The 144,179-nt window shown below is 42.8% G+C and overlaps 3 protein-coding genes and 1 long non-coding RNA gene across 21 annotated transcripts in view; 1 reads left to right on the forward strand and 3 right to left on the reverse strand.

Moving 5' to 3' along the window:
- Positions 1-4,328: 4,328 nt before the first annotated feature.
- On the reverse strand, positions 4,329-6,100 carry LOC117504316 (E3 ubiquitin-protein ligase TRIM39-like). Its single transcript, XM_034163754.1, is given in 2 exon segments — positions 4,329-6,019; positions 6,022-6,100. Coding segments are annotated over 2 exon segments (1,749 nt in total). The 3' UTR covers positions 4,329-4,349.
- A 7,727-nt stretch (positions 6,101-13,827) lies between these two features.
- On the reverse strand, positions 13,828-82,922 carry LOC117504079 (ninjurin-2-like). Of its 6 annotated transcripts, none has more exons than XM_034163449.1 (6): positions 82,659-82,922; positions 24,310-24,446; positions 22,173-22,252; positions 21,748-21,938; positions 14,282-14,288; positions 13,871-14,004 (listed from the first exon to the last, which is right to left on the reverse strand). In XM_034163449.1, exons 1-4 carry the CDS (start codon positions 82,752-82,754, stop codon positions 21,784-21,786), a joined length of 468 nt encoding a protein of 155 aa, XP_034019340.1. In that variant the 5' UTR covers positions 82,755-82,922; the 3' UTR covers positions 13,871-14,004; positions 14,282-14,288; positions 21,748-21,783. The 6 variants fall into 6 exon arrangements, with proteins under 6 accessions (XP_034019337.1, XP_034019340.1, XP_034019336.1 ...); XM_034163448.1 differs by lacking the exons at positions 13,871-14,004; positions 14,282-14,288 and adding exons at positions 15,584-15,700; positions 21,283-21,287 and having other exon boundaries at positions 21,746-21,938; XM_034163446.1 differs by lacking the exons at positions 14,282-14,288; positions 21,748-21,938 and having other exon boundaries at positions 13,828-14,004; positions 82,659-82,917.
- On the reverse strand, positions 26,538-43,256 carry LOC117504081. The gene is made up of 3 exons (XR_004558719.1): positions 43,241-43,256; positions 36,780-36,781; positions 26,538-26,675 (listed from the first exon to the last, which is right to left on the reverse strand). It is a non-coding gene; the product is annotated as an uncharacterized LOC117504081 (long non-coding RNA).
- Positions 82,923-116,053: 33,131 nt separating the features above from the next.
- The window catches only part of wnk1b (WNK lysine deficient protein kinase 1b), a 231,931-nt gene continuing 203,805 nt past the window's right edge, over positions 116,054-144,179 (forward strand). For all 13 annotated transcript variants that reach the window (XM_034163660.1, XM_034163662.1, XM_034163665.1 and 10 more), the window contains exon 1: positions 116,054-117,340. In XM_034163660.1, coding sequence (XP_034019551.1) covers positions 116,426-117,340 — 915 coding nt within the window. In that variant the 5' untranslated portion in view covers positions 116,054-116,425. The remainder of the gene's footprint in view (positions 117,341-144,179) is intronic.

Raw genomic sequence — 144,179 nt, forward strand, 5'->3', positions numbered from 1 at the left:
TATATAGAGTATGTAGTGATTTGCCATCAAGAATGTGCTTGGCCTTATTTAAAACTGCAATACTTTTTGATACTTTCTTTTGAATATGCTGAATATGAGCTTTCCAGTTGATTCTTTCATCAATAATCACACCTAACAACTTGTTCTCTTTGACACATTCTATGTTTACCCCTTCTATATTTAACTGTATTTGTGTCTTTTTTATGATTTCCAAATAACATAATTTTATTTTTGGACCAATTTAATGACAATTTGTTAATATCAAACCAACTCTTCAACTTTATCATTTCCATTCCTAAATCAGATAATAATTGTTGCAAATAATCTCCTGAACAAAACAGATTTGTGTCATCTGCAAAGAAAACTGCTCTGAACACATCTGAAACTCTACATAAATCATTAATGTACAAAATAAATAACTTTGTTCCCAACACAGAACCCTGGGGAACCCCACAAATAATGTCCAAATATGAAGAACAGCAGTCCCTGAGTTTAACAAACTGCTTCCGCTTTTCTAAATAGCTTTTAATCCAATTCAGAGCCACTCCTCTGATCCCATACAATTCCAACTTTTGAAATAATATGTTGTGATTGATTGTGTCAAAAGCCTTTTTTAGGTCAATAAATAAACCTATTACTAGTTCCCTTTGGTGCACATGTTTATTGATCTCTTCTGTTGCATTGAGCAATGCCAGTGCAGTGGACCATTTTGCTCTAAAACCATAGTGACAGTCATCAAGATGTGTTGTTCTATAAATTTATCCAACCTGCTATTGTAAAGTTTTTCCAATATCTTTGACAATTGTGACAATAAAGACAGGCCTGTAATTAGTAAAAAGATGTTTGTCACCAGATTTGAATAAAGGTATCACTTTTGCCACTTTCATACCATTTGGCACAATTCCAGTTTGAAATGATTTATTAAATATACTCGTATATGTTAATGGTTTGGCAATTTCAGTAATTATTTGCTTCGCTAAGGACATATGTACGTCATTATGATCAGTTGATGTTTTGCTTTTACGTCTTGACTACCTTAATAATTTCATCAACTGGGCCAAGAAACATTGTATGTGGATTTCTAACAATTAATTGTTGATTTTCCCATGTGCTATGTGGAATGTCAGCTGCCAACTCTGGCCGCTGATACTGATAATAATAATAGTGTGTATATGATAACAAGAACATATATATCAGATTACTTTATTTATTAAAAATAAATCCAAATTGATTCAACTTCATATGATCCAGTTTAACTGATAAATATGCCTTTGGCAAGAAATGTGAAACATGAAGCATATAAATTTGTTTCCTACACTGACAATCCTGTCTACACCAATAACTTTTAAAATGAATGGTTTTGTGCAGCGTAATGACCAAACACGTTCTTGGTGGCATTAAGTTGAAATTGATCAAAATGCCTCATAGTTTTATTTCAGTTTTTGTAAGACTATGCTGTGACATTAAATACATGCTTAATGTTTTCAAATACAATACCTTGGAGGGTTTTTTTTTGTTTGATTGTTTTTGTGATTTTAGCAAATATACGACACTGAAGGAATATACTAACTTGAACCACTGATTGTTCTAGAGAAAGACCATTGTTTTAATTATTTTTGTTGATGGGAAATGTATCTTAAATTATAGAATGACTCATTTGCTGGCTTGAAGAACAATTTCCTGAGCTCAATTACAAGTCCTTCAACTGTATATTTCTATGTGTGGGTGATTCTTTAACTACGGGCACTATTGGCCTTGTAAATGTAATTTCCACCACACCATTGCCTTACAATATAAAGAGCCTTGGGGCAACTGTTTGTTGTGATTTGGCGCTATATACATGTGCTCTGATGTTACTGTTTATCTCCATGGAAACTACCCAAACAATCTTTCATACAAACTTTTTAAAGGGACATTATTGTTGTGGTGGAAATTACGGCAATAGTGTGGGACAACTACATTTTGTTTAAAAAAATCACAACAGTTGTATGACATTGAATACCCCAGTTATGTTTTGATTATTTTACTGATATTTTATTCAGAGATATTTTAAAACATTAGAAAAAACGTTTGTTTACTATTCATTTTTATCATTGAAGGTCATAAGTCTAGGTGCGGGACAAGCACAAAACGGCAATATTTGCATATAATGATGCTGAAAAAAGGTGAAAAAGTCATCATAGACTACTAGGACAAATTTCTTCAAACACTTTCATTGTAAAGATAACTATAAAAGTGTGAAATTTCCCCCTTTTTCTTTTTTTTCATAAAATATGATCAAGGGACATAAAAGTGCCCATAGTCTAAGAATCACCCGTAAATGGGAATAAACTGTACTAAAACACTGAAGTGCCCAATTTAGGCTCCCTATACTGGTGTACTTCCTTAACTTTGGTCACTCTAAGGGTCTTTCCCTCATTGTTCCATTCACACAATAGCAAATCCTAAAGAACTCTTACCTTCTACCCACTTTCCTGGTCTCCAGTGGTTCCTACAACTAGGGTATAAATAGACTTCTAGCTGAGGTTCTCCTTGAGAAAAACTACAGATAGAGTCATGGTTTGCTTTCTTAACTTGATCAGCAAAAATAATTATATGTTTGTGTTATGTTTATATTAATAAAAGTTTTGCTTTGTTGAAATTAAACTGCAGGAAGCACTACAAGTCTCAAATGCACAGAAGTACTTGACTTCCAAATCTTGTGCTGTACCCTGTGCTTTTGCCAGTAATTTTGAAAAATACATAATGAGCCATTTCCTCAGAAGCAGTCTTTTATTAAGCAATAATCAAAACAAATTGTATTTTACGAAACATGCCAAAAATCTTTATTGTAACAGATTATCAATACCGGCCTTCAAACATGAATTCCAACCTTGAGATCAAAGAGCTCCAGACAACTTTCCAGACTTTCTCTGATGTCACTTCAATCTGAACAGGCATTTTACCATTTTATATCAAGATCTTTCCATGATGGAAGTTTTTCAGATTCTTAGCTCCATGCTGCTGCCAAACAGAACACATCATACTTAACTATGTCACCATCTGCTGGTCAGATAAGGAATTGTTGCATTTGTCCACAGGTTTTATTTCAAACTTATATAAACTGATATAACTCGTCTGCTGACACCTTTTAAAAGCATTTTGCATCAACTTTAACAAAAGCATATATATATATATGACTGAAGCCAGTGTGAATGTGTGGCAGTGCAGATTTGAATGACAACAATCCACACAGAAAAACTGCACCAAAACTTTATACGGCACTGATGTACAACCTTAAATCAAATGATTATACAGTATGATTATAGATGAGTATGTACTACATGCTACGCTGGTAGTAGTTATGTAAAAAACAAAACAAAAAACGTGAAGCCAGAAATAAAAACAGTACACATGCTCATTTCGTCTCTGGGTGCTGGGTGTGTCTGCCCACTGCTCTTAGTGGTTGGCTCGTGTCTAACTGTAATTAGGGAGGGTTAAATGAAGAGGACAAATTCCATTGTATATACAATATCAATAAAGGTATTTCACTCATTCTTTAAGCCAAGATCCATCTCGTGGCACTGGCACATTGTGGCATGTCAGTGGTAGCCTGTGATACATCAGTGGCACTACAGTGGCACTGCTGCAGGAGCCTGTGGCCCTTCAGTGGAACTGCTGCGGCAGCCCGTGGCACATCAGAGGAACTGCTGCGGCAGCCCGTGGCACTGCAGTGACAGCAGGCTGTGGCACCTCAGTGGCATTTCTGCAGTCTGCAGGACCTCAGTGGCAATAAAATGAAAATAATTTTATAATTTCAGCAACATGGTGTTTTCACTCAATGCCACAATTGTCACTCTGTTGCCACAGAGATGTCACTACCAGCCAGTGCATAGACAGGGATCCTGGTGTCTCTCAATTTATTTATTTATAGCATGTTGAGTATTTCCAAACAGTGATTTATTTTCCTCCACCCAGTTGCTTTATGCACTATTTGCACTGACTGCTGCACATGCAGATTCATCAAAGTCTACTCTCTGTCTATAAGAGCAGCGCTGCGCTGTGTCACACAACACGGAGCAGCACACCCTTGTTTTGTGGTTTGTCAGCCCTCTACCTCAGGAGATTTTGTTTTAAGTTGTGTTGAGTGATATTTTTTTAAACAAAAATGTTGATTGTGAGAATAAAGTATTTTGTTGTCACGTACATTGTTTGGCAAAATTCTGTCCTAGGTCTTTTGGATCCTTTGGATCTATGAAGCTTAAATATGAAAAAGTATCGGTATCGATATCGGCAATACTGGGCCTGTATTTACTTGGTATCGGATCAGTACCAAAATTCCCGGTATCGCCCACCTCTATTTCGTGCCCCTAGCTATGCCTGTGCTCAATACTTTCCTGGCTTACAGGAGTGATTGTGAGTGAACCCTCACCTTGAAAGATGCCAAAAACAGGGTGGAGCTTCACTCTGTTACTTGAGGACATGCCAGTGAAAGAATAGAAGAGTGACTTTAGTGCTGGCATGGGCTCTAAGAAGGTGCAATCTGTGAAAGAATGCATGATTGCCCTGGCATCAACATCATAGAAGGAGACCTCGGCCTTCTTATAGTCGACAAACACACCGATCTTCTGGGGCTTGTGTCTCAGATATAGGACATGTCCATTACCAAATGTATATTCGTCCCTGAGTAGACTGTATGACATTGCCCAGCCTCCACTCTCAGGGGAGGGTAATACAGTATAACCTATGTCTCTACTAAAAGACTCTCTGACAATTCCCACAGTCCAAGATGTGGCTTCATTGATCCGAACTTCGAAGTAGAACCTACCAGAGGAAAAGCCTTCTTTCCCCATGACGAGGGGTGCATATAGAAATCTTGTGTTATACGGAAGCACCCACTGTGTGCTTTGACTAAAAGACACTTCTTTCCTGTCCCGAGACACTATTAAGTTAGAATTTGCTGTGTATGTGTCCAGAGTCACATCCACCTCATCATACTGCTGGATCATCATCAGCTTGTCCAGAGGTGGATTCCAAAGCTGCATGTTGTTGACAGTCGATTCGGCAGCCTCAAGGCCGCCGCCACTCTTCACCTCTTCAGTGAGCTTCTCCAATTCATAACTGATGGAATTTTTCATCTGAGCCACTGCGTTCTTCACCTTCCCCGTGCACACATAAACCTGATATCCTTTAACTTTGGACAACAGAGGGGTGGAGTCGATCTGGCTGATGGTGGACTCCCACTGCAGGATGTCGAAGTCGTCGCCGGTATGCAGGAGATTCTCCATCTGGTATCTTCTCCTCTTGATTGCAGTAATTTCCTTCTCCAGCTCTTTGATGAGATCTTCAGCCTCTTTCTCTGCTTCGTTCTGCTTCTCTTGGATCGATTGAATCAGCTCGGCCTGTTTTCTTTGGCGGCATTCCACCAGAGAAGCAAACGCCTCAGTGATGTCTCCTATCTCCTTCTCCGTCTGTTTCGTGCTCTCTTCAACAGAACACTTGAGGTTCTTCATACTGCAGGATGTGTCTTTTTGCATCTCTTTTGCCTCAGAGATTTTTGTCTCCAACTGGACTTTCCTCTCATTGATTTCGTCCTTTAAAGGGACGGTTTCATGTGTCACATGGTCTTCATTTATGCACATGAAACAGACACACACCTGGTCGTGCCGACAGAAGAACTCGAACATGTTGTTATGCTTTTTGCACACTTTATCCTCCAGGTTTGCCACAGGATCGATGAGCATGTGCTTCTTTAAGGAGGCACCTTTTTGATGTGGCTGCAGGTGAAGCTGGCAGTAAGAGGACAAACACACCAAGCATGTCTTCATGGCCTTGGGCTTAGGTGGAAGACAGATGTTGCAAGAAACCTCACCCGGTTTGGCAGGTATCCCACCGCCATCTCTTACACTCATGTTGCCAGAATGCTCCAAAATATCTCTAAAGCCGGTGCTGTCCAGTTGTATGTCAAGTGGGTTGTGACAGAGAGGACACTGAATCAGGCCACTGTTGTACACATACCGGATGAGACAGGTTTTGCAGTCACCACAGGTTCAGTGGCTACATCTTGGCAGACTGAACACACAAGCTGTCCTTCAGACTGGAAGCTACTGGCTGAGGCCATGTCTACACAAGAGCAGTGGAGAAGTGGAGAGAGGGTTAAAATGTACAGGTTTGAAACTTCAAATGTGAAACAAACATTTAAATCCAGTATCTAATAATGATTTCAAAACAGTTCCAGTGTAAAATAGTTTTATGCACGAAGCCAGAAGGGCCCAACTGTGAGATAGCTTCAAGCTTTTAGGGACAGTGAGCCTTTTTTTTTTTTTTGGATGCACTTGTTCTATTTAGTGTTTTGCTATTGAACCAATTAACTGTTTTCAGAGACAATTGTTTCATTTAGGTTTTAGAGCATTTTAAGATTTTCTGAACTATTTGTTTCATTTAGTATTTGCATGACATTGAAAAAATAAATTGTCATCTGTAGAAATTGTTTCATTTAGAGGGCGGAGTACTTCAGATCAATGAATCATTTTCTGAAGTATTTGCTGCATTTACTTTTTCATCCATATTAAAAAAATGGCTCACTTAACCAGTGCCACCTACTGTCGGACAGAAGTCAGGAGAAATTGTTTCTTTATATTTCAAATATTTAGAGAAAGTGGGCCATTTTATGAAGCAGTTGTTTCATTTAGGGTTTCAATCATATTGACACAATGAAGCATTTTTCTGAGGCAATCGTTTCATTAAGGTGTTTGAGTATTTTAAGTATTTTTGTTTGATTCAGTATTTCAGTGCAACAAAACAATTAATTATTTTGAATCAGGTTTTTTTTTTTCATGTTAACTCATTTCCTGAGACAATTCTTTAATTCAGTGTTTCACACATATTTAAAAGATAGAGAACTTCCTGTTACAATTTTATTATTTAAAAATCCAAGTTTTTCAAAACAATGAATCACTGTCTGAAGCATTTGCTTTAATTAGTTTTTCATTGATATTAAAATAATGAATCACTTTAACAGTGCCTGTAAATGACCTTCAGCATAACAGGCAATTTCTAAAATGTGCTCTTGTTTTCATGTTTAGTCACTCATTTTCTGAACATTCTTTAAGGCCAAATTGTAATATTGATATTGATATTAAATTTGCTGCTTTTATTTTGAAAGCAACTCACTGGAAAACAGAAGCATCTGAAGTTTTATTGTCAGTGTGTCTGGTGTTGCTGAACAGTCACTAAATTTAGCGATTGTTCAGACTTCTCTAATTACTTTTTTTTTTTTTCCAAAAAAAAGTGACATTTCTGGGGTTATTGGAGACTTTGGAGACTGATGTGAAAGCACTGGATAGCTCATTGGCCCACACACTCCGTACAAACGGCTGGAGCAAAATGGCGGCCATCTTACCACTCACAAGTTATGTGGCCCACACATAGACAGCTTATTAGAACATCAACAATTTGGAGTAATAACAGCTGATTCTCTCATTTCCTTCTTTTTGTTCTCCAGATAATGTAACCTTCATCCCTCCTAATCTATATCTGTCATGATTAGCATAAAACACAACTTAACTAGCTACAGGAGAGTTGGTTTTCCCTGCAATGACAATATATATTGCACATAGCTCTATGAGCTTCAGCCTAATATTAGTAATAAACAAGGTTGGGTAGGATTACTTTGAAATGTTTTCTAAAAGTAATCAGATTACAAGTAATCCAAATGTATGTACATACATGCATGCAATCCACATGTATTCTTTCAAAGTAATCCTACCCAACCTTGGTAATAAAGCTCATAGCAACAACACTTAATGCTCCAAAACTATGCACAAGTAGACCTAATAAATGTCTTAAAATAGTTCATCCAACACAAAACCCAACATGTGGCGACACACAAGCCACTTAATAGTATTATTATTATTATAAGGGAGACTAAGGGAGAGAACTCTATTGTTCATTACTTTCCATTTCAATCATACTCACAGGTGAAATGTTCGTCCACAGCCTTTGAACTGGCAATTTGTGCAGTTTATAGCTACACATAAAGGCTTTTTTTTTTTTTTTTTTTTAACAAAATCACAAAGAATAAAGTTGTGAACGCCTGGTTAGACAACAATAGAAAAGACTGTTCAGGAGCGGAACATGCGAGTGGTAATATGGCGGCAGATTTGCTTCAAAAATATTGGCCAATGAGCTATCCAGTATTATGTAGAGATAAGAGATTTCTCCCCCCTTCTTAGCGTGCTGCTCTCATTGGAGTGACATCTCTGCTATTTTGGCATTGTGGGATAGCTCGCACCCACAGATTGAGCTCGCCGGACTACTTTCGCCAGTTGTTTGCAAAATGGCGCTAAATTTGCAGACATGAGAAGATGCTGCTGGACGAGTGTGAGTATTGACTTACGATCATTTAGGTGTAAAAACACACGAGATACACAAGTTCTTGTACCAAACAGCACAGTTATCTGGGAACTACATTTTGCACAGGAATTCATCATGCACGTAGGCCGCGGGCGCGTACTAACACAGAATATACAAAACCTGTATAGAGGTTTGGCCAAAACAAGAGTGTCCACTTTTAGCTTGCCATAAGCTAAACTAGTGGCGCTCATGAGAGTTTGTGATTTCCCCTCAACGAGCAGCAGGTGCTTCCGTATCCCCCACCCCCCAATCCAAAAGCACACACAGAAGACCGCCTGCTTCCGCTGCTTAGCAGCAGGTTACTCCATTTTATTGGCTGAGAGCTGCTTAGTGAGCACAAGACAGTCTCGTTCCCACCTCCGTCTTTGCAACTGTGCATGTTTATTTTTCGTCACATATAATTCTACTCCTAAATCATTTTTGGCCCAAGTTCTGTGTTTTGTCACTGACCCACTTTGTCACTGATCACTGACCCTATTCCAAACAGAATTACCATACTAACGGTGGCATTTAATTATGAATGTACGAGGTCTATTAGAAAAGTATCCGACCTTATTATTTTTTTCAAAAACCATATGGATTTGAATCACGTGTGATTACATCAGACATGCTTGAACCCTCGTGGGCATGCGAGAGTTTTTTCACGCCTGTCGGTTACGTCAATCGCCTGTGGGCAGTCTTTGAGTGAGGAGTCGCCCACTCTCTCGTCGTTTTTTTCATTGTTTAGGAATGGCTCAGAGACTGCTGCTTTGTTTGATCAAAATTTTTTCAAAACTGTAAGGCACAACTGAGTGGACACCATTCGATAAATTCAGCTGGTTTTCGGTAAAAAGTTTAACGGCTGATGAGAGATTTTGGTCTGGTAGTGTCGCCGTAAGGATGGCCCACGGCGCCTGACGGCGATCTGCGCTTCGAGGCGGCAGCGTCTCGCCGTTTCAAGTTGAAAGCTTCCACATTTCAGGCTCTGTTGACCCAGTAAGTCATCAGAGAACAGAGACCTTTCAGAAGAAGTCGGCATGAGGAGTTTATTCGGACATTCCATTGTTAACAGACATTTTGTAATGAAAGAACGTGCGGGCAGAGTCGCATGTTGGGTCGGACCCGACCGCGGGGGGTCGCGACAGGAAAAATACCTCCGTTGGAAACCTTAACGGGCAAGTTGGAACATGCCCAAGCTGTTAAACAATTTCTCAGTTACTCACTTGTTGAAAGCCCTCAAAAGCCGCCTGAATTTTACAAATGGTTTTCAACACGGAGGTGTTTTTCCTGCCGCGGCGCACACAGATTCGCCGAGTCGTCATGGAAACTACTCGGCGAATTTGCGCGCACATCTTTCATTAAAAAACGTCCTTAAACAGTGGAATGTCCGCATAAAGTCCTCATGCCGGCCTCTTCTGAATCTTCTCTGTTCTCTCACGATGTCCTGGGTGAATTAAGCCTTAAATTAGGATGTTTTCAGGTCGAAACAGGCCGACGACGGCGCCTGGAAGCGCTGCACGACGTCCCGCTGCGTGGGAAGTCCTTACAGAGACAGAAACACCCCATAATCTCTCATCAGCCGTTAAACTTTTCACCGAAAACCAGCTAAATTTCTTGAATAGTATCCACTCGGATATTCCTCACAGGTCCAGAAAACATTTTGATAAAGCAACGCGCGCCGTCTCGAGCAGCGTGTGAAACAAAGGAATTCAGCCGAGAGGGCGGGACCACATCTCACTCAAGGCCTGCCCACAGGGAAATGACGTCACCGACACGCGTGAAAAAACTCACGCATGCGCACGAGGGTTCAAGCATGACTGATGTAATCGCACATCATTCAAATCCATATAGTTAAAAAAATAAATAAAAGTGTCGTTTTTTTATCTAATAGACCTCGTAAATGAAGTCCAAGACATATATTTAGTGATTTTAAAATGTTCTTGTGTGAATCTCAAACAAACACAAACAAACAAACCACTCTGGCTGTAAAAGTAAAGAATTAGTTGTATGACATTAAAGGGAGCCAATACACGTACAATCCATTATGCTGATTTGGATTTTGTCTGTTTTTTTATTTAGTTTATAGCCTTATGTTGAGGAATTTTTAATGACGTCTGCTTTTTGATAAATTTGATGTAAAATAAAATGTGTAAAAATCCCAAAACATTGACCAACAGTCTATATAATCTATATTTATTAATATGTATTAAAAGAACAGAAAAATGACCTTTGGTCCTTCAGTAAAACCCAGAATAGGAAACAGAGTTTAATTACCTCTGGACGTCTCGTCCTCTGTCTGTGGACAAAGAGAGTAAATGTGTTCTTGTCTTTATATTAGGAAGACTGCTTTCGTTTCAGGGTAAGCCGTCCTCCAGCTCCCCTCCTTTTCTTGAAAAATGATACTAACAGGCTCGTGTAGTGTCACGAGGAGTGGATGTGTGGTTCAGAAAGTGGATGAACATGATTGGGAGTAAAAAGTCAGGCAGAGGGTTTGGTACACAGAGTGACAGTCACCCAGGCGGAGGTAACAGACAAGTGTGAGGCAGAGGCATGGTCCAAACAATGAGGAGAATTCAAAACACAAGGAGGCAAAGTACAACAGGCAGTGGCAAAAGCGATGTCCAAAAAAGGAAGCAGGGTCATACACGGATAGACAGGTGAACAATGACCATGATACAACACAAAGACTGGAAACGAGGGCTGAAGCACAAAGCAAAAAGCACAACAGACTGACAGTGAAACACTTAACACCCGAGGCATAAATTCACGGCGGGAAATCAGAGACGGGTGCGGAGAACGTTCAGGAAGGGGGCGTGGATGAACGAGACGATGACGAGTGAAGACCGGAGACAAGAGGGTCAGTGACAGATGGGGCGTGACTGACAGGAACAATGGAAAGACAAATTTGTGACAATAACACCACCCTTTTAACCTTTAGGTTAAAATGGATTAAAAAGTGATTTTTCTATGATTATAACAGTTTAAAAAAATCCATAATTTCATTTGGGTGAATATTATGGGCGTATGGTATGTAGGTTCATTATGGTGAAAGAGGATAATTCTGTTTTTATTATTATTAATTTTTTTTTTGTCTCCTCTTTTATAGCTCTTACAGTGTATTCAAGTGTGTACAAGGCTTGTGAAAATAAATGCGCACTATCAGTTAAAGAGTCTGACCAGCATTCAGCCGGGGACACTATAGTGCCACCTAGTGTCTGACAGAGGCCAGGACCTGATGACCAGGTTCTCTTTTCATGTCTCAGTTATTTTGAGAAAGAAAGCCATTTTCTCAAGCAGCTGTTTCATTTAGGTTTATCTCTCTCTCTCTCTCTCTCTCTCTCTCTCTCTCTCTCTCTCTCTCTCTCTCTCTCTCTCTCTATATATATATAACTTTATCTTTTGATACTCTGTGTGCTTCTTACCCCGTGTGCTGCTAAGTTCTGTCTAATCTAATTTATTAATACATATTAAAAGAACAGAAAAATGACCTTTTGTCCTTCAGTAAAACCCAGAATAGGAAAGAGAGTTTAACTACCTTTGGACGTTTCGTTTCTGGGGAAGCCGTCCTCCGGCTCCCCTCCTCCTGAAAAACGATACTAACAGGCTTTCATGTTGCAACAATGGAAAACAAACTTTCAGATTTTTGTTTTAACCCTTTAAGGGTCCCGGGGAAGGGGAAGGGGGGGGCTGGAGCCTATCAGTCATAGACAAGCAAACATATTCACACCGATGGACAATTTAAAGTTTCCAATTCACCTATCCTGGGTGTCTTTTGGAAGTGGGAGGAAGCCAGAACACCTGGAGAGATCCCACACAAACACAGGGAGAACATGCAAACTCCACACAGAAAGGCCACAAGTGGGAATCGAACCCATGACATTGTTCCTATGAGGCAACAATGCTAACCACTAAGCCACCGTGCTGCCTACCAAGCATGCAACACACCACTTCTCCCAGGTGTAGAGAACATAGCCCGCAGGGTAGGTTCTATCTGGGCACGCAGGGCCCCCAGCCCTGATTTCCTTGTTGAAAAAATGGTGTCAATAGCGTTCAGAGACCAGCTGATCAATTCCATGGTTAATCTAAATGTAGTTTGAAGAATTCACAGTCTGGTGAACTTGGGACTTTTGAAGGTTGGAGCAGAGATAGAAAAGCACAGAGAGAGAGGAGAGAGGAGGAGATGCAACCGCCCTCGCCGGAGTCCCAAGCTCAAAGCCACCCACATAGCCATTATATACGTAGACACCTCATGGACTGCCGCTGCCTATTGGAGCTGATGTATCAGCAGGGCTGCCATCTTGGATGGGTCCCTATTGTGACCGCAGTGCATTTATTTGTACTGCGGAGGGTGTATCCCCAACTACAATAATCCATAACTCCCGATACTAGTCCGATGGAAACACAGCTAATGAGAGAGAGGACCAGTCCCTGCTGTTATAATGTTACATGCAAGTGCCGTTTGTTACAATGACATAATATTACAAATAGTAAAATAACCACAATTATTGTTCAATCGTATCTCATGCAATCTGGTTTCTATACTGCGCCGGTTCTTGCAACCGTAAGCAGCACAAAATACAGGCATATTTGCTCACTCTCCATTGACTCTGGTGCTAGACTATTGTGAAGATATGGCGGTGATGGCGGTGATGCTGGATTACATTGCAGCAAGTCATGAGGCATCTACGTATGTAATGTCTATGGTCGCCCATTCGACCAGTCTGACCATTCTCCTCTGACCTCTGACACCAACATTTTTGTCCACAGAACTGCCGCTCATTGGATATCTTCTCTTTTTCAGACAATTCTCTGTAAACCCTGAAGATGGCTGTGTGTGTAAATCCCAGTAGATCAGCAGTTTCTGAAATACTCAAACCAGCCTAGTTGGCATCAACAACCATGTTCACGTTCAAAGTCCCCATTCTGATGCTCAATTTGAACTTCAGCAATTCGTCTTCACCACGTCTAGATGCCTAAATGCACTGAGTTGCCCAAACCTTAACCCTAAATAAGATGAATGGAGAAGGCAAGTTGTGTTCCACCCCTCTCATTTTATGGAATTTATTTAACTGAAATCAAAATGAAAAATACATCAATCCAAGTTCACATTTGAATTGTAATATGTCCTAAGAAAAAAAAGAGGTTAGGATTTTTTTAATGTCATAAAACCCACTGTTATAAATGTAAAGCATATTATATTAACTACAATTTTCAAAAAGTGAAGGATTTCAATATTTTATTTATTTATTTATTTTAGCTGCTCTTCTGCTTGTGATCTGTTGATTTTATTTGCAAGACCGTCGTTAGCTCATGAGCTCTTTCAGACACTGAGTGACGCTCTTTAAGATCAACTGATATTAGCGTAGCAGATACACGATGCTCTTGTTTAAATGAGGCTGAACACTAGAGCGTGTGCATATTTTTAAAAAAAGAAATATCACTTTAAAGGAAAAATTTCCAAGTTGCGTTAGTGAATGCGCGGCATTAGCCACGGGAAGTATCCGGTACGCTGCATGCCAAAGGTGCTGATGAAGAAGTTGAGGATGGTGGTAATGAAGACGATGATGGTGGTGACATTATTGAGGTAGTCCAGACGCTTCTGCAGACCAGAGTTATTCAGGTCCCGACGTCCTGTGACATGCATACATAGAGACACACACACATACATGAACAATCATTTTTTTATTTCTAGGATTTCACCAATATTTGAGTCCTTTTTGGGGGGGCAATTTGTACCACTTTAGTCACCTTAAAGGACTCTCCTTCACAATAAATTCAGCACAGTCTCACTTTTTTTTTTTTTTTTTGTTATTATTTTTCAATGATAGTCATGAAATGTATTACATTTTCGTGATGGTATCATGAAAAATAAACATTTTTTCCTCGCTAATTTTAACATTAGCCATAACCCCAACCTTGCTGTGTCACCCCACATTTCATGATACCATCACGAAATTTTTTCCTCACACCGTCACAAAAATCGAAATTTTGTGACGTATCACAAAGGCATTGATTAAATCACTTTTCATGATGCCATGACGATCTTGGCGTGAGATCATGTTGAATAAATTGGTCCGACGCTGCAGTCATGCATAAATTGTGACATTCCCAACAAACTTCCAAATTGTTTTGATATAATTCACTGTGATTCGTATATTCACCCACATTCTATTTGGGAGTCAGTACACTGACTTGGCTAATTTATACAAATTTTTGTTGTTGAGTTCACGTTTGATAAACTTTACAAATTGCCGTTAAGATGACTTTGACAGCAGTTGGCAGCAGTTCTTACATTAGCTAGTTGTGCTGTGTAAACCGATTTTAAAACATTTTCCCCATTTTTCTAAAAAAAGGTTTGCTGCAAGTTGTAAGGAAATGGTAATTAGTATAATTAAATTATATTCCCTTCAAATAATTACTTTATTATCTGTGAAGGCAAGAGACTACTAGCTACTTGAGCACCATTTCATTCTCCATGCTAGGATTGTGACTTAGCTTATAGCTAGCTTGGCCAGTTAGCTTAAACTAGCTCAAAAAGTCAGCTTTTTAACATTGGTTATTGAAAAAAATAGTGATTTCTGCCCATGTTTGTTTATTGGGTAATGTCACACAGCTATGAAGACAGTGATTTAATTAAATAGCTTAAGCTTAAACTTTATTTTTAACTTTTATTCACAGGATAGATGCAGTTTTATTTCCACCACTTTCATTCCTGTTGTCCACGAATCCACTAATCTCCAGAATAAAACACAACAGGTTTTAAATACATTACATTTTATTCAGCTGTATGTAAGAGAAACTTTTGTGCTGTTGTATGGTATTTCAAACTACGAAATGGAACAATATTTACTGCACAACTGTTTTCACAGTTTTAAACAAAAGAGAAAGACAAAATGTGTAAAAAAAAAAAAAGCTCTGACATGAAAACTGAAAAAGAAATAGCAATAAAATAATAATAATATACATTTATAATGATGATCAGCTGGTTAAAAGTGAATTTAGTTGGATTATAGAAGCCAGTCATCATTAAAATGTGACAATGTGAATTACATGACTTGTGTGCTCATCTATGTTCAAGTCAGGTTTTTACAAAGAATTTGCACTTTTTACAAATCTTTAACTTCATCTAAAGTTCTCAAAGTGTATTTATTATGTGTGTGTCAGAAGTGGAGTCGCGCCAGCAGCCAGCGGAAGAAGCCAGTCCTCTTTGATCCAAAGAAGCTGACGAAGAAGTTGACCACTGCGGTGACGAAGATGACCCCTGTGGCGATGTTGTTCAGGTGGTCAAGTCGTTTCTGATTGGACACCACGTTCAGGTCCCTGCGGGCTGTAACAAACAAACACACACGCACATACACACAGGGCGCACATTTTCAGCCATGTCAGACGCACACGCTACATTGGCACATGCATTCTGGCATGCAGGAACACAGACATGTAAAGACAATACAGCCAAACCATGCACACGAGCATCCATCAATGCACACGTTCCAGTCACACGCCCTCTGCCCTCTGCTGGTTCATTGCTAAAATGCAAATTAGACAGTCCTCCTGGGGGGCGTATACCTCCACCAAGACACTGTTGTTGACCATCCCTTGGTTATGTTGCTTTAGACGTAGACTGTGTTTCATAATTATTGTATGGCCTTGCCTTGCAATGTGGAGCGCCTTGGGGCAACTGTTTGTTGTGATTTGGCGCTATACAAGAAAAAAGTTGATTGATTGATTGATTGATTGTTTATCTAATAATAATAATTACAATTACAATCTGATTACAATTTGTTCATGTAAATGGGGAATCTTCTTCACAGACTAAAGTTAATTATGGAGTTCCACAAGGTTCTGTGCTAGGACCAATTTTATTCACTTTATACATGCTTCCCTTAGGCAGTATTATTAGACGGTATTGCTTAAATTTTCATTGTTAGGCAGATGATACCCAGCTTTATCTATCCATGAAGCCAGAGGACACACACCAATTAGCTAAACTGCAGGATTGTCTTACAGACATAAAGACATGGATGACCTCTAATTTCTTGCTTTTAAACTCAGATAAAACTGAAGTTATTGTACTTGGCCCCACAAATCTTAGAAACATGGTGTCTAACCAGATCCTTACTCTGGATGGCATTACCCTGACCTCTAGTAATACTGTGAGAAATCTTGGAGTCATTTTTGATCAGGATATGTCATTCAAAGCGCATATTAAACAAATATGTAGGACTGCTTTTTTGCATTTACGCAATATCTCTAAAATCAGAAAGGTCTTGTCTCAGAGTGATGCTGAAAAACTAATTCATGCATTTATTTCCTCTAGGCTGGACTATTGTAATTCATTATTATCAGGTTGTCCTAAAAGTTCCCTAAAAAGCCTTCAGTTAATTCAAAATGCTGCAGCTAGAGTACTGACGGGGACTAGAAGGAGAGAGCATATCTCACCCATATTGGCCTCTCTTCATTGGCTTCCTGTTAATTCTAGAATAGAATTTAAAATTCTTCTTCTTACTTATAAGGTTTTGAATAATCAGGTCCAATCTTATCTTAGGGACCTCGTAGTACCATATCACCCCAATAGAGCGCTTCGCTCTCAGACTGCAGGCTTACTTGTAGTTCCTAGGGTTTGTAAGAGTAGAATGGGAGGCAGAGCCTTCAGCTTTCAGGCTCCTCTCCTGTGGAACCAGCTCCCAATTCAGATCAGGGAGACAGACACCCTCTCTACTTTTAAGATTAGGCTTAAAACTTTCCTTTTTGCTAAAGCTTATAGTTAGGGCTGGATCAGGTGACCCTGAACCATCCCTTAGTTATGCTGCTATAGACGTAGACTGCTGGGGGTTCCCATGATGCACTGTTTCTTTCTCTTTTTGCTCTGTATGCACCACTCTGCATTTAATCATTAGTGATCGATCTCTGCTCCCCTCCACAGCATGTCTTTTTCCTGGTTCTCTCCCTCAGCCCCAACCAGTCCCAGCAGAAGACTGCCCCTCCGTGAGCCTGGTTCTGCTGGAGGTTTCTTCCTGTTAAAAGGGAGTTTTTCCTTCCCACTGTAGCCAAGTGCTTGCTCACAGGGGGTCGTTTTGACCGTTGGGGTTTTACATAATTATTGTATGGCCTTGCCTTACAATATAAAGCGCCTTGGGGCAACTGTTTGTTGTGATTTGGCGCTATATAAAAAAATAACCTGGATGTGTTTTCAAATGGTTTCATTTAGTGCTTCAAGCATTTCAAAACAGTTAATCATAATCTGAAAGAACTGGTTTATGTCACCGTAATACCAGTTGTTGCCAGTTTGTTTCATCGAATTCAGCCGCCTGAAAGCAGATGAGTATGGGTCCTTCTGGCCGGGACGCCGGTCCTATGCCAGTTACTTCCCAAGCTGTAATGATTTGGAATGGGGTGTGAGTCCAGAATGTAATTATCAATGTCCACTGTTTATTGTTGCTACGTAATATGCCTAATTTCTCCCTACAAAAATATTAATCCTATCAACATTCCATTTTGGCAGCATTCAATATATAAGCATACCAAATGGAAAATATCAGCTCTCCCCAGTTTGTCCGTGATCAAAGTTATACACAGGCACACATGTACACAGAGGCAATTTGGCTTTTACTATATATATATAATATATATATATATATATATATATATATATATATATATATATATATATATATATATATATATATATATATATATATATATATATATATATATATACGAGGGCTGTCCGTAAAGTATAGGTCCTTTTTATTTTTTTTTCAAAAACTATATGGATTTCATTCATATGTTTTTACGTCAGACATGCTTGAACCCTCGTGCGCATGCGTGAGTTTTTCCATGCCTGTCGGTGACGTCATTCGCCTGTGAGCACTCCTTGTGGGAGGAGTCGTCCAGCCCCTCGTCGGAATTCCTTTGTCTGAGAAGTTGCTGAGAGACTGGCGCTTTGTTTGATCAAAATTTTTTCTAAACCTGTGAGACACATCGAAGTGGACATGGTTCGAAAAATTAAGCTGGTTTTCAGTGAAAATTTTAACAGCTGATGAGAGATTTTGAGGTGATTCTGTCGCTTTAAGGACTTTTCACTGTGCGAGACGTCGTGCAGCGCTCTCAGGCAGCGTCATCAGCCTGTTTCAAGCTTAACACCTCCACATTTCAGGCTCTATTGATCCAGGACGTCGTGAGAGAACAGAGACGTTTCAGAAGAAGTCGGTTTCAGCATTTTATCCGGATATTCCTGTTGTATGGCTGGGGGGCCTGGCTGCCTTTTTGTTTCTGTCTTTTGTTTTTCCTTCCAGGTGGCTTGCATTTGGGACTGAGTGGCTGTGTTGCTGAGGTTATCAGGACCTCACCCTGATCACCTGCGGCTCGTCAGGACTCACAGCTGAGGTGCATCTATATGGATTGGAACATGGTGGCATTTAAGACTGGAGTATGCAGTGTGTAGTTGCCAGAGACTCGACCTTGTGACCAGACGGGTGAGATCGTCGTCTCGGGAGCCATCTCATCATCAGTGGATGCAGAGAACGTCCAGGGTTTGATGCACGGTCTGTGAAAGAGGAGGGGGTGAGGTCTCACGCTCGTCAGCACACTTCCTGAGGTACGTTAGATTTTGTGACTAACATTTATACAGTCAGTAAATGTGGTGTCCCTCACACCTTTATTATATTGAGCTGTATGTTAGTCATGTATCGGCTTCCACTGCAGTGGAGTTTTGTGAACTGGATGTTCCATGCCTGCAGGTTGGGAAGCTGATTAGTAATCAAGCCAGGAAGTGTTTGCTGTTTGTACACCTTTAAGTGTTCTCTCTGTGTGTAGAGTGTGGACTCACATAATGGTTCCTTCTTTCACAGACTCGGTTTGTTGCGGCCACCTGGGGGGTGTCGGCGGGGTCCTTGGGTCCAAACAGCTTCTGGCTCCGGACCGTTAGCGCTGCTGGGAGCGCACCACGCCAGACCGCACTTTCTGTTATTTTTGTATCACTGTTATGTATTAAATTCAGTTAGCCTTTGTACCGTGCTCTGCTTATTTCATACTGGGTCCTTCAAACGCTGGTCGGTTCTCCGAGCTGCGTCCGACACATAACAATTCCACTGTTAAAGGAGATTTTTTTAATGAAAGACGTGCGGACGGGTCCGCGCATCGGGACGCAGCCGACGCGGCGCGGCGGCACAGGAAAAACACCTCCGTGTTGATAACCATTTGTTAAAATCCAGTTGGCTTTTGATGGCTTTCAGTGGAGTGAGTATATGAGAAATTGTTTATCAGCTGGAGATGTTCCAACTTGTCCTCAAGGCTTCCAACAGAGGTGTTTTTCCTGTGACGGAGCGTCGCGGCGGCTGCGAGCCGACGCTGTAATCCGTCCGCACGTCTTTCATTAAAAAAATCTCCTTTAACAGTGGAATATCCGGATAAAATGCTGAAACCGACTTCTTCTGAAACTTCTCTGTTCTCTCACGACGTCCTGGATCAATAGAGCCTGAAATGTGGAGGTTTTAAGCTTGAAACAGGCTGATGACGCTGCCTGAGAGCACTACGCGACGTCTCTCACCGTGAAAAGTCCTTAAAGCGACAGAATCACCTCAAAATCTCTCATCAGCTGTTAAAATTTTCACTGAAGACCAGCTTAATTTTTCGAACCGTGTCCACTTCGATGTGTCTCACAGGTTTAGAAAAAATTTTGATCAAACAAAGCGCCAGTCTCTCAGCAACTTCTCAGACAAAGGAATTCCGACGAGGGGCTGGACGACTCCTCCCACAAGGAGTGCTCACAGGCGAATGACGTCACCGACAGGCGTGGAAAAACTCACGCATGCGCACGAGGGTTCAAGCATGTCTGACGTAAAAACATATGAATGAAATCCATATAGTTTTTGAAAAAAATAAAAAGGACCTATACTTTACGGACAGCCCTCGTATATATATATATATATATATATATATATATATATATATATATAATATATATATATATATATATATATATTTACTATATGTACTGCCCCCTGCTGGAATGGTGTGGGAGTCCAGAATTTTATTATTAACGTCCATTGTTTTCTGTTATTACCAGACATGGGGCCAAATACAAAAATATTTGTATTTGAAAATACTTAAATACATTTTTCAGAGTATTTGTATTTTCTGATTTTGAATTCAAAGTATTTGTATTTATATTTCAAATACATCGACGAGCCCAAGTTTTTACAAATACTTTTTCAAATACTTTTCAAACTTGGGAATCTCTGTGATACCGTGTTGAGACACACCAGAAAACTATAAGCTCCGCGTTATTGTGATTGAGATACAATAATACAATATGCTGAGATGAGAAGATATGACATTTTATTATTGTTTTGTGATATGGTGGATACAAAAGGATGCAATATTGATGGAAACAGAATATATATTGTGATAGTTTGATTATTGCCTGTGATATTATAATAGTGAATTTGTGATAAAACATTCAATCCTTTACTTATCAATAGTATTTGGTCATGCTATTTTCACAATAAATTGTCACCTGTTTATCAGTTTTTGTGTTGATTTGTTGTTTATAGTTCATAGAAAGTATTTGTATTTGAAATACTCAAAATATAAAGTATTTGTATTTGCAAAAGTACAAAGTATTTGTATTTGGAATTCGAAAATCTAAAGTATTTGTATTTAAATACAATGCAAAGTATTTGACCCCATGTCTGGTTATTACCTAATATCTCTAATTTCTCCAAAAATATTTATCCTATCAACTTTTCATTTTCGCGGTGTTCATTGTTGACCCAAAATACATAAGCATACCAAACGGCAAATGTCAGCTCTCCCCAGTTTGTCTGTGATCAAAGCCATACACTTGCACCACACATGCATGCATACACGTACACAGAGGACACTTGGCTTGTAATATATAGATTCCACCCCCAGCTACTGTGTCTATGTTCTCAAAGATGATAATAACGAGCATGAAAGTGAAACATACAGTGTGAATGCGTCCGAAGGAATCGTCATAAAACGAATCGCTGAAACAGCCATCGCAGGAGGCTGCTGCGTTGCGTGCCGAAGGCGCCGATGATGATGTTGATGATGAAGGTGAGGAAAATGATGCCGGTGATTAGATTGTTGAGGAAGTTTAAGAGTCGCTGATAGGAGGGCAGGAGGGTCAGCTCACAGCGAGCTGTGAACATGCGCACAGATCACGCACACGCAACACGCAGAGATGACATGAACACACGCACAGACACACACACAAACATCCAGTTGGTCCCTTGGCACGACCATTCACTCTACAATCAAACTAACTCAACACAGTAGTTGATTAGTGACTGTAAGTAGAATTATAATGCTGCATGTCTCTAAATATTTACATATTTTCTGAAAAAAAACATGTTTGAAATGGTTCCCCAACATGGCAGAATCTCCTCAGAAATGCATTCTGGGAAAGAGGCCTGTGCACTCCATGCCAAATACAGAGATGAAGATGTTGGTGATGAAGATGAGGAAGATGATGATGGTTGTGGTGTTGTTTAGGCTATCCAGACGCTTCTGGTTGGCCTCTTCGTTGATGTCACGTCGAGCTGCAACAAGCGCACACACGTACACGCATACACAAAGAATAACGACACAAACAGAAAAGAGGTGGGATGATGTTGACAGTTGTTGATTGTCATGTAATTTTCACTGCCTGTGTGATCAAACCAATGTGTCAGTGCATTAGTGTGTTAATGTGGTGAGTTAAAAAAAACACAGAGGATGGTTTTCTTAAGTAGGTGAGCTTTACAGACAGCAATCGTGTAATGTGACTGGCTCACCAATGATGATGATCAGAACTCCAGCGACTATCTGGAGAGCCAAGGAGAAGGAGATGAGTGTGAGGACAGCAGCATAGTACCTAGGAAACAAGAGACGTAGATATTGGTTTGAGATTATAATGTCTGGGGAGGATGGAAAAGCTGTATGGACAACAGGGGTACCCGATAATGTTGTACAAAATAGACAAGTGCAAGTGTTCTCTGCATTATTAACACGGGACTTGACTATTCAGATGATGTCGTCTCATATGTACATGTTTGCAGGACATGCTGTTATATTCGGGTTTCTTCGGAAATCTTCAGGCCACTCCTCCAGGAGAGTGATAAATAAATTAAATAAAATGTACAGTTGCATCCTTGGACACATGAAATGTATCCTCCTTAGCATCACTCAGAAGATGGAATTCATCACAAATATTTCATATGAACCAAAAACAGGCAATGAAGAACATGAACAGTTTGATACTTCAGTGAGTTTCTCAGCCAAATGCTTCACCAAAAGCTTAATTTGGCAAAGCCTCTTTTAACAGCAAATTAGAGAATGCTGACATCTACTGGTGTGTCGGTCTATATATAATGTATATGAGTGTGTGTGTGTGTGTGTGTGTTTGCGTGTGTCATCTTTTTCATCCAGTGATGATGGATTAATCAAATAAGCTTAATTCATTATATTTATATAACAGATGAGTGGATCCTTGTCATTTGATTGATGCTTTGTATGTCACATGACATGGATTATTTGTTCCATTTGTATTGCGTTGCATTTAACATGCAAATATGGTAGCATTTACTGTGCAAATTTGGTTCCATACGTTTTGTACCATTGCATGCTGCAAACCCCGCCCACACACGCATTAGTGGGGACAGCGTTTAGCTAAACATGGCGGAGTTTGTTTTGCTGACGGACAACGATTTGGATGAGCTAATTGATGGTGCTAATGCTTCTAACACACACAAAATTCACTACACCGCAAGCTGTCTGGAAGCATGAAGAGCTGAAAACCTGGACAAATTTCTGATGCAAATTTTCACTGGATTGAGGAAGTACAAATTTATTTATTTATTTATTTTTGAAGTATCACGGGCTACATCTGTTTTTCCAAGTTGTATGAGAACAATTTTGGACTCCTATTTAAAGTTTGTGTTGGACTGTTAACGTCAAATCACCAGTGACGCACGCAAAATGTAAGTCCCTTTTCTGTTGTTTATAAATTAATATAATATCAAATGACAAGGATCTATTTCAGCCGCTATATAAAACAAATAATGAATGTTTTTACATTCTTTTAATGGAATGAATATTTATTAATATTTAATTTGGTGAATGCTGGAATGTACCAATGGAACAGTCCATCTTTCACCTCATGAAATATTCATACCATTGAACTCGTAAACATTCATTATTTGTATAACATTTTGTGTATCAATCATCAGTTTAGTGCAAAAATACATACATAGATAACATAATTATTATGCAATTCAGACAATATACTTTATGTATTTTAATTAAATACTGTCATTATTATTGCTTTAGAGTAATTATATTTTATTAATACTAAATACATAAAGCTGAGGATTATGCATTTCAAATAAATAGGATTAATGAATATGCATCATGTAAGATTTATTTGGTAGGTTTGTATTAAAATTATGTAAAAAAAAAAAGTAAATGGGAATTTGTCATGTAATAAAATTACATAAATCTTAAAAGTTAGGGCAAATATTTCTGTGAGTGCAGTGCACACCTGAAGAATTGAAGGAATCACGATACAAAATGAATATTACCAAACATGTTATCATTTTACTTCCATACCGTATAAGTCGTACCGGAATATAAGTTTTTTCTGTATTATCAGCACTTTAATTTGTAATTTTTGTCCACTCATGTACTGTATTTTTTTTTGTCATTGCCAATTATAATTTTACTATTAGAGGGTTTTTTTGTTCTTTGATCCCTGGGAAAATCCTATATAAATAGTGATTTTAGTTATTCTTATTAACAACAAATGTCTAATATTTCAGTATACAAGTTGCTGCGGAGTATAACTTGTAGGACCTCTCAAACTAGTTAAAAAAAAAAAGACTTATACTCTGGAAAATACGGTACATATTTCACATATAAACACACAAATATTACCTGTATCCAGCTCCCTGTTCAATCACGGTCTTCATGTGTGTAATGTTAGCCAGGAACAGAGCGATGTCCAGCATGCCCTCTGCTGCAGACTTCTTGGTGGCGTAGAGGTTCATGTTGAGGTTTGAGGTTGAACTTCCCTGGAATAGAGAGACAGAGCATTTTACATCTCGATAGCAATGCGGACTATTGAACCGCAAGGTAGGGCCAATGTCTGGACTCCTATTTGTTCTATGAGACTCTGAGCCAGTCTGAATTGTGTGTGGCATGCCCACCTTATCTTTGGGGGGGGAAAGAGATCCCTCTCACTTCCAATTGGGGCATGTGCACCGCAAAACAAGTATTTTAATTTTAAAGTGACAGACATACAAACAGGACATTTCTTAATGACACAAAAAAGTTTTTTTTTAAAGGATGGATGAAATTCTGTAGTAAATTGTGATATTACAGATCAATAAGTATAACTCAAATTATTAACATCACCCCTGTTTGAATGTGCAGGAAATGTCAGTTCTTGTCACAGTTCTTGAGTGAGAAATTTAATCAATAACCTGCAATATTTTTAAGAAAGTGATGAAAATGTTGAAAATATCTTATACTGAAATTATAAATTCATATGGAATCCACATTTGGAGCAAACCCAAATCCAGAAGGATGCTAGTGAGAAAACTGGCCAGCGGAGGGCAGCATTGACACAGAAACCATTAAAAGTAACTACCAGCGAGTGCTGATGTAAATAGTGCAGCAGATAACTGAAACAATCCTTCACATGGTGATACAAGCATCAGATTTGGCATGAATGTTCTTCATAAATCAGCGTTTGAGGAAAACATTTTGTGGCAGAAAAGTTTGGAAGGTTTTGCATGCCTTTTATGTAGCTAGTTTACTAGTTATACATCAAAAAGTTGCCTGGTGTCTCTTTAATGTAAGAACTTTATTCTAAAAAGAGTCAGTTCATATCTCATCACATGAACAAACATACCTTCATCACTTTGCTTGTCCATGTCAATGCTTCCTCCTTCGACAATATTCGGCAGACTAGCGCAGGCACCATTGCCAAGGATGTCATCCAGCTCGTTGTAGAAAGGACAGGTGTCTTTCGCGTCTCCTGATTCCCCACTTCCTCTCATTTTATCTTGAGCAGCTAAATACTTCTGGCTTCATTTTTTCACTTTTATTCTGCATTGGATTGAAGTTCTATTAAACACTGCTGCTTTCATTCTATCAGAAAATTCTTGAGAAACTTTTGCATTGCGGTGGGTTGTAAATAGTTGAGATTTAATGCTGTCGTCATTCCGTATTTCCAAAAGACATTCCGTTTCGTCTTCTCCCCAAACTATGCCACGTCCAGATACTGTAGCAGAATCTTGAACGGTAGGCTTACATGCTTCGCTACGTTTAGGCTTACTGTTACCACGGCCATGACCATGATTTGATGCCGCCATGTTTGCAAAGTGTTTCTCTCTACAGCGGCGGCAGTCACATGACCAATCAACAGCAAGCGAAGAAGGTCATAATACAGTGCAACAAGGCGAAGTGAACCTGGTGCGCTTTGTGTTCACAATGCGCAGATAAGGCGAACCGTACCGCTGACTTTTACCGAAACATCGATTCAATTTAAAGGGATCTGAGTACAGTTGGAGTGTTCACATATAGACAGAAAATGCTGAGTCATCGATCTGAGTTCATTTAGAGGGCTGAAAGGGACCAAGTGTGAAAACACCCTTAGACTGGGGTCCAGATTTAACAATGCTCCAATCATATTGAAAGCTGCTACACCACATTATGTGTCTGATCACAAAGATTCCAAAAAGGTATATTTTGGACTATCTGTGACTGAATGTTATGCAGCTATGTGGTAAAAGCATTAAGAATGGTAACAATGGTCACTTTCAGTTTGTGCAGGAGTCAAAAGTTAAAATGTTTGGTTTTCAAAGTAAAGGTCAAACATGTGACATGTGACATATGTTACCCTGTAGCGTGACAACTGAGCATGACACATGGTGCAAACTATTCCTTTTTAAAACCCTATTAACTCAGCCAGTAATTTGCATAACATTTTACAAAAAAATGGAGCAACTTTAACTTTTGACCCCTGTACAAACTGAAACTGACTTTTGTCACCATTCTTGCTGTTTTTACCCCATAACTCCATAACATTCAGTCATAGATAGTCAAAATGATCAGACAAATAATGTGTTATACTTTTCAATATTACTGGAGCATTTTAAAATTTTGACCCCTGTGTATTCTTCATTGACCCCTACCTGGCCGCCATATTGGATTTTCAAGCGGCCAGCACTTTTTCTCAAACATTTATGAAGAACATTTATGCCAAATCTAATGCTTGTATAACCATGTGAACAATTCTGGTCAAAAGTCATACTTATCTGCTCCGCTAAAAGTGAATGTTTTATTTGGAGAATAAACTTTGAGCAGATTTGATCCTTGCAGTTGAATATATTTATAAATGCAACTGAAAGTTGGAGTTACTGACAGAGGTGGGCCGGCAGGGCCACTTCCGTGGTGGACTAGATACTATCTGAATGACAACCATTTATTTATTTATGATGTATTAACATTTATTTACAGCAATTAAATTATTTCACATCTTATCTCTTCTTAAACAGTAGCACAGATGAGAGCTTTTTTTTTTTTAATCCAATCAGATTTCCCTTTCCTGTATCAAAGTGAAAAATCCTCTCTGGCGCCTTCAGAGTTTCAAATGAATCATCCTGCTGGTTAAATCAAATGAGGATGATGTTATGGACTGTCATATTCTTTAATCAATAAGATTTCAAGTTTGCTGTGTTGGACATGTTCTTTGACACGTCTTGGCCTGGAAGCTGGTTTACATTGTCAGTGTGTGCGGATCAGACAGCCGTTTTTTTTAATTGCATAAAGTAAATTCTATATAGGCCCTGGGGACTGCTAATTCGGGTGCTTATCTCTGGATTTGGTAGCATCAAGACGATTAGAGTATCTGACTCCTCCCCCTGGGTGGGACACCAGTCCAACACAGGTTACTTCCCCAGCTGAGGCCAGTAGGAGAGGTGGGCGGATCGATACCAATGCTGGTATTGATATTGAACGATCCTCGTGTAAAAAGATCGATACTCAAGCTTTTTCCTCTCCTGCACGCACTGACTGCTGCGCACTCAGATTCATCAAAGTCTACTCTCTGTCTATAAGAGCAGTGCTGTGATGTGTCACACAACATAGTGTAGCACACCCTTGTATTGTGGTTTGTCAGCCCTGTACCTCAGGAGATTTTAAGTTGTGTTGAGTGATATTTTTTATAACAAAAATGTTGATTGTGATAATAAAGTATTTTGTTGTCACGTACAATGTTTGGCGAAATTCTATCCTAGGTCTTTTGGATCCATTTTATCTATGAAGCTTAAATATGAAAATGTATCGGTATCGATATCGGCAATACTGGGCCTGTATTTACTTGGTATCGGATCAATACCCTAACCCCAGTATCGCCCACCTCTAATGGGTACCGGCAGAGCTTGAGTATCGATCTTTTTACACGAGGATCGTTCAATATCAATACCAGCATTGGTATCAATATTACCGATATTAGGATCGATCCACCCACCTCTAGTACCCATTCACAGCTGGATTCATTGAGACAAAGTAGACTAAAAGTTTTGTCCGAGGACACAGACAGGTAGCATGAGCAGGATTCAAACCCAGGTCTACATATTAGCAGGCCAGTTCCTTATCCACGCAGCTACCTGGTCTACATTTGATGTGTAAAGTTAATCTGAAGTTAATATCAAGGTATAGTTAATGTAAAATCTGTTAGCATTTAGATTTTAGGTATAGGTTTTTTGTCATTGTCAAATTTTTACTTACTTCTTTTTAATGCACAGTGGCTAACAGAGGAGGAGAAACTAATTTGCTGATGGATTTTCAGAGAACTGAAGAGCACCTGGGCTCATTCATAAAGAAAGGACAATAGATATTTAATTGATTTTTATGTATTTTTACTTGACACTGGTTGTTGCTAGAATGCTCCCGAGAAAGGGTGAGTTTTGGCAAAACAGGTATCATTGTCATGTTGACATGGGTTGTTGTCAGCAGCTGGGGAAAGTAACTAAAAAGTAACTAGTAATCTAACTTAGTTACTTTTACAATTGAGTAATCAGTAAAGTAACTAAGTTACTTTTTCAAGGAGTAATCAGTAATCAGTAATTGGATTACTTTTTCAAAGTAACTCTGGCAACACTGTCCACAGCAGACCAAATGTCTCCATCTTTAACTGTCCTTCCTCACTACAGAGGGACGCAGGGTATATAGGGAGAAGGATGCTGAGGATGGAGCCGTCAGGCAGGAGGAGAAGAGGGAGGCCAAGGAGGAGGTTTATGGATGCACTGAGGAAGGACATGCCGGTTGTTGGTGTGACAAAAGAAGATGCAGAGGACAAGGTGAGATGGAGACAGATGATCTGCCAAAACAGGAACAGCCAAAAGAAGAAGAAGAAGAAGCACACCATGTGAAGTTGCACATGAAGGAAAATATTTCCGGTATGACATGTTCAAGGAGCCCCCCTTGAATTGGACTTAAAAAAGTACAACATATTTGCAGTGTACAAACAGACATATTGGACTCCATCACACAGGTTGTTCACTCCAAGGGTGCACAAAACCTTCATATAAAATGATATATTTTAACTGTCAAGGCATAAAAGTGCACCACACCAGAGTTTTCTCATATTTCCTTCTTGCACGGGTGAGGGCACGCTTAACTTCTAAGTGGAGACAGAAAGTTGGCAGGTCTGCTTTGGTTACAGAATTACCATATTTGCCCAGTGATTCTTGGAAAGCAACGTTTCTGAATGTAAATTCTGGACCGCAAATCCAAACGCCAAAATACCCTGGCTGTCTGAGCGCAACGAAACTTAGAATTTGAATGTAAAACGTGTGTATTGTGGAAAAAAAGCTGCACCTGCACCACAGGGCGAAATCAAACGTCAGTCAGGAAAATGTCACACAACGTGACGCTAAAGTGTCTGCACGCGGTGAACCTCATTACTGCATTCAGGATACATTCTGGGAAACTGGATTTCATGCCTCATATATTCAGCACGGTGCCGTTTGATCCAAGAAAGCTATTCAAAGAACTGCAATACTATCAAAACACATCCAGCACCTTTAGTATGTGAGGAAATGCAAAAAAACAAAAAGTCTATATATATATATATATATCCTACCGTCTTTTCTCCTTTTGGTCGCTCTTCATCAACGTCTGCCTTGGCAGGCCTCTAAAACATACACCCCCCTCCTCAAAAAAGAGCTAAAACATTGGAATGACCTACATATGGTTTTATGCACCATATATGTTCACTTATTATAACGTCTTCCTAAATCCGCTCGGTCTTCTGTTGGCGCTGTGACACCATGCCGCTTGTGATTTATGAAAATATGTGGATAAACAATTATTTCACCCTTTATTTCTTCTGGCATGTTTGGGAAATATATTCTGCTATTTCTAGCGGTGGCGTAGAGGGACGGCTGCAGGAGGTCAGCGGGGTTACACACATTTATTCTCAGAAAAGTGATTTAGAACTTGGTGCTCACTGGTTTCTATTATCTAAAACTGAAAGATGCTTCAGGATTTGTATTAAAGGGGAAAGCCTGGATTTTTCAACCTAGGCTCTATGTTTAGATGTTTTTCAGTTCATCATTTCACTTGGGACAAAAATTATTTTAATCAATCCAGTACTGAGTTATAACACTAACAATGTAGAAGGCAAAATAGCTACACAATGTAAGGTTGTGGGGCAAGCTAAAAACAGTCACAGTGAACCACTTCTTGTTGCCATTAAATATGTCAGAATGTCATTGGACACGGCTGGTACCATAGGCAGGGATCCTGAAAGAATTATCCCCCCCACACACACACACGGGAATAAAGCTCGTTGTGCAACCAGAAAATCTGGGAGGATGCCACGGCACATGAGACAAGCTCAGTGGAAACACACACAATGCAACGGTCATCATGGTCACCATGAATTTTTTTTAGCATGTTCAAAACAAATACAGAAAGGGTGGAGGATGCTCAAAAGGGACACAGACAAGGCACAAAGGAGGGACAGACAACGCCATGGCTGGCCAATGGGTGCGCAATGAATGCACAATGATGTGAGCAGTTTGCTGTGATTTTTTATGAACAAAGATCATTAGAAAGCACCCTGTTGTATTTACAATATAGGTTGCGACAGGTGAATGCGACAAATATGACCAATCTATCACTATTGCAAAAAAGTAAACAGTGGTTAAGCTATTCATGCCTGGGGATTTTTGGGTGGTGGGGGAATTGGGGGGGCGTTAAAGAGAGGAGATATGATCAGACATGAGTGACCTCCATGGTGATGAGTGCCGGAGCACAATGCTACAATGCAGCAGACCCACAGCAGGCATTTTGTTCGACTCCTTCACCTTGGACAGCGGTGCAGCCCGAGGCTCATGTCTAAATGATGATCACAATTCTGCATCCAAATTAGATGGGTTGTTTCTTTTCCAACAGCTAGGCAAAGAGTGATGGGAAAATCCTCTGTCTCTCTCTCTCTCTCTCTCTCTCTCTCTCACTCTGTCTCTACATAAATATATATACAGTGAGGAAAATAAGTATTTGAACACCCTGCGGTTTTGCAAGTTCTCCCACTTAGAAATCATGGAGGGGTCTGAAATTTTCATCTTAGGTGCATGTCCACTGTGAGAGACATAATCTAAAGAAAAAATCCAGAAATCACAATGTATGATTTTATAATAATTTATTTGTATGTTACTGCTGCATATAAGTATTTGATCACCTACCAACCAGCAAGAATTCTGGCTCTCACAGACCTGTTAATTTTTCTTTAAGAAGCCCTCTTATTCTGCACTCTTTACCTGTATTAATTGCACCTGTTTGAACTTGTTACCTGTATAAAAGACACCTGTTCACACACTCAGTCAATAACACTCCAACCTGTCCACCATAGCCAAGACCAAAGAGCTGTCTAAGGACACCAGGGACAAAACTGTAGATCTGCACAAGGCTGGGATGACAACAGGCAAGCAGCTTGGTAGAAGAGAACAACTGTTATGATTATTTATTAGAAAGTGTGTTGTGTGGGCCGCCAGAAGAGGAGGTACTGCTGGCCCACCACCAGAGGGCGCCCTGCCTGAAGTGCGGGCTTCAGGCACGAGAGGGCGCTGCCGCCACGGACACAACCGGGAGTGACAGCTGTCACCCATCTTCATTTCATCACTCCATAAAAGCCGGATGTCATCTCCACCTCGCTGCCGAGATATCATCTACCTGTGAAGGTAATTCTCTGCTAAACTGAAAACACTGACTAATAGTCTGAACTTCTTTGGAGCCGTTTTCCTGTAAGTGTTTCCTTATCTGTGGGATTGGCGTTTGGTGTGATCAGCGACGGCTTCGCTTCACACTCCAACCAGATAAGTGGTTAACAGGAGCTGCACGTGTGTGTGATTAGAGGTGGAGGTGACTTTCCACCTTCTGACTGTTTTTGTTACTGGGTGTGCACACACCCACATCTCACTGTTTGTGCTCCTCGCCAGCAGTACCAGATCCGACAGTCGGGGACGGTGATCACCTGGGAATTCGGGACTTGGCGGCTCCAGTATTCTCCGGGTTCTGTGGCGGTGGAAATTGTGTGGTCCCGGCTCTTCTCAGGACAGACGTCTTCTATCCTTGAGCCTGCCCACACGTCATCTTGGTATATTGACTGCTGTCAGATTCTGTGATTGTCTGTATCATCGTTGTGCACATTCACAACATTAAATTGTTACCTTTTGGCTCATCTATTGACCGTTCATTTGCGCCCCCTGTTGTGGGTCCGTGTCACTACACTTTCCCCAACAAAGTGGAAGAAACACAAGATGATTGTCAATATCCTTCGGTCTGGGATTCCATACAAGATCTCACTTTGTGGGGTAAGGATGATTCTGAGAAAGCTCAGAACTACACAGGAGGACCTGGTCAATGACCTGAAGAGAGCTGGGACCACAGTCACAAAGATTACATTAGTAACACATGATGCTGTCATGGTTTAAAATCCTGCAGGGCAGCAAGGTCCCCCTGCTCAAGCCAGCACATGTCCAGGCCCGTTTGAAGTTCACCAGTGACCATCTGGATAATCCAGAGGAGGCATGGGAGAAGGTCATGTGAACAGATGAGACCAGAATTGTTGTGTGGGCCGCTGAAGAGGAGGTACTGCTGGCCCACCACCACCAGAGGGCGCCCTGCTTGGAGTGCGGGCTCCAAGCACGAGAGGGCGCCAGACCCAGAGGAAGTGACAGCTGTCACTCATCGCACCAGCTGTCACTCATCTACACCAGTACTTAAGCCGGACTGCAACTCCACCTCCCCGCCGAGAAATTGACTACCGAGAGGTAACTTCTCTGCTGACTCATATCGTTGAGTGAATTCTGAACTTCTGTTGCAGCCGGTATCCTGTGGTGTTCGCCCTTATCTGGGGAATTGGCGTGTGGCGTGACGACGACGACTGCGCTACAGATAAGTGGTTACACAAGGAGCTGCACGAGTGTGTGATTCGGAGGTGGAGGTCCTCCTCCTGACTGTGTACAGACTGTAGACCACTGAGTGTAAGGACATACACTCATTCATCTTGTCTCTGCTTTTTGCCAGCAGTACCAGGTTCGACAGCCGAAGACAGAGGTCACCTGGGGACTCGGGACTTGGCGGCTCCGGTGTTCTTCAGACCGTTGGTGGTGGAGGCCGTGTGGGACGCGGCCTCTTTCTCGTCGGGGTCTTCTATCTTCGAGCCTGCCCACACGTCACCTGGTGTTAATTGACTTTGCAATTTCTGTATATTTAGTTGTGTATTGTCACAACATTAAATTGTTACCTTTTAGCTTACTCATTGTCCGTTCATTTGCGCCCCCTGTTGTGGGTCCGTGCTACGACACCTTCCCAACAGGATTTCTCGGCCATCGTCATGGATTCCGAGGGGCGTCAGCTCGAGCGTGAACGGCCAATGGAAGAGCCGGGGGCGCAGGCGTCAGCGGGAGGTGTGTTGAGTGAGCTGCAGCAGATCTTAACCGCCTTCACGGCTCGGTTGGATTTAGTGACCGAGCAGAATGTCCTCCTTAATCGGAGAGTGGAGGCTCTCGCCGCCAGGGTGGAAGCGCACGATCAGGGCGCTGCTGCAGCTCCTCCTCTGGCTGGTCCTGGGCCTGAATCAGACGTACCACTGGTCGTTCAACGAACCCCCCCACCATCCCCTGAAGCATACATAAGCCCTCCGGAACCGTACGGGGGCTGTGTCGAGACGTGCGCGGACTTCCTCATGCAGTGTTCGCTCGTCTTTTCACAGCGCCCTGTCATGTACGCATCAGACGCTAGCCGGGTAGCTTATGTTATTAATCTGCTTCGAGGAGAGGCACGCGCATGGGCTACGGCGCTTTGGGAGCAGAACTCACGGCTCCTAACGTCTTATACTGGGTTTGTACGGGAGTTCAAACAAGTGTTTGATCATCCCAACAGAGGCGAGACCGCTTCAAACGTGCTGCTGTCGATGAGACAGGGGCGCCGTAGCGCAGCCGAGTATGCAGTCGACTTCCGCATCGCGGCAGCGAGGTCCGGCTGGAATAGCGTTGCGCTCCGCGCCGCCTTTGTAAATGGACGGTCACCGGTCCTCAAGGAGCACCTACTGGCTAAGGAGGAACCGCGGGATTTTGACGGGCTTGTCGATTTGGTTATACGCTTAGACAACCGTTTGAATGAGCATCGTCGGGAGCAGGCCGGGGGGCGTGACCGGGCACGAGCCGTCCCTCCCCCTTCCGGTTCCGACAAGGTGACGTCGTCCCCTCGCTTCACTGCCAGAGAGCCCCGTGGGGCTACAGCTCCCCCTGCTGAGGAGGCTATGGACACGAGCAGGGCCAAAGTAAGATTAAATGTCAGACAAAGGAGACTGGCCCGCGGGGAGTGTTTTGTCTGCGGCTCTTGTGAGCACATGCAGAGGGACTGCCCTGAACGGTCAAACTACAACGCCCGTCCTTAGAAACTGGGCTAAGGGTGGGCCATAACACACACGCGGAAAGACCCCGCAGATCGGCACGAATCCCAGTAACAATCCTTTGTGAGGAGTTAACCCTTCACGCCCCAGCACTGATAGACACGGGGTCAGAAGGGAATCTGCTGGACAGCAGATGGGCAAAGGAAGTAGGGCTCCCTCTGGTGGCTCTGCCGGCACCAGTGCAGGTGCGAGCACTAGATGGCACCCTGCTTCCATTAATCACACATCAGACACAACCAGTGACCTTGGTTGTGTCTGGGAATCACAGGGAGGAGATAGTGTTCCATGTAACACCGTCTACCTCCCGAGTGATCTTGGGTTTTCCATGGATGGTGAAGCACAATCCCCGGGTCGATTGGCCGTCAGGGGTTGTGACGCAGTGGAGCGAAACCTGCCACCGGGAGTGTTTAGGATCCTCGGTTCCCCCCGGCACTACAGCTAATGAGGAGGTCAAAGTCCCCCCCAATCTATCGGCGGTGCCAGAGGAGTACCATGATCTTGCTGACGTTTTCAGCAAAGATCTGGCGCTCACTCTTCCTCCGCACCGACCGTATGATTGTGCCATCGATTTAGTCCCGGGCGTTGAGTACCCGTCCAGTAGGTTGTACAACCTCTCACGTCCGGAACGCGAATCAATGGAGACCTACATCCGGGACTCCTTAGCTGCCGGGCTGATCCGGAACTCCACCTCCCCGATGGGTGCTGGTTTTTTTTTTGTGGGCAAGAAGGACGGCGGACTCCGTCCATGCATTGATTACAGAGGGCTGAATGAGATCACGGTTCGCAACCGATACCCGTTACCTCTGTTGGATTCAGTGTTCACGCCCCTGCATGGAGCCCAAATCTTTACGAAATTGGATCTTAGAAATGCGTACCACCTGGTTCGGATCCGGAAGGGAGACGAATGGAAGACGGCATTCAACACCCCGTTAGGTCATTTCGAGTACCTGGTCATGCCGTTCGGCCTCACTAACGCCCCCGCGACGTTCCAAGCTTTGGTAAATGACGTCTTGCGGGACGTCCTGCATCGGTTCGTCTTCGTATATCTGGACGATATACTCATCTTTTCCCCGGACCCTGAGACCCATGTCCAGCATGTACGTCAGGTCCTACAGCGGTTGTTGGAGAACCGGCTGTTTGTGAAGGGCGAGAAGTGCGAGTTCCACCGCACTTCTTTGTCCTTCCTGGGGTTCATCATCTCCTCCAACTCCGTCGCCCCTGATCCGGCTAAGGTTGCGGCGGTGAGAGATTGGCCCCAACCAACAAGCCGCAGGAAACTACAGCAGTTCCTCGGCTTTGCAAATTTTTACAGGAGGTTCATCAAAGGTTACAGTCAGGTAGTTAGCCCCCTGACTGCCCTGACCTCCACAAAAGTCCCCTTCACCTGGACGGATCGGTGCGAAGCCGCGTTCCAGGAGTTGAAACGCCGGTTCTCGACTGCACCAGTTCTGGTGCAGCCTGATCCTGATCGCCAGTACGTAGTAGAAGTGGACGCCTCTGACTCAGGGATAGGAGCCGTGCTGTCCCAGAGCGTGGAGGCTGATAAAGTTCTCCATCCTTGTGCCTTTTATTCCCGCAGGTTGACCCCAGCTGAACGGAACTATGACGTTGGCAATCGGGAACTTCTTGCGGTGAAGGAGGCTCTTGAAGAGTGGAGACACCTGCTGGAGGGGGCGTCGTTGCCCTTCACGGTTTTCACTGACCATCAGAACCTGGAGTACATCCGGGCCGCCAAGCGGCTGAACCCCAGGCAAGCCCGCTGGTCTCTGTTCTTCGGGTGCTTTGACTTCCGGATTACATATCGCCCCGGGACCAAGAACCAAAAATCAGATGCATTGTCCCGGGTGCACGAAGAAGAAGCCAAAGCGGGGCTGTCGAACCCCACCGAGACCATCATCCCAGAGTCCACTGTCGTGGCCGCCCTTACCTGGGACGTGGAGAAGACCGTCCGGGAGGCCCTGACCAGGAGCCCGGACCCGGAGACTGGCCCCAAGGACAGACTGTACCCCAAGGACAGACTGTACGTCCCACAGAGGCAAGAGCTGCCGTATTGGACTTCTGTCACGGGTCCAAGCTCTCCTGTCATCCCGGAGTGCGTAGGACCGTGGCAGTAGTCCAGCAGCGCTTCTGGTGGGCGTCCCTGGAAACCGACGTCCGGGACTACATCCAGGCCTGTACCATCTGCGCCAGGGGCAAGGCAGACCATCGGAGGACGACGGGCCTCCTCCAACCCCTGCCAGTGCCTCATCGCCCCTGGTCTCACATCGGCCTGGATTTCATCACGGGCCTCCCGCCGTCCCAGGGCAACACCGTAATCCTCACGATAGTGGACCGGTTCTCCAAGGCGGCCCACTTCGTGGCCCTCCCGAAGCTCCCGACGGCCCAGGAGACAGCAGACCTCCTGGTTCACCACGTCTTGCGGCTGCATGGGATACCTTCGGACATCGTCTCAGATCGTGGTCCCCAGTTCTCTTCACAGGTGTGGAAGAGTTTCTGCAAGGAGCTGGGGGCCACCGTGAGTCTCTCGTCCGGGTACCACCCCCAGACCAACGGCCAGGCAGAGCGGGCCAACCAGGAGTTGGAGCAGGCCCTTCGGTGTGTCACCTCCGCACATCCGGCGGCCTGGAGTCACCATCTGGCCTGGATCGAGTATGCCCACAACAGCCAAGTTTCGTCTGCTACCGGCCTCTCCCCTTTTGAGGTGTGTTTGGGGTACCAGCCCCCATTGTTCCCGCTGGTGGAGGGAGAGGTCGGTGTGCCCTCGGTCCAGGCCCACCTCAGGAGATGTCGCCGGGTGTGGCGGACCGCCCGCTCTGCCCTGTTGAAGGCCCGGACGAGGGCCAAGTCCCATGCGGACCGCCGACGGTCCCCGGCCCCCACGTACCAGCCCGGGCAGGAGGTGTGGCTGTCAACAAAGGATATCCCCCTCTGTGTGGACTCAACCAAGTTGAAGGACAGATACATTGGACCATTCCCTATCCTCAAGATCATCAACCCGGCCGCAGTGAAGCTCCGTCTCCCGGCTTCGCTGCGGATCCACCCTGTCTTCCACGTGTCCCGTCTCAAACCGCACCACACCTCGCCCCTCTGTACACCTGGACCCACGCCGCCTCCTGCCCGGCTCATCGACGGGGAACCTGCTTGGACGGTCCGCAGGCTCCTGGACGTCCGTCGTAAGGGCCGGGGGTTCCAATATCTGGTGGACTGGGAGGGGTATGGACCTGAAGAACGCTCCTGGGTGAAGAGGAGCTTCATCCTGGACCCGGCCCTCCTGGCCGATTTCTACAGACGTCACCCGGACAAGCCCGGTTGGGCGCCAGGAGGCGCCCGTTGAGGGGGGGGTCCTGTTGTGTGGGCCGCTGAAGAGGAGGTACTGCTGGCCCACCACCACCAGAGGGCGCCCTGCTTGGAGTGCGGGCTCCAAGCACGAGAGGGCGCCAGACCCAGAGGAAGTGACAGCTGTCACTCATCACACCAGCTGTCACTCATCTACACCAGTACTTAAGCCGGACTGCAACTCCACCTCCCCGCCGAGAAATCGACTACCGAGAGGTAACTTCTCTGCTGACTCATATCGTTGAGTGAATTCTGAACTTCTGTTGCAGCCGGTATCCTGTGGTGTTCGCCCTTATCTGGGGAATTGGCGTGTGGCGTGACGACGACGACTGCGCTACAGATAAGTGGTTACACAAGGAGCTGCACGAGTGTGTGATTCGGAGGTGGAGGTCCTCCTCCTGACTGTGTACAGACTGTAGACCACTGAGTGTAAGGACATACACTCATTCATCTTGTCTCTGCTTTTTGCCAGCAGTACCAGGTTCGACAGCCGAACACAGAGGTCACCTGGGGACTCGGGACTTGGCGGCTCCGGTGTTCTTCAGACCGTTGGTGGTGGAGGCCGTGTGGGACGCGGCCTCTCTCTCGTCGGGGTGTTCTATCTTCGAGCCTGCCCACACGTCACCTGGTGTTAATTGACTTTGCAATTTCTGTATATTTAGTTGTGTATTGTCACAACATTAAATTGTTACCTTTTGGCTTACTCATTGTCCGTTCATTTGCGCCCCCTGTTGTGGGTCCGTGCTACGACACCTTCCCAACAAGAATAGAGCTTTTTGGAATCAACTCCACTAACCATGTTTAGAGGATGAGAACAACCCCAAGAAAGCCATCCCAACTGTGAAGCATGGGGGTGGAAACATCATACTCTGGGGGTGCTCTTCTGCAAAGGGGACAGGACGACTGTACCGTATTGAAAGGAGGGTGGATGGGGTCATGTATTGCGCGATTTTGGCAAACAACCTCCTTCCCTCAGTAAGAGCATTGCAGATGGGTCATGGCTGGGTCTTCCAGCATGACAATGACCCCAAACACACAGCCAGGGCAACTAAGGAGGGGCTCCATAAGAAGCATTTCAAGGTCCTGGAGTGGGCTGGCCAGTCTCCAGTCCAGAACTCAATAGAAAATCTTTGGAGGGAACTGAAACCCCAAACCTGAAAGATCTGGAGATGATCTGTATGGAGGAGTGGACCAAAATCCCTGCTGCAGTGTGTGACAACCTGGTGAAAAACTACAGGAATCGTTTGACCTCCGTAATTGCAAAGGCTACGTAACAAATATTAACATTGGTTTTCACAGGTGTTCAAATGCTTATTTGCAGCAGTAACATACAAATAAATTATTAAAAAATCATACATTGTGATTTCCGGATTTTTTTTTTTTTTAGATTATGTCTCTCACAGTGGACATGCACCTAAGATGAAAATTTCAGACCCCTCCATGATTTCTAAGTGGGAGAACTTGCAAGATTACAGGGTGTTCAAATACTTATTTTCCTTACTGTAGATACTACACAGTCAAATGCACATTATCACAATGCAGATGCCAGTATCACCCAAAAAATGATCAGGGGTCTAGAACGCAGACGTGGCACTAAACAGATGCTGAAAGAACACCACTGGTCACTGAATTGTGGCACAGAGGAAACACTAAGGAAGCTCAGTGGACACACAAGACTCCATGGTTGCACAGTGGAAGCACAGAGGATGCTCAGTGAATGCATAAATTGCCAAGAAATTTGGTCTTTAAGACACCGATACAATGCACAAGGGACATTGAACCACTCACATAGAACAGTGTTTTTATGTCCCTTGTGCACCCTAGCAATTTCTGGATGCACAAGGGAGGATGCCATCCTGTGTAAGGGATTCTTTAATACCCCGCAAACCTGTCTCCACACCAATGAGCAAAGGTTTGGATTGTCCACACTATTTAGCACTCGTTATCTGGGATCTTAGTAAGTCAGGCCCAAAGTGTCTCATCCAAGGACACAGAGAGGCAGCCTGAAGGATACACCTGGAATCAAACTGGTCAGGTTAGCTTAGGTGTTGGAACATGCGCAGGTGCTGTGTTTTGCTGCCTCCACCACACCCCAGAATGGCCACAACCACAACTGGTCCATCCCCTTCTCTTTAAAGTAATCATCTATCTGCAGCACCCAGGTGAAATGTGGACAATTCCTTCGTCTTCTCCAGCTGCTGTGGTCCTCAAACCTGAGGGACCTATGTCTCGGATCATGCCCACATGGCAAAAATATCGTAGCTGACCTTCACTCACAATGCAAGTGAAACCCCTCTTCTGGGTCTCCGTCAGCAACCGTTTGTTTGACATAAAGTCATTCTAACTGTAACTCAAGGATTCTCTGAAGAAACCTTGTCCCAAAGACATCCAGAAAGACAGGAAGTACTAGAATTTAGAAATAGAAACAGGGCAGTACTGTATGGCAAATCTGTGTCAAGCTGGCAGTTCTCAAAAGCTGAGTGAGCATGCTGGGTGGAGACAAGTGAGGGAAGCCACCAAGACACCCATGACAGCTCTGAAATCGTTATAGACTTTTGTGGACATAAGTGGAGAAACTGGGAATGGTGCAACCTTTGCCTGTTGTATCCCCATTCACAGCTTCATATTGGAGAGGAGTTGAGAACGAATGTAAAACAGGAAAACAGATTAACTATAGGCTCAGGTTTCCCATGTGGATCTGGCAAGCACCAAATGAAGTTTTCGTGTTCTTTTGAAGAAAATCCTACTCTGTACCATTTCATCACAAAGCTGTATAATTGGTGATGAAACTGACAAAAGTTGCACTCCTTCTGAGCTGTCATGGGTGTCTTGGTGGCTTCCCTCACCAGTCTCCTTCTAGAATGTTCACTCAATTTTTGAGAACTGCCATGCTTGACACACATTTATCATGTAGTGCCATACTGTTTGTATTTCTTAGTGATTGATGCCAATGAACTCCTCCTAGACATATTCAGTGATGTGGAAATTTTCATGTGTTCACCCCCTGACTTGTCTCAAGAAAACTGGTTGTAAAAGTGATGATTCAATCCTTATATTTAGAACTAATTACCCAACTTTTCTTGGAATGTGTTGCAGGTCTTAAATGCAATGGCTGTATATAGTATAATAGGACAGCAGGTTGTGAAGAGTTGATAAATAACAAAATTTAATTTATGATATTTATATCATAATGAGCAGCCTATATACAACGCGCCATTGGAGAACACAGGCTCTATGCCCGCTAACTGGCTGATTGAAAGGGTGCTGCCCCATCAGAGGTTAGAACTACATCACTTTTTCAAATGATCTGCAGAGTGCCATTGTGATACAGAAAACATGCGTCTGCCTGATACATTATGATCAACGCTAGTCAAGTGATACACATCATGTACACTCTACACCTTTATTTTTTAGAAAATGTGCAAATGTTTAGAAATACATGTACAAATTGCAAGAAAAGACAAAGCTTGATATTTTATCCAGTAAACATTTAAAGTTTAATTTACAGCCTGTGGGTGAAAGCTCTCTGCTAAGAGTGAAAACCTTCATTCCAAGAAGGAATAGGCTGTATTCTGATAAGTATTACATCATAGTGATTGTGTATAAGTTTTATACACACCAATGCCTGGCATGGGGAGAACCCATCTACATCTCTGAGCTGGCACCTTATCTGCAGGTCTAAATCCTTGTTCCTGGGGACAGCATTATGAAGAATTTACCCTGTATTTATTTTGAAGTTGATAAACATAACGCAGTATTGGCCATTAGGTACAAAAAATCTCAATTTGAGGGTGCATATTGCCATAATGATTAAACCAGATTTAAGGATTATTTTTAAGTAGGATGGCATATCTACTCATTCACACATGGTGTCAAATATCATGGGTGTAATATTGGTAGAGGGGAGTATGGGGATAACAAAGAACATGGAAGAAAGTTACTTTGTATTGAATTGTGTATTTATATTCTTACAATCAAATGTTCAGTATATGATTAGTCAGTAAATGACAGAACACTCACATTTGTTTTTGCTATAAACAGGTCTGAAAACACTAAAGTTTGTAGAGTTGTTCAAATCTTTTCAAGGAGAGTCAAACAGGTTTGTAGCACCCACGTGCAGCATGTGCAGAGAAAGGATGCATTCATATCAAGGGGGATATTTGAATCTGCTTGGTTATACAACCAAGCTGGCATGCACACCCATGCTATGTGTGCCAGCCAGCAGCCAGCAGCAGATAGCCCAGGAGTCTGGGCTCTGTTTATAGCAGTAGGCAGGCTACTGAGCTCCTGCATATATGCATAGGGCCAGCGGCCAGCTATTAAAGCTGAGAGATTTGTGCTGGAGTACAACTGCCACTGAGGTACATATGCTTCAACTGTATGTATCAGATTATTGTTAATATTGTTGTCTTAATATTAATTTTTTTGTTTGAAAATAGTACCAGGTTGTAGCCCATGTCATGGTGGTTCAGAATATGTAACTTTGGGGAGTTCACCTTTTGTAGTTTTAGAGCCTATTCCGGACAGATAGAAAGACAAAAGTAGCCATTTATATATATATATATATATATATATATATATATATATATATATATATATATATATATATATATATATATATATATATAAAGCAAGATGTGTCTATGGCTTGTGCATGTGCATCCTTTATTAGGATTAATTTTCATAACCTTTATTTTGAAGTCATCATCATTATTGGCACAAGGTGGAACGTTCTCATGTGACAACTTCGACAAACATCGTTGACAAAGATGAGTCACTCTCTGCTTTAAACAGATGCCTATCTCTAACGCGTTTACGGGGGGAGAGACAAAAGAAATAAATTAAACAAATAAACAATACGCAAACAGTCTGAGAGATATGTGAGCCACAGACACACAAAAGCTTCTTGCTTTATTATCACAAGACAGAACTTCGACAAAGATCGTCATCAAAGCACGGCACTGCACTTAGTTAACAAGTGAAATGAAGTTGACCACACACGGTTTTAAAAAGGAATAGTTTGGACCATGTATCGTCTTTACTTATCACGTTACAGGGTAACATATGTCACATGTCATAGAATCCAATAGATGTAGACCTTGTTTGACCTTTACTTTGGAGACCAAGCATTCAACACTGTCAACACTATACTATTTATTAATCCTATTAGCTCAACCAATAATTTGCATCACTTTTTACCAAAATTGGAGCAACTTTAACTTTTGACCCCTGTACAAAATGACACTGACCTTTGTCACCATTCTTGCTGTTTTTATCCCGTAACTCCATAGAATTCAGTCACAGATAGTCCAAACTATACCTTTTTGGAATCTTTATGATCAGGCAAATAATGTGGAATATTTTTCAATATGATTGGAGCATCTTTTAATTTTGACCTCTGTGTAATTCTTCAATTGACCCCTACCTGACCACCAATTGAAAAGTCAAGTGGCCAATCGTTTTTTTCAAAAGCGGAGTTTCTAAGGAGTATTTCTGCCGAATTTGATGCTTTTATCACCATTTGCATGCTTGTTTCACTTATCTGCTGCACTATTCTGGACCCATAAGGGTTAAGTTTGGCCTGTAATAGATACCGCGGCTCTCGAGCAGAACTGGAAATGTTGAATGTGTGGTTCAGACCATAACTAACAAACCTGCAAAAAAAAAAAAGAAAAAAAAAAAGGCAAACACATACATACTTCTCTCAGCCTGGTATTAAAAATGTGTTGCTGTACATAGAGCCCCCCCCCCACACACCCCCCACCCCAGCTGGTTTGCATGAATGCATCCATATGGAACTTATATAGACACACTGGCATTCCTGTGTAAGTCTCATTCTTGAAATTCACGGATCCACAAGCATAGGCATGGGTCCACATCCCCATATTATATGTACCGTGTGCATATACACGCACACACATATACACACACACATGCCCTCCCGGACACACTCATACACTGTGTAAATGGCATGCACGTTTGTGCAAGCAATGCACAGAAAAAAAACATGGCAAAAATGCCTGTCTTTACACATCTAACTACTTAACTGCATGTAAAAATACAGTACGGGCTCGGAAACCGCATGGGAGCCGCCCCCTGCCCCCCTCACAGGAAGTGTTCCTCCCCTCATCACCGATTGGCTGATGTTGTAACCAATTAGATGTGAAAGTCAAAAAGGAGTGGAGCTCTGCTTCTCTTTGAGTTTATTTTTCTCCACAGCTCCGTCTGTCTGTCTCTACGCTCACCTGTTTTATTTTTTGTCCTCTGTATTTTTGACAAGCACGCCCCTGCCTCGAGGCAAAATATTTGTTTTTCATGAAACCACCATTAAGATGAGGAGGGGAACTTGGAAATAAAAAGATGAAAAATGACTAACTAACATAGAAGACGAAAGTCCAGAAAGAAGGAGGGATAAGGAAGAGTTGGAACTTTTCTTGCTAGCTGCGCTGTTTTATTTGTAGCGCTCACGTTGTCTTGCCTTTTAGCTTCCTTTGTGTATCACAAAAGTTGAGAAGCACCTTTTTTACAACACTAATTTCCAAACCCACAATGCTTTACCACTTCTAGAACCACAGAACGCCAAATGGGAGCTTGAACCCAACATGCATTCTCAAGCCAACCTGATAGTTGAGTCGAAGTCCAACCCCTTGTTCACATCACAACATCTGGGTAACAGATCAAGTAGGGGATTGCCTGTTGGGGTGAAATTCGATGGGGACCCTGTGTGCCCCATGGCCGCTACGTTAACCATGAAGGCCCAAGAGGAACCCTGAACATGAGACGGCTAATGGTGCTCCAAGAAATCCTCGACAGTGGATCAGGCGGAGGAAGTGTTGGCTTATAACCCAACGACGGTGAAGGTTGATGAAGGCTGCAGGAGGTCTTCAGATCCCAATCACCTGGGATTTCCCAGCCATCGGACCAATCCAAGGATCTGTGTATTTGTTATCATTCAACAACAAACAAACCCATGCACAGATGCCTCTAGATTGACCCTGGGTGGAGATTTTCTATTTCCGTCTGGGAATCGATCAAGAGACAATCTTCCTCACCACCAAGGGATTGCCACGACTAATCTTTTCACCTGGGGACCAAACGGACCCCACCAGAACTTCATGGTTTTTAGAATATTCTTTCAGACATTTGTAATATAACTACATGGGGTCACTATGCAACTATTTTGAAAAATGACTGAGTATCTGGATAATAAATCACATTTCAACAAGACTTTTCACTACAAAATTCAAACCCTCCCACCACTCATTGTGGTTGCTCTGATGCCAACATCCTGAATGAAAATGGCCCTGGTTATGAAAAATTGACACAAAGCTCAAGGTTTTGCGATAGAGTCTGACCAGATACTATTATATCAAAGTAGAATTTTTTTTCTTGTTTTATTTATAAAGGGACCATGTACAATAAAAACATAAATGTTTCCATTTGATGCATTGTACCAGAGTTAGCTTAAAGCTAATTTACATCTGCAGTCCCTTGACAAATCACAGTTAAAACATAAATAACATCACAAAAAAATAAACTCAAAACTGCAAAACTATAAATCACTCACACAGAGATATACACTCACATCCACACAAAACACATTCACACAATCCTATTTACATAATGTTTCAAAAAAATCAGTGGTTGCAGAATTGAGTACCTTTCAGAAAATTTTTCAGTTTGTTCTTGAAACTTCCAATAGAATCAGTTCTTGATGCCGTCAGGGAGAGCTTTCCACTGAGTCGTGGCTTTCACAGAAAAAGCTGACTGACCAAAAGCAGTACGACGGAAAGGCACAGAACAGTCTCTTATTGAAGATATTCTGGTAGATAGATCTTATGGACTGCACCGGACGAATATTAACAAATTCACATAATGGGGAAGGAGCCAATCCATTCAAAATCTTGAATGTAAGACACAGATTAGAGAACAGTTTATAGTTCTCAAAACTAAACAGATGCAGCTTTTCTAGAATCCTGCAGTGATGATATTGCATAGATTTTTATCTAAAATTTTTAACGTTTGTTTATATAGAGATTCCACTGGCTTAGTAGTTGTTTCTGCAGCCTGCTCCCAACATGTGATGCAATATGACAAATGAGAAAAAATCATAGCATGCATAAAAGTCTTTGCAGCATCCATTGAAAGACAGCCTCTAATATGTCTAAAATGCATCAAATTATATCTGATGGTTTTGGTCATTTTTTTCACATGTGACTTAAAATTAAGATTTGAATCAATTACTATCCATCCATCCATCCATTTTCTTCCTCTTTATCCGGAGTCGGGTCGCGGGGGCAGCAGCTCAAGCAAAGCCGCCCAGACCTCCCGATCCACACACACCTCCCCCAGCTCCTCCGGGGGGACCCCAAGGCGTTCCCAAGCCAGCCGAGAGATGTAGTCCCTCCAGCGTGTCCTGGGTCTTCCCCGGGGCCTCCTCCCAGAGGGACATGCCCGGAACACCTCTCCAGCGAGGCGTCCAGGGGGCGAAAAGATGCCCGAGCCACCTCAACTGACTCCTTTCGATGTGGAGGAGCAGCGGCTCGACTCCGAGCTCCTCCCGAGTGACCGAGCTCCTCACCCTATCTCTAAGGGAGCACCCAACCACCCTGCGGAGGAAACTCATCTCGGCCGCTTGTACTCGCGATCTTGTTCTTTCGGTCATGAGCCAAATCTCATGACCATAGGTGAGGATCGGAACGTAGATCGATCGGTAAATCGAGAGCTTTGCCCCCCTACTCAGCTCTCTCTTCACCACGACAGTCCGATACAGCGACCGCATCACTGCAGATGCTGCACCGATCCATCTATCGATCTCACGCTCCATCCGTCCCTCACTCGTGAACAAGACCCCGTGATACTTAAACTCCTCCACTTGAGACAAGGACACTCCACCGACCTGAAGAGGGCAAAGCACCTTTTTCCGGTCGAGAACCATGGCCTCGGATTTGGAGGTGCTGATTTTCATCCCGGACGCTTCACACTCGGCTGCAAACCGCCCCAGTGCACGCTGAAGGTCCTGATTTGATGAAGCCAACAGAACCACATCGTCCGCAAACAGCAGAGATGAGATTCTGTGGTTCCCAAACCAGACCCCCTCTACACCCTGGCTGCGCCTAGAAATTCTGTCCATAAAAATAATGAACAGAACCGGTGACAAAGGACAGCCCTGGTGGAGGCCAACGTGCACTGGAAACAGGTTTGACTTACTTCCGGCAATGCGAACAAAGCTCCTGCTGCGGTCGTACAGGGACCGGATAGCCCTTAGCAAAGGACCCCAGACCCCGTACTCTCAGAGCACTCCCCACAGGGTGCCCCGAGGGACACGGTCGAACGCCTTCTCCAGATCCACAAAACACATGTGGACTGGTTGGGCAAACTCCCATGAACCCTCGAGCACCTGATGGAGCGTGTAGAGCTGGTCCAGTGTGCCGCAACCAGGACGAAAACCACACTGCTCCTCCTGAATCCGAGGTTCGACCATCGGTCGAATTCTCCTCTCCAGTACTCTGGAAATTACCTTACCGGGGAGGCTGAGGAGTATGATCCTCCTATAGTTGGAACACACCCTCCAGTCCCCCTTCTTAAACAGAGGGACCACCACCCCGGTCTGCCAATCCAGAGGCACTGTCCTCGATCGCCACGCGATGTTGCAGAAGCGTGTCAGCCAAGACAGCCCCACAACATCCATAGACTTAAGGTACTCAGGACGGATTTCATCCACCCCAGGAGCCTTGCCACCGAGGAGCTTTCTAACCACCTTGGTGACTTCGGCCTGGGCAATGGATGAGTCTGCCTCTGAGTCCCCAGTCTCTGCTTCCTCTTCGGAAGACGTGACGATGGGATTGAGGAGATCCTCGAAGTACTCCTTCCACCGCCCGACAACATCCCCAGTCAGGGTCAACAGCTCCCCACCCGCACCGTAAACAGTGTGGTGGAGAGCTGCTTCCGCCTCCTGAGGCGTCGGACGGTTTGCCAGTATCTCTTCGAGGCCGACCGATAGTCCTCCTCCATAGCCTCCCCGAACTCCTCCCAGACCCGAGTTTTTGCCTCTGCGACCGCACGGGCTGCGGCATGCTTGGCCTGCCGGTACCTGTCAGCTACCTCTGGGGTCCCACCTACCAACAAAGATAAGTAGGACTCCTTCTTCAGCTTGACGGCATCCCTTACTTCCGGTGTCCACCACCGGGTATGGGGATTGCCGCCGCGACAGGCACCAGAGACCTTGCGACCACAGCTACGAGCAGCCGCATCAAAAATGGAGGTGGAGAACATGGTCCACTCGGACTCCGTGTCTCCAACCTCCCCCGGGATCTGGGAGAAGCTCTCCCAGAGGTGGGAGTTGAAGACCTCGCTGACAGAGGGTTCCGCCAGTCATTCCCAGCAGACCCTCACGATACATTTGGGCCTGCCAGGTCTGACCGGCTTCCTACCCTCCCAGCGGATCCAACTCACCACCAGGTGGTGATCAGTCGACAGCTCTGCCCCTCTCTTCACTCGAGTGTCCGAGACACGTGGCCGAAGGTCAGATGATACGACTACAAAGTCGATCATCGACCTCCGGCTCAGGGTGTCCTGGTGCCACGTGCACTTATGGACACCCTTGTGCTCGAACATGGTGTTCGTGATGGACAAACTGTGACTAGCACAGAAGTCCAACAACTGAACACCACTCGGGTTCAGATCGGGGAGGCCATGCTTCACGATCACCCCCCTCCAGGTCTCACTGTCGCCGCCCACGTGGGCATTGAAATCCCCCAGGAGAACAATGGAATCAATCAATTACTACTCCAAGATATTTAAACTCCCTCACAATGTCAATCCTCTCAGCATTTATAATGATTTCATCACTCACACACTGGTTGGTTTTAGAAAAAAACATACCTTTTGTCTTACTTATGTTAAGGCTGAGACATGACTGGTCAAGCCACTCCATAATCCTTTCCATAGCAGCTGTCAGCTTCCTAGGTGCTGGTTCAGCAGTTTTTGCATGTGTGTATAAGACAGTATCATCAGCATACATTTGCAGATCCATGCCCCGACACACCTGTGGCAGATCATTAATATAAAGACTAAAGAGAAGGGGGCCCAAAACAGAACCTTGTGGCACACCCATTGTACACTTAATGTTATCTGAGAGAACATCCTTAACTTTAACACATTGCATCCTATCAGATAAATAAGAAGCCATCCATTGCAGCGTTTCTGATGAAATATTAAAATTTGAAAGTTTTGAAATAACACTATGATTTACCATATCAAATGCTTTTCTCAAATCCAAGAATACGACACCAACTACCCCCCCTCCCCTTTATCTAATTTAATTTTTATCTGTTCAATGAGATGCAAAACAGCTGTTTCAGTGGAGTGACTGGGCCTAAAGCCAAACTGCAATGGATGTAAACCAAATTTACTATCCGCGAGATATGTAGTCAGTTGCTTAATTACAACCTTCTCAGCAACTTTCGAAAGCACTGGAAGTATACTTATTGGTCTGAAATTACTCACTTCATGACGGTCACCAGACTTAAAGATAGGAGTGACAATGGCTTGCTTCCAAGCACTTGGAAAAACATTATGTTTTATTGATAAATTAATTAAGTGAGCAATTGGTGGCACTAACGTAGCCTGGTGTTTTTTAATAAACATGGTATTGAACTGAAAAACATCCCTACATTTGGAATTCTTTAAAGAACTGATCATTTTATTCAGCCACGTAGCCACGTTTCAGAAATACAAAGAAAATCCAGATTAGAATCTGACAATAAATGGATTAACTGATCACTTTTTGCAACAATACTCCTAATGTTTAAATGTCCACCAAAAAGTCCCCTTGGTTTTAACTTCGGATCCCAAAGGACCTTCGCGTGATTGACAGTTTGAAAAGTTTTGTACAGCCTCTGCTTCCTCACAGCAGTTCGCTGACACGCTGAAACACTAGATGAGTTATTTATGTAGTTCACAGGATCGCTTAGATTTCCAACAAATAGCTGCAGTGTGTTATTCAAACAATCACTCCCCGCATTGATCAGGTCACACAAAAAAGGAGTCCGATTGCTCACCTGCTCCGGGAAACCATCCAAGTGGAGCCCCGTGCTGGTATCCTGTGCCTGCGGTGTGCCAACTCCAGGGCCAGGATTTAGATGTACGAGGTCTGTTAGAAAAGTATCGTACCTTTTTATTTTTTTCAAAAACTATATGGATTTGATTCATATGTTTTTACGTCAGCCAAGCTTGAACCTTCGTGCGCATGCGTGAGTTTTTCCACACCTGTCGGTTGCGTCATTCGCATGTGGGCAGGCTTTGAGTGAGCACTGCTCCACCCCTCTCGTCGTTGTTTCATTGCGAGGAAATGGCGGAATGATTTGGGCTTTTTTTTCATCAGAATTTTTTCAGAAACTGTTAGAGACAGGCAGCTGGAAACCATTCGAAAAATGTATCTGGCTTTCGGTGAAAATTTTACGGGCTTCACAGAGAATAAGGAGTGTTACTACAGCTTTAAGGACGCTCTGAGCCGCCATCGAGAGTCAGAAACCACCACATCATTTCTAAACGGATGGCTGTGTGGAGCCGGGACCATCATGTGCAATTTCTCTGGTTATCACAAGAGCTGGACATCAGCCATTTTCCGGCAGATTTCACTTTTAACAAGAGATTTTGTCATGGAAAGCCGTGCGGAGGCTTCGCGCGTCATGACCAATTCGCTGATGAAGCGAGACAAAGGAACACCTCCGTTTCGGAGTGTTAGAGGACAAGTTGGGACATGCCTATGATGTGGTGGTTTCTGCCTCTCGATGGCGGCTCGGAGCGCTGCGCACCGTGCGCCATTGTGGGCCGTCCTTAAAGCTGTAGTAACACTCCTTATTCTCTGTGAAGCCTGTAAAATTTTCACAGAAAGCCAGACAAATTTTTCAAATTGTTTCCAGCTGCCTGTCTCTAACAGTTTCTGAAAAAATTCTGATGGAAAAAAAGCCCAAATCATTCCGCCATTTCCTCGCAATGAAACAACGACGAAAGGGGTGGACCAGTGCTCACTCAAAGCCTGCCCACAGGCGAATGACGCAACAGACAGGCATGGAAAAACTCAGGCATGCGCACGAAGGTTCAAGCTTGGCTGACGTAAAAACATATGAATGAAATCCATATAGTTTTTGAAAAAAATAAAAAGGTCCGTTACTTTTCTAACAGACCTTGTACATCTCCAGGAGGAGCAACACAAGCAGGAAGCGAGGTAGCGCGCGTGATGAAGCGGCTCGCCCACCGTGGCCCGCCCGTGTTGTAGGACAGAAGAATAAATTGTGTAATATCCAAAAAGGTTGTGATGAAAACTTTCAGAATATCCACATGGCGAGCATGTACCGATGTTAACACCTGGTATACCAGCAGCAAACAGTCCTGCTGTGTCGTGATCCCACTGGCGTTCATGGCACAGGTGATCGACATCAATTGCTCCAGATAAGCAGATACGCACAGGTAGTGCAACAATGAACAACAGTGTAACTGCAAAAGCCACACGTTGAAACTCAGCCCAGATTTTACAACATGCATGAAGATCACGAAAATAATTGCGGTTTAAAACCTCAGAGGTTTTAACAACAGATGAACAACCTTTTAGGTGCAATAAAATGCGTAGATGCGCAGGACCTGCTCGACTGCGTGTCCATGTTTTTTTTTTTTCAAACGGACCCCATAAGAAAAATTATTATCAAGCTCGGAATATTTAATGAAATATATGTTTCAGAAGATTATTGTTTGCCAACACTTAACAGATAGCTCAAAGAATGAGTATCTGTTTTACATGTCCGGAAGGTTTTCTTGTTCCGTGTTTGTTGGTTTATTACCATGGTGATGCATTCACCTCTGTTTGCTATTTAAAAAAACAAATGACAAGAAAAAAAAAATGGATTTTGGACCAGTTTTTTTTAACCTAATGGTGTTTACAATCTTTATGACCAAGTTTTACAACACTGTTGGGTCACGTGTGGAAGAGATCCCGTAATGCTTCAGTCTGGATAAGCAGCCAAGACATTTTTATAGCAATTGTATTAATATTACATGGAGGGGACACTTCCAGTTAGAGTCTTTAATAGAGTTATCAATCATAATATATTATATGTATCAAAATATTCTGAGGTCATGTTTTAAATCTGTCATTGGCCTGGAACCATGGAAAAAAGTGATAGCTTCTCAAGTAATTTGTTTTTCGTCCACAGCTGAAGACAGAGGCCAAAGCTGGCTTAAACTGCAATAACAGGTTGTATATATTATTCGTTTTAAGGAACACTGCAATATAAAATCTACATCCTTATACGTGTGTGTGAAACCACTTTGCATCCTATCCTCAAATTTGACGAACAGCTGTGAGAACGAAAATCATTAAAGCATCAAAAACAACAGTGAACCCGTTCAATAGCTCAAAGCTGTGAGTCATCCGACTATCATGATATAATAACACGACTTCTGACAGTGTCTGTGGATCAGCATGAGTTTAATTCACTGACTCACAAAGTCGGGTTGCCACTCTTGTCATTTTGATTACAGCCTGTATCCAAAACAAGCGGCCAGATTTAAGAGAGCTGTGGCTGAAAATAATGGGTGGGGCCAACCAGTGTGGAACCTGTCTGTTGTGTGTGTGTGTGTGTGTGTGTGTGTGTGTGTGTGTGTGTGTGTGTGTGTGTGTGTGTGTGTGTGTGTGTGTGTGTGTGTGTGTGTGTGTGTGTGTGTGTGTGTGTGTGTGTTGTAGCTGTTTTGGGGTTGTGCCTCTGGGTCTGAACAGGTGGAGTGAACAAAAGCCACAAGGCCTCTCTCAGGCCTCATCCGCGCGTGATGTCACAGGACATTCCTGCGGCAGCTTCCTGTCTTTTGTGGTTTGACCTCCATTGCTCTCAAAAATGCACATTTCCTTCCTCTGTGTTTACGTGTGGGCATCACCACTTCCCATGCCCCGCCAGTGCTGCCAGATAAACTTACATTTAGTGTGAGGGGCGTGAGACATTTAATAAAGATACAATACACAGAAAGAGAGAGAGAGAGAGAGAGAAGAGCAGATATCCAGAAGGCATACCCTGTGGGACGCCACCTGCTCTCTAATGACTGCCTGTCTAGTTCTAAATGTGACGGGTGGAAATCTACTGAAGAGAAAATGCATGAAGCAACACTTGCTTGCTTAACCAGTCAAACATGACAAACACTACAGTAAGGTGACAGTATTTTTCTTTCTGTGTGCACGTATGTGTTCCTGACTGCACTGCTGCAATCGCACATACCGAAATGTAACGTAAACTGCATATGCCTGCATGTGTTTTGTTGCATTTGCACTTCCAGACCAAGACTATAGTACAAGACTACAGTGTTGCAGCTACATGCTTGCAGATTTGGAATTGCAGGTGTATATTATTCGAGCTGCATGTGCCTGATTACATTTTTGGAATTGCATGTATGGTGTTTCTGCTATTCTATGCGCCTGTCTGCAGTGTTGTATACTGTATATACCTCATTGCAGTGTTACCATTGCATATACCTGAGTGTAATATTGTAGCAGCATGTTGATTGATGGTATTGCTCCAATTGCACATACAGTATCTCACAATAATGTTGCATCTACATGCGCCTGATTGTATTTTTGCAATTGCAAGTAATGGACTATAATATTATAGCTGCATGTGGCTGATAGGCTTTTGCGATTGTACGTTCCTGTCAGTACTGTAGCTGCATACAATCGAGTATATTGTTGCAGTTGTATCTGAAACCATAGTTGTCACTGCACAGTATCCATTGTTGCACTTGAACCTACCTGTTGCAACTTTTACTTTGCCAGCATCAGCTACAATGGTTTGGATGAGGAGACCACATAAAGGATGGTCACTTGCTAAATGATGTGTGGAATGGTGAGCTCGCCCATAGGCTGATGCTCAGTAAGCTGCCTCACAGGCTTCAACCCTGACAGGTGCTAGCATCTTGCTCGTTGTTTGACAGGGAGTAGGGGCTGATGAATGGAGACTTAAACAGGAGAGTATGCAGGAAACAGACGACAAAGCTAGGCTGTTGTTTCACCATCCAAATTTACTTGCAACACCTGCAGCAGAGAGTGTCATGCAGAGATCAGCTTGCTGAGCAAGACAAAATCATTGACCAATTGCATCCATTGGCTAATGTCGTTTTGGAGCCATCCCTGATTGTATTATCATGAATGCACATGTCAGATTGTATTGTAGCAGTTGCACCGACCTGAATACATTATTGTAACTGCATGCACCTGTTTGTGTTGAAATTTGCTGCCTGTCTCTCTCTCGGTTTCCTCAAAACACGATAAAAGTCATGCACGAGAGGGAAAACAAGTCTACATTTTGTGGGGCACCTGTAGCAAGAAAGGACTGAACAGTTACATAAATGAGTCACATGCAGTTACTTGTATGTACATATGGTATGCATGATATGTACGAACGTATAACCCATTTGCAGGTGAATTCAGGCTGTGCATGACAAGAAGTGATGTGAAAATCTTTGAAGGTTGTCATACATGTGACTTGTATTAACCAACCACTTTTGGGTTACTTCCTAATTTTTAATACATATGTCAGTTGTCTCTTGCTTATGCTGCTATCAGCATTGCGGACTGGTATATTGCATCATAGAACAGTCACATGCTCTTATTCACTTGTGACTTAAAGGGGTTTGGTATGTGGAGGAGTGTGTTAATTATCAACACAAAAAATCTCACTGTGTCCATATACCGCTATGTCACATCACCTCACCTGAAGATTCCAAACTGTAGTCCAGGTGTTGGTCGTGGCTGTCACTTACCCAGTATGTCACATCGCAAAATTTTGCCGTACATTTGCGATTCAGACCAATCGCAGTTGATATCACATTTTTTCGAGTTTAACACAGGGTTACAGGGCTATTCCACAGAGCGCCGTCCCTTCCCATTTCATCCCAAACAGCAAATCAGGGTGCGTTTTGAAGCATCGCTTCTTGATCCATCTTTGTTAATCTTAACCAAACATTGTATATGTAGCAATTACGGCACCAGATTTGAAATCGGGAATTGGGATCCAATTTTTTGGTTTAAAAATTTCCTGATTCTCAGAATCATGGCAGCATCCAGGTATTCGCCGTCTTAAAGGCTTCAGTCATAGTCAAACTTCTTTAAACGGGGTATTCGTAGTGACTATGGCTTGAAGCTTTTTTGACTGTGAAATGTAGTGGAGTAAAAGTGAAAGTCGCCAGAAATGTAAATAGTGAAGTAAAGTACAGATACGTCAAAATTCTACTTAAGTACAGTAACAAAATATTTCTACTTCATTACATTATAGCACTGCTCTCATCATTTTTTGGTCACTACACAATGCTGATGACCACAGGTGAGGAAAATCAAGAGCCTTCTGTACTACAAAAATGACTAGGAGTGTGACAGTTGAGCCAAAGCGCGAGCAATTTAACAATCTTGGCCATGAATGAATTGACTCGAGCACTGCAATCATTAATGAGTGGAGACATTCTCCTTCCCCGCTCACTTTCACTGCAGAGAGCTCTGCTGATTCATCCACTGTTCTGATCAGTTTTCAAAATCGAAAACAATCTGCATTGTATTTTAATTTTAGCTCAATGTGGAGCTGCATCAAAATACCACTACAGCCAAACATCCCCAGAGCTGGTTGATTCTTGCATACTGTGCACAGGTCACAACCATGCAGAGGTATGATCTGAAGACATTTTGACATCATACCAGTAACAATTTACCCTTCATCACATTATCCACAAGCAACAACAGCAAAGTAATGACTTTCCATTGATTTTCAATCAGAGTGAATGTTTTGCAGCAACAAGAGACAACAATTGCTATGCTGGCAGCTAGGCAGGGCTGAAATACACAGGGAAGTCTATTTTATGCAAATACTGAGCGATGCGATGATGTGAGCTGGTTGTTTGTGCAAACAAAATAATCCAATATGGTGGAAAACACTCAGAAACAGCTATGTTTCTGTATAAATCTAATGTTTAGCATTTATTCTCATATATTTTGTAAAGGTTAGTGTGAAATAAACACTTCTAAATCTAAAAATGCTGGTTTTGTAACCAGATAACACCTCTGAAGTCATTTACAAGACATCTTACGGAGATATTAGCATGTTAACTAGCGATACAGGAACATCACTGTGAAATATGTTGGACTAAAACAAATCAAGCGAACTTTAGCTCCTTTAATCAGTCAAGCATGGACCAAAACCTCATATTTACATTGCTGAGTTTTCACGTCTTTTATAATCAATCATTAAATATTGTAATGCCAAGTACACAAGCTAGCTATTGCCCTGGGAATGTCCATCAAGCTACAAACACTGACTGCTTGTTGCCCTTTGCCTTTGTCCCTTGTGGCTAATGTGACGTAGGGTAACATTTTTTACTGGAATTTCTATAAACTGAGAAAGAAGGAAAATATCAAAACTTAAAAAAATAATTCAGTGCTTGAAAAAAAGTTGCATGACTGCTGTTGGACTCCTTTTACACTTTTTACCTGAGGCCAACATATGGTGATTGGGTGTTGCGAAGACCTGGCGTCCGTCTGTCCGTCTGTGTACAGCATAAGTCCATTTCTATTACGGCCACAGTATTCAAATTCACAGGGAACATTCTTGGGATACAGACCTTGGACAAGTTCGAAGATGGCTAACCTTGACATATTTTAAGAGGTATTGTGACAGGTTAAAAAGTCACATTCTGTTTGAATCTGTTCTACTTTGTTTTTGAGTGGGCAATCAGAGTAGAGCTGCACCTTGACGTCAGTGGCTGGTCTCTTCAAAACCGCTTTGCTTTGTGTTTATTGCATGTCTCTCATATAATATGTAAAAGCTAGTGAGAAATAAACACTTCTAAAGCTGAAACTGCAATCCTTGGAACCTAATAACACCTCTGAACCTATTTCGCGGACGTTAACATGGTGACATCACAGGCCAGTAGCTAGCTGCAAAGCTCTCTTTCGTTTGTGTGTAAATATATCTTCTTTGCCATATATTATGTAAAAGATAGCGAGAAATAAACACTTCTAAAACCAAAAACAGCATTTTTAAAACCTAATAATACCTCTGAATTTATTTTGCAGATGCTGTTTTTGGAACCTAATAACACCTCTGAACTTATTTCGCGGACGTTAGCATGGTGACGTCACAGGCTGGTAGCGAGCTGCAAAACTCTGTTTCGTTTGTGTGTAAATATATCCTCTTTGTCATATATTATGTAAAAGATAGTGAGAAATAAACACTTCTAAAACCGAAAAAGGCATTTTTAAAACCTAATTATACCTCTGAACGTATTTCGCGGATGCCATTTTTGGAACCTAATAACACCTCTGAACTTATTTCGCGGACGTTAGCATGGTGACATCACAGGCTGGTAGCTAGCTGCAAAGCTCTGTTTCGTTTGTGTGTAAATATATCCTCTTTGTCATATATTATGTAAAAGATAGTGAGAAATAAACACTTCTAAAACCGAAAAAGGCATTTTTAAAACCTAATTATACCTCTGAACGTATTTCGCGGATGCCATTTTTGGAACCTAATAACACCTCTGAACTTATTTCGCGGACGTTAGCATGGTGACATCACAGGCTGGTAGCTAGCTGCAAAACTCTGTTTCGTTTGTGTGTAAATATATCCTCTTTGTCATATATTATGTAAAAGATAGTGAGAAATAAACACTTCTAAAACCGAAAAAGGCATTTTTAAAACCTAATTATACCTCTGAACTTATTTCGCGGATGCCGTTTTTGGAACCTAATAACACCTCTGAACTTATTTCGTGGACGTTAGCATGGTGACGTCACAGGTAGCTAGCTGCAAAACTCTGTTTCGTTTGTGTGTAAATATATCCTCTTTGTCATATATTATGTAAAAGATAGGGACAAATAAACACTTCTAAAACTGAAAATGCTCTTTTGTAACTTGATAACACATTTTGCAGCGTTAGCATGCAGGCTAACTTCAGCTAAGGCAAAGCAACTTCCTGTGGAGTTAAAATTGTCTCATTACTATCAGCAAATGCACAGAGGGTGATCTACAAATATTCCTTGATTTGAATAATTTCATGAGCTTTTGTTAAAAGCTCATGTACACGTACACACAAAGCTTCCTGCAGACACTGTTAAAACGTAAATTGTTTTTGATTGACTGATTAATAGAGGGGCTTTATTGAACATCTGCCGGTAATATTCTTTAGTTTATATATTATAAAACTTGAAATGCAGCCAAACAGACAACTGCATCTGTTACCTGATGCACAGTAGGTGATCTGCAGGAAAACAAAACCTTTCAAAGTCTCCTCCCACTCGGGCTGCCACGCCCCACTCCTTGTGTATAGGTATTTACAACCGATTATGGAATTGTATTTGTTATTGGTTTGCTTTCAGCAGCTTGTCTTCACATAAAGATGTCAATTCAATAAACGCCGTGACATCATTCTTCCCTGAAATAACTCTGTCGGTATTTGGTGACGTTAACGGAATAGCTGTTGGCCACATAATCACATTTTTTCTGCATCTTATACCGTTGCCACACTCACAAACAGAAGAAAAGAGAGAAAATCACAAACTAGTTCTTCGGTAACCACAGGAGCGTGCATTGCAGCGTGCAATGTGGGAATAATCAACTTAAACCGACAGTATCTTTCATCAAAGCTGCTTCAGAGATCACTCTTGCAATTTCAGATAACCACATGACAGCGACATCCTACCAGTGCTGGAAATGAAGGCGTTTAATTGTCATGATGCACGTTTTCCACCGAGCGAAACCACAGCATTCTGTGCTGTGTGCATTTCTGTTTTTAGCAGCCGTAATTTATTTCTGGTCACTATCAGCTGCTCTGCTGTCACTCGTCCTACCTGCCATCCTCACATCGCTCCTGTAAATATAATTTGCAGTCAGAAAATCAAGTCACACTGCAGTGAGAGGACGATTTTCACAAATCATGACATTGATGACCCTGCGCGTTGGTGAAGCAGCGATCGCAGGGTATTGTTTTCACTGCTGTGTGTGTGTCTGTGAAAGATAACTAAAACTAGCTGGACAGATTTCCTACTAACTTACTGGGAATATTACTTGGATACATACATACATAGAGGTGATTACATTTTGGAGTTTGGCCTTAAGGAAAACAAACATAACCATCAAGGGGTTTGTTTTGACAAAAGTCATTGGTAAAGTCAAGTCAAGTTTGGGACTATGCACTGATTCTGTGCTTTTCCGCATCCACAACACCATGGAATTGCCTTGAGTCCTGGATGGCAACCACCCAGGCAGACAACTGGCCCATTCCTACATCTCTAAAACAACCATTTATCTGCCACAGTCAGGTGAAATATGGGCGTCCCCTTGGTCTTCTTCAGCCATGTCGTAGTTGGTGCTCCCTTGCAATGCAAGTCTAGTCTCTCTCAGTAACCACTCGTTTAATACAAAGTCATTCTAGCGGTAGCCAAGGATCCTTTGAAGACAGGTATTACCAAAGACATCCAGTCGTGCCCTTAGGTCACAAGTTAGTGTACAAGTCTCACAACCATACAAGATAGGCAATGCAGTCATACCGCAGTCTAGCATTAGGGGTCTCCAACTGGTTCAAAATGCTGCAGCCAGACTTTTGACACGAAGCAGAAAGTACAACCACATTACATCCATTTTGGCGTCTCTTCACTGGCTTCGTGTCCCAGTGAGATCAGATTTTAAGGTTCTGCTACTAACCTATAAAATTATTCATGGATTGGCACCTCCCTACCTAGCTGACCTAATTAAACCTTACGTACCGGCCCGGGCTTTACGTTCTCATGGTGCAGGACTACTTTGTGTCCCTAAGGTGAATAAGAAGTCTGCGGGTCACAGAGTTTCTCTTATCGTGCCCCTGTTCTGTGGAATGATCTCCCTGCATCAATAAAACAGTCAGATTCTGTGGAGATTTTCAAGTCCAGACTTAAGACGCACTTATTTTCCCTTTCATATGGCTAGCATACTGGTACAGTTTTGTTTTACACTTTTTACTCTTTTAATTCATTTATTAGTAATTGGAGCGGGCTGCGGCCTCAACTTTACGTAAAAATTCTGGGTCTTTTAGTGAAGTTTAGGGCTAGTGGCCAGCGATCACCTTAATATTTCTCTGTTTTTCTTGTTGTTTAATGCTGGCAAATTATACAGTATTTTTTGTCTTTCTGATGCCTGATTCTGTTTTTTCTCTCTGTTTAAGGTGCAGATAACTCCCATCCAGAGATGGGAGTTGTATTCGTGTTGGCGATCCTCCTGTCCTGTGCGCCAATAGCATTTCTTTCTGTGTAGGCTCTCATTTGTCCAGGTGGTTTCCATAGTAGAGAAGCTTGAATCTTCGACTGGACTGGGTTGCTTCCTCGCGTCAAGCAACCCAGTCCAGTCGAAGATTCAAGCTTCTCTACAATTGCATTTCTTGTATATTCGTCCGTGAATTGTTCTGTGAATTGTTCTGTAGTTTATGTTTGTAGCATGGCCCAAGCAGAGGGTCACCCCTTTGAGTCATGTCTGCTTGAGGTTTCTTCCTCAGATGGAGTTTTTCCTTACCACTGTTGCTGTGGGGGTTGGTAAGGTTAGACCTTACCTGTGTGAAGCGCTTTGAGGCAACTCTGTTGTGATTTGGCGCTATATAAATGAAAATAAATTGAAATTGAAATTGGCAGCACCAGGACCCTAAAGACTTGGACCTTCATTCACCTCAACACCTCTGTCCAGTCATCTCTTGACTCCACAACCTCTTCCCAAGTGGTCAATGATAAAAATTATGATTATTCACTCTCATATGCACTAGACCTGGCAAACATAACTAGGTGAGTTGTGGAATTGCTCTGGTGACATCCGATTTGGCAAAGGTTAATCATTGGGGTCAAGGTCATTAGGATAATATGTTAAAATTCACCTTTTTTGGAGGGGGTTGTGGAATTGCGGAAAGATCAAATTTAGCAAAATCCTTGGGATTGGGTCATGGCTGTCTGTCTGTTTGTTGGCCTACCCTTCTCAGCTCCTTTTTGCTGATTTACACCAACCCTGATATGTCAGTGAAGGTTAACCCAGAAATTACCCTTAAATAATTCATTTTAGCAGAGGTCAAGGAGCTTGATTTTCTACCAGATTTGGACCAAAATATGACACACACTTTTGTGGATTCCAGAATTGCCCAGGCAAGGTCAATCAGAAATCTGTCATTGAGGTGAAGGTCAACATAATCTGGGTAAAATGTCGTATTGCCGTAGGTCTTACGGTCTTCGTGCTCATGGGTATTATTACCGAGTATTTAAAACGTTAACAGCACAGGCCTGATGGGCCTCAGAGTCGATACAGAACTAATTTCTACTTCTTAATTTGTCCAGTCAATGGAAGCACTTTATATAAAAATGGCAATAATTTTAAATGGTTAATATATTTTTCTTAAACATGTTGAATTGAAGATGCAAGTTCCCACTGCAGGCACATCCCTATTTCATTGCAGTTGCATTGCAGTTCCATTGTGGTAGTTTGCAGAGGCAAAATTACAAAAACTGTCACTGACTGGACAACGTATCAGCTTTTAATCATAGCCTCGACACCAAAATTATTATAGGAAATGTTTGCCATTTTACTTTCTCAATAATTATTTTTTCCCGTGTCTCTTCTGTGAAATGAAAAATATTTTGAATGCTGTTGAAGCGACGGTGCGTCACCCGTCTAAACTTGGCAGATGTCTTCGTGGTTTTAAACAGAGGGCAGTTCATGACAGGGCGCCTTTGTGTCATTTTTAGTGTGATTTCATTGTGTTGTAATCTATAATAGTCCCATGAGAACCACTGGGGGACATCAGCGACTGGGGTTGGGGATGAGGTAAACCTAAAACCATCCCACACAACCACAGTCTGTGCAAACCCCATTGTTTCATTGCATTAACTCTTACTATTATGATCATAGTATATTTGTCACCATGTTATTTGAGTTTTGAAATGTAACTGCTGTTATGGATTATTTGTTGGGTCGATACCTTAATTGTCTATGGCCTAAATCTGTGTGTCCTTTATACGAGGTCTGTCAATAAAGTATAGGTCCTTTTTATTTTTTTCAAAAACTATATGGATTTCATTCATATGTTTTTACGTCAGACATGCTTGAACCCTCGTGCGCATGCGTGAGTTTTTCCACGCCTGTCGGTGACGTCATTCGCCTGTGAGCACTCCTTGTGGGAGGAGTCGTCCAGCCCCTCGTCGGAATTCCCTTGTCTGAGAAGTTGCTGAGAGACTGGCGCTTTGTTTGATCAAAATTTTTTCTAAACCTGTGAGGCACATCAAAGTGGACACGGTTCGAAAAATTAAGCTGGTTTTCAGTGAAAATTTTAACGGCTGATGAGAGATTTTGAGGTGATACTGTCGCTTTAAGGACTTCCCACGGTGCGAGACATTGCGCAGCGCTCTCAGGCGCCGTCGTCAGCCTGTTTCAAGCTGAAAACCTCGACCCGTCCGCACGTCGGGACGCAGCCGGCGCGGTGCGGCGGCACAGGAAAAACACCTCCGTGTTGATAACCATTTGTAAAATCCAGGCGGCTTTTGATGGCTTTCAGTGGAGTGAGTATATGAGAAATTGTTTAACAGCTGGACATGTTCTAACTTGTCCTTAAGGCTTCCAACAGAGGTGTTTTTCCTGTGGCGGAGCGTCGCGGCGGCTGCGAGCCGACACTGCAATCCGCCCGCACGTCTTTCATTAAAAAAATCTCCTTTAACAGTGGAATATCCAGATAAAATGCTGAAACCGACTTCTTCTGAAACTTCTCTGTTCTCTCACGACATCCTGGATCAACAGAGCCTGAAATGTGGAGGTTTTCAGCTTGAAACAGGCTGATGACGGCGCCTGAGAGCGCAGCGCGACGTCTCGCACCGTGGGAAGTCCTTAAAACGACAGTATCACCTCAAAATCTCTCATCAGCCGTTAAAATTTTCACTGAAAACCATCTTAATTTTTCGAACCGTGTCCACTTCGATGTGTCTCACAGGTTTAGAAAAAATTTTGATCAAACAAAGCGCCAGTCTCTCAGCAACTTCTCAGACAAAAGAATTCCGACGAGGGGCTGGACGACTCCTCCCACAAGGAGTGCTCACAGGCGAATGACGTCACTGACAAGCGTGGAAAAACTCACGCATGCGCACGAGGGTTCAAGCATGTCTGACGTAAAAACATATGAATGAAATCCATATAGTTTTTGAAAAAAATAAAAAGGACCTATACTTTATTGACAGACCTCGTATGTTAGCCTGTCCGGTGAAAAAGACTAAACCACCCAGTTAAAATGTAAATTTTTTCTACCACCCAGTTAAAATGTAAATTTTTTCTTTCAGAAAAATTGTAACCCTAAGTATGTTTTTTTTAAACACATAAAACGTATTGCTCATAATGGAGGCACTCAGCTCATGTTAATATTAGCTCATTAGTATTACTTTATATGACACGATTAGAGAGTTTTCATGATAAGGTTAGCCTGTTAGCATCAAATTATGTGACACTAGTGACTTTTCATGATAAGGTTAGCCTGTTATGTGACACTACTGAGATTTCATGATAAGGTTAGCCCATTACATCACATTATGTGACACTACTGAGTTTTCATGATAAGGTTAGCCCATTAGCATCACATTATGTGACACTACTGAGATTTCATGATAAGGTTAGCCCATTACATCACATTATGTGACACTACTGAGTTTTCATGATAAGGTTAGCCCATTAGCATCACATTACGTTTCAGTAGTGAGTTTTCATGCTGTTATGGATTATTTGTTGGGTCGATACCTTAATTGTCTATGGCTTAAATCTGTGTGTCCGTTATATGTTAGCCTGTCCGGTGAAAAAGACAAAACCACCCAGTTAAAATGTAATTTTTTTTTTTTTCAGAAAAATTGTAACTCTAAGTAAGTTTTTTTAAACACATAAAACTTATTGTTCATAATGGAGGCGCTCAGCTCATGTTATTAGCTCATTAGTATTTCTTTATGTGACACTATTAGAATAAGATTAGCCTGTTAGCATCAAATTATGTGACACTAGTGACTTTTCATGATAAGGTTAGCCTGTTAACATCACATTATGTGACACTACTGAGTTTTCATGATAAAGTTAGCCCGTTAACATTACATTATGTGACAATACTGAGTTTTCATGATAAGGTTAGCCTGTTAGCACCACTTTATGTGACACTACTGGGTTTTCATGATAAGGTTAGCCCCTTAACATCACATTATGTGACACTACTGAGTTTTCATGATAAAGTTAGCCCATTAGCATCACATTATGTTTCAGTAGTGAGTTTTCATGCATTATGTGATGCATGTCAGCATTGCATTATGTGACTTTAGCAAGTTTTCATGCTAACATGTGCATAACTCACTGCATGCTAGCAGTGAGTTGTGTAGTGCTACCTACTTCTCAAGACTCTTGCTTTAAGGCACTCCCCTCACTCAGGTCCTCAGCCACCACAAGTACGCATTTTTTAAAGCAATGTTAGCTTATTAGCATTGCGTTATGTGACAATATAGTGAGTTTTCATGATAAGGTTAGCCAGTTAGCACCACATTATGTGACACTACTGAGTTTTCATGATAAGGTTAGCCCATTAGCATCATGTTATGTGGCACTAGTGAGTTTTCACGATAAGGTTAGCCTGTTAGTGTAGCATTATGTGACACGTGCGTTTTCATGGTAAGGTGAACCCTTTAGCTTCAACATCATGTGATGGCAGTTTTCATAGTGTTAGCCCGTTAGCATCACATTGTGACACTAGTAAGTTTTCATGATAAAGTTAGCCGATTAGCATCACATTATGTGACACCAGTGAGTTTTCATGATAGGATTATCCTGTTAGCATCGCATTATGTGACACTACTCGGTTTTCATGAGAAGGTTAGCTCGTTAACATCACATATGTGACACTACTGAGTTTTCATGGTAAGGTTAGCCCATTAGCATCACATTATTAATATTATTTTTTAGCATTACATTATGTGGCACCAGGAGCTGGCCTGCTCTGTGTCAGCCTGATCCCGTCAGATCTCAGAAGCTAAGCAGTGCAGGATCTGGTTAGTACTTGGATGGGGGACCTCTTCGGAACACCATCGGCTGTGTGTGTTTCTCCAGGTAAAGCTGGAGTTGCGTCCGTAAGGGCATCCAGAAAAAACTTGTGCCAAGTACCAATGTGAATCCGCTGTGGCGACCCTGAACACAAAACGGGAGCAGCCGAATAGACAACAACAATGTGACAGCAGTAAGTTTTCATGGTGAGGTTAGACCATTAGCATCATGTTATGTGACACTAGTGAGTTTTCATAGTAGAGTTAGTCCGTTAGCATCACATTATGTGACACTAGTAAGTTTTCATGATATGGTTTAGCCTGTTAGCATCACATTATGTGACACTACCGAGTATTCTTGATAAGTTTAGCCCGTTAGCATCACATTATGCAACACTACTGAGTTTTCATGATGAGGTTAGCACATAGCATTATGTGACTACCAAGTTTTCATGCTAACACTAGCATGCTAGCAGTGAGTTATGTGGCGTTAGCTACCTTTCAAAACTTTTGTTTTAAGGCACTGACCTCGCTCAGGCTATACATTAATGGACCACCAGGGAGCCACAGCCCACATTTTGAGAATCACCACTTTGGAGGGCCATATTATTTGATGTATCTGCTCTCAAAACATCCACAAAAAATGTTTTACTTCTCTGATTTAGTACATTTCTGTGAAGAAATGCTGTTTCTGACTGACAACCACACCTGCTCCTAATCCAGCAGGTGACAGCCATGTATAGGATATCACATATGCAAAACAAAGTTGATTTTTGGTTTGAACTTGTGCATCAAAGTTCACCAAATTTTAATGGATGTGTCTTCTTTATTTGACATATTAATTTTGTGTACAAGACCATAATGTATATTGTTTGTACATTAACATCTTAACATGGGACGGAAGTGACTCATCTATGTATCTGCATTTCTAAAGTCTCAGAATAAAGAAGCTACATTTTCAGTTTGGCTGTGTATATTATGAAGCATTGGAAAGGACACTGCACTGTTAGTTGTCTACATAATTTTATTTGCCAGCTGAAATTTAGCCATCGTTTTAAACTTATCTTACTAACTTAGGTAACAGCGCGTGTGTGGAGCTACAGTGGGACTCGAGTGTTAACGTCTATGCAAGTACACACACAATGTGCTTAAACACACTAATGTAACACACACACAGGCCACCTGACCACAAGCGTGTGCTGTACATGGCCGGTCTGGGCTTTGACCGATGACCTCATGCTCATGTCAGGGGGATACGAAACAGAGACAGAATGAGGTCTTTGTTTAGCTTTATATCACTCCACAATTCATGCAAACACACGTGCACACACTCCATTCTGGCTCGCAGCCCGCCACATAGCAACACGGTTCATCAACAAACACAACAGGTCAGATTCCGTACGTGCACCTTTGTAGTCGAAGGGAATTTCTTTCTTCTAATTTGTTTTTTCTTTTTCTGCTTTTATTTTTCTTTACTTTTTTTTCATACAGGTTTTTGTGTATGTTCTAATGTGCATGAGTGACTTTTTAAGTTTGATCCCTGCACAGTACGAGGTGCAAATCCGTATCAGGCTACATCAAGCCCCAATCTCCAGTGCTGGTTAAATGAAGTGGCAAATCATGCAACTCCTTGAGTGGCCACTTGAGGCAGGCTCCAAAAGTGCGTCACTCACCTTAGACCCCCATGTTAAAATTCCCAATTTTACAGCAGCAGTTCTAATCATGTTTACAAGCTGGTACAAAACCGGTTTCGGTCTCTATCGCTAGTTTTCTTGTTCATGGCAATTACACGTGGGTGAACTTTGTAATAGCTCATAGGTTCATGACTAATTAGGGGTGTGGTCACTTTGAGGAACAGCTATTGTACCAAGTTTGTATTGTTGTTTTTTAACAAATATATTACAAATATCTGAGATAGTGTAATAACGCTTGTTGTGTGGATACTTGTGCTAATGGACCATCTAAGAAGTGCTTTACTATGTCCACTGAGTCTGATTTTTGGATCATTTTCATTACTTGTCACTGTTAGCACTAATTAGCATGTATTGATAGCTTGGTCACATTAGCTATGTCAGTGCGCTCACACTCATTACGCCAAAACAGTAGGAGCCACATGCAAGACACACGTCATAAAAACCACCACCAAATCTGCAAAAAATATGTTTATCAAACACGAGAACTAAGGTTAGCGTGTTAGCTTTAGCTTGTTTTGTAATTTGCTTATTTTGAGACGTTCCGGCTACATTCATCCTGCCTACGCTCCATCTTTTTACCCATTTATGGGTGAGCCGGGAGTTGGACGGAGACAGACACAAACAGCAAAGACTTTTCCCGACTTTTGCCGAGTGGTGTGCCTGCTAGAGAGCACACTTTGCCTTACCCAGCCAGGCGGGAGCTGCTGTGGAGGCGCAAAATAGAGAAATACTCGTCAAGGTGTAAATGCAGCTTAATTGGGATCAAACAATTATTTTGCACGACTTTTAGTCAAACACAGGTGCCAATCGATTTGGTCCAATTGCCCATCTGATCGCTAGTGATGTGACAACTGATGAGTGACGCAACAGTATGCATCATTACGCTGTGAAAAGAGTTGAACAAAGTGATCTTAGCGCTACGTGAATGGGGGAGGGGGCGAAAAAATGACACATCTCTCTCCCTAAAAGATCCTCTGAGTGATTTATTCCATGTGAAGCAATCAGCTCAAACTTTTTAAAACGGTGACGTTGGACATGTCATGCAGAGACAGGCGGAGAACTTTCTCACTGGCAAGGGATGATAAAGCTATGAAGTCGTACTTGAGTGACAGTAGAAACAGAAAACTGCTGCAAACAAATAATCCTCTTGAATATCTGTTTGTGCCGACATGACAACATAATTGCAGGTGTTTGAAAGAGAGCAGGACACACAAAGATGCTGCTGACTACGCACAAGCATGATAATGCAACTGATATGCTCCCATTCACTTTTTTCACACACTCACAACACATCGTGTCTTTTCACAAACGCACACACACGCATGCACGTCACTCTCTGTTTCACATGAAAAATGTCATTTGTCACTCAAAATGAAAAGAAAACATGCATTTGCAGACAAAAAGAAAAGGAAAGACGAGGAATCTGAAAACGAAGCAAAGTGCAACAAAGCATAAGCGTGCATTCTTCGAGTCCTTTCAGTATTCCTGCTGTAAATGTAGGAGAAATAAACTAGTTTGGAATTCTTGAGGTGAAAACCTTTAAAGCTACAGTGTGTATAATTTAGGGGCGTTTATTAGCATGAATAGAATATAGAATTTGTAACCATCTCTTCATGAGATTACTGTACAATATACTGCAACAATTACTTATGTTTTCATAAATCTACAATAAACTCTTCGTTGCTACGTGGGAGTGGGCCCCCTAGTGGAGGTCGCTATGTTTTTACCATCATGTTGATACAAGAACCCCAACGGGACATAGTTTGTCCTTTTTTATGTTGTCCTGTGGCTGAAAGACTGAAAAAGAAAACAAGAAGAATCAGTGTTTGCTGCGCTATACGTTGTCTACTGGTTGCTAACGCACGCTAACAAGTTTGAGAACATTTGTTTTTGTGAAATGGAATATCATATATACTGAGGATAAAGGAACATAAATCCCCGTCATCAGAGAAGTGAAAATGTGAAACGCAACTGCCTTATGGATTCTGCAACATCACCTCTATTTGGTGTTAAATCCTACACACTGTTGCTTTAAAATAATGTAGTTAGTATAATACATCTAAATAATCATTGTTACAGCCAGGTTTCTTTAGATGAGCCAGGGGATGGATACATGAACATTTTCAATGCACTGAATATGTCTTGAGCAGCATGAATCCCCGACACTACAGAAGCAAAAACGTGAAATGCAACAGCATCATGCAGTCCACCACATAACCTCTAGATGGTGCTAAATCAAACACACTGTAGCTTTAAAATAATTTAGTCAGCTGGTATAATGCAACTAAATCAGCACTTTTACAGCCAGTTTTCTTTAGATGAGCCAGGGGATGGATACATGAGCATTTCCAAGTAAATGAATATGTCTTGAGGAGCATGAATCCCCATTGCCACAGAAGCGAAAATACGAGGTCTGTCAATAAAGTATAGGTCCTTTTTATTTTTTTCAAAAACTATATGGATTTCATTCATATGTTTTTACGTCAGACATGCTTGAACCCTCGTGCACATGCGTGAGTTTTTCCACGCCTGTCGGTGACGTCATTCGCCTGTGAGCACTCCTTGTGGGAGGAGTCGTCCAGCCCCTTGTCGGAATTCCTTTGTCTGAGAAGTTGCTGAGAGACTGGCGCTTTGTTTGATCAAAGGTTTTTCTAAACCTGTGAGACACATCGAAGTGGACACGGTTCGAAAAATTAAGCTGGTTTTCAGTGAAATTTTAACGGCTGATGAGAGATTTTGAGGTGATACTGTCGCTTTAAGGACTTCCCACGGTGCGAGACGTCGCGCAGCGCTCTCAGGCGCCGTCGTCAGCCTGTTTCAAGCTGAAAACCTCCACATTTCAGGCTCTATTGATCCAGGACGTTGTGAGAGAACAGAGAAGTTTCAGAAGAAGTCGGTTTCAGCATTTTATCCGGATATTCCTGTTGGGAAAGTGTAGTGACACGGACCCACAACAGGGGGTGCAAATGAACGGACAATAGAGGGAGTTAAATTTGAACACTTTACTGTTGTGAATGTCACAACCAAACACAGCAGATTATAAAATAATACAGAGTCAATCAATCAAGGTGTCGTGTGGGCAGGCTCGATGATAGGAGACGTCCGTCTGGAGATGAACCGGAACCACACGATTTCCACCGCCACCGAACCCGAAGAATACTGGAGCCGCCAGGTCCCGAATTCCCCAGGTGGCCACCGTCTCAGCATGTCGGATCTGGTACTGCTGGCGAAGAGCAAAGACAGTCAAGTGTGGGTGTGTGTACACCCCGTAACAACAACGGTGGGAATTCCACCTCCACCTCTAATACACACTCGTGCAGCGTCTGAGTACCACTTATCTGGTGGGAAGAAGAACGAAACAGTCGCGGCCCACGCCGGTCCTCTGGGTAGACCGCTGCATCAAAATAGCTCTTGAAATCAATTAGTACAATACGCAGGCAGAGAAAATTACCTCCAAGAAGTACGATATCTCGGTGACGTGGTGGAGGTGTCATCCTGCTTTTATCCGGGGTGAAGTGCAGATGATCGGTGACAGCTGTCATGGTTGATGAGTGACAGCTGTCACCTCGGCTGTTCCTGTAAGGCGGCAGCGCCCCCTCGTGCCTGAAGCCCGCACTTCAGGCAGGGCGCCCTCTGGTGGTGGGCCAGCAGTACCTCCTCTTCTGGCAGCCCACACAACAGGACCCCCCCCTCAATGGGCGCCTCCTGGCGCCCGACCAGGCTTGTCCGGGTGGCAACGGTAAAAATCAGCCAGGAGGGCCGGGTCCAGGATGAAGCTCCTCTTCACCCAGGAGCGTTCTTTGGGTTCATACCCCTCCCAGTCCACCAAATATTGGAAACCCCGGCCCATTCGACGGACGTCCAGGAGCCGGCGCACTGTCCAAGCTGGCTCCCCGTCGATGATATGGGCAGGAGGCGGCGCCGGACCGGGTGTACAGAGGGGTGAGGTGTGATATGGTTTCAACCTTGACACGTGAAAGACCGGATGGATCCGCAGTGAGGCCGGGAGTTGGAGCCTCACTGCGGCGGGACTGAGGACCTTGAGGATCCGGAAGGGCCCTATGTATCGGTCCTTTAGTTTGGGGGAAGCCACCTGGAGAGGTATGTCCCGTGTGGATAGCCATACCTCCTGCCCGGGCTGATATGCGGGAGCCGGGGACCGTCGACGGTCTGCATGGGACTTTGCCCTCGTCCGGGCCCTCAACAAGGCTGAACGGGCGGTGCACCACAGCCGACGGCATCTCCGCAGGTGGGCCTGGACCGAGGGTACACCGACCTCTCCCTCCACCACAGGAAACAAAGGGGGCTGGTACCCCAGACACACCTCGAACGGGGAGAGGCCGGTGGCAGAGGACACTTGGCTGTTATGTGCATACTCGATCCAGGCCAGGTGTTCACTCCAAGCCGTCGGGTGTGCGGATGTAGTACAGCGCAGGGCCTGCTCCAGCTCTTGATTAGCCCGTTCAGCCTGTCCGTTGGTCTGAGGGTGATACCCAGACGAGAGGCTCACGGTGGCCCCCAGCTCCCGGCAGAAACTCTTCCAAACCTGCGAGGAAAACTGGGGACCACGATCCGAGACGATGTCTGTTGGTAGCCCATGCAGACGTACGACATGGTGGACCAGGAGATCCGCTGTCTCCTGGGCCGACAGGAGCTTCGGGAGGGCCACGAAGTGGGCCGCCTTGGAGAACTGGTCCACTATCGTGAGGATGGTGGTGTGCCCCCGGGACGGCGGGAGGCCCGTGACGAAATCCAGACCGATGTGGGACCAGGGGCGATGAGGCACAGGAAGCGGCTGAAGGAGTCCCTGTGCCTTTTGGTGGTCCGCCTTGCCCCTGGCGCAGGTGGTGCAGGCCTGGATGTAAGCCCGGACGTCAGCCTCCAGGGACGCCCACCAGAAGCGCTGCTGGACCACTGCCACGGTCCTACGCACCCCTGGGTGGCAGGAGAACTTGGACCCGTGACAGAAGTCCAGGACGGCAGCCCTGGTTTCTGGTGGGACGTATAGTCTATTCTTCGGCCCTGTTCCGGGATCCGGGCTCCGTGCCAGGGCCTCCCGGACGGTCTTCTCCACGTACCAGGTAAGGGTGGCCACGATAGTGGACTCCGGTACGATGGATTCCGTTGGATCCGACAGCTTGGTCTTGACTTTGTGTTCATGCACCCGGGACAAGGCATCCTACCTCTGGTTTTGGTCCCGGGGCGGTAGGTGATCCGGAAGTCAAAATGGCCGAAGAACAGTGACCAGCGGGCTTGCCTGGGGTTCAGTCGCCTGGCGGTCCTGATATACTCCAGGTTCCGGTGGTCAGTAAAAACCGTGAAAAGGCACTGACTCTCCCTCCAGCAGGTGTCTCCACTCCTCAAGAGCCTCTTTCAAAACCGCTAGGAGTTCTCGATTGCCCACGTCATAGTTCCGCTCTGCTGGGGTCAACCTGCGGGAGAAATAGGCACACGGGTGAAGGACCTTATCGGTCTCTCCACTCTGGGATAGCACGGCTCCTATCCCTGAGTCAGAGGCGTCCACTTCAACCACAAACTGGCAACTGGGAGCGGGCTGCACCAAGACGGATGCAGTCGAGAAGCGCTGTTTCAACTCCCTGAACGCGGCATCGCACCGATCCGACCAGGTGAAGGGAACTTTTGGTGAGGTCAGGGCAGTCAGGGGGCTAACTACCTGACTATACCCCTTAATGAACCTCCTGTAAAAATTTGCAAAGCCGAGGAACTGTTGCAGGCTTCCTCCGGCTCGTAGGTTGGGGCCAGTCTCTCACCGCCGCGACCTTGGCCGGATCCGGGGCGACGGAGTTGGAGGAGATGATAAACCCCAGGAAGGGCAAAGAGGTGCGGTGAAACTCACACTTCTCGCCCTTCACAAACAGCCGGTTCTCCAACAACCGCTGCAGGACCTGACGTACATGCCGTACATGAGTCTCAGGGTCCGGCTCTTCTGGCGGCCCACACAACAATTCCACTGTTAAAGGAGATTTTTTTAATGAAAGACATGCGGACGGGTCCGCACGTCAGGATGCAGCCGGCGCGGTGCGGCGGCACATGAAAAACACCTCCGTGTTGATAACCATTTGTAAAATCCAGGCGGCTTTTGATGGCTTTCAGTGGAGTGAGTATATGAGAAATTGTTTAACAGCTGGACATGTTCCAACTTGTCCTTAAGGCTTCCAACAGAGGTGTTTTTCCTGTGGCGGAGCGTCGCGGCGGCTGCGAGCCGATGCTGCAATCCGCCCACACATCTTTCATTAAAAAAAATCTCCTTTAACAGTGGAATATCCAGATAAAATGCTGAAACTGACTTCTTCTGAAACTTCTCTGTTCTCTCACGACGTCCTGGATCAATAGAGCCTGAAATGTGGAGGTTTTCAGCTTGAAACAGGCTGACGACGGCGCCTGAGAGCGCTGCGCAATGTCTCGCACCGTGGGAAGTCCTTAAAGCGACAGTATCACCTCAAAATCTCTCATCAGCCGTTAAAATTTTCACTGAAAACCAGCTTAATTTTTCGAACCGTGTCCACTTCAATGTGTCTCACAGGTTTAGAAAAAATTTTGATCAAACAAAGCGCCAGTCTCTCAGCAACTTCTCAGACAAAAGAATTCCGACGAGGGGCTGGATGACTCCTCCCACAAGGAGTGCTCACAGGCGAATGATGTCACCGACAGGCGTGGAAAAACTCACGCATGCGCACGAGGGTTCAAGCATGTCTGACGTAAAAACATATGAATGAAATCCATATAGTTTTTAAAAAAAATTAAAAAGGACCTATACTTTATTGACAGACCTCGTATGAAGTGTGAAGGCATTATACAATCTGCAACAACCTCTGCAGATGGCACTAAATCCTACACACTATAGCTTTAAATTGATCAAGTTAGTTAGTATAATGCAACTAAATGATCACTTTTACAGCCAGCTTTCTTTAGATAAGAATAAGAACTTCATTAATCCCGAAGCAAACTTTTTATGAGCCAGGGGATGGACACATGAACATTTCCAAGTCACTGAATGTCTTGAGGAGCATAAATCCCCGTCACCACAGAAGCAGAAACATGAAATGCAATGGCATTATGCAATACACAACATCACCTCTAGATGGCGCTAAGTCCTACACACTGTAGGTTTAAAATAATCTAGCTAGGGGAGGGATACATGAACATTTCCAAGTTACTAAATATGTCTTGAGGAGCATGAATCCCTGTTGCCACAGAAGTGAAAATGTCTAGGGTAATGGAATTATGCAATCTGCAACATCATTTCTAGATGGCACCAAATCCTACACACTGTAGCTTTAAAATAATCTAGTTACTTAGTATAATACAAGTAAATCATCACTTTTACAGCCAGTTTTCTTTAGATGAGCCAGGGGATGGATACATCAGCATTTCCAAGTCACTGAATGTCTTGGAGCATGAATCCCCGTCGCCACAGAAGCAGAAACATGAAATGCAAAGGCATTACACAATACACAACATCACCTCTAGATGGCGGTTAATCCCACACACTGTAGTTTTAAAATAACCTAGCCAGGGGAGGGATACATGAACATTTCCAAGTCACTATATATGTCTTGAGGAGCATGAATCCCTGTTGGTACAGAAGTGAAAATGTCAAGGGTGATGGTATTATGCAACCTGTAACATCACCTCTAGATGGTACTAAATCCTACACACTGTAGCTTTAAAATAATCTAGTTAGTTAGTATAATACAACTAAATCAAAACTTTTACAGCCAGTTTTCTTTAGATGAGCGAGGGGATGGATACATGAACATTTCCAAGTTACTGAATATGTCTTGCACTTAATTTATAACAATCAGAAATACGAACAATATGGTACTCTACGGCAAATCTGGTCAGAGCAGGTGATTCTCACAAACTGAGCGACTTATGAGGGAAACTATCAAGACACCTATGACAACTTTGAAGGAGTTATTGACAAGGGTGGCAACGAGAACCAAGACACTGCAGGTTTTCCTTCCAACCACAGGAGAACATGCAAACTTCACTCAGAAAGGCCCCAGGTGGGAATCGATCCCATGACTGTCTTGCTGTGAGGCAACAGTGCTAACCCACTAACCCACCGTGTTGCCTCACCATAAGCCTGTCTACAGTAACTTAAACAATAATTAAACTGTGTCAGAAGTGAAGGGGTCACAAAATTTACACAGCACTGTGTAAATGTGTTAGTTGAATATATGCACGTGAGATCCTTGAAGAACGATGGCGTGCACGACCTCCGATAACTTTGACAGACAAAGCAAATCCGTATTGCACAACAGCCGAGTACGAAATGTGTCATGTCAGCCGTGTCTCAAAGTTCCTGGAACCGTGCATGCGTTCACGCACACACACGTTCTTGTACTTCACACCCACTCTCAGAATGTGATATTTGCCATCCAGGGGCCAAGAGGGGGTAAGACACACACACACACACACACACGTGGTGTGTCAAAGAGAAGCTGTGTATTCTGGGAGGTGACAGTCGTTTGTAGCAGTTAATATAAATGATGGTCATGAAATGGCACGAAGCCCAAAAGCGCTAAAGTAGATGAAGAAATGGAAATTAATTCCACAAGGGGTTATTGCAATCAAATGGCAACCAGGCTACACGTATATACGATATTATGGCTTGATCCACCGACCTTGCAACCACTCCACGCCCACCCCAAGCAGGTATTTACCCCTGTAATTACCTTTAACTATAGATCCTCGCACATGCATATTATTATATTATTGTTCTTATCATATCCGAACTGCACTTCTGGTGGTTTTGCTCACGACGCACCCCCAGAGGGGCCTAAAAATCACCCCACCCTTTTCTCTTTCGGCAAAGTCCCTTAATGTCGAGCAAAGGCTTGTTGCCACACGTCAACAACGTTGGATGTCAAAAATATAACTGACGCGCTTCTCAGGCTGCTGCGATTCAATCCGAGTCTTATTTTGTGCTTCATGCCTTCACAAATACATGTTGGGTTTGTTTATGAATAATTATACATGCAGCGTGGAGGCCAAACACAACACCCAGATTGTAGGGGGAAAAACCCCTTTTGGCTCAAATGGACGCATTACGGTCTCATGTTGAATCTTCCCAGAGCTGGATTTAGTTGTGGTGAGGCAAAAACGGCTTGTGGTCCTCAGTTACATACTTGTGGTCAGAGGTTTACATACAGTGGTAAACATCGATGGTGATATTGGGCTTTTAATGAATTCTTTGTGTTATCTTATAATAGAAAAAAAATTGGTGCATAAGCTCAAAATTATACATGCAGGGTCCCCAAAAAATATATGGATCATGTGGCAAAGCACAGCACCGGCACATGCACCCAGACCTGACACGTCAAAAATATGCATACACCCATTTAGATTATTAATTCAGTGGTCTGAAACACCTTAACGTGCCAAGACCTCTAATCCTCCTATTAGTGATGATGGATAACTCCAGCTGCAGCTTCTCTATGCCAATATATCAAGGGCAATGGGAAAGTCCAAAGTGTGCCCACTGGAGATTTGACAAAGAGGATTAAAGATCTACACGTCAGGAATGTCTCTTGGAGCAATTTCAGGAGTTAGTGGGAAGTGGATCCACTTTGCCTAGCTCTAGAAGAAGATCTGAAGTGTCATGCTGAGCTGAGAAGAAGTTGGTAAGGATAATCAGACACTAGCCAGAAACTACCAAGGCAAGATGGTGGAACTCCAGTGTCACTGTCCACAGTCAAACCCCTGGTCCAAAATCAAAGGTTGAGGAATTGAACCCCAAGAATGTTGTACCAAGTGTCAAGAGTGCTTTTGGTGGCATCATGATTTGGGACTGGTTTGCTGATAGTGGATGAAACGAAGGACTATCTCAGATGTCTTCAACTAAACCTCAAACCATCAGCTAGATGGTTGAAAGTTGGACACAGTTGGGTGTTCTAACATGTCTATGACCCCAAACATACATCAGAACTGCTGGCAGAATGTATTAAGCAGGCTAACATTAAGCTTTTGCAACAGCCTTCCAAAATCCTGACCTGACAGCATACGCTAGTGACATTGTTGCTACATCCACCACCCTATGGAACCATCTTGGTTCATGGTTAGCAGCCACACAGGAAGACAACTGGTCCATCCCCACCTCTTGAAAGTAACCATCTATCTGCCATAGCCAGGTGAAACCAAACTGCATGTATATTGGACAAACCCTCTGTGATGTCAACAATACACCCATAGGTTACATTTAGCCATTTTGACAGTGCCTGACGCTGCCTAACCCCTTGCCAAGCCATTAGAAGATTGAATCATGAACCCCGCCTCACCACCACCACCACCAACTTGTAGTTACCGAGCAAGCTAAGGCTATCAGGCTAGCCTTGGTTTGGGTGTTTGTTTAACACATATTTTGACAGATTCAACAGTGGATTTTTGGTGCTGGTGTTAAAAGCTATGATTGGCATATTTCCACAGCAAATGTGGCACCAGTGGAGCTAACGTCACCATGCTATCGATACCTACTAAAGAGTGCTAATGATGCTAATGTACAAATGAAATAATGCTAACATTTCACTCTGTGGAAATACTGGAGTATTAACGATCTCTTAGACGGTTCATTGGTTTACTTAACTGTATAATAAGCAATATTTTCCCAGACAGTTGTAAAAATTAAAATAAAAAATGCTCAGAAAGGGCAAATAATTCACTGCAGCTAATAGCCTACCACCTCTTGTAAAGGTGAGGCTAACGCTACCAGTGACCAGTTCACTGTTAAACCGAACACCCCATTTTAATACAATAATTAAGTTAATGTAACTCAAACTTTGAAAAAAGTTATAGTTACTCGTTTCTATTAATTAAACTAACTCAACAATGAATTGTTGTCATAACAACTCAGTTCCTTTAAGTGCATTTAAAGTTTTGGGGCATTTAAGTGTTGGTGATGTATTTCCAGCGCATTCCATTCACTCATTTTAATTGAGTTTATGTAACGGAGGCCAGCAGGTGTCACTGTGCATATGTAGTTAGTAAACCTCACTCCCAACGGCTCAAAAGGATTCTCTGGTCACAAGGCCAGAGCCTTGGGTTTTAGCCTTCTGGTTAGAGAGTCTGATTTCCATGAGTTCGCATCCTGAGGCGAGGGAATGGGCGGAGTCATAACAACACAGCGCAGAGTGCAGCCGCTACATTTATACCATTAAGAAAAACTGCAAGTTCTGTTCATGGGCTACCATTTAGCATTTTTCATTCTGTTGTAGTCCTTTTAGATTTTGTTTTTGTTTTTTCCTAGAAAACAGATTATTGTCAACAAGTAAACCAAAGAATGCATTAAAAAAATTTAATCCAAAATATAATGCAAATTTTTTAGGCAAAAATTTATTTGTCACTTTTTTATTGAAAAACATAAACTAGATTTACATAAGTTTAATTAACTATAAATTGTTACGTTACTAAAACTTTAACAATTAAATTATTGAAAATTATTTTATTTAAGTTGGTAAACTCAAATGGTTTAAGGCAATCAGTTTCCTCAAATGGTTTGAGTTCAACATTGAGTTTTACAGTGTTGCACCGTCATTCAAGGTGACCACTTGGCTAATACAGGGAAACGAGCTATAGAGACCAAAAATGGGCATTTTAACATGGGGGTCTATGGGGAGTGACTCACTGTTGTAGCCAGCCTTGAGTAGCCATTTATGGAACTGCAGGTTTTGGCATTTCAGCTTCATTTTTCAGCACAGAAGATTGCCACTTGGATGGAATGGATTCTGGGGGGGGGGGGGGGGGGGGGTACACCTTTGAGCCGCCTGTGAATCCTCCTCAGGGAGTATGGACATTCTGTCTTGGAAACTCTTTGTGATTCCTATTAATTCGATGTCAGTGCTCCGCACCCCTGTCAGGCTCTAAACATAGAGTGTGAGTTAGACGTGTAAAGCTTTCACACCACAGGAATAGATCCATCATGGTAGCTTCACACAGTTGCTACTCCATGAATCCAATATCTGTAAATCTCACACTTGCCTTTAAACTCATTTTAAAGCTCCGCTGAGTGAATTATGCATCAGTGTTGAGAAAGCCCCCCCAACAACCACGAAGAAGTCCAAGAACAATAAAAAGGTCTTCAGTTCATAAAATGTGTTTCAAACATAGCAGATCATGTCCCAGTAGCCAGCCAGTGGTTTCTGCAGAACATCCAATCCGTGTAGTTGATTCTTCCATCAACAAATTATAAACTAGACTCGAGGGATAGTCATGAGAACGTATACCATCACCAGGATGTGGCTGTTCAACTTTATGAATCCAACCCATCAACCTCTTAACTCACAATCCACCACTTAACTTCAGCTCATTGGGACTAGATATGCATCGCATCCAGGTCCAAAAAAAAACAAAAAACATTTACTGTATGTGACAAAGGACAAAGTAATTTTATTTTTCACACTATTCAAAGTCAAAGGTTACAAGTCAAGCTCACAGGACAAGGTTAACATTTAAGTCTAATGCTAATATGTAAGGGGTATTTGTGTAGAATAGCTATTCTGAGGAATTGGCTAAAGCGACAGTGTGTAGGTTTTATTGCCATCTAGTGGTGAGTTTGTTGATTACATTATACCATTGCCAGTCACAATTTTGTTTCCCTCCATGTTTTTCTTGTTTGGTGATGAAAATTCAAGCTTCCTTGCCTTCTATTGTGGTAAGCAATCCTCCATTTCACAAAAAGTAGCATTCACAAAGTTGTTAGCCTGCAGTAGCAACCAACAGGCCATGTAAGGGGGAACAACAACTGGTCTCTCTCTCTCTTTTTTAAAATGTAGTATTCTGGTTGTGCTCAAAATGCAAAAGACAGAGTAAGTATGTCTTTTTTGGGCCACTGTATCAATATGATAGCGGTCCCCATGACGAGGACCGCTACCATGTAGATATGATGGGCTCATTCTAAGCCTATGAAAACGTCATTTCATTGCTCATAATTATACATTAATGAACAAATGGGTATGAATGCTATATTCCATTTCTGCTAATAAACACCACTAAATTCTACATACTGTAGCTTTAATTGTTTACTATTAAACAATAGTATGAAGTCATATATAACCTTTCTATTGATTACATGATACTTGACCTTGGGTGGCTTTAAACAGTTGAACTCAAGGTCATAACCGCTTGACTCAAACCATTTGGAACCAATTTTAAATATGGGTCCATTGACTATTTCTTAAGTGGTCAACAACCAACCAACCAGCAGTCAAGTGGACATAAATCTCATCATACGTGCCACACGCACATTCAGCTTCCCGAAGATGAACATTAACTAATACTTAATGTTGACACTGGCATTTACAGCGTGCTGCAGCTGCTGCATGTTAAATCCAAAATACATTAGTGACCCGTCATCAGTCGGCCTTAAACAAACTGATGGTAAAGTGATACGAAATGTTGCACTGATGTTGAGATCTTGAACATCGTAGCCACATATGTTGTATATCAAACCTGCTATTGGAATCACATATCAACAGTTTTCTGGGTATCACATATTTTATTGCTCATATCTGCCAACATAATGGTTAAACGGCTGCTCAAAATTAGCATTTGATATGTTAACGTTAATGTCCTATTAATATAATATAATAATACCACCACTGTTAGAGGGAGACTAATCTCAGATTCTCTCATTTTACATTCTTAGACATAAAATATACAACATGCCACAATAAAGATATAGAATGTGCATGTGAGGAGTGTGTAACCCTACTGGGATAATAATGACCAAGTGGCATAATGTTTTCAGAAATAACAGTATCTCAGAAACTACCACTGGATCTGCATGATGTCACAAAGTGATATAAAAAGAAACCATAGCTTGAAATGTTACTGTAACTGAAGAAAAGAACATGTTTTGATCTAGTTTCATTTATGCAACTCCTCATTGTCTTTCTACAAAACCCCATTTTATGTGTAGATATGTACACGTTTTTGAGTTGTACCGTCTGTGAACAGTTATAAATAATCGCATCCTTCTGGTTTGCGGAATAAATAAATTAATTAAATGAATTAATTCATCCCTCAGGAAGAGTTAGAGGACTTGGCAGAGGATAGGGAAGCGTGGGAGGAGCTGCCACTACAACCCAGACCTGGATAAGCTGCAGAAAATGAATAAATTAATGAATTAATTAGTTATTTAATATGAAAAAACATATAAATGAACCAAAATTATAGATATTTGAATAGGAATAAAAATGTGACGATATAAAGATTAATAAAATATTACTATTCAATATTATAAATGTTTGTCTTTACTTATTCTGTTTATGTTTCTTTTCATTGTTCACATATAGTTACCTTTTTAGTTTAATACTGTGCACTATCATAAGCAAGTCCCTTCGGCTGCTCCCTTGTTTGCACTCAGGGTCGCCACAGCAGATCCAACGTGGGTCTGCATGTTGATTTGCCACAGGTGTTACACGGATGACCTTCGTGACGCAACTCTATACTACATGGAGAAATGCAGCAGGGGTGGGGTTTGAACCGGGAACCTTCCACACTGAAACCAAGCCCACTAACCACTTATCCACCACCCCCTAATACTGTGCACTATCATTAATTTATAAATATTTTTATTACTGTGATGATAGCAAATGACAGTCAGAAAGAAATTTATTCCCATATTTTTATACATTTAAAAAAAATTTAATCCTTTTAAATTACTGTTTCTGGTTTACAATCATTTGTTTGTTCATATTTACTGTATGTTTTTGTATAAATATTTTTTTTTATTAATTTTTTCTTTTTTGCTCATTCCATGTGACCAACAGCTAAATTTTTCTGATTGGTCACAACGAGCTGCAAATATATATAACGAGAGCTGCTCTCAGAGAGCGCACGTACCTCTGCCAACAGAGTAGTTACTTTTGATGCCACACTATGAAATAAACTTTGACTGAACTGGAACTTAAAAAGAGATCAAATTCAAGTGGGATCAAACATTTCTGGAAGCGTTATGGCATGAGTGGTTCCACTTAAAAAAAAATCCAACTAAACGTTGACCAAAATGACCCTTCTGAATGGTGAAATTCAAGTCGGATCTAAATTGATTACGTATTTTTCATGTTTTGTGTTTTGACCTTCAAATTTAAACTGTGGCCTTGAAAAGTGAACTCACTGTATTGTAGGACCCAATACACCACTTCCACACATCAGATTTAAATACAGAATATTAATTTTTCGGGTCAACTTTGACCTTGACTGAACTTTTGAAGGTCAAGGTCAAAAGCCAAGGTCAATCAAAAAGCGTCTCCCTGAGACAAACAATATGAGCCAAATTGGACATTTCTATGGTGAGTAGTTCCAAAGTTATGGCTGATTATGCGATTTTCACTTTTTGCGTGACCTTGACCTTGAAACTTTAGCTATGACCTTTAAAATGAACTCACTCTATTCTAGGATTATCTGAACTGTATGTTCAAATTTTATGCTGATAGATGCAGAGCTGTGCCCGCGAGACTCCATCCAACTTCGCTGACAGAGGTAAAAATTGCTCAGACTGTCAGTGGAACAGAAACAAATTCAGTGAAATAAATTGCTTATTTTTGCAGACGTGTCTTTTGAAGCTGCAGCAACACTGAGCAAATAAAACGTGCATCATATAATGAAGATGGAGAAGATACGTGTCCATACATTAGTACATGCATGCACACAGTCAGGTCTTTCTATCAGTGTCTTCTTACACCTCTCCTTCCCAAAAGTGATCCATTGTGGTCCTGACCCTACCTTGACCCTTTTTTGTAGCATTAGAGAGAACCCGCTCTGTTGACCCGCGGCTGTGCTGGAGGACGTTATTAGCCTTCACATTCGGCCTCTAATTGATATTTGATGGATGCCTCAAGCGTAGTTTGATCTCAGAATAGAGCACGGATAGTTAGTCTAAACCTGAAAGCCACACGGCAACCCTGTGATGTTTAGCTCTCACATTGGCCGGACATACCGCAGCTCCGCGGCAAGGCTCAAAGAGTAACAAGTCAGAGGTGGAGATCATCTTGGACCGCTGATGGAACAGGAGTGTACGAAAGAAGGATAAAGAGGGGAAAGAGGCCGTTCCAGGACAGAAACACCGTTTTAAGAAGTCTTCTCGTTCCCTTTGTTTCTTTCTCACTTTCTCCTTTGAGTCTTGCTTGCTTTCCTGCGTCCTCGGTCATGCACTAACCTGCAGAGGGCCGCCGGCTGGCATGGTGGATCTCAACGAAGTCAGGTCCATGTCTCGGCCCTGCTCCCCTCGCTCGGTCTTCCCCAGTCCCTGCATAATCACAGACGCCCTCGCACTTCGAGTGTTGCCTCCGCCGCGGGAAGAATGCTAATACAGTATAAGGACAGCAGCGGCCGTTATGAAAGGAAATAACCCTGAATGCCAGGCGCCAAGCACCGAGCCAGGCAGGACAGCAGAGGGCCAAACAAACAGCTTATTCAGCCTGTCCCGGGTCCCCCCGCACGCCCTTTCTCACTCTGCTGTCTGATAGTCTTTCTTACTGTCTGGTCTTGCACGTGCCGCTCTTTCCTTATTTTAGAACAAAATTGTAAAAATGCAGATTCAAAATAACAAATATGTGGAAACCGAGACAAGGTGCTTGTAGTTAGATTGCGCGTGCTATACGTACAGGTAGCTAGTGAGCATGTGCAGTACCCTACAGTACCACACGGTTTGTATTTCTTAAAGATTGATGTAAACAAATTCCAAGTTATATTCAGGGACTTGAAAATGCTCATGTATCCATCTCCTGACTGATTGAAAAAAAAAAAAACAACTGGCTGTAAAAGTGATTCATATTAAAAATTATTTTGGCCAATAATTTATAGAAAACAGAGAAAATTATACAAAAAGAGCATGAATGATGTGATATTTTTTGTTAAACCCCTTGGAAAGCTAATGTTTATCACTTTTGAAGGTTGGAAACACTTTCTTCTTCTTCTTCTTTCGGCTGCTCCTGTTAGGGGTCGGCACAGCAGGTCAATCATTTCCATCTCACCCTGTCCTCTGTATCTTCCTGTGTCACACCAACCACCTGCATGTCCTACCTCATCACATGCGTAAACCTCCTCTTTGCCCTCCCTCTTCTCCTCCTGCCTAATCTCCATCATCACCATCCTTCTCCCTGTATATCCTGGGTCCCTCCTCTCCACATGTCCAAACCAACTCGATCTCACCTCTCTGACTTTGTCTTCAAGCCATTCGACTTGTGTTGTCCCTCTGACATGTTCATTCCTAATCCTGTCTATCCTTGTCACTCTCAACAAAAATTGCAGCATTTCCATCTCCTGTCTTTTTGTTAGTGCCACTGTCTCTAAGACGTACAACATAGCTCATCTCACTGTTTTGTAGATTTCTCCTTCACTCTTGCAAATAACCTTCTGTCACAAATTACTCCTGCCACCTTTCTCCACCCACTCCACCCTGCCTGTACTTTCTTCTTCATGTCTATACCACCATCTCCATTACTTTGGACAGTTGACCCCAAGTATTTAAACTCATCTACTTTCACCACTTCTACTCCTTGTAACTGCATTATTCCACTGGGCTTCCTCTCATTCACACACGTACTTAGTTTTGCTCTGACTGACTTTCATTCTCCTTTTCTCCAAAGCATATCTCCACCTCTCCAGGCTAGACTCAACCTGCTCTCTATTCTCACTACAGATCACAATATCATCTGCAAACATCATAGTCCATGGAGACTCCTGTCTGATCTCATCTGTCAACCTGTCCATCACCATTGTGAACAAGAAAGGACTCAGAGCCGATCCTCAGTGTAATCGCACCTCCACCTTGAATGAGTCTGTCATTCCTACTGCGCATCTCTGTCACACTGTCCTTGTACATGTCCTGCACTACCATCACATAGTATCTCTGGGCCTTCTGTATACTTCTCCATCAGTACTCTCAGAGCAAACATTGCATCTGTAGTGCTCTTTCTCTGCATGAAACCATATTGCTGCTACCAGATCTTCACCTGTTTTCTAAGCCTAGCTTCTTCTACTGTTACTGTTTTTACTGTTTCTGTACATCACCTTTGTTCTTAAAAATCAGAACAGCACACTATGTCTCCACTCCTCAGGCATCCTCTCATTTTCCAAGATTTTAGAAAACAACCTGTTTCAAAATTCCTCTGCCATCTCTCCAAAACATTTCCATGCCTTCACTGGAATGTCACCTGGACCAGCTTCCTTTCCACTCTTCATCCTCTTCATAGCCGCTCTCACTTCATCCTTACTAATCTCTTTAGCTTTTGCCATTTCTTGTTTCACCTTACACCAGATTCATTTGTACTCCTGTCTACTTTCTTCATCTCTCTGACTATCTCAATTCTTTTTCACAAGCCTCTTTCTCCTTATGCTTTCCTGAACATCTTTGTTCCACCACCAAGTCTCCTTGTCTTCTTTCCACTGCCCAGATGTCACATCAAGAACCTTCCTAGCTGTCTCCCTCATCACATGTGCAGTCCATTTCCAATTGTCCAAACTCACATCACCTCCATCCAGTGCCTGTCCCACCTCCTCCCTGAATTTCACACGTCTTCTTCCTTCAACTGAAGGTTGAAAACACCAAATTAAACAGTTGCTTCTGAAAAACACTCACAATTTTTGAAACACTATAAACCTATTTGAAACAACTACTATAAAAACTGTTTATGCATTTCATAGGCTTGAAACAACAAATTGAACATTTGCTTCATGAAATCATTCACTGTTTTTTGAAATACTTGAAACCTATAAAGGAAAACAATTCTTTCTAAAATTTTTTATCCATTTTGAAGCTTGGAAATACCAAATGAAACAAATGTATCAGAGAATTATTTTCTATTCTGAAACATGAAACCTATATGAAACAATTGTTTGAGAAAACGCTTTCATCCACTGGAAAGCCTCGAAACACCCTTTAGAAAATGTCCATCTGACACTCAAAACACTAAGTAAAACAACTGCTTCTGTAAATGATTCAGTATTTTGAAACACTTGAAATCTAAATGAAGCAAATGCTTCAGTAAAAGCATTAAATGCAACGTTTAATGAAACAATTACCCACAAAAAAATCATTCACTAATTTGAACAACTTAAATAAAACATTTGCTTTAAAGAATGATTAGCCATTTCAAAGGCTCGAAACATCAAATGAAACAGTTGCTTGAGAAAATTGTTCACGTTTTCTAGAAAGAACTTGGGGGGGAAAAAAAGAAACAGTTCTTTCCAAAAATGATTCACAGTACCGGTCACAGTAACCTGAACAGTTATGCTCATGAAGCGTGTATGTGTTTGATCTTTGCTGCATGAAACCACAAAGTTTCATTTTTAGCTTCATTTTTGAGCTGACATGTTTGTATCAACACTCGGCTTGTAACTTTGCTGTGTGTGCTTTTGCAGAAGTACGTTTGGACCTTTTTGCAGGGATTTTGGGCTGTTCAGTGATTGTGCACGAGATAATAATCCTTGAAATGTTACATTTATAACAGTTCCTCCTCAGTTCTTCTTTTTAGCTCTTCACATATAGAACCTGCTGTCAGAGAAGTTTGTGCACCGTGACCTTTGGCGCATTCTTAGAAACAAGAACTGCTGTATGGCTGTAATAATTAAGGAAATAAAACTTGATGGCTTATAAAGGTTCATTGTGAGATGTTTCTGACAGCTATAAATAATTTAAGGAGAGGTGAGAGGTGTGAAATTCAAACCTTCATAAAGCAGATTCCTGGCAGTTTGTGCATTTTTTTTTCCTCAGTATGTTTGTGTGGAAGAAACCTAAAACATATTCTCCTCTGCATTCTTCTCTGCAGTTCTATGCCGGTTCTTCTCTCCGTGTAGCAGTTTGGGTGGACTGTAAACATAAGTTTCAGGTGAAGTTGCGAAACACTAACAAAACCTGCAACACAGGCTTTTTTTTTGCTTCCTCTTCTTCTTCTTATTCATGATGGGAATAGATTTTGTTTTGTGTGTAGAAGTTATTAATGGCTCTGTGCAAACAGATTTTAGTCTCAGGTCATGTGGTTCTGTCAGTGATGCCGGTTACTTAGTAACGCGTTACTTAGTAACGCGTTACTCTAATCCGACCACTTTTTTTAGTAACGAGTAATCTAACGCGTTAATCTTTCCAAATCAGTAATCAGATTAAAGTTACTTCTCCATGTCACTGTGCGTTACTATTATTTTTCATTGTGGGTCGATAGCAGCATTAAACTTGGTCCGTGGGCAGGAGGTCGGGGTTCGACTGAACTGACCACTTTAAGCGAGCTGTGAGCTTTTCATCCACGGTTTTTTGCAGCTGCTCGACTCGTCCTCACCTCTTAAAGCACGGTGATCAGCACACCTGCACTGAGCTTTACAAAGACATTTTTATACTTTTTTCCTCCTTTATTTAGAATTCTGAGCTGAGCCGCTCTGTATGGTCTCGTTAAAAACAGCTGATCCTCCGCGACGCGTCAACAACTAACACTATTTTCCACTCAAATGCACCTAAACTCTCTTTCTGAGGACCACATGATGTGAAAACGCAATAAAACTTTCTTACCTGTAAATCTGGTCCTGTTTTCTACATAAATAAATGTTATCCATTCTTTGTGCTCAAACGCCAAAGCAGGGGCGAATCCAGATGGAATGGGGGCGTGGGGCAAGGATGTGCCCCCCCCACAACACCCCTAGATTAAAGGTCCAGTTTTTTTTACTACAACTACTAATATTGCTTAAAATAATAATAATTTCGACAAGTAAAATGTTTAATCAATCAATCAATCAATCAATTTTTTTATATAGCGTCAAATCACAACAAACAGTTGCCCCAAGGCGCTTTATATTGTAAGGCAAGGCCATACAATAATTATGTAAAACCCCAACGGTCAAAACGACCCCCTGTGAGCAAGCACTTGGCTACAGTGGGAAGGAAAAACTCCCTTTTAACAGGAAGAAACCTCCAGCAGAACCAGGCTCAGAGAGTTAGAATTTAATAGTTACATTTCTAAACAATGTAGGTTTGAAATTGCAAGTTTTACTGTTACAGTGCTGTCAACAGTTAAATATGAGGTCAAGAAAGAGGTCTTTATTTTACTTTTTATAAAACAAGTATTTATTTTCATTGAAGTCAAGAAAGGGTGACTATAAAGTGAGTTGTTGTCGGCAGCTGGGGAAAGTAACTAAAAAAAACTATTCGTTCTAAGCAGAATACAGTTCTTCCAAAAAGTATTCAGCGCTTCACTTTGTCCACATTTTGTTATGTTACAGCCTTATTCCAAAATGGAGTAAAATTCTTTTTTTTCCCCTCAAAATTCTACACACAAAACCCCATAATGACAATGTGCAAAAAGGGGTCATAGAAAGACTAGGTAGCCAAGACATTATACAAGGATATTATGCATTAAGGACAATTTGAGGTATTGTTCCATCCCTTTGAAAGATCTTGAATCTTTCCCCCTGGAGCAGAACTGGCTGGCAGGCAACTACTCAAAAGTGCCTGCATAAACTTCCAAAAGAAAGTTGGTTCTCAGAAAGAGAACCAACAATGCAAGAAAGAAGGGCTCAACAACCACCCCAAACTCAACGAGCTTCCACTGTCCACACTGCACTCAGCTGTGTGCTCTTCCCCCACACCCCAGACTATTTCCAGTGAAGGAATGCACAAGTTTGACATCTTCAATATCGATGGTCAACCAACCAGGTCCAAACACACAGGGCTCTTACGGGCAGTTATAGTATGATTGGTTCACCCCCCTCCATCCCGTTTTCAATTTACTTTGCGTTGAGATTACAAGCCATGGAAATAGCAAAGCGGTGTTGGACACAACACAAATCCACTTGAACTCCATCAGGGGTGGTCAAGAAGATGGTGAATGTTTTCTTTGTTACAATCCCTTCAGCAGGTTATTTCACAGCTGATCAGAACTTTAAACTGAGCCCCCCCCCCGCCCCCCCCCCCCACACACACAAAAGCAAAAAACAAATAAAAAATAAAACACTGAGGCCCCTGCACTGTGCACATTAGCCCTATAGATCGTCAACATAGGGCTCTGAATGTTTTTAGCCAAGGTGTATGCAAACATATGTTTGCAACTGATAATATGGACAGTTCCTTTTATTAGCAGTATTTTCCAAATTGAGACGCTTCTGTTATCCGTAGCTATCCAGTATTTTTGTTGAGGTGGTATTTAAATCCAGTTCATTTTTGTTTGAGTCTACTCCAACTAAATTACAGTAATAACAGTATAAAGCTGTGTTTGGGTGGTTGCCATCCAGGTCTAACCTAACATGTAAACAATCTCTTTTAATTTTGATTAACTCCCTGCCAAATATAATCATATTTCACCGATATTATTACTTGTAATCTGCTGCTTTAATTTTATTGAATAGATAGGGTGTAGGTTTTAGGGAACTGTATGTTTGCAGATACCACATGTCAACGTGGTGCAGGGAACCAATTAAAAAAAAAAATTAAAACCATCCCATAACCTCAAATATAAACATTGGATTATTATATTTAACATCCACAAATATGGTCATCATATATTTCAGCCTTGTGATGCATTATGGTTACACAGTCTGTGCTCCTTGTCTTTTTCCAAAATATGCCACAGAACAGGACTTGTTCATAGTTACAGTTTACGCCATGATTCAGTCTTATCGGAAGCGAATGTATTTTAAGGGCATCGTACAACCATGTTTGTTCCGTGTGTTGCCTTAAATCCCATTTGTGGTTATTCTGTTGTATTCTCTGTTCTTCTGTTGTCTGTTTCTTCTCTGCCAAGATTTATGACTTAATACCATTACCACGCATTTTTTAGTTCAAATCATCCACCAGAATGTGGGACTTGTGGCCATGTGGTATTACAGTCATAGGCAGAGGAGTGGTGGACTGGGTGCGGCGCCAGCCCCTCTCACTTTTGACTTTAAGGGTTGACTATAAGAGTTGACTAAAAGTTGACTATAAGGATTGACTATAAGAGTTGACTAAAAGTTGACTATAAGGATTGACTATAAGAGTTGACTATAAGAGTTGACTAAAAGTTGACTATAAGGAATGACTATAAGAGTTGACTAAAAGTTGACTATAAGGGTTGACTATAAGAGTTGACTAAAAGTTGACTGTAAGGGTTGACTATAAGAGTTGACTATAAGAGTTGACTATAAGAGTTGACTATTGCTTCAGCAAGAGCCAAATGCAAGCGTACAACCCAGATATGGGAATAGCTAACACACAATAATTGTTTTGTATGGTAACATTGCTTCATTGTTCATTTTTTGTATATTGGTCAGTGAACTAGTGTTTTGATGTTTAAAAGTTAGCTTAACATTATCATGTCATGGTTCTTCTTTAATGTGTTTAACTTTGTTTATACAAGTAGTCATTCAATGACAGATCAACAAATTGGGTAAATGTCTAATTGTATATAAAACCTGATGGATTAACATTTCTTTACCGTGTCATTTTACAGAGCAACGAAAAGAAAAAATAATTTGAAATTTGAATATGTTAACAAATGATCAAATAATGGAGTATTTGCTTCAGTATTATACAAAGTACACAAATCAACAAAATCATAACTAAAACAAATCACATTTTATGTCCTTCTTGTTACAAATAATGTGAAATAAGTAAATGCCAAGTTCCAACCTCCTCCAAACCCAGAAGTGGAAAATCTTGCAGTTCCTTGAATGTCCACTTGAGGATGGCTCCAGAAGGGAATTAGGCTAGTATCTCAAGTAGCGGTAAATGCTGACAAACATTGCGATTTTTGGATTTGTAGGCAAAAATCAAAGCCATAATTTCACAGAGCGGCAAATGCTGATAAACGTTGCAAGTTTCTGTTGACCTTGAGCAAGGATTGCTTTGTCCAGCTGCTGCTGTAGCTATGCTGCTGCAGAAGAGAAGGAGAAAAGAGGAAGAAAAATAAGAAAGGAAGAAGAAAAGGTACATTGTTTGGCTCACAGAGTGGTTGTGGACCAAAAAGAACTTTAGTGACTGGTGCTACAACTGTTTACAAAGCCTTAAAACTATTTTATAAACATTTGCAACTGTTTGTGAAATAATTCATTTGCAAAAAATTTTGAACATGTTCAAAAATTATTTGTGACAAAAAAATACTGTTTGGGACCCTAAAAACTATTTACAAGCTGTTTTGCAAACTTTTACGAACCCTGACGAAAACCAAAATTTGCTACATTTGTCAGCATTTGCCACTCCGTGAGATATGGGTTTTTACTTCCCATTGAAGCACATGTTCAACTTTACCGCAGAAATTGTCATGATCCACATGCATGTACACATCCACAGGTTGTGTACTTCTGATTCACGTTGTTACCTGTGTATGTGCATAGTCGCAAACATAGTTTTACACTTAACCACAGTTTTACCACGGAGCAGGATGCTGTTTTTTTCTGTTACATTAATAGGATGGTATAATGGTTTCTCTCTGCCTTCATATCCGTAGTTTTCTCTGGGTTCAACATAGTGGTTTCTCTCTGCCTTTCACACATGGTTAGATGCATCATTTTTGAGACAGTCTGCGTTCACCTTATTCATGTGTTTATTTATTCGCTGCCGTGGTGTTTCTTTTTTCTCGTGATTATTCTGTGCTTGTATTATAACAGCCATGTTTTGGTTTCACTTCCGTTTGTTTACTGCGTCATGCTCACCTGCACACTAATTTGGAGTCATCAGGCGGCTTTACAAGGGGCTCCATTTCTGTTAGTAGCCACCAGATGGTTAAGTGCACTTCGATCCCATGGTGAGAAATTTGACGGGTAGCTGTGCTTTGAATCTCGCCTGCCAAATGACCACTGATTCAGTTAACAGATTTGGGAAATGTTGTTTTTGGGCTACAGTAAATAAACTGTCTTTTACTAGCTTCAGTGTCTACCAGGTCCTAGTGTGTGCCAGAAATAAACATATTTGCAGCCTGATACAAAAGGTAGCGTTGGTCTCTATAGCTAGTTTCCACTTCATGACAAATACGAGGGTGAATTATTTTTTTAAGTCATCAGTTTAACATATTATAAGCCATAAAAGTACAGTAATTTGGGTGGAGTCACTATGAATGGCAGGTAGTGTGAGCCGTGAGCCAAGTTCAGAGCCCCACTAGCAGAGACCGCTACCAGTATCTGCTAGCATAAAATATCTGATATAATATTGGCTTATTGTACGATTTATTGTCCTAACGTATCATCTAAGAAGTCTGTGCTCCAGTATTTCAGTTATTTAATTTGTGCAATATGTTATGCTCCGTTAACATTGTTAGCAGGTATCAATAGTATGGTGACATTAGCTTCACTGTTACTTCATGGTTACTGAGGCAATAACCGGAATTTTTAATATCAATCAATCAATCAACTTTTTTTTTATATAGCGCCAAATCACAACAAACAGTTGCCCCAATGCGCTCTATATTGTAAGGCAAGGCCATACAATAATTATGAAAAACCCCAACGGTCAAAACGACCCCCTATGAGCAAGCACTTGGCTACAGTGGGAAGGAAAAACTCCCTTTTAACAGGAAGAAACCTCCAGCAGAACCAGGCTCAGGGAGGGGCAGTCTTCTGCTGAGACTGGTTGGGGCTGAGGGAAAGAACCAGGAAAAAGACATGCTGTGGAGGAGGGCAGAGATCGATCACTAATGATTAAATGCAGAGTGATGCATACAGAGCAAAAAGAGAAAGAAACAGTGCATCATGGGAACCCCCCACAGTCTACGTCTAAAGCAGCATAACCAAGGGATGGTCCAGGGTCACCTGATCCAGCCCTAACTATAAGCCTTAGCGAAAAGGAAAGTTTTAAGCCTAATCTTAAAAGTAGAGAGGGTATCTGTCTCCCTGATCTGAATTGGGAGCTGGTTCCACAGGAGAGGAGCCTGAAAGCTGAAGGCTCTGCCTCCCATTCTACTCTTACAAACCCTAGGAACTACAAGTAAGCCTGCAGTCTGAGAGCGAAGCGCTCTAATGGGGTAATATGGTACTATGAGGTCCCTAAGATAAGATGGGACCTGATTATTCAAAACCTTATAAGTAAGAAGAAGAATTTTAAATTCTATTCTGGAATTAACAGGAAGCCAATGAAGAGAGGCCAATATGGGTGAGATATGCTCTCTCCTGCTAGTCCCCGTCAGTACTCTAGCTGCAGCATTTTGAATTAACTGAAGGCTTTTTAGGGAACTTTTAGGACAACCTGATAATAATGAATTACAATAGTCCAGCCTAGAGGAAATAAATGCATGAATTAGTTTTTCAGCATCACTCTGAGACAAGACCTTTCTGATTTTAGAGATATTGCGTAAATGCAAAAAGGCAGTCCTACATATTTGTTTAATATGCGCTTTGAATGACATATCCTGATCAAAAATGACTCCAAGATTTCTCACAGTATTACTAGAGGTCAGGGAAATGCCATCCAGAGTAAAGATCTGGTTAGACACCATGCTTCTAAGATTTGTGGGGCCAAGTACAATAACTTCAGTTTTATCTGAGTTTAAAAGCAGGAAATTAGAGGTCATCCATGACTTTATGTCTGTAAGACAATCCTGCAGTTTAGCTAATTGGTGTGTATCCTCTGGCTTCATGGATAGATAAAGCTGGGTATCATCTGCGTAACAATGAAAATTTAAGCAATACCGTCTAATAATACTGCCTAAGGGAAGCATGTATAAAGTGAATAAAATTGGTCCTAGCACAGAACCTTGTGGAACTCCATAATTAACTTTAGTCTGTGAATAAGATTCCCCATTTACATGAACAAACTGTAATCTATTAGACAAATATGATTCAAACCACCGCAGCGCAGTGCCTTTAATACCTATGGCATGCTCTAATCTCTGTAATAAAATTTTATGGTCAACAGTATCAAAAGCAGCACTGAGGTCCAACAGAACAAGCACAGAGATAAGTCCACTGTCCGAAGCCATAAGAAGATCATTTGTAACCTTCACTAATGCTGTTTCTGTACTATGATGAATTCTAAAACCTGACTGAAACTCTTCAAATAGACCATTCCTCTGCAGATGATCAGTTAGCTGTTTTACAACTACCCTTTCAAGAATTTTTGAGAGAAAAGGAAGGTTGGAGATTGGCCTATAATTAGCTAAGATAGCTGGGTCAAGTGATGGCTTTTTAAGTAATAGTTTAATTACTGGCACCTTAAAAGCCTGTGGTACATAGCCAACTAACAAAGATAGATTGATCATATTTAAGATTGAAGCATTAAATAATGGTAGGGCTTCCTTGAGCAGCCTGGCAGGAATTGGGTCTAATAAACATGTTGATGGTTTGGATGAAGTAACTAATGAAAATAACTCAGACAGAACAATCGGAGAGAAAGAGTCTAACCAAATAATATCTACATTAACAAATTATTAAACTAAACATATAAAGTGGTTGCACGGTGGCCACGCAGTTAATGTGGTTGCTTCTTAACCAGAAGGTTTCCAGTTCGAGACCACCCGTGCCATTCTCCGTATAATGTATAACTGTGTCAGGAAGGGCATTCAGCATAAAACCTGTGCCAAATCAACATGCAGATCCATGTTGGATCCAGATCTGATCCCCCTCCATGCCCCCCATGTGAAATTTGCTGCCACCGCCAATGTACACTACCCTGTTTTATATATATTTTTTGGTATTCTGTTTGTTTCAAAACTGTCTACTTTCATTTGAGAGTAAGTATATCCATATTTTGGTAAAATTACCACCCTTTGTATCAGTGTCCAAACATATACTGTTATTCTCAGGGTCATTTGAAATTCATTCACAATACGTCAACACAGCAGCATGAACTGACATGTGACACCTTGTGCACTGATACTGACTGAAACACCCACAATCGGCTGTCTGTCTTTGTCTTTATTGTCTTTATTTTCCCGTAGTTGTGTCCTCTCTCTTTGTCTGGTTCAGTCATAGCCCCCCTCCCCTCCCCATAGGCACAAACACAGGGCTTTAGTACCAGGCAGCTCTGACCTCTCGCGTTCTACCGCCGTGTATCACACGCTCGCTCGGCAGACAGTGCCAGCCTCTCATTCCTGCAGCGATAAAACAGACCTTTATATTCCAACATTTTCATCATTGCAGTGCATCACTGAAGCGCATGTTCCCGCAATTCATACATTCACGCACATGAGTGCACATCCACGCATCACACAAGACAGAACCAGCACTTTATGATGAGGGTGCAACATCACACATCAAAGCAGTTTTTATCGCTGAGAGGTGAGCAGGTGCATGTGAGCTTTCATGTTCCCCACCTGCCGAGCCGGAGAGTGGATGTGTTTTTACACACCACTGTAACATGAAACATCCAGTGATATGCAGTAAAATATAACATTAAACTATAAAAATATACTTTAATGTGTTTCTCATGAAGTAATACACAGATCTCAAGTAGATATTTTTTATTAATAATAATATGTATACACAAGTAGACTGATGTGAGAACGGTTAAACTAAATGAAAATAAACACAAATGGAAAAATAGAAAACTTCATCTTACTGTTCCACACCGGCGGCTCCAGAGATTTTTTTCTGCACGTGCTATGGGGGGCCTGGCATTTTTATGAGGGTGCTACGAAATAAGGGCTTGTGTGTCATGACGGCTCTCTGCTATATACCTCTGCCACGTTCACATGCACGTGCGCACATCGCCGTGTTCTCATCTGCGACAGTCACTGACGACATGCAGAATGAACAAACACACACACAAAACTAGGCTACCAACGTTAGCCTAGTTTTGTCAACGTTAGACAAAGGAGAAAAACTTTCACTTGCCATTAATGTCTTCAAAACAGCACAATGCACATATAGTTTTGGTTAAGAGCAAAACCATCAATGATTTGGTTGCTGTCCAGGCCCGTGTTCTCTGAAGGTTAATTGTGAGGATCACCAGGTCACTGGTTTGTCCGTCTCCACTGCAGTTCCTCAGGTAGTTCCTTAGGCGATGCACACTTCACTTCTTTCCAATTCCACTCGTAGATATTTGGTCAACAAAAACAGACTTCGTCGAAGATGACGTCATTGAACATCATGGTCACATGTGTGAAAAATTAGGCCAAAGGTCAAATAAGATTGTCTGTTCTGTTTAGAAGTAAAATATTTATCTAATTGCATAAATCTGTCCCACCAACATAGGCTGAGAAACACACCCAGAGCAGACAAACACAGGGAGACTTCTTTAAAAAAAACCCTAATTTATTCACAAGTATTTTCCATAATAACACATTTCCAGACATCATCTTCCAAAACAAGTGGATAACAGTTTTCGGCTGTGATGATGAATCCACACAACAGGTCAGATTAAAAGATTTTATTTACTCTGTGTGTCGCGTTGTAAAGTTCTAGCTTTTGTTGCTACACTGATGTGCATCACATCATCATCTCTACTTTTTGTGGATGTGTTACAGCACCACATACAGGCCTGACATATGTACTACAGCATTTTCAAGAGATTTCACTGGATCTATGAGAACTGAGATGTTTCTTGAATGGAACACTTTTTTGAAAATGACAAAGAAAATGGAAAATATGTCAAAAGCTGTTTTAACCAGGTAGACAAAAATCTATTTTGAACACTATGTTTTGTGCTAGTACATACTGTGACGTCAGGATATTCAAACATCATTATCATTGCAATCAAGACAACACAATCCAACATAGGAAGGTGAATGTGCTCTTGACATGTCTTTTGAAATTGGGATGCAAAATGTGTATAAAATGCTTTGAACCATTTAAGGTTGTTTCCCTGCTCTACGTGGCTTTCAGCGGTCTGTTGTTAGGGCGAAGATTGTTGTCACATCTATTTATGGAGAGATGGGACATTTCCACAGCTGGAGACGAAAATGAAATTAGAATTATTTAGCCACTACAGGAGGGCTTTGATAGGCCAGATGGACAAAACACCCAGACAGTGAAAGACAGACTGCAATGGAAGTGGAACACAAGCTGACATGTTCACACAAAACACAGATTATGCCAACAAGTAACTCCAATTTAGCAGGAAATTACTATTTTCCCAAACGTCTAATGCATAAATTTCCACACACACACACACACACACACACACACACACACACACACACACACACACACACACACACACACACACACACACACACACACACACACACACACACACACACACACACACAGTCTTCTCTGGGACAAAAGATTTTTATATACAGTCTATGTTATGTATATTTTATGTTCTTATACAAGGTGTATTCAAAAAGTATCCAACCTTTGGCTATGACAAGTACATTTACTCACCTAGGGGTCTGAAATCCTAATCCCCTTCAAAGTAGTATTTTGGGACTGCACATACTTCTCCTAGCAATTCTGCCACTGATGGAGGCATTTCTGGAAGCCCTCTTTTGGAATGGTGTCCACCGGGCTGCCGTATTCTGTATGATGTCCTCTCTCAACTCAATTTGAGTCTCCTTTAGTGTCAAGTTGATACTGGGGAACAGCCAAAAATCAGAGGGAGCTATGTCACGAGAGTAGGGGGCTTGTTAAATTACAGGAGTGTTGTGTTTGTCCAGGAAAGTCTGAATCAGCTGAGCAGAATGGGCAGGTGCATTGTCATGATGGAGCTGCCAACTTTTACCACCCACAGATCTGGTCATTTGTGGAGCACAAAGCACAAAGGCGATGTAGGACCTCCCGATAATAATATTTTGGCCTTCTGGTTTGTACTCATGATGCACTACCCCACTGGAGTCAAAGAAAACGGTCTTGGTGATGTTGGATGTTTCCATTGTGATGACTGAAATTTGGCTCCCGAGTTGTATCGGAAACCCATGTCTCATCACCAAGTCATGTTGTTGTTTGTGCATTCCAGGTTCTCTTGCGAGATGTCCAGATGCAGTTGCTTCTCCTCCATCAGCAGCAGCTTTGCAACGAATGTCGCTGACACACTGCATGCCCAAATCCTCTGTCAAAATGGAATGTACCAAACCTGTGCTTATCCACACCTCCTTCACAAGTTCTTGGACGGTGACGTGATGGTCATGCATGACCAAAGTCTGTATTCTGTCAATCACTTGGTCATTTTGGCTTGTGGATGGCCTACCAGAACACATGTCACTCTCCACTGATGTGCGCCCATTTCTGAAGCGGCTTTACTACCCTTTTATTTGTGTTATGCTCATGGCGTCATCGCCAAAAGCCTGCTGAATCTTGCAAATGATTGGTGCTTGGGTATTGCCAAGCTTTTGGTGACTTTAATGCATTACCTTTTCTAAAGTCGTTCCGTCATGTTATAGCAAATGAGAATTCAACAGGTGCTCAGTATGCGTGTTCACTCTACGGCTAACTGCTAGTGACTGACGTGCTCTGCGGGCGCTAGAAAATTCACACATGTACTAGGAGGTTCCCTACAACTTCCCACCAAACAACTCACACACTTTCTTTGTTTCCGTTGAATAGGTAGGCTACCTTTTGAATGCACCTCATCTGTCAACTGAGAGGTCAATCAAAACCTGCAACTCACAAAGAATCTTAACCAACTGGCCAAGCTCAGTTCCATATTTTGGATTCTCTTGGATTGCTGAACAAGTCACCAAAGGTCAGTTAAACATGTTCAAAATTTTCTGGGGCTCGTTCGGACTCCTGGCTGCCTTCACTTGACTTGACTCACGGTGGCTCAGTGCAACCTGGTCTCTGTGTAGTTGCTTTACAACTAGATCTTAAACTTTCACTCTGGTATGGAATGGCCCTTTATGTGGCTGTCGCTTTAAATAGAAAGGACCTGCTATATGAGACACCCCTTTCTCCTTGGAGACACGGCTCCTTTTGCTCTCCTATGGGCATCTCATATATACGAGGTCTGTGAGAAAAGTAACGGACCTTATTATTTTTTTCAAAAACCATATGGATTTGAATCACGTGTGATTACATCAGACATGCTTGAACCCTTGTGGGCATGCAAGAGTTTTTTCACACCTGTCGGTTACGTCATTCACCTGTGGGCAGTCTTTGAGTGAGGAGTGGCCCACCCTCTCGTCGATTTTTTTTCATTGTTTAGGAATGGCTCAGAGACTGCTGCTTTGTTTGATAAAAATTTTTTCAAAACCTGTAAGGCACAACTGAGTGGACACCATTCGATAATTTCAGCTGGTTTTCGGTGAAAATTTTAACGGCTGATGAGAGATTTTGGAGTTTTACTGTCGCCGTAAGGACGGCCCACGGCACCTGACAGCGATCTGCGCTCCGAGGCGTCGTCGTCTCGCTGTTTCAAGCTGAAAACTTCCTAATTTCAGGCTCTGTGGACCCAAGACGTCGTGAGATAACAGAGAACTTTCAGAAGAATTCGGGATCAGGAGTTTATCCAGACATTCCACTGTTAAAGGAGATTTTGTAATGAAAGAATGTGCGGGCAGATTCGCATATCGGGCCGGACCCGACCGCGGGGGGGTCGCCACAGGAAAAACACCTCCGTTGGAAACCTCAACGGACAAGTTGGAACATGCCCAAGCTGTTAAACAATTTCTCAGATACTCACTTGTTGAAAGCCATCAAAAGCCGCCTGAATTTTACAAATTGTTTTCAACACGGAGGTGTTTTTCCTGTTGTGACGCAGACGGATTTGCCACGTCGTCACGGATCCGACTCGGCAAATTCATCCGCACGTTCTTTCATTACAAAATCTCCTTTAACAGTGGAATGTCCGGGTAAACTCCTGATGCCGGCTTCTTCTGAAACTTTTCTGTTCTCTGACGACGTCCTGGGTGAACAGAGCTTTAAATTAGGATATTTTCAGCTCGAAACAGCCAGACGGACGCCACCTCCGACCGCGCCGCGCCGATCCGCTTTGTGGGCTGTGCTTAAAGCGAAAGAAACTCCACAATCTCTCATCAGCCGTTAAACTTTACACCGAAAACCAGCTGAATTTCTCGAATAGTGTCCACACGGATATCCCTCACCGGTCCTGAAAAAATTTGATAAAGCAACGCGCGCCGTCTCCCTGCAGCTTCTCAGACAAAGAGATTCCGACGGGAGGGGGAGTCCACACCTCACTCAAAGCCTGCCCAGAGGCGAAAGACGTCACCGACAGGCATGACAAAACTCACACGTGCGCACAAGGGTTCAAGCTTGTCTGACGTAAAAACATATGAATCAAATCCATTTATTTTTTGAAAAAATAAAAAGGCCCACTTTTTTTTATCACAGACCTCGTATATATATAAAACGCATAGACTAGCTCACTGGGCATGTCTACCACAACAAGCAGGAGCCTAGCGTTTAAATTTTGCATACCAGTCTAGTTCCAGCATACACAGACATAAAACTATGGGACTTTGATGGTGGTTATGATGAAATACCAACTATATTTAAATGTACAAAGTAAATAAAAATGTTTTTTTGCAAAATGTGGCACCTTTAGAGAAGGATTGGATTACATGGTAATGTTTAAAATTAAATAATAAAGGCATCAACAGGAAACCGATGGATTGCCTACTCTGGGTAGGGTCTCGTTCACGAGTGAGGGGACAATAGAGCGTGAGATTGGCCGGAGAATTGGTGCATCGGGGCGGTATTGCATTCGCTCTACCGTACTGTTGTGAAGAAAAGGGAGCTGAGCCAAAAGGTGAAGCTCTCAATCTACTGGTCAATTTTCATTCCTACTCTCACCTAAGGCCATGGGGGTTGGGTCATGACCAAAAGATCCAGATAGCGGGTACAAGCAACTGAATTGGGCTTCCTTAGAAGGGTGGCCGGCCGGTATCTCCCTTAGAGATAGGGTGAGAAACTTGGTCATCCATGGGGAGCTTGGAGTAGAGCCACTGCTCCTTCATGTTGAAAGTAGCCAGTTGAGGTGGTTTGGGCATCTGGTAAGGATGCCCCTTGGGCGCCTCCCTAGGGAGGTGTTCCAGGCATGTCCATCTGGGAGGAGACCCCAGGGAAGACCCAGGACTACGTGGAGAGATTATATCTCCACACTGGCCTGGGAACGCCTCGGGATCCCTCAGTGGGAGGTGGTTAATGTGGCACGGAAAAGGGAAGTCTGGGGTCCCCTGCTAGAGCTGTTGCCCTGTGACCCGATCCTGGATAAATGGTTGAAGATGAGTGAGGCATCAATAAACATTTGCTTTTGCTTTATGATCTTCATGGAAACCAGTTTCATTAAAACATTTGTTCAACCACCTGAACATTTTGTGTTAAGTTTTTCACTGTGCACAGTTATTCTAACAAGGTCTTGCCACACAAATATGAGCAGCACCATTAGCATAAAATGAACAGGTTTAGCCACACGCTGAAAGGATGAGTCATCCTATTAGCTAAAGCACTTTGTTTCATTTTGAAAACTGTAAAAGCAATAACGTCAAAGCCAGCTTTCTTTCACACACACTGTGTCCTGTACATGAACGCAACTGATTGATTAATCAGGCAATTAACAGATTTCAAAACTTAAAACAAAGACTATTATTTGTAGCTAGCTTTTGTCCCACAGAGAATAATGTATGAAAAAACTGCAAAAACAAATTGTAAATTCAGCCAAATAAAACCATATCCAACAGATCTCAAAGTAATTATCTGCTCTGTTTTTTATTTTCTTTAATCATTCATTAATCATCATTAATTACCGCTTTCCTCTTGTGAACCACATGTGAACCAATCTACCATGTTATACGAGGGCTGTCCGTAAAGTATAGGTCCTTTTTATTTTTTTCAAAAACTATATGGATTTCATTCATATGTTTTTACGTCAGACATGCTTGAACCCTCGTGCGCATGCGTGAGTTTTTCCACGCCTGTCAGTGACGTCATCCGCCTGTGAGCACTCCTTGTGGGAGGAGTCGTCCAGCCCCTCATCGGAATTCCTTTGTCTGAGAAGTTGTTGAGAGACTGGCGCTTTGTTTGATCAAAATTTTTTCTAAACCTGTGAGACACATCGAAGTGGACATGGTTCGAAAAATTAAGATGGTTTTCAGTGAAAATTTTAACAGCTGATGAGAGATTTTGAGGTGATACTGTCGCTTTAAGGACTTTTCACGGTGCGAGATGTCGCTCAGCGCTCTCAGGCAGCGTCATCAGCCTGTTTCAAGCTTAAAACCTCCACATTTCAGGCTCTGTTGATCCAGGACGTCGTGAGAGAACAGAGAAGTTTCAGAAGAAGTCGGTTTCAGCATTTTATCCGGATATTCCACTGTTAAAGGAGATTTTTTTAATGAAAGACGTGCGGATGGGTCCGCGTGTCGGGACGCAGCCGACGCGGCGCGGCGGCACAGGAAAAACACCTCCGTGTTGATAACCATTTGTAAAATCCAGGCGGCTTTTGATGGCTTTCAGTGGAGTGAGTATATGAGAAATTGTTTATCAGCTGGAGATGTTCCAACTTGTCCTCAAGGCTTCCAACAGAGGTGTTTTTCCTGTGGCGGAGCGTCGCGGCGGCTGCGAGCCGACGCTGCAATCCGCCTGCACGTCTTTCATTAAAAAAATCTCCTTTAACAGTGGAATATCCGGATAAAATGCTGAAACCGACTTCTTCTGAAACTTCTCTGTTCTCTCACGACGTCCTGGATCAATAGAGCCTGAAATGTGGAGGTTTTAAGCTTGAAACAGGCTGATGACGCTGCCTGAGAGCGCTGCGCGACGTCTCGCACCGTGAAAAGTCCTTAAAGCGACAGAATCACCTCAAAATCTCTCATCAGCTGTTAACATTTTCACTGAAAACCAGCTTAATTTTTCGAACCATGTCCACTTCGATGTGTCTCACAGGTTTAGAAAGAATTTTGATCAAACAAAGCGCCAGTCTCTCAGCAACTTCTCAGACAAAGGAATTCCGACGAGGGGCTGGACGACTCCTCCCACAAGGAGTGCTCACAGGCGAATGACGTCACCGACAGGCGTGGAAAAACTCACGCATGCGCACGAGGGTTCAAGCATGTCTGACGTAAAAACATATGAATGAAATCCATATAGTTTTAGAAAAAAATAAAAAGGACCTATACTTTACGGACAGCCCTCGTATTTAACCAACTCCTCACCCCGCAGGGATCGAAAATACGTTTCTTTTAATTGCCCTCGATTTGGACTCTTACAACTGAGAGCGAAAACGAAGAGAAGTGTTTTCTTGGACCTGAGCAGATTTATAGGTTTCTAAAAGGTCTATAGGGAAAATACACTGACGATAGCAAGGAATATAGTTATTTGTGATGCTGTATTTTCTTTTACACGAGCCTTCTTCCCTACTGAAGGTGTTGTGTGGGCCGCTGAAGAGGAGGTACTGCTGGCCCACCACCACCAGAGGGCGCCCTGCCTGGAGTGCGGGCTCCAGGCACCAGAGGGCGCTGCCGCCTTATGGGAGCAGCCTGGGTGACAGCTGTCACCCATCACTGGACACAGCTGTTCCACTCAGCACAGAGGTATATCAGGAGGACGGCGTCTCCACCTCAGTGCCGAGATATCGCCTTTAGACGAAGGTAACGTTCTCTGCATTTATATTCTGATTAACTGGCTAAAAGATTTGTTAAACCTTTGCAGGACAGCTGATTATTGTGAGCTAAATTGCTTGGAGAAGTACTCACCTGCCTGCCATACTGTGACTAGAGGTAGAGGCGGCTTCTCCCCTCTCCGTTACTGGGTGCTGTCGCATCCACGCCTGTGTTGTTGCTCTCTCCCGCCAGCAGTACCGGATCCGACGAGCGGAGGCAGTGGCCACCTGGGAATTCGGGACTTGGCGGTTCCAGTATTTCCGGGGTTCGGTGGCAGAGGAGATCTGGGTGGTTTCGGTTCGACTGAGACGGACATCTCCTACCTTCGAGCCTGCCCACACGACACCAGCAGATTCGACCCCAAATTGTGATTGTTGTATTCATTGTGCTCGTTTCACAATAGTAAACCTTGTTATTCACCTTCCTCCATTGTCCGTTCATTGCGCCCCCTGTTGTGGGTCCGTGTTCCTACACTTTCACAACAGGATATCTCGGCCAGCATCATGGATCCCGAGGGGCGTCAACCGGCTGTTGAACGGCCAATGGAAGAACAAGGCGCGTCGGCGGCTTTGGGAGGGGTAATCGGTGAGTTGCAGCGGATCCTCACCGCTTTCACCTCTCGGATCGATTTAATGACCGAGCAGCACGTTCTCCTAAACCGCAGGGTGGAGGCTCTCGCCGCGCAAGTGGAGGCGCGCCCTCCGGGCGCCGCTGCGGCTCTCCCTCCCGAGGACCCTGCGCGTGAAAGTGACGTTCCACTGGTCGTTCAACGGTCCCTTCCTCCGTCCCCAGAAGCATACATAAGCCCTCCAGAACCGTACGGAGGCTGTGTGGAGACGTGCGCGGATTTCCTGATGCAGTGTTCGCTCGTCTTCGCACAGCGTCCCGTGATGTACGCGACTGATGCTAGCAAAGTCGCTTATGTAATAAACCTGCTTCGCGGGGAGGCACGCGCTTGGGCTACAGCGCTCTGGGAGCAGAACTCACGGCTCCTTCATACCTACGATGGGTTTGTACGGGAGCTCAGAACGGTGTTCGACCATCCCAACAGAGGAGAGTCCGCTTCAACCGCGCTACTGTCGATGAGACAGGGGCGTCGGAGTGCAGCTGCCTATGCAGTCGCCTTCCGCATCGCGGCGGCGAGATCCGGCTGGAATAGCACTGCCCTCCGCGCCGCCTTTGTAAACGGACTGTCACTGGTCCTAAAAGAACACCTGGTGGCGAAGGACGAACCGCGGGACTTAGATGGTCTCATCGATCTGGTCATACGACTCGACAACCGGTTAGAAGAACGCCGTCAGGAATGAGGCGAAGGGCGTGGCCAGGCACGCGTCGTCCCTCTCCCTTCCGGTTCCGACCGAGCTCCGCCCTCCCCACGCTCCTCTGTTCCTGCGCTCCGTGCGCCTACGGCTCCCCCTGCTGACGAAGCTATGGACACGAGTAGGGCAACATTTAGGGCACCTGGAGCACAAAGGAGGCGGGGCCACGGAGCTTGTTTTGTTTGTGGCTCGAGTGAGCATCTCGCAAACGACTGCCCCGAGCGGTTAAACTCCAACGCCCGCCCCTAGAGACTGGGCCAGGGGTGGGCCAGAACATTCACGTGGGACACACCCACATTGCTACACGACTCCCAGTCACGATCCTGTTTGAGGATTCAACCCTGAAGGCCCCAGCACTGGTGGACACGGGCTCTGAGGGGAATCTGCTAGACAGCAGATGGGCTAGGGAGATAGGGCTCCCTCTGGTGGCTCTTACCTCACCTGTGCAGGTTCGGGCACTAGATGGCTCCCTACTCCCACCAATCATGCACAAGACACCTCCAGTAACTCTGGTGGTGTCAGGTAACCACCGGGAGGTGATCGAGTTCTTTGTGACTCAGGCCACCTCCCGTGTGGTTTTGGGTTTTCCCTGGATGCTGAAGCACAATCCCCGGATCGATTGGCCGTCCGGGGTAGTGGTTCAGTGGAGCGAAACCTGCCATCGGGAGTGTCTAGGTTCCTCGGTTCCTCCCGGCTCCCAGGCTAAGGAGGAGGTCCGAGTCCCGCCCAATCTGAAGGCGGTGCCGGCGGAGTACCATGACCTCGCTGACGTGTTCAGCAAGGATCTGGCTCTCACGCTTCCTCCCCACCGTCCTTATGATTGTGCCATTGATTTGGTTCCAGGCTGTGAGTACCCGTCCAGTAGGCTGTACAACCTCTCACGGCCGGAGCGTGAATCAATGGAGACCTACATCCGGGACTCCTTAGCTGCCGGGTTGATCCGGAATTCCACCTCTCCGATGGGTGCTGGTTTCTTTTTTGTGGGTAAAAAAGACGGCGGGCTTCGTCCATGCATTGATTACAGGGGGTTGAACGAAATCACGGTTCGCAACCGATACCCGTTGCCCTTGTTGGATTCGGTGTTCACCCCCTTGCATGGAGCCAAAATTTTCACCAAGCTGGATCTTAGGAATGCGTACCATTTGGTTCGGGTCCGGAAGGGAGACGAATGGAAGACGGCATTCAACACCCCCTTAGGTCATTTTGAGTACCTGGTCATGCCGTTCGGTCTCACTAATGCTCCCGCGACTTTCCAAGCGTTGGTAAACGATGTCTTGCGGGACTTCCTGCACCGGTTCGTCTTCGTATATCTGGACGATATACTCATCTTTTCCCCGGATCCTGAGACACATGTCCGGCATGTCCGTCAGGTCCTGCAGCGGTTGTTGGAGAACCGCCTGTTTGTGAAGGGCGAGAAGTGTGAATTCCACCGCACTTCTTTGTCCTTCCTGGGGTTCATCATCTCCTCCAACTCCGTCGCCCCTGATCCGGCCAAGGTTGCGGCGGTGAGAGACTGGCCCCAACCAACAAGCCGTAGGAAGCTGCAACAGTTCCTCGGCTTTGTTAATTTCTACAGGAGGTTTATTAAGGGCTACAGTCAGGTAGTTAGCCCCCTGACAGCCCTGACCTCCCCAAAAGTCCCCTTCACCTGGTCGGATCGGTGCGAAGCCGCGTTCAAGGAGTTGAAACGGCGCTTCTCGTCTGCACCAGTTCTGGTGCAGCCCGATCCTAGCCGCCAGTTAGTGGTTGAAGTGGATGCCTCGGACTCAGGGATAGGAGCGGTGCTCTCCCAGAGCGGGAAGACCGATAAGGTCCTTCACCCGTGTGCCTATTTTTCCCGCAGGTTGACCCCCGCTGAACGGAACTATGACGTCGGCAATCGGGAACTCCTTGCTGTGAAAGAGGCCCTCGAAGAGTGGAGACATCTGTTGGAGGGAACAGCCGTGCCATTCACGGTTTTCACTGACCATCGGAACCTGGAGTACATCAGGACCGCCAAGCGGCTGAACCCCAGGCAAGCCCGCTGGTCACTGTTCTTTGGCCGTTTTGACTTCCGGATCACCTACCGTCCCGGGACCAAGAATCAAAGATCGGATGCATTGTCCCGGGTGCACGAAGACGAAGTCAAAACGGAACCGTCGGATCCCCCGGATCCCATCATCCCGGAGTCCGCTATCGTGGCCGCCCTCACCTGGGACGTAGAGAAGACCGTCCGGGAGGCCCTGACCCGTGACCCGGACCCCGGAAACGGACCAAAGGACAGACTATACGTCCCACCAGAAGCTAGGGCTGCAGTCCTGGACTTCTGTCACGGTTCTAAACTCTCCTGTCACCCTGGGGTGCGAAGGACCGTGACAGTCGTCTGGCAACGCTTCTGGTGGGCATCCCTGGAGGCCGACGTCCGGGACTACGTCCAGGCCTGTACCACCTGCGCCAGGGGCAAGGCCGACCATAGAAAGACCTCAGGGCAGCTACAGCCACTGCCCGTGCCTCATCGCCCCTGGTCCCACATCGGCCTGGACTTTGTCACGGGTCTCCCGCCGTCCCAGGGACACACCGTCGTCTTCACGATAGTGGACCGTTTCTCCAAGGCGGCCCACTTCGTGGCCCTCCCGAAGCTCCCAACGGCCCAGGAGACAGCGGACCTCCTGGTCCACCACGTCGTCCGTCTGCATGGCATACCATCAGACATCGTCTCCGATCGCGGTCCCCAGTTCACCTCGCACGTCTGGAGGAGCTTCTGCCGGGAACTGGGGGCCACGGTCAGCCTCTCGTCTGGGTACCACCCCCAGACCAACGGGCAGGCAGAGCGGGCGAATCAGGAACTAGAGCAGACACTTCGCTGTGTGACAGCCGCGCACCCGACGGCCTGGAGTACCCACCTGGCCTGGATCGAGTACGCCCACAACAGCCAAGTGTCATCAGCCACCGGCCTCTCCCCGTTTGAGGTGTGCTTGGGGTATCAGCCCCCCTTGTTTCCGGTGGTTGAGGGAGAGGTCGGTGTGCCCTCGGTCCAGGCCCACCTACGGAAGTGCCGTCGGGTGTGGCGTGCCGCCCGCTCTGCCTTGTTGCAGGCCCGGACGAGGGCGAAGAAACATGCAGACCGGCGGCGGGCCCCGGCCCCCAAGTATCGTCCTGGGCAGGAGGTCTGGTTGTCCACCAAGGACATTCCTCTGCAGGTGGACTCGCCGAAACTTCAAGAACGGTACATCGGACCTTACAAGGTCCTCAAGGTCATCAACCCCGCCGCAGTGAGGCTCCAGCTTCCGGCCTCACTGCGGATCCATCCAGTTTTTCATGTTTCCCGGATCAAGCCCCTTCACACCTCACCCCTCTGCACCCCGGGTCCGGCGCCGCCTCCTGCCCGGATCATCGACGGGGAACCGGCTTGGACTGTACGCCGGCTCCTTGATGTCCGTCGGATGGGCCGGGGTTTTCAATATCTGGTGGACTGGGAGGGGTACGGTCCCGAGGAGCGCTCCTGGGTGAAGAAGGGCTTCATCCTGGACCCGGCCCTCCTGGCCGACTTCTACCGTCGCCATCCGGACAAGCCCGGCCGTGCGCCAGGAGGCGCCCGTTGAGGGGGGGGTCCTGTTGTGTGGGCCGCTGAAGAGGAGGTACTGCTGGCCCACCACCACCAGAGGGCGCCCTGCCTGGAGTGCGGGCTCCAGGCACCAGAGGGCGCTGCCGCCTTATGGGAGCAGCCTGGGTGACAGCTGTCACCCATCACTGGACACAGCTGTTCCACTCAGCACAGAGGTATATCAGGAGGACGGCGTCTCCACCTCAGTGCCGAGATATCGCCTTTAGACGAAGGTAACGTTCTCTGCATTTATATTCTGATTAACTGGCTAAAAGATTTGTTAAACCTTTGCAGGACAGCTGATTATTGTGAGCTAAATTGCTTGGAGAAGTACTCACCTGCCTGCCATACTGTGACTAGAGGTGGAGGCGGCTTCTCCCCTCTCCGTTACTGGGTGCTGTCGCATCCACGCCTGTGTTGTTGCTCTCTCCCGCCAGCAGTACCGGATCCGACGAGCGGAGGCAGTGGCCACCTGGGAATTCGGGACTTGGCGGTTCCAGTATTTCTGGGGTTCGGTGGCAGAGGAGATCTGGGTGGTTTCGGTTCGACTGAGACGGACGTCTCCTACCTTCGAGCCTGCCCACACGACACCAGCGGATTCGACCCCAAATTGTGATTGTTGTATTCATTGTGCTCGTTTCACAATAGTAAACCTTGTTATTCACCTTCCTCCATTGTCCGTTCATTGCGCCCCCTGTTGTGGGTCCGTGTTCCTACACTTTCACAACAGAAGGCATACTTTAATATAATTCAAAAGGTTAGTCGATCTTCTAAAAACAGGACAGACCCCCCAAATAGTTAACCCGCTAGCTAGCTAGCTAGGTATTGTGGTAGACTCACCAAACTGCCCTTTATGTTAATATTAGTCATTATAACTGCACATCTTATACGTACTTTTAAATCTGCCCTACCGAAAAAACAGCTGTTCTACACACAATTAAGCCAATAGTGGGTGCTCTTCATGATAGATTTTACATCATGTTGTTGTTAATATCATCTGGCTATTATCTGTGTTACCTAGCTAGCTAGCAGAGTCCAGACTTCGCTCAAGAGCACTGGAAATGTTACATCAGAATAAACTAAACAAGCATATTAATGTCTAAAAGAAGACAACATGGAACTAAAAAGATATGTAAATCACAGTAGTACACTGCAGTTACTGTTGTATTTACCAAACCCCATGATTCAATGCTATATACAATAATTTATGCTTAATACTTCGAGGTTTATTGGATTTTTAAGTTTAGGCTGTTATTTCTGCAATAATGGCTAAAAAATGTCACCTGTGAATCCTTTCTATGCATAAAAATGATGATAAAGTCAAAATATTTATTTGAATAGAAATTGCGCATTGATACCTTATTATATGTATTTAAGGGGTCACGTTGTAGAAAATCTCATTTTATCTATCTGTAAATGTAGTTGGGTTTTCATGTTAACGTTGAGTGAAATTTTAGCACTAATTACCACATATTGATAGCTTGGTAAACGTAGATCCACTTTTGGTGTCCCAGTTACTGGGGTAATATGATGGTCATAGATTTTAATACCCACACCCAAACTATCTGTCATGAACACCATCGCTCAATCTGCAAGTATATGTGTTAATCACAAAACAACCGGACCAACGTTAACGTGTTAGGCTTAGCTTACTTGGTAACTACAATATAGGTGGACATGTTCTGGCTTAAAGTCATCCCACCCATGTCAGAGGGTCTTGCCCATGCACCATGCGTCATGCTTGTAGAGCCACCCCAACTGAGCTTCAAACCCATTCAAAAAACTTATGGGTGATGTCCCGCAGGGTGTGTCTAGTTACTAGGTGTCATGTCATACAGCTCCCTGGATGGCACATCAGTCCATCACATGCTACTCCCCCAACCGTGGATGGTACCTATTTGCAGCTGGGTGGACTAGGATGACGCATTATCTTGGTGTCTTTTTGGTATTTTTATCTACGTGTTTGTTCAAAGCTTATGTTATTAAAAGACGAGTATAGTTCTTTTAAATCAAGCAAAATTTGAATGTTGCTGAATGAAGACATCAGGAAGTTTTGGATTGAACCTTATGAGACGTAGATACCACGGTTGTATTATTGACACTGATGCAAATCTTGAGTGCTTCACTATCATTATAGTTTCCCTGGAGCTTTGGCATCAGATTGTATTGTTCTAATGTGCCTTCAGGTGAATTGATACACAAGGGAGAATAAATCAGTCATTCTGACAGGGTAATATGCAGTCGGATCTGCAGCTTTCCGCAAGAAGAGCCAAAGGTGTGCCAAGGTGGGTAATGTAGGAGCGCTGAGCCCAACGCTTTAAGGCTACAAGCAAAACTGTTCCCACGTACTCATACTGCTTTCCAGGACACTTTTTTGCTCAGTTATTGACCCATCTGACATTAAATGTTTTCTTGATTTTTTTCCTCCCCACAGAGCAAGAAGGAGTACAGATATAGAGATTTGTGACATATGTCAAAACAGATTAAAACGAGTCATCCTAAATCCAAAGTTTGCTTAAGGTAGGAGATGTTTTGCACATAGAGTCATAGAATTGTGAATTTTTTTTAGGATGTTTATCATGGAAATCGAAACACATTTAACTATAAAAGAAATGTACAGGAGCCCAGACCAGCGTCCTGTCCAGGGTGTACCCCACCTCACGCCCTATGACTGCTCAGATAGGCTCCAGCCCCCTGTGACCCTTAATTGGAGTAAGCGGTTGAAAATGAGTGAGTGAGAAATGTACAGGATGACCCCCTTTAAACAAATGATTTCCTGATAGTCTTCAGTGTTGCATACGATATTCACAAAAGGCCAGCAGTCTGCAGGGGCGAATCCAGACGGAAAGAGGGTGTTTGGGGGGGGGGGGGGGAGCATGCCCCTCATAATGGTAAATAATGTTAAATAACACAATCTTCATAATGTAAACTAACACAAACAACATACGAACTAAAGAACATACAGACCCTCCACAGACATCTTTAAATGTAAAATGCAAAGACAGAGTGATCCCAGTTCTTTGACTTGTGCTTTAATCGGTTTCAACACCAGATGGCGCAAATTCAATGTGACATTCTGAAACTGAATCTTGTGACATCTTTTGATACAGACTCTGGAACATTGTTTCAGTCAAATTCAAATTTATTAATTTATATTGCGCCAGTTCACACAGCTCGTCTAACTCGGGCGAATATCGGTCATTTTGGGCGACTGGGCATGAACGTCGGGCCTCTAAAAATGCATACCACCATCCAAAAGCATGTTATTGTATTAATATCAATACGCAGGGGTGGTGGCCAAGTGGTTAATGCGCTTGGTTTCAGTGCAGAAGGTTTCGGGTTCAAATCCCACCCCTGCCACATTTCTCCATGTAATGTGAAGTTGCGTCAGGAAGGGCATCCGGTGTAAAAGATTCACCTCAGATTTGCTGTGGCGACCCCGAGTGCAAACAAGGGAGCAGCCGAAGGGATTTACTTTACCAGCGTTGGTATTGATATTAGGATCGATCTGCCCATCTCTACACGTTGCAACTCGCAATCAATAGGCAAATAAAATGGATACAGTAAATAATAAGCAAAAAAACAAACTGTAAAGTATCCTTTTAATTGCTTTATTGTATGTAAAGCAAGCAAGTCTGAAAGATTTTTATTTTTATTTTTTTGGTCTTCCATTAATCCTCGTGACTGTATTTTTGTTTTATTTTGAAAGCGGATACAGGTTTGCTGCTGTGTCACGCTTGTTTAACGGTGTGCGACTTGACGCAGTCCGCCTGAAAGCGCAGCCGTCCGCTGGTCGTCGAGTCATCGCTCGTTCGGAGCTGACCGAACGCGGGCACGTCGGGTGCGTGCAACGGCCCGAAAACTGAGGATAACTAGTGACCGTAGAGGATTTGTTTGGATTTTTTTTCTTGCCACCGCGGTAGCCCACAGAAGTGGAACATCTGTCGACGGAGATAACCGCATCTTTGAGTGAGTCTGCCGCGACCCCGGCGGGGGAAGCTGACCGCTCTGCCCGCTGAGAGGTGTCTGTCTGTCGGCTACGACTCTCTGCACGCCCCGCTCACCTCATACCGGCGGGGGCTAAAGGTTGTTGCTCCTCTGAAAAGAACCCCCCGAAATAATATATATATATATATATATTTTTTTTTTTCCCCCGTTGGGTTTTTTTTCACCAGCCGACTACAGCTTGAATGTGACGCACTGTATTGACATTTTTTTACGGACCCCCACTGCAGAGGATTTAAAACCAACTTTCGTCACATTTTCTCCGAAACCTGTAAACAAAAAAAATCCACACCAATGTAACAGGTAACCGTTTCTAATTTTTCTTTATCACGCTTTATTTACGACGTGTTTCTAATTGTATTATATATTTTTTGGGGGATTTGTAAGCAACTTTTTAGCTGCAAAGTTCCTCCACAGGATTCAACGAGCTGCTAACTAAAGTTAGCTTCCAGCAACTTTTTACTCGTGTGTGTGTGTGTGTGTGTGCGTGTGTGTGTGTACAGTGCATCGAGAAATTACTCAGTGCTTAACGTTTTTCCACATTTTATGTTACAGCCATATTTTAAAAGATGAAATAAATTTTTTTCTCCAAAAATTCTACTCACAACACCCCATAATGACAATGTGGGAAAAAAAAATATTTTTTTATATTTGCAAATCACATGTGCATAAGTATTAACAGCCTTTTGCATGAAGCTCAAAATTGAGCTTGGGTGCCTCTTGATTCCAGTGATCATCCTTGAGATGTTTCTACAGCTTAGCTGGAGTCCACCTGGGATAAATTCAGTTGATTGGACATGATTTGGAAAGACACACACCTGTCTACATACACTCAACAAAAATATAAATGCAACACTTTTGGTTTTGCTCCCATTTTGTATGAGATGAACTCAAAGATCTAAAACTTTTTCCACATACACAATATCACCATTTCCCTCAAATATTGTTCACAAACCAGTCTAAATCTGTGATAGTGAGCACTTCTCCTTTGCTGAGATAATCCATCCCACCTCACAGGTGTGCCATATCAAGATCCTGATTAGACACCATGATTAGTGCACAGGTGTACCTTAGACTGCCCACAATAAAAGGCCACTCTGAAAGGTGCAGTTTTATCACACAGCACAATGCCACAGATGTCGCAAGATTTGAGGGAGCGTGCAGTTGGCATGCTGACAGCAGGAATGTCAACCAGAGCTGTTGCTCGTGTATTGAATGTTCATTTCTCTACCATAAGCCGTCTCCAAAGGCATTTCAGAGAATTTGGCAGTACATCCAACCAGCCTCACAACCACAGACCACGTGTAACCACACCAGCCCAGGACCTCCACATCCAGCATGGTCACCTCCAAGATTGTCTGAGACCAGCCACTCGGACAGCTGCTGAAACAATCGGTTTGCATAACCAAAGAATTTCTGCACAAACTGTCAGAAACCGTCTCAGGGAAGCTCATCTGCATGCTTGTCGTCCTCATCGGGGTCTCGACCTGACTCCAGTTCGTCGTCGTAACCGACTTGAGTGGGCAAATGCTCACATTCGCTGGCGTTTGGCACGTTGGAGAGGTGTTCTCTTCACGGATGAATCCCGGTTCACACTGTCCAGGGCAGATGGCAGACAGCGTGTGTGGCATCGTGTGGGTGAGCGGTTTTCTGATGTCAGTGTTGTGGATTGAGTGGCCCATGGTGACGGTGGGGTTATGGTATGGGCAGGCGTCTGTTATGGACGAAGAACACAGGTGCATTTTATTGATGGCATTTTGAATGCACAGAGATACCATGACGAGATCCTGAGGCCCATTGTTGTGCCATACATCCAAGAACATCACCTCATGTTGCAGCAGGATAATGCACGGCCCCATGGTGCAAGGATCTGTACACAATTCTTGGAAGCTGAAAATGTCCCAGTTCTTGCATGGCCGGCATACTCACCGGACATGTCACCCATTGAGCATGTTTGGGATGCTCTGGACCGGCGTATACGACAGCGTGTACCAGTTCCTGCCAATATCCAGCAACTTCGCACATCCATTGAAGAGGAGTGGACCAACATTCCACAGGCCACAATTGACAACCTGATCAACTCTATGCAAAGGAGATGTGTTGCACTGCATGAGGCAAATGGTGGTCACACCAGATACTGACTGGTATCCCCCCCCAATAAAACTGCACCTTTCAGAGTGGCCTTTTATTGTGGGCCGTCTAAGGCACACCTGTGCACTAATCATGGTGTCTAATCAGCATCTTGATATGGCACACCTGTGAGGTGGGATGGATTATCTCAGCAAAGGAGAAGTGCTCACTATCACAGATTTAGACTGGTTTGTGAACAATATTTGAGGGAAATGGTGATATTGTGTATGTGGAAAAAGTTTTAGATCTTTGAGTTCATCTCATACAAAATGGGAGCAAAACCAAAAGTGTTGCGTTTATATTTTTGTTGAGTGTATAAGGTCCCACAGTTGACAGTGCAGGTCAGAGCACAAACCAAGCATGAAGTCAAAGGAATTGTCTGTAGACCTGTGAGATGGGATTGTCTCAAGGCACAAATCTGGGAAAGGGTACAGAAACATTTCTGCTGCTTTGAAGGTCCCAATGAGCACAGTGGCCTCCATCATCCTTAAATGGAAGACGTTCAGATCCACCAGGACTCTTTCTAGAGTTGGCCGCCTGTCTAAACTGAGTGATCGGGGTGAAGCGCCTTAGTCAGGGAGGTGACCAAGAACACGATGGTCACTGTGTACTCCTCTGTGGAGAGAGGAGAACCTTCCAGAACACAACCATCTCTGCAGCAATCCACAAATCAGTCCTGTATGATAGAGTTGCCAGATGGAAGTCACTCCTTAGTAAAAGGCACAAGGCAGCCCACGGTATTAACAAACTGAACTAAACATTAAATTGGATACACTTATCATTATACCACCTACCACAATCGGACACGTTGATTTTGTTTTGACATTGTCAAGTTAATGTTCCTGCCATCATCAGCCTTGCGAAAACGTTGCACAACCTTTGAATTTATTTATTTATTTATTTATTTATTTTTTACAAGAGTTTGACGATGCAGAAACAAGGAGTGAAACCAGCTTAACTCAAGAATTTACAACATTAAAATTGAGCCAACAGTTGCTTCATAGTACATTTAGATTGATTCAGCAGTCTATATATCGACGTGGCCTTGTCTATTATTTTAAAAGAAACTTTCGATTTATAATGGATAATTGTAACACCACTGGAGTGACCAAAATCTGTTTGTGAAATGATGATTTACTGAAAGTAGTTGATCATAAGCAATACCACACCCACATTTATGTTGCCACAGTTGCCCCAAGCGCCTTGGGGCAACTGTTTGTTGTGATTTGGCCCTATATAAATAAAATTGATTTGATTTACAATATCAGTCATGTGGAGAAAATGTTACATAAACTTTTAAACAGTCAGTCACATTCATTAACTGTAAAATATCTGGACTCCCCAAATAAAATTAGCCAATTTCCCATAGCTTGGCATCATAACAGAGATTAGACCATCTCGGACCGTAATTGTTGACTGATCCTGACCAAAATCACATCCCTTCTTTTCACCCATAGGACCAAAGTATCTGCCAGTTTTGACCAAAGTGGATTATACGTACTTGAGATGTCTTGTTAACATACATCGTACATGGCTGTACAGAAAGGCGATCACAAAAGTGTGGCATCACATACAATCCTTTTTCCTCTTTTGCAGACAACTATTCATTATACTTGCCTAGGTTCACTGCTTTTACCAAACCAAATCAGTTATTAAAAGAACATTCGAATGAGGTTTGGTCTTTGGTTGAATCTGAGAAACTTGTCAGTGGCAATCAGAAATATGTCAGCTGTTGCTTGGTGTTTAGTTGTTGCTCTGCCTCTGTTTAAATATTTCACTGTCTGACATTTTTATATTGTCACGCTTCCTTTTCTTGTCTTATTTCCAGTGTCAAGGTCTAAAAGTGATCAGGCTAGGCCTACCTAGCCTACCCGTCGGCCTCACCAGCCGGGTTGGCAACCTCCACTGGGAATCCTCCCCTCAATGAAGGAAGGCGGCTTTAGCCTAATCTTAGACTTCACCAGTCCTCCAAGTGAAGCGGTTACACATTGGATTCCACTGGTATTTTGTCAGGCTTCAAGAATTCCCAGTGGTCTTTAGATCTCCAGTCCTTCCATGCCTTGGTGGTTTCTGTCTGAATGTTGGCAGCAGGATGGATTTGGGTGTTGATTTGACGAGCGTCATCGCGTTGCAGCGCCTGCACCCCCAACCTTTGACTGCTTGTTTTTCTTCCTTTCATCCCTTCCATCCCCGGTGTTTAATAGAAGGTCTCCTCCTCTCTCACGGGGCTCTCCTGAACCCTGTACAGAAAGGCCTTATAGAAACTGTGTGCTGTCACAGTGAAACAGACAGTGCCGCAAAGACAAAATAGCTAATAGATCCTGAACAGATTCCACAGATTGCCTAGTTTGATATAAGTGACTATTTTTGGTGACCCACCCCTTTTGCATTTTTCTATGAGTGTGATTGGAGGATAGTCTGATTGAGAATTAAAAAAAAAATTTCTTTATAGTATCTCTGTTGTGGTCTAAGGTTTATTTAATTTAATTTTTATTTTGGAGAAATGTCTGAAAGCAGTAACAAAGTGGTGAAATTCATTGCCCCGGCCGCTCCTCCGCCCTCTACCTCCCCCTGTCAGTCACCCCAGACCCCTCTCAAGAATGTGAATGGCTCTGCTAGTTCAGACTCGCACGTAGTCGAGAAGCTCGGTGGACACCTGGAGGTGGAACGCCGGCGACGCCACACAATGGACAGAGATTCTAAAACGGCCGAGCACCGGTTCTTCCGCCGCAGTGTGATTTGTGACTCTAATGTAACGGCGTTGGATCTGCCCAGCAAGGCAGCTGTGATACTCACCTCACCTCCAGATTGTGAGGGCCCTTTCAACCTATTCTCTCAGCAGCCCTCAGGGCCTAGACTTGGGGTACAAGATGCTGACAATCTGGAGGAGACTAGAGGCCCCTATTTTCAAAGTACAACCTTTGAGCCTGGTCTTGGTGGGGGAGTTACAGAAGACCAGATAAAAGACAGTGAGACAGATGCAGGTGTGGGTAGTATCGCAGTCCCCTTAAGTATTAGTGTTGAACCTGGTGGAGCAGGAGCAGGATCCGCGCAGAGCCTGACAGTATTGGATGTTACTAGTAAAACAGACGGTGCACAATCTGACATCACGTTAGAGTCGAGGGGACTGGAGGGTGCACATCAAGTGGCAAAAGAGAAAGCTACCCGTGCAGATGAGGGTATTGCCAGTAGTCCAACGGAGGAAGAGAGGGGACTAGCAAAAGCACGTGCAGAGCAGAGGGAGGCCGAGAAACGGGTTCAAGAGGATATAGAAGAGGTGGAGACGAAAGCAGTGGGGACATCACCTGATGGTCGCTTCCTAAAATTTGACATAGAGATCGGAAGAGGGTCCTTTAAGACGGTGTACAAGGGACTGGATACGGAGACGACGGTGGAAGTGGCGTGGTGTGAGCTACAGGTGAGTCGTCACTCGTTACATTTCACCATCACAGCTGAACAACACGCAGTACTTACTTGAGAAGTTCCGCCTAAATGCGGAAATGTTGCACATTTGCGTAGCCTATTTTTATGTCTCACCGCTATGCACGTTGCTTGCAGAACATTGCGTCCTCATGCTTTGTTGTGAACACGATTACTCAGTAATGATGTATGATACATGACATATATGCAGTAGGTAACCTTTGGGGAGGAGATCTGCTGACTAGATTTTGGGGTTGTTTCATCCATACATTAGCTTATTATTGAGAATGAATTTTTTTATTTTATTTTGTATTTCTAACAGGATTCCACTTAAATGCTTTATGGTACTTTATATTTACAATGTGTGTAAACTATGGAGACACTAATAGAAGCCAATTAGCTAATTAGGGTGGTAAAATTCATAAATGATTCCAATAGCAAATGGGGAAAAATGCCAAAAAAGGCTTCAGAATTCATGTGAATGTTGAAGTTCAGGAAACCACATCAAAAATCTATTTGACTGGAGTTTGGTGGAGATCTCAGTGTCATTTCCGTGTTGTTGACGTGTAAATCTATGCGGAAGTTGATGCAACATCTTCATGTGTTTTTGTTTGTTTTTAGAGCAGCAGTGAGGTACTTCATACTGCGTGTTTGATGTATTATTAGTACACAGCAAGCCCATCAGTTTCAAAGCATTTTTGTCTAAAGTGTTAAGCAGAGCATCAGTTCATCTGTATATAATCAGACTATGGATTTGGCTTAATTTGCTTCTTTTGACAGTGCTGGTAGGAGCCAGAACACTCTGTGTTAAACCGGCATTCACCTGTGAGTGTTAATTTACCAAACCCAGAAACGCAGTACTCCATAATTCTTACATGGATCTCTCGCGTAAATGAAAAATGCATGGATTTATGTGTTGCATTGTTATAAACATGACATGACATCAGTTCATGGTGGTATAACAGTTTGAAAAGGGAGCTGATGACTCATGGATATTGTAGGTTCAAATACCTATGACTGCATTTTAGAGCCACATTGAGTTTTTTTTTTCTTCTAAGACTTCGAGAATAAAGTCAAAATATTACGAGAATAAAGTTATATTTATACGAGAAGCGACGACTGCCAGTGTTGTGCCAAAGTAGTTATTCCTGCTAGGAATTGTATCCCCTGGCGCCCATGCCAGGGGATACAACCCCACGACACCAGGTCCAGCCATCTCCTCCTCCATGAAAGAGGTGATTTTGGGAACTACTAATTGCCGGAACTAGTCCCTGTGATTCCTCCTTCGGAATAGACACATTTTCTTGCATATTCGTTTCAAAGGTCTTTTCAAAGTACTGTCGCTTGCTGATTTTCACAGATCTGGCAACTTGCTTCTGACGGATTGTTTGTTGCTGTGACGCCACTCTGAACTTCACACGGTTGTATACGCTTCTTTTATTTCTGTTTAGCACTCTTCTGGTTATTAATTGTATCTACTCTGAACGTTATTTAACAGCAGTCCTGTTGTGAATCGCTAGCAGTTAGCATTCGCTAGCAGTTAGCATTCGCTAGCTAGGTCGACACCTCCCCTCTCCGTTGTTACTTTTTATAGCTGTTTCTTTTCTACCCGTTTAATACTTCTGTTGGTTTTTCAGTTGAACTGCTGTGAATTTTAAGTAATTTTTACTCCTGTGTAAAATCTTAGGAGTGGCTAGCATTTTCGCTAGCGGTTAGCTTGTGTTAGCTATTTCTGACCCTTTTCATCATTTTTTCATTTCATTTTTTACACTCCTGTTAGTTAATTAACTGTTCAGTGTATTTTATAGCTGCTGCTTTTTTACCTGTTTAATACTTCTGTTAGTTTTTCAGTGTAACTGCTGTGAATTTTAATTCATTTATCTGCATCTGTGTGAGCCTTAGGAGTGGTTAGCTTATCCATTATTGGTTAGCTCGTGTTTGCTTGGCTACATTTTTGAATTTCTTAGTGCACAAAGTACACTACTTATTATACTTTACACCCTCCGTAAATCCTGCATGATGTTGGAAGATAGGGTGGCTGTCTTAGAGAGCCGTGTCCGTAAGTTAGAGCAGCTTCTTCGCGCAGTGGAGTTAGATGTTACGGGCACTCCAGATGAGGTTAGTGTTGGGCCGGCTAGCGAGCCCATTAGCATCAGCTTAGAAACGCTGGCTGTGGAGGACGGCTTTCGGACTGTGGCTAGGCGGAGGAAGCCCCGTAGGGCTTGGTGCCCGGTTGTGGCACCCCGATTACACTCGCCAGTGCGAACTGTGAATCGGTTCTCCCCCTTGGATTTGCCAGATGTGAGTTCTCTGAGCCCACGAGTGACTTCCACTCCTGTCTCCCGGCCCAAACACCGGGCTTTAATGATAGGGGATTCAATCACCCGCAAAGGCAGGTTACAGACACCGGCTAACATTAAATGTATTCCTGGGGCCAGAGCTCATGACATTGCATCTCATCTTAGGGTGCTGACGCTGCAGAAGGGAAGACAGACGAAGGAACATGACATGAGATATAGTCACATAGTTATTCACATTGGCACCAATGATATCAGGATGAAGCACTCAGAGGTCACAAAAATGGACATAAAGAGGACTTGTGACCTTGCCAGAAAGATGTGTCGGCATCGATTAATAGTCTTTGGTCCCCTCCTCTCTCGGGGTACTGATGAGGCATTTAGCAGGCTGACATCATTAAATAGGTGGCTGGCGGAGTTTTGTAGACAGCAAGGCTTTAGCTTTATTGATAACTGGCCTTTGTTCTGGGGCCACCGTGGCTTGCTGATGCCGGATAGCCTCCACCCTACTGGGGAAGGCACCACCATCTTGTCTGCGAACATAGAGCTCTGCAGGAAGGGTAACATTAGGAATCTACAGCAGGCCACGGAGCAGGTGATTAGAGACCCTGCAAGGCTTATGACAAATGTGGGTGTGGAATCCATTAGCGTAGCGGGAAATTTAGTGCAGAAAATCCACTATAGTGATAGTGCAGTTTATTTACCAGGGAGGGAATTTCAACAAGTTGAGACTGTGGCCTGCTTTTGTAGTCGTGTCCATAAAAATCATAGAGGGATATGCTTTCCAAACTTAATACCCATTACTATATTGGATGATGTTGAAATTGAGGATGGCCCAGTGGTTGTTCCAGCAATAGCAAAGATTTTGTGTCTGCTACCTACAACGCGCGTGGAATGTCTTAAACCCAAACCTACTTCTAGGCATCTTATATATGCTACTCTGGAACCACCCCTAAACCCAAACAGTTCAACTGTCAACCCCATTGAGGTCCTTAGACTGGGTCTCATTAACATAAGATCACTGTCCTCAAAATCATTGTTGATCAATGATCTAATTATTGATCACCACTTAGATATGATTGGGCTATGTGAAACCTGGCTTAAACCTGCAGCTGTCCTCCCCTTAAATGAGGCCTGCCCACCAGCATATACATTTAGTCATGTCCCTTGTGATGCGAAGCAAGGCGGGGGTGTTGCTCTTATTTATAAATCTAGGTTTAGCTTATTAGCTGTTGGGGGTTACAAATATCACTCATTTGAGCATCTGATTCTTCGTTCTGCTCAGGATATTACACATTGCCAAGGTCAGAAGAATAAAAATCAGTCGTATTACTTTGTCACTGTATATAGGCCTCCTGGCCCATATTCTGAATTCTTAGATGAATTTGGTGCGTTCATCTGTAACTTGTCAACTAGTGTAGATAACATTCTGATCATTGGTGACTTTAACATTCATATAAATAAGCCTTCTGATCCCCTCTGCAAATCATGGAAATTGTGGATGCATTAGGATTTCGGCAAGCATTCGGGATTCGACGCACATTAGTGGAAATACCCTGGATCTGGTTCTCGCACGTGGTATTGCTGTCACGAATATTGACATCATGCCTCTTACATCAGTGGTGTCTGATTACTCACTTATTAAGTTTACAGTTTCGCTGCCGTGTTTAGTGGAACAACAACGTTATATATCTTTACGGCGATGCATCAACTCCTCAACTAAGACTGAACTCGAAGCTAGACTGCCTGATATCTTAGCTTCGCATTTGACAAATACCCAGTCAGTAGACAGACTTGTGGATAGTTTAAACTCAGTGCTCAAAACTACACTTGACGTGATTGCACCACCTGTGTTAAAACCGCGCTCCGCCAAATCACAGTCACCTTGGTTCAGTGATTATCTGCGTGACCTCAAGCATAAACCTAGAGGTCTAGAACGGAAATGGCGTCATTCAAAATTAGAAGTATTTCACCTTGCATGGCGTGATGCTATCTTATACTATAAGCATGCATTATTGGCTACAAAGCGGACTTACTACTCTGATTTGATCAACAAAAACAAGCATAACTCAAAGTTCTTGTTCGACACGGTGGCAACACTTTTGCATGGACAACCACCTGTAGTTCGCTCTCCTTTTACAGCACAAGATTTCCTGGATTACTTTGGGAAGAAAATAGAAGACATCAGGTTAAACATATCCCGGCATGCCTTAATCCAGCCACCACACCCTGCTATTGATGTGGGTGCCACTACTGAGGTATTACCTAGATTTATAGAATTTGACAGTATCTCACTAGGCATGCTGACAAAACTCGTAATGTCAACAAAAAGCACAACCTGTTTATTTGATCCTATTCCAACAAACTGCTGGTAATCTCGTTCACATAAAATCCTTAGAAGATTGCCTTGCAGCAGTGAGAAATTGGATGTCTAGAAACTTCCTACTTTTAAACTCTGATACGACTGAAATGATGGTTCTTGGTCCAGTGAGACATCGGCATCAATTTGACCAGTTAACGCTCAGCCTCGGCTCGTGTGTCATACATCACACTGACAAAGTGAGGAACCGTGGGGTAATTTTTGATCCTTCGTTGTCCTTTGGCATCCACATTAGAAATATTACTAGGACTGCTTTCTTCCACCTGCGAAATATAGCGAAGATTCATCCCATCCTGTCTATGGCTGATGCTGAGACCCTGATCCATGCATTTATCTCTTCTAGATTGGACTACTGCAATGTTCTATTTTCTGGTTTACCGCAGTCTAGCATTAGGGGTCTCCAATTGGTTCAAAATGCTGCAGCCAGACTTTTGACACGAAGCAGAAAGTTCGACCACATTACACCCATTTTGGCATCCCTTCACTGGCTTCCTGTCCCAGTGAGATCAGATTTTAAGGTTCTGCTACTAACCTATAAAATTATTCATGGACAGGCACCCTCCTACCCAGCTGACTTAATTAAACGTTACGTACCGGCCCGGGCTTTACGTTCTCAGGGTGCAGGACTACTTTGTGTCCCTAAGGTGAATAAGAAGTCTGCGGGTCACAGAGCTTTCTCTTATCGTGCCCCTGTTCTGTGGAATGATCTCCCTGCGTCAATAAAACAGTCAAATTCTGTGGAGACTTTCAAGTCCAGACTTAAGACGCACTTATTTTGCCTTTCATATGGCTAGCATACTAGTACAGTTTTATTTTACGCTTTTTACTCTTTTAATTCATTTATTAGTAATTGGAGCGGGCTGCGGCCTCAACTTTACCTAAATTCTGGGTCTTTTAGTGAAGTTTAGGGCTAGTGGCCGGCGATCACCTTAGTATTTCTCTGTTTTTCTTGTTGTTTAATGCTGACAAATTATACAGTATTTCTTGTCTTTCTGATGCCTGATTCTGTTTTTTTCTCTCTGTTTAAGGTGCATCTCCATCCAGAGATGGGAGTTGTGTTTGTGTTGGTGATCCTCCTGTCCTGTGCGCCAATAGCATTTCTTGTATATTTGTCCGTGAATTGTTCTGTAATTTATGTTTGTAGCATGGCCCAAGCAGAGGGTCACCCCTTTGAGTCTGGTCTGCTTGAGGTTTCTTCCTCAGAGGGAGTTTTTCCTTACCACTGTTGCTCTGGGGGTTGGTAAGGTTAGACCTTACCTGTGTGAAGCACTTTGAGGCAACTCTGTTGTGATTTGGCGCTATATAAATGAACATAAATTGAAATTGAATTGAAAGTTCTGATAGTAATGATAATGTGGTGCAGATGGGCCAAAAGGTGAAGTATTTCCTTATTTGTAAAACCTATACTGAAGTACAACTTAACAAAGTGCTCCACAGATCTCATTTTGAGATGCAGAGTTTTTTTCTCATAAAATTACATCTTTATTCTTGTAATATTCAATGGTTTTTTTTTCTCAGAAAATTACAACTTTATTCTTGTAATATTATGACTTTATTCTTGGTTTAAAAAAAAACCTCAATGTGGCCCCAAAATGCCTTTGTAAATATACTTGACCAGACAGAGAGTGAAAAATGTGTTCGGAAGGTCTCCACTCATTACCAGCGTTAAAGCTCTGTAATCTCCAAATCGTTTCCACTGTGATGTTGAGGGTCTCGCATAGCAGCTTCTGAATGTCAGCGGGTGAAAGATACGAGAGTTTATAGCAGCATTTCAACTGTTAACTCTGGTTACGTTGCTGAAATAACTGCACAGATGCCTTTATGGTGTTGATACCGACTTCTGCAGAGTTGTTTTTGCTCTGATTAATTTGTCATGTGCACTGAGTGAGTTGTAGTCTGTTGAGTTTGTGGATGTTGTGTGCTTCAGATTTCCCCCTTTAAATGATATGTTCATGGTGATTGATTTTTAAATAACTTGCCTTATGTACAGGTTGACTGAAGGCTGACTGTCAATTTAAAAAAAACAAAGGCTTGTAGCTGCATAGTTTGAATGAAATGACTGGAGTGACTGAAAAATCTAACTTTCCCTTCCTGTGTTAAGCAGCACTTCTTACTTGGGGAACTTTTGCATTGAACTACAGCTGCGAAACTCTTTTTTTTTTTTTTTTTTTTTTTTTTTTTTTTTTTATATTAGTCATGCATGTCGTTGCTGCATCCTTACAGATAAACTCGTCTCAGGTGTGTGTGAACGGATGCTGTGGTGCGTCAGGTTACCATCACCACAAGTTGCACAAACGAGTCTCGAATGAAATGACCAAAATACTTCAGTTTCCGAATTCCCTTTGATGATTTTTAGCATATACATTATGGAGGGTTAGAGAAAATAGTAACTACAAAAGTTATTGTTGAAACTCTGGAACAGTTTAGGACTATTTTTATTTTTTATTATTATTATTTGTGTGTGTTTTCTGTAGTTGTGCAACCACTGTACATCTGGTTATGCTGCTGTTGGAGCAAGACAAATTACTTCCTGCCTATGATGTACTTACTCAGTGGAGTTTGTCTGTGGTTATAAGAATGACGGCAAAAATATGCATTGAGTGCAATTATGCAGATGTTAAAAAAAAATGAGATAGTACTTTGTGAACAAAGCATTAGCAGCTGGTGACGCGAGACAGGATGGCACAGTTCACCACAGGATGCAGTCGCTGTCTTACTGGTTTGATGTCTGCACAGCGTGCGAAGAAGAGATGCACCAGAGGTACAAAAATGTGTAACTCTCTGCAGTACATGCTGTGAGGTTACATATTCTGAGTTTTGTGCATGCACTTTCAATGTGACATAATGAAGTCCTCTGCAAGATGATTAGCATCACTAACTTTCATATATATTTGAGAATATCTTCAGAAATAAATGCAAAATAACCAATTTTGTATCATCAGAATAGTCAACAAGCAGCGCATGTATTAGTGTGCATACAGGCCCTACACTGACTGTAGCCTTTAAATATGGAATTTATGAAGAAATGGAAAAGGTTTTCAGTATCCCCGGCCATACGTTCTATCTACTGTTTAATTACAGTATTACATTTACTGTTTTGTTTGTGTATTTTTGTCTAGGATTTGCCCAAATAGTGATGTTTTCCTTTGATACAGACTCTTTAACAGTGTTTGGATTATTTATTTTTTTTTTTTTTCGAAACAGTGTTTAATGTTGGCCTCACTAAGTTGTAGAAGTGGTGAAATGTTTTTGCCAATCCCTCACCACAAATTCTATCTGTTGTGTAATTTATCTAAAACTTGCCCTGATATAGAGGGCATCATGTTTTTCCCTGCTGTTGCTAGCTTGTTAGCCGGTACCACCACTAGTTACCTGGCACCACTAACCATCCAGCATGTGGTAGTATGTCTATGGGATATTACATGAGTAAAACAAAGTTGTTGTTTTGATTGAGCTGGTGTATCAAAGTTAACCAGATGCAATAGGGTTTGTCATCATTATATGTTTTTTTTATATGTTAAGTTACAAGATGAGAGTATTTATTGTTTTTGAGTTATTCTTCGGACAAGATGGGTAGAAAGAAGTAACTCATTTAAGGTTACTTCCACAGACCAAAGATATTAAATTTACTGCCCAAGAGAACCCTTACCAAAAAGTAGTATATGCAAGTATGTTTCAAGTATACTTCTAGTTTACTTTTTATATACTTATCAGTACAATTTTTTGGTAAGGGAAGTAATGAAACTAGTCAAATAAAGCAGAAAATATTGGCATTTGGGAACCTGAAACAGCAAAAATCACACAAAATGATGAATTGCCAAAAGTTGCAGATTAGTTTAATAGCTGATCATTGCAGCTGTGTTGCAGGAAATGATCTTCTAATTACATACATGATTGAAAGTAGGTGTGGCTGAAGTTGTATTGAACTTTAACTTGGCTGGTTTGTCAGGTTCTTTCATTTCCAAAACCTCTGGTGGCCGCTGAGGCCACACTGCTTATTTTCAGTACCTGAGAATTTTATTATGTAGAAACTCCCATTTTGTGAGACGCACTTAAACACATCGTTGATCATTTTGTGATTATTTTGAGTCAACATAAAAACGTTTTAGTTGTGCATTGTCTTGTGGGTGTGCGTCTTCACCTGCAGCATGACTGCATTCTTGCAGACTTGAACCATGAGTAATGTGCAATTCCTGACAAAACTGTCCTAAACTTGGTCTTTCCAAACGTTATACTTTGGAGTGAAATTGATGGCATAAAGTGCACATCGGAATGGGAGAAATGGAGAAGGACTTGGCAGCTTGTCATGTTGACAAGTAGGCACAGAGGTAGTCGGCGATGTTGACTAAGAGTTGCAGCTGGTCATATGACGGTCAGGGCACTGACTGAGCCAAGAGATCTGGTTTCAGAGGAGGAAGAAAACTGTGGCACAGACTCAAGTGGATCTACTTGTTACCAGTGAATGGAAAATGCATGGATAAAAAAAAACAAACCTATAATATGTCCGTTCCCACCCCATAAAGTGCAAGTTGCTGGGGTCCTTCGATAGAAGGGTTTAAAATAAAAGAGATTTGATGATAGGATTTGGGATGATTCACATGGATGCAAGCACGCTGTGAGCATTAGGGGGCCAGTTTTCCTTTACAAAGGTTGGGGAGTCAAACAATTCCGTTGTTAAGAGCTGAAATGTGTAACTTTCAAATGGGTGGTGATATATCATGTTTCAGTAGATCACTGAAAAATTCTTAAGGGAAGATGTGTTGTCCAAACAGACAAAAATTACGTTTTTTTTTTATCAAAAAAATCCCTTCAGGAGGAAAATTACGGCCCTTTTTAGTGTAGGGGTTAAAGGGACCAAAACAGTGACATAGTCAAAATGTGGATTTTGACCTTTGAATATTTTTGTGCGCCCTCAGTAATCCTCAATGATCTTATGGTATATGAATGTATGGATGGAGTTCTCCCATATAACGCTATATTTTTGAAGGCTAACTGAGGGCTGAGGGCTTCAAGTCACAACTTTTGGCATTTTGGGCTACATTTGGGACCCTCCCAGGGCCTGCGCCCTAAATAAGCCTTGCTCATTTATGCATATTTGGATACACTGGGACAAGTTCTTTCCAAATTTGCATAAATGGCAGTGGCTTAGTTAGGGCACTTTTGCATAGGTGGCGGTCTTTATGTAAAGAACGCGATATTTGGCGATTTTCGTTAGGCCATATCTCGGTGCACCCCCTATGGATTTCAGTGAAACTTGTTTTATTATGTTCCTCTGTATCTCTGCTATTCATGATAAAGATATCAAGTTTAGATAGTAACAGTTCTCCTACCTGGAAATACAAAGTGATACACTGGACTGTCGTGGTTGTGAGGGGTACTTTGCTGTTGCTCGGAGGCCGAGGTGGTGCGCATCACATTGCACAATTTTCTTGCAAAATGCAGAAATAAATTGTTCCAGGATATTGGAAAGAGTTTTCCAAGAAAACTGCTTGTGGGAAAGTCAACTGAGGTGCACTGTTGCTCGACCTGTTTACAGTAAATTATAGTCAATAGTATTCATTAGTTTAGTTTATGAGGGTTTTAATGCATGTAAATGAAAATATATACAACGTCCCACCCCTGTCATCATCCACTGTGATGTTTTACTGCAGATATCAGTGTTTTTTGTTTGTTTTTTTTCCAGTTAAGTAGAAAACACCCAACCCATGCGTTTCCAAAACAATATTCTGAATAGACTGGAATTATGCAGTTGCGCATAGATCCACATTGCAAAATAAAGTTCACAAACAAGATACTCCAGGCAGTTGGTGGGTGGGGTGATTTGTCTGGCAGAGGACCAGTTTGTTATTCGTCCATTTCTGGGTGTTTTTCAGAATGGAGCGTTGATTCAGGTGTTGGACAGTTTGTTCAGTGATGTTATTCAGCTTCCGGGGCAGATCAGTATAGTGATAACCATCATTCCTGCTTTCAGAGGTGTGGCCCCCAAACTTGTATAATTTTTATTTTTTAAGTCATCACGTTTTACGATGGACGACAAACAGAAATCTACTGGATGGAATGGTGTGTGTGTGTGTGTTGAAGAAATCTAGCAGTAATACAGGCTGAAGAGCATTACTGAACCAGCACACACTTGAGAAGGGCAGATGTTGAAGATTCCAGACTGCTGTGCTGTGTGCAGCCGTTTTACGACACCTCTCTGCTGTCATGGAACACTAAAGCTCATCAACCACGACCGATCATAGAGTCCAACTGTGGAATAACATTTCCGGACAAACTTTGCCTGCTGGTTAAATAACCTCTGTTTTTGCTATATGACTTTGAACTCCAGCATCATCGATAATTCTGATGTTGAAGAGCGGGCATCATGGAAGAATACACAAACTCTCAGTGCACTGGCACGCTGTTCATCAAGTTTTTTTTGTTTTGTTTTGTTTTTTTTTCTTCAAACAAAATTCCTTTGGTTTTTGATGGATGCCATCTCAGATTTGTGCTCCCCCCCAAAACTGGATGACAGGAAGTCTCAACCACCAAATGAGCACACACTGATTCCCTGCCCCACCACCACCACAAAAAAGCGCATTAGTTACCCTGACAGTGTTCTTCAAATGTCACACCACAAATGACATTTTAAGCATATTCTGTTATGTTTTTATTTACTACCCCAATTCCACTGAAGTTGGGACGTTGTGTAAAATGTAAATAAAAACAGAATACAATGATTTGCAAATCCTCTTCAACCTATATTCAGTTGAATACACCACAAAGACAAGATATTTAATGTTCAAACTGATAAACTTTTTATTGTTTTTGTGCAAATATTTGCTCATTTTGAAATGGATGCCCGCAACACATTTCAAAAAAGTGGGTTTACCACTGTGTTACATCACCTTTCCTTCTGACAACACTCATTAAGCGTTTGGAACTGAGGACACTAATTGTTGAAGCTTTGTAGGTGGAATTCTTTCCCATTCTTGCTTGATGTACGACTTCAGTTGTTCAACAGTCCATGGTCTCTGTTGTCATATTTTGCGCTTTATAATGCACCACACATTTTTAATGGGCGACAGGTCTGGACTTGCAGGCAGGCCAGTCTAGTACCTGCACTCTTTTACTACGAAGCCACACTGTTGTAACACGTGCAGAAGGTGGTTTGACATTGTCTTGCTGAAATAAGCAGAGACGTCCCTGAAAAAGACGTTGCTTGGATGGCAGCATGTGTTGCCATCACAGATGTGTAAGCTGCCCATGCCATGGTCACTAACACACCCCCATACCATCACAGGTGCTGGCTTTCGAACTTTTCGCTGGTAACAATCTGGATGGTCTTTTTCCTCTTGTCCGGAGGAAACGACGTCCATGATTTCCAAAAACAATTTGAAATGTGGACTCATCAGACCACAGCACACTTTTCCACTTGGCGTCTTTCCTATTCAAATGAGCTCAGGCCCAGAGAAGGCTGCTGCGTTTCTGGATGTTGTTGGTGTATGGCTTTTGCTTTTCATGGTAGAGTTTTAACTTGTAGATGTAGCGATGAACTGTGTTAACTGACAATGGTTTTCTGAAGTGTTCCTGAGCCCACACGGTAAGATCCTTTACACAGTGATGTTTTTAATATAGTGCCACCTGAGGGATTGAAGGTCACGGGCATTCTTCAGGAACTGATTCATGCATTTATTTCCTCTAGGCTGGACTATTGTAATTCATTATTATCAGGTTGTCCTAAAGTTCCCTAGAAAGCCTTCAGTTAATTCAAAGTGCTGCAGCTAGAGTGCTGACGGGGACTAGAAGGAGAGAGCATATCTCACCCATATTGGCCTCTCTTCATTGGCTTCCTGTTAATTCTAGAATAGAATTTAAAATTCTTCTTCTTACTTATAAGGTTTTGAATAATCAGGTCCCATCTTATCTTAGGGACCTCGTAGTACCATATCACCCCAATAGAGCGCTTTGCTCTCAGACTGCAGGCTTACTTGTAGTTCCTAGGGTTTGTAAGAGTAGAATGGGAGGCAGAGCCTTCAGCTTTCAGGCTCCTCTCCTGTGGAACCAGCTCCCAATTCAGATCAGGGAGACAGACACCCTCTCTACTTTTAAGATTAGGCTTAAAACTTTCCTTTTTGCTAAAGCTTATAGTTAGGGCTGGATCAGGTGACCCTGAACCATCCCTTAGTTATGCTGCTATAGACGTAGACTGCTGGGGGGTTCCCATGATGCACTGTTTTTTCTCTTTTTGCTCTGTATGCACCACTCTGCATTTAATCATTAGTGATCGATCTCTGCTCCCCTCCACAGCATGTCTTTTCCTGGTTCTCTCCCTCAGCCCCAACCAGTCCCAGCAGAAGACTGCCCCTCCCTGAGCCTGGTTCTGCTGGAGGTTTCTTCCTGTTAAAAGGGAGTTTTTCCTTCCCACTGTAGCCAAGTGCTTGCTCACAGGGGGTCGTTTTGACCGTTGGGGTTTTACATAATTATTGTATGGCCTTGCCTTGCAATATAAAGCGCCTTGGGGCAACTGTTTGTTGTGATTTGGCGCTATATAAAAAAAATTGATTGAATTGATTGATTCAGTGTTGGTTTTCAGCCTTGCTGTTTACGTGTAGAAAGTTCTCCAGATTCTCTGAATCTTCTGATTACATTATGGAGTGTAGATGATGGAATCCCTAAATTCCTTGCAATTGCACATTGAGAAACATTTTTTCATGTAGTTGTTTACAAAGTGGTGATCCTCACTAGGGCTGAAACGATTAATCGAGTAACTCGAATAATTCGATTACAAAAAATGTTTGAGGCAAATTCTGTGCCTCGAAGCTTCGTTTAACGTTGTAGTACATATGCCAGGCTGAGTGTGGCGCTGCAATGTCCGCAGGGAAAAAAACAGAAGAAGACTGGAACATAACAGCTAATCAAATTAGCAACGATAGCTACCGCTTTCCAACGTGACGCATAGTGTAAAATAAAGCCTTTTAACAGAAAGATGGTCCACACTGATCATCTGAAATAGACTTACTGTACATTTAAAGCAAAGCAGTGTGTTTGTGTATTTTTAAAAAACACACGGTCTGCTCTACGTGGGGAGGGACTATTGACCCGGTGGCCGGCTGCTGTCTCTCTCTGCCCGGTGTGAGGGGCTCTCAGACCGGGCGAGTCACAGCTCTGTCCCCGGCTACATTGACAAACAGCAGAAGTCCACTTTTTCTTGTGTTTCCCTCAGACTCACAATGTTTTACTTTTTAATTTTTGCTTTGTTGGGCAACACACAACACTTCACAAACACGGTAACTTAAATAAAATAATAATTTAAAAAAACTGCTGGGCTTGCATGTTCAACCTCCAGCTGAAATGCAGCTGCTGAATTGCAGAGAAAGCGTCATAAAAAAAAAAAAAAATCACGCAGGAGCCCAGTCCATCAACCTTTATAAAAAAAAAAAAAAAATACAAAAACAAAAAAAAACTTAAAATGGTTACATTTTACAAGTTGGAGAAAACAAAACAGAAAGCCACATCCCATCGCCATTTCAGCAAAATGCCAACACTTTGGCGCAGTGACATTACGCCATTGCTTAGGGAGAGCCCTGGACTATTGATGTTTAAAAACGCAGAAGTACGTTTTATCCGATTACTTGATTAATTGCCATAATAATCGATAGAATACTCGATTACTAAAATAATCGATAGCTGCAGCCCTAATCCTCGCTCCATCTTAAATTTTGTTGAATTTTATTTAATGACAATAAAAGGCATCTTATCTTATCTTTGCTCGTAAACGGCTGAGCCTTTTGGGGATGCTCCTTTGATACCCAATCATGACACTCACCTGTTTCCAGACAGGTGTTCTTTGAGCATTCATCAACTTTCCCAGTCTTTTGTTGCCCTGTCCCAACTTTTTTGAAATGTGTTGCAGGCATCCATTTCAAAATGAACAAATATTTGCACAAAAACAAAAAGTCTATCAGTTTAAACATTAAATATCTTGTCTTTGTGGTGTATTCAACTGAATATAGGTTGAAGAGGATTTGCAAATCATTGTATTCTGTTTTTATTTACATTTTACGCAACATCCCAACTTCATTGGTATTGGGATTGTATTTATAGTGTGGACAGTCCAATATAGGTGGCACTAAATGCCAGTCCATGTCATGTTTGGTGTTTTTCAAGGGCCTTGTGTGCAAAGCACGATTATCTTCCTGATATAATTTATACTCTTATGATGGAGATGTAGAACAGGGAGCTCAGTGAGATCAGGAATTAGGTGGCAAATTTGTAGACCTTGATTCGATTCCCCTTCACACTGCCTGTCTGTGTCTTTGTGCAAGAAACTTCATCTGCATTGTCTCAGTCCACCCAGCTGTAAAATAGGTAGTGGCCTTTGCCATGGAAGTAACTTGTGTCGGAATCTGGCCATAAGCATCTCCACCAATAGGTCTCTGGGCCTATACAAGACCTACAAATTAGTAAGCATGATGGGGATGGCCTGATGTATTTCTTGCAGCAGAAAATTCCATGTGAAGCTAAAGGTGATGACCAAAAGTGTATTGTTGGTGTTATGTGGTACTTTGGTGTCACTTGATGGACCAAATTAAAAAAAAAAAAAAATTTACATTGACAGACCAGATTTTTAAAAAATTACATTGAAATGACTAGTGTAGTGTACAGTGCGATATTATGTATTCAGTTCCTCATAGGGTAACCTTTTCTTGGTTTTGACATATATAAATTCCATTGTGCATTTCTTGCTATTAAGAATTCATTTAAATCCTGAACTTATTTTGAATGGTGCTCGATTGTAAGTTCTCTCTGGTCTTTTTTTGCTCTTTTTTTTTTTTTTTTTAACCATGCAGTAGTCACCAGATTACTGTTCTTGTTTTTGTTTTTCCTGTCATCTTCATCACAAGATCTTCATGAGTCTTCCTGAGTTTCACAGGACCCAAAATCAGGATTGCTTGACGGTGCGTGTCTTGGAAACAGTAATTTGTTTATCACCAAACAAATGTGGATTCTTTGTCATCCACACTGCTCTGTGTTTCTGGCCCAGAGACGTCTTGGATTCAGGCTAGATATTGAATCTTATTTTTTCTGTTCAGATCTTGTGATTTTGCTTGAATAATTAAATTGGCTGTTATTAAGTCGTTAGTTTGACTAATTCATCAGTGGAATAATGTCTCACTAAGACACATTTCAGCTTCTTGCGTCTTCTCTTTTTCCTTTTTTGTCACTGTAAATCTTTTGCTTTTGACTTGTTGGTTGGAGAAAAAAAAACCATAGTTTATCACCAACTCCTACTATAATGTACAGCTTTCATTTTTGGGCATTTTATAAACTTTTTGTTAATATACTTGAATAAAATGCTGCCCATGTCACGTATGAGGGTATTACAACCCCGTGGTGACTGATCAGTACACATGCATAGACAAGTAGCTCTTCTGCTGCACTGAGGTAATCGTAAGTGTCAGAGGTGACTGAGCAACTGCTGACATGTGGCAGAATGTTGGGGTAAAGTTACAGACAACCAGTTGCTCTCACTCACTGGGCTCCAATGGCAACTGGAGATCTGTGAGAGTCTGGATCATCTGGAATTTTTCGGTTTCTGTACGTGTGTGTTTAATCACTTTGAGTAACTGCACATCTGTATGGACACAACCTTTGTTTCAGTTCTTGTATCACAGCCAGTTTTGGGCTTACTGTTTTTCTAGCAGTTGGTCCAGTCCAGATAAATTTTATTTCAGGAATAATCCAGAGATGCCTGAAAATTGATGTGGAGGTGAGAACCGCATAAAGTTTCCTTGAACTTCACGAAGTCATACATGGATGACTTGGGGACGGATCGAGAAGAGGAAGATCATTCAGTAGCTTATCTGAAGGTGTGTTGGTCCACCTGATAATGCTGCATGATGGATGGAAAGAACGAGCTGAAGTACTTTCTTTGGAATGAGTGAAAATGGTAAGAAGTAGGCATGTGGAGATTAATCGATACGAATCAGTATCTAGATACAAACGTGTGTGATACGAGTGCATCGATTCATTTGAGTGGTTGAATCGTGTTGCGTCGCTTGCTGCCTGCTTATATCGACCCCCCCCACCCCCCACCCCGATGCACATTGAATCCACCATGGACGGAAGCTAGAAAGCACATTTCTACCTTCACTTCTGGACACCGGAGCGGCCATTATTTTTGAGGGTGTGTATCAGGAAATGCTCATTTCTCTACATTGATTGCAGACTGCAGTGGGGCTGCTTGAAGCAACGAAGCAGTGCTTCGACCCTCTGTTCGCTAGTTCTCTTCTTCCTTTCCAGCAGAAAGTCCGCAATGTCTCCATTAACCCATCTCAAAGCCATTTAAAGATGTCAATCCTGAGTCAGCTTTGTGTGGATTAAAATCACAAACTGGGACTCTTGTCTTGTTGTGGGCAAGAAACAAGAATCGCCGTCCGTTCCACACCAGAGTTTTATGCGACAGTTCTCTGGCGTGTACACCAGCCGGTGTGAGGAGCTCAGCTTGAAGTTGTCCATTGGGAAAGGAAATAATAATAATAATAATATCCTCTGTTTTGTGGGACTAAGTGCGCAGCTCCAAAGAGTCGCACAGATTTTGGTCTGAATTAATAATTTCAGAACAAATCGCCGTTTTAAATCAAATGACCCCTCTTTCCAAACGTTATAATGCAGACAAACTACAAACCCTCAAAATGAGACGTCCTCTGTTTTTTTTTATGAATTACATTGATGTTGATGTGCAGCGCAGCCAGCTGTAAGAGCTCAGCTCAGAGTCTATGGAGTTACATTTATGTCAGTAATATCTGAAAGGAAATGCATTTGACAAAAACTACAGATTTTATTTCTATTTCTGTCCAGAGATCTAAAATCCATCTTGTACAGATTTGATTTATGTCTGGAGATCAAGGATCCTGTGACCAGTTTCATATTTATTTACTTTAAAACTCAATAAAATGTTGTTGACATAGAAAACATGTAAAGCCTACTTTTAGTACACAGAAAATTCACAAGAGGTATTGATAAGGGAATCGATAAAGAATCAGATCGATAAGCAGTAATCGATAATGGCATCAATATCGATTACAATTTTATCAGTACTCATCATTAATCGTATCGCACCAAATCGAACTATGAGGAATTGAATCTCCAACAAATACATATCAAATCGCATTGAATCGTATCACTATATGTATCGTATCGCTGTTAGTGTATCGAGGTGCGTATCAAATTGTTGTCAGTGATGAGATTCACATGCCTAGTAAAAAGGAATGGTTTGCAGCTTGAGCCCCAGCAGTTACGTTCTAAAATGCAAACAACACAATCCTTCCTTTATAAATATAGCCACGAAAGAAAAAAACGGCGTGCAAGATACACAGTGAATGGCGTCTGTAAGAGAGAGAGTGTTTCACCACAGAAATGTCCTAAGTCAGAGAAATAAATCATAATTTGATTGTTTTTACACTGGTGGTACTTTCAGACCGAGTCTGATAAATTTGAATTTATGTCAGTTGTGGATTCCAGGAGTTAGGGTTCCGGGAAAGAGAAGTGAAGTGCTTTCAGAGGGTACGGCTCGAGGTGGAGGGTGGAAGGAGGAGGGGTAAAGGTCAAAGTTGATCTGTGTTGTGTCGGATCAACCGGAGCCTGTCTGCCTTTGGGCTACACTTGGTGGAGGGTTTGGTGACGGAGTTAGTGAGCAAAGCAATAAGTTTGATTAAAGCGCAGCATGAGGCTGATTCACATTTGCTGCTGGAGAAACGGTTGACGGTGGGAATGACGATGAAGGCGGTGCCAAAAAAAAAAAGAAAATGGGTGCAGGAGTGAGACGCAGAGGGAAAAAAGGAAAAGGAAACATGGGGAGGGGGTTAAAACAGACAAAAGGAGAGAAGCAAGGAAACCACGGACCAAAAGAAGAGCGACCCTGGGTGTGTTTATGTGACCTTACGCTCATAGCAACACTGGAACTCTCAAACCCTGAAATTTGTCAATGGCAATACAAAGCGGATTAGCCCCCTACCTTCACACAGGGAGGCTGTTGGGTTTGAGTCCCTTCACTCCCAGGCTTCCAGTTGGTGCCATAAGAGGATTGCTGTGATTTCAAATATTTGGATGCTGTCTACTGCAATATCAGTAGCGCTACACTTTCAAACACCCTGAGTGTGCAACCAATTAAAGTGTCAAATGTTCTTATCGTGTGCATTTGGTAATACAGTGGTTTTAACCCTATACTGATCTGAAGTCTGTCACATGCTGGTGCAGTGGAGAGAGGGAGAAATGCTATTTATTGGGATTGTTTCAGTCATTTGAAAAGTGCTGTGTCCCAAAAGCAAATCTGCAGAACAAAGGGGACTCTGTCGTATACTCTTTGCACACTGAAAGCTTTTCCCTGTTAACAAACAAGTGTACATTTTTATTACAACCTCTGCAAAGAAGGTGATGGTTTTGGTGTCCTCGTCTCTTTATTAGTTAATGGCAGGATTACTAAGTCAAAAAGATGAAGGTGTCAAAGGCTATAAAGATTAGACCAATCTTGTGTTATTGTTTATTTAAATCATTGAAGCTGGGGAGACCCCTTGAGATGTGGTGCTGCCTGATCTAATTTTTACAAGAATTAAAGCTACAGTCTGTATGATTTAGTGCCATCTACTGCTGAGGTGGTATACTACTTTATGCCATCACCAGTCAGGATTTTTGTTTTCTGTCATTTCATTTAATGACAGGGATTTATGCTTCCTTACCTACTCTTGTGATAAACAATATGTATGATCCTCCGTTTCACAAAATGAGGGTTCTATAACTTATTAGCATGCACCAACAACCAGTAGATGGTTTATAGGGGAGCAAACACGGATTCCTGTTTTGTTTTTTTTTTGTTTGTTTTTTCTTTGTCTTCCAGCCATGCTGCAAAATGTAAAAAGTAAATTTAGTATGTTCCTCTGAGCTACTGTACCAATATGGCAGTGCAACATGGAGGCTTCAATGAGGGGGCCTGCTCTCATGTAGATATGCAGGATTCATTGTTGTTGTTGTTCTTGTTGCAGGTAATTATACACTAATACACAGATGGTTTTTAATGCTATCTTCTGTTTCTGCTAGTAAACACCCCTAAAGCCGCAGCCATTTTAGATACAAGTGATGGAGGCAAAGTGATGATTTGCCATTCATTTTCAATTAGAGTGGGTGTTGTACAGCAGCAACAGTTGCTCTGCCATCAGTAGGCGTGGCCAAAATAGACTTGAAGTCTATTTTATGCAAATACTGAACAACGCGGCATGGCAATTACCCATCAGCATGAATAGGTAACGCAACGTTCAGCTGGTTGTTTGCTTGAAGAAAATCCAAAATGGTGGGAAACGCTATGAAACCGCGGTGTTTCTCTGTAAATCTTACGGAGATGTAGCGGGCACGTCCCTCAAGCGACAAAGCCAAGTGTCGCTGTTATTTGTAGTAAATGTAGTAAATGTGACCATAGCTTAAATCCTGCACACTGTAGCTTTAAAGAAACAACTGTGTACTTTTTAAACGCTTGTTTTGAAATCCACATGAAAGGCTCCGACTCTGTATGTGCAGCTCTTGTATGCTAACTGTTCAGGATAAGCGTTTGTAAATCAAAAAGTACAGAGGTTTTTGACACGTTAAAGACCAGTTTTTCATTAAGTGACATCATGGGAATTGATCGCATGCTTAAAAAGAGAGATATACAACCAATAAAGAAGCAGAGACGATGTCACATACTGAATGATAAATATCCCAGATCAGCCCGTGGCAGTGGAGCTAAGGCGAAACTGTTACTTTCCAGAGGTTCATATTTCCCTGACTAAAGAGTAAACTGCAGCTACATTCAGGCCTTTAGCAAAGACCGGTTCTCCCTCCTGACTGATTTGTGAAGTTGTCAAGTTGCAGAAGCGCCTCCAGAACACACCCACTGCATGAAAGAATGCCATCTGTGTTTGCAGTTATGCTCACACTAAATGTTTTTAGTACCAGCTACAAGTCCTGTACTTCATTTGTCTTCCTTTTAGTCAGTTAACGTAACACATGCATATGTAAAAAGTACGTCTGTTTTTGGTGTTTATGTAGTAGGGGCGTGGTTGCACGTGCACACACGCATACTGCTGATAGCTTATGTTTTTATCTGTGTGATGGACTTGCAGACTGTGTGGTTGGTTGCACATAACAGAGAAATGTTACTTATGTTGGACAGTCTAAAAAACATGTACTGTAGGTTGCTCGGTCTTTGCAAATTCTCTGTAGTACAAACATATTTCTGTCTGTTGAGTATGAAAGAGCTGGTTACAGGTAATGTGCTTGAGAGTCCATTTCCAAATGGCTTCTCTCTAAAGGATTATATCATTTTGATATTTCAGCCCAAATTATATCAATATTAAACATTGTATTTTCTGAAGCACAAAACTAAAACGGAGTGGTTGCAACATTATTAAATGTATTTGTGGAGAGTCACTGGGTTCAGTTGAGTCTGGTACACCATTAAAATAAACTTGCTGGGGTTTGAACGGGTGTTCTAGTGTTACTGTTAAGCACCCTTAAAAACATTTGAACTGTTATTTCCAGTTGAAGATGCAATGAAAAGCACTACAGTGACTTGTCGGTGATGCATTCAGTGCTGCTATAAATGTTTGACTTCAGCGGTACACCTAACCCTACAGTCAGCTAAGCGAACGCAAGCAACAGAGGCAAAGCAAAGAGCTGCCATTCATTTTCAGAATGGGCCTTTTGGGGCAACAAAGATGACTGTTGCTATGCCGCCAGCTAGGCAGGCATTTTTTTTCTTGTATTTTGTAAAGTGTAGTGAGAACTAAACACTTCTAAACGTAAAAACTTTTTTGCAACCAGACAATACCTCTGAAGTGATTTACAAGACATTTTATGGGATTGTTGGCGTGCTAACAAATGATACAGGAACATTATTGTGAAAGACATCAGACTGAAACAAATCAAGCTAACTTTGGTTTTGTTAAGCAGTCAAGCATGGAGGGAAAAACTCAGTGGGAGTGTCTGGTTTCCCTTCCTTCTGTCTTTATCCCTTTGGAGTCCAGGGTATAATTGGGCGTGTTTGACTACTTTTGATTTTACCTTCATAATTTACCTTTTAAAAAAACTGTTCACTTTGCCTTGCTTGGTGTCATTTTGTTCAGCACAACCTCACCTGTGTGACTTTACAGTTTTTCTTTCATTCTGACATATTGTATTAACACAATGAACCTAAATTCACACAGAAACACAAAATCTGAATAGAAAAAAGTATTTCTTTTATTGTGAAAACCGCAACCATGTTTAACAAACCATTTTTATAACTTAGAATGCAAACGTAAATTAAAAAATATGTTCAAATATAGCAAACAGCAAAGTTCTATACAACTATTTACATTAAAATGCAGGAAATGCTTCGGGCATTTTTTGTACAACTATTTACATGCAATAAGATACCACACAAATTATATTTGTATCACTCAGAAAAACAATTCCTGTCCAAAACAAGACTTCTCCTACTTGTGTTGGACATGTAATATTGGACATTGGAATGACCAGAGGGTTAAATATTGTGCACAGTGACACGCGCAACTACTTGTCACCCTCCTTTGTAGCTTATCTGACTATAGTGTTAGGATTCGCTGATGATTTTTATATTGTGGATATTGTCTCCACCCATTCAACTCTGCCTGCACCCTCTTCTTCACTTCTGTAATACTCTTTATCACTTTCAGCAGTTGGCCTCAAGTATTTAAACACATCCACCTTCATCATCTCTACCCCTTGCAGCTGCATCATTCCACCACCTTCCTCTTACTCCTGTACTCTCTCACTTCAACTGACTTTCATTCCCCTTCTCTTCAAAGCATATCCCCACCTCGCCAGACTTGTCTCAACCTGCCGTATACTGTCACTGCAGATCATATTGTCATCTCCAAACAACATAATCCATGAAAACTCCTACCTGATCTCGTCTGTTTGTGAACTTGTCCGTCACCACTGCGAACAAGAAAGGGGCTCAGAGCCAATCCTTTGGGTAGTTCCACTTTCACCTTGAACATGTTTGTCATTCCTAGGTCACACCTCACCATTGCCACACTGCCATCTTCACATATCTTCACATAAATCTCTGACGCTATCGGCTTCTATAAACAAACCGCAACTTTATCATAAGTTTTCTCTAAATCCACAAAAACATAGTTGAACTCTTTCTGTTCTTCTCTTCCACTACTGTCAAAACAAGTGTCATGAAACCATCTTTCCACCTCATTGCTAACGTCCATTAATTTCTCCTAAAACTTGTGGCAGATCAACTTTATGTCTCTATAGTTGTTGTAACAAATTAGTTACAAGTAATGTAGCACGTAATACTTTTCTATTTTTGACTCAAACATCAAAACGTCCTTTTGGTCCACGACACTAAATACTTGAATGTTAGCATGTGTTTAAAGTAGGAGTGAAAAGTCATTTTTATTTTGTGGGCTGGTAGCCATCATAAAACGGGAACGTATGAGTGGAATGAGCGCTTTGTGTAAAGGGAAAAATTGTTGCTTGTTCTCATATAGATGCTTGTATGTTCTGTTTTCTTTATTAGCCATCAATCAGTATGATGACATTACTCATAAATCTGTTACTCCTCTCCCATTATCTCTGACAAGTGGGTGTGTGCTGCAGTCGGCGTAGGAATCTACCACACACTGCGGCCAAACATCTCTGCTTCCTGCCATGCGCGCTGCACGCACAATGAGGAATTTTTAAGACTTAAAGCGAGCGCTGCGCCGGCCTTTACAGCCTCATAGCCAGCAGTGTTTTACAAGCATTCAGAAAGATCAAACTGTGACATGCGCTCACGCACAGATTCACACAGTCGCAATGAGAGGCTTAGTTCTGATATGTTAAAGCCTCGAGGCCGAGCCAGATGGATGTGTAGTGATAAAAGAGGAAAATGCCGTGAGGTCAGCCAGTGTTCATCTCTGATGTCTGATAATCTGGGGAAGACGAGGGAGCGCAGAGAGGAAATCCATTTCATTAATTTTATTACTTGCTCTTCCTTTTGGCTCATCCATCTCCCACCGGAATTTTTTTTTTTACCACCCTCTCACAGTCTTTCACTGCATCTGTCTTGTGCTGTCATATATCTGTGAGCAAGAAAGGAAGGCGGACAGAAGCTGATACTTCCTCATATGCAAACCGTTCCCGTTCTTCCCCCTGTGTAGTTTGCTTACACCCGTTTCCTGTAATGTGTGAACGTTCAGGTCAGGCTACCCTGCTTTCAAGCGCTTCATTAGTGTCGATTGCAGTAGAAGATTACAGTGTCCAGTGGTTTCAAGTTTGTTGTTAGCGTACGCAGTATCAGAAGTTAAACTGTCTCACAGGCGATAAACAAAATGATGCAATTAAAACGGCTCATGTCTGTGTGGAGTCACTTTAATATAGACAAAAATATTGCAAGAAGTCAATGTCCAGACTTTCCTCCAATGGGTGTTGAGCATTTTATTTCACGTGTGTGTATGTGTGTGCACGTGCACAGTGATTAGCGCCTGACCTTCCTCTCTTCTGTCCTGTGTGTGTATCTGAGAGAGGGAGAGAAAGAGAGAAAAGAAGCAATCGCAGACTGTGTTCAGTGTGAGTCTGAACGATAAACTGTCTTAGCACCAACAACTCTGAAAAGCTTTGATTTCTTCTAGATTTTACATATTTGTCATATTTAATGACAGTTAAACGTGTTGACAAAAATTGATCAGAAAACAGACAACCTGAGGAAATGCACAATACAGCAGTAAATAAAAATAAATAAATAAATAAGGTAGTGTTACTCAACATTTAGAATAGAATAGAGGTTTGTTGTCATTGCATTTCTGTAATGAAATTCTGGTGTGTTTCCAAACAGTTACACACACACACACACACACACACACACACACACACACACACACACACACAGCAGCAGCTTTAAGAAACCAGCAAACAGCTTCACAGGTAAGACCTTCCTAAAGTACCAAAAAAAAGGTGCTTAATTAATTTTTAAGGTGCTTAATGCTCAGTGAGGTAGGATAGCTTTAGATATGTAAACAGACTATATTATTTATTGTACATGTTCATACCCATTACTGAATGTCTGTGTTTGTGGGAGGGGGACGGAAACAGGCTTGGGTGATGAAGGCAACAGCTCCGGGGGAAAAAGCTGTTCCTTAGCCTATTAGTCTGTATCCTTATAGTGCGGTACCTCTTCCACGATGGCAGAGGAGCAAACAGGGAATGACCCAGGTGGCTTTTGTCCTTGCATATGACCCTATATGCAATGCATGCAGTCCTGTGCAAATATTTGATACTTTTAATGTGACTAAAACTTTTGAAAATTACAGTATTTACAAATATTATTGTTTAGTGGTTAAAAGCGCATGACCCCTGCAGGTTATAAGAGAAATTGGTTAGATTTCATTAGGTCTTTGTAAAAAAAAAAAAAAAAAAAAAAACTAATAATAATAATTCTAAATTGTAGGTTGTGTGCTTAAAAGTTTTGCACAGTGCGGTATCTCAGTCTGCAAAACTCATTTACCTCTGAGCTGCAACAACTGCAAATGTGCAAAACAGTTTGACATGTTTTGTTTTGATCGTTTCATTATTCCAGAGTTGTTACTTTTCTGCGCAGAATTGCTTTAAATAACTTTAAAATTTTATCTCACCATAACCACTTAAAAAATGCTTTAATTCATTGTTTTTCAACCATTCAAAGAGACTTTTTAGGACGATTTTTCTGCTTGGGCTGTTGTCTCACCGCATTACTCAAATACACTTCAGATCTCCCAGTGATGTCCTGCCATTCTGCCTCATAGTTTTCTGATAGGGTCGAGAGTTCATGGTCCTGTCAAACCTGAAGGCAGCAAATTAGATGGTTTTTCTTTTGCCAAAGTCTGTTTTACATTACTAGACAGCTACTATTCAAAGATTTAGTCCCTTTCAGCTTTCCACAAAATTGACTTTGTGTACAAATCTAGTTGCTATGAAGTACCTTTTTGTTTCTATGGTATATCTCAAAATTAATTTTTATTGCTGGAACAGTATTTATTTTGGGAGATTCCATGGCAAGTATCGTGAGCTCACTGTGAGATTTTGCAGACAACATGAAAGAGGAATGTGTGTGCGCAGACACAAGGTTCGATCATGTCTGCCGCTGCCTGCAACAGTAATTCTGCTATAAAGACCAGTATGATGGTTTTACTACGGTCAATGAAGGTGATGAAGGTAGCTCATGTCTGGGGTCTTCTAGATGCTTGCTCTGGTGTGTGGGTAAGGTTACACCTTACCCTGGTTACGCACCTTGGGGCGACTTATGCTGTGATTTGGTGCTATGTAAATAAATTGAACTGGATTCTTGGCATGTGTCACAGGTGAAAATGTTACCTAGTCACTAAAGGCGAGAATGCAGAAATTTTGGGACAGACAAGCTTCTACCTCACAAAGAAACAACCAACTATGGCATGAACATGTAAATTATCAAGAGCGTAACTCCCCAAACTCATTACTAAAGAAATAAATTGTAGTGGTGTAGAAGTTGTATTAAAAACAGAAATCAAATGGGAGCACACCTTTTAAGTGATGGCAGCCATCATGCTTGAGCGAGTTTGTTCTAACGGATCAAATTATCAGTGAAATTTGGTTGGTTGGAGGAGTTTGTACACACAGCTTTGCATTTCTGTATGAAAGGTTTTGAGAGAGAGAGGCTGTAACCATTTATCTGTGTGTGTGTGTGTGTGTGTGTGTGTGTGTGTGTGTGTGTGTGTGTGTGTGTGTGTGTGTGTGTGTGTGTGTGTGTGAGAAAAGCATGGAGGTGTACTTTCTAATGCTTATTGTGCAATTTAACTGTGAAACTGTGTGTGTGTGTGTGTGTTGGCATGCAAAGAGTGCTCACAGTTGAAGGGATTTTGGGTTTGTTTTGGGGTAAGCCGGGGACAGCGAGCGCATCGCACAGATGTTAGATGACTTTCACAGCGAGACACGATGACGTAGATTTAAGCTGTTTTTTTTTTCATTTTGTCTTTAATATGCTCTTTTTTCTTTCTTTCTTTCATCCCCACCCCTGCTTTCCTTCTTTCGCGCTGGTTCACTCGTCCCTCTCATTATCCACTTCACCAGTTTCTGCTGTTCTCGTTATTGTTGTTTTTTTCCTTTGTTTCTCTCAGGCT

Source organism: Thalassophryne amazonica, chromosome 22 (genome assembly GCF_902500255.1).
Source record: "Thalassophryne amazonica chromosome 22, fThaAma1.1, whole genome shotgun sequence".
NCBI lineage: Eukaryota > Metazoa > Chordata > Actinopteri > Batrachoidiformes > Batrachoididae > Thalassophryne > Thalassophryne amazonica.

Bases quoted from the DNA above. Each gene is read 5' to 3' on its own strand.
- LOC117504079 (XM_034163444.1), bottom strand. From the start codon at position 82,754: ATGCAGGGACTGGGGAAGACCGAGCGAGGGGAGCAGGGCCGAGACATG. The intron at 24,447-82,658 runs GTTAGTGCATGA...TCTCTATTCCAG, and splicing joins CAGCCGGCGGCCCTCTGCAG to GGAAGTTCAACCTCAAACCT. The intron at 22,253-24,309 runs GTAATATTTGTG...CTTGTTTCCTAG, and splicing joins GAACAGGGAGCTGGATACAG to GTACTATGCTGCTGTCCTCA.